Source organism: Xenopus laevis, chromosome 3L (genome assembly GCF_017654675.1).
Source record: "Xenopus laevis strain J_2021 chromosome 3L, Xenopus_laevis_v10.1, whole genome shotgun sequence".
NCBI lineage: Eukaryota > Metazoa > Chordata > Amphibia > Anura > Pipidae > Xenopus > Xenopus laevis.
Genome location: NC_054375.1, coordinates 154,474,881 through 154,579,081, shown reverse-complemented (window position 1 = coordinate 154,579,081; position 104,201 = coordinate 154,474,881). Strand labels below are relative to the sequence as shown.

Here is a 104,201-nt window from a genome sequence, read left to right as displayed (position 1 = left end):
GTGGTAGCTCCAAGGTCAATAATAGGCACTTCACTCAGTTTCTAAGAGGAGGTGGAAATGAATCAGAGGTGCCAAGCACAGCTATGTGGGGGGAGCAGTGCCAGGAGCCATTTTTCAACTTTGTTGAAAAATTTGCAAAACATACTTGATGGTTCAATATGATGGGTATCAGTGGATCGCATTTACTAAAAACTTAACTGGAAGGTCTTAGAACCAATGTGCCTCATGTCTTAATGAACTCTAGGGCTTAGATACAAGGAGTAGTGTACAGAGGCACAAGAGAACCATCACTTTTCCACCTCTCATTGACCAAGTGTAAACTATGGGCTTCCAAATTGTAAATTTTGTCCACATGAACGTTAAGGATTGTGTTAATTTTTTGTCTCTGCTATTGCCCACCGATTTCAGTAATAGCAGAGTTTGACACAACAAAATACAAGTGTGAAGAACCCGTCTAAAAGACAGGAGCTAAATAGTAGAAAACAAGGCTAACCATATGTATGAATATGTGTATAAGTTCAAGTGCATTAAAACCTGTGTGGTGAAATTATCACAGGCAGATAGCACTGAATACAATGTATTTGAACACGGAGCACCAGCAGACTTTAAAATCCATAATTTATTAAGTCTTCATTTAAAAATGTGAGAAAATAGCACTGAATGAAAACTTAATTGCTGGAACGTACCCAATGATGGGAAAAAAGCTAAATATTTTTGCAATTTGCCATGGGGTTTTCTCTAGCATAATTTAGTCTACTTAAAATTGTTGCTAAATTTTGCCTGCTCAATTGTGTCTGCAACAGACCAAGTTTAAAGTTCTACTTACCTCTGACATTGTAGACTTCCAGGTTTGCTAGTGAAACTGAGGTCACTGTAAACTCTATCCAAGTGAATTGTAAAAGTCCCCCCTATAACAATATTTCCGGAACGACAAACATTTCCAGTAATATCCTCTGTGGGTAGGCTGCAACTTATATTGGAGCCTGTACAAGTACACACATCTATAGCTAACGCAAAGAGAATCCACGCTGTAGAGAAGAGAAACCAACCCACTGTGTATCCCACTTGCATTTTAAGGAGAATCAGTTCTAGAGAGTCACTAACTCTGTATTCAGTTCTAAATAGACATTATTGGATTCATTGAGATGGGTTTTATATATTATGCAGTTGTAGTAAGGAGGCCTATGGGAGCACACATCATGCATGAACATTATTTAAACTGTTCAGGGAAATGTAAGTATTTCCCTTTCTCAATGTCACAAGCTCATTTGATCTCAAATGGGACCATTCCATAACATTGCTCCAAAAATACAAAGCAATACAGGAATATTGACAAAATAATTAATACTGCATTCCACTTCAAGATGCACCATGGGGACCATGGAACAAGGGACAACACTGTTCTCCAACCATATAGTGACCGTCATGTTTTTGATTTTGAGCAATTCATGTAAAGTGCAAATTGATATGGTTAGTGGTTACTCCCTAGCCTGATACAGCATTTAAATTATTGTTAAAAGTTATATTTCAATCCAGCTTTACAAAAACCTTACTGTGATATATGAATGATCCTAGGTGGTATCACCTTTTGCAGAGCAGAGTGAAGCTAGAAACCTATTCAACCCTACTGTCTAGGGTTATGGGAGCTGCAGAATGGTCATTTATGACCGCTAGTGCAATCCTTTTAAAATAAACTCAAATGTTGCATATATTGATGCCATTCATAAAAGGTTCTTGCATTTGAAAATGCTCCTTGCACATCTGTATAGCTGCACTGAGCACTATTGCATCCATGTTACCTCTTCAGATAAATCCTGCAAAAGTTAACACTGGAGAACTCTACAACTACCAACACCCTGGACATGACAGTAGTTCCAGGGTTCCCACTGTGAGCTGTGTCAATATGTGCACCAGACTTTCACCATGTTAATGGCATTTTAATGAAAATATAAATTCCCCACTCCGATAATGTTAGCCACAATTTGTGACAATATGCACTTCTTTTGACGCATCAAGTGTATTTGCAGCTAATGCCAATTCCCATGTTGCCACAAATAGGAAAGTTGCATCCAATGGATATTGCCATTCAATTTATGGAAGGGCAGACCGAGAGGGGCTCATTGTTTATGGTAATTTGTTATGACTTGTATTCACTATTGCCTTGTGCTGTTGAAATATAAATAAAGCTATGGCATGATTCTAATATTATTTGCATTTTAATTTTAGTCATCCTAATGAAGTGAATGATGGACGATGCTAGAGTAATTTGTCTAGAGAACCTCTAGAGATGTCATGGGTAAGGTTTAGAGTAGAAAGAGCTCCTTGTGGGAGAAGATTATTCTATGACATAATCATGAGAGATTAATGATGAAAAACACAATGTCCATTCAAGCCATGGATTTTTTATGCTAAGATTTTAGTTCTCTAAATTTGTCGTGATTTTGTTTTGTTAGAATCACTTGCGCTGTTATACAATGTTCCCTCTAATTCCTTTTTGGCTATGTGCAAAAAAAAAATCTTTTGTGCTCACATTTTAAACTTGTGTGTGCATTTTTAAAAACTGTTTGCTTTTACACAAAATTCTTTATGAGTACCACAATTTGTTGTATGCACTGGCCTTGGAGGGAATATTGCGTTGCACATTCTATTTGTTGCTCTAGACTTAAATCCAACTGCTAATAAATGGGGACTCAGTCACAGGATTCAATAATTATTCTGATAAGTCCAAGCGTACAAAGCATTTAGGGGCAAATTTACTAGGGCGAAGTGACTAACGCTGGTGAAAATTCGCCAGCGTGTTTTATTTTGGTACTTCACCGGTTTACTAACGGTCGATGGCATAACTTCGATAGTAAAGGAGATAGACTCTAACGGTACTTCGCTCTCTAACACCTGGAGAATTTGCACTCTGGCCAATTACCTCTTGCACCAGACTTGCCTTCACCACCTCAGACCAGGAGAAGTGCAATAGAGTAGATAGGACTTCCTCAAAAATAGTTGAAACATTTTCTATGTCCCAAAAAACGCTGGCGTATTTTTGTTTTTTTCAGGGTGATAGGCTGCAAAATAGTGTAAATTGTTTTTGGGGTAACTGGCTTCCCCCCTACATTTCCTAACATATGGCACATAAACTATACACTGGGCTCATGTGTAGGGTAAGATAACAATTCTATTTTCTTTTATTAAGGTTCCCTGGGCTTGTGTATTGTAATGTATTTGATACAACATAAACGTCCATTCAACTTTAATATGCAAATTAGGCAACGCTAGCACAACTTTGCTTTGCTTGGCACAGTAACACTAGTGCAAATTTGCCAGCATTCGCGCCCTGGACGCAACTTCGGATTTTAGTGAATTAGCATTGTCCTGTCGTATCTACACCTGGCAAAGTGTTGCACTGTGAGCAAAGTTTTCGGGGGTTAGTAAATTTGCTCCTTAGAGTGTTGCTTCTCTTATGATCTCTCGCTATGCCTGAGCATATACTCTTAAGCCCCTATGAAAGTGGGTGACATGGTGACAGGCTAATAACCTTTCCTCTCCCCTCAGTGGAGCTTCTGGACACTCTAATAACTACCCTCAGCCTGACCCTCACTGCATATTGTCTTAACCTTGAAAAGGGAAATGCTCAATCCCTCTAACTTTGAACTGGGCCAGCCCAATGTTAGGGTTAATCTTAAGGTGACTTTCCTAAGTAAAGGAAGACAAAACCATGGCTTCTTATACATAAATGATTGTATTGTTTAATCTGATGATTGGCTTGTACATACTTTTGCAGTAATGGACTGTCAAAATGATTATGTTAACTCTGCTGTGCATTGGTGTTGTAACATTGATGGAGAACAGCTGGTTATGTAGGATGCACAGGTGTACGCCAAAACAATATTTTACAAGTTTATCTGGTGAAAAAGACCAACTTCCTTCACCACCACCGCATTCTCATGTAGCTCTCTGTATTGATTAATAAGCTGCTCTTTTTAACAAATGCATATTGTCTTTCTTGTTTAAATATTGTCCTACTTAATTTTGAATCCTATCAATAAATCAGTTATCATTACCACTTTTGCTATTTACTTCCATATTTCCTTTCCTATGCTCTTGTGAACTCTTCATTTCTCCTGCCCTATTAATCAATAGTCAATGTCAATAATCATGTCAACTTCTTATCTGCACTCTGTATCGGGGGAGAAAACTATTTAACTTTACTTGACCGTTAATATTTGTTTGCTCTTCATGTATCTACTTCAAGCCTTTCATTGCAAATGTACTCACCTATTTCCTTCTTTCATTGGTAGATTTTTTAGGTTCATGCCCAACATTTCATCATTCTACATTTTAGCTTATAACAGTGACAGACATAGTAAAACCTTTCTGCATTTGATATTCAGCCATACTTCTAAAAATATCTAAGTTCTCTGATATCTTAAGATATCTAAGAAAATAAATATGTATCCCCAATGAACATGCAGCTTGGTTGTTAGAATATCTAAGAGAAAATGAGGGAAAATAAGCATTGTTCCCTAAAGGCTTATAGAACCTGTTTACAATTCTCAAAAAGCTTCCTAGGTTTTAATTTTGCAGAGAGCCCAAAACTGTTTTGCTATTCTATTGGGGGTATAATTTGATGAATAAATCATGTGCTTCATAAATAGGTGCTTCATATACTGTATGTAGTGACATTTTTAATTGGAATTTTGGGAGAAAAGTTTGCATATTCACAACTTTTCCAGCCATTGCATTTTCTGTATTTCTTAAAATTATTGAATGGTTTGATAATAAAAATGTTTTTACTCTACTACAGATGTGATTGAATTATTTTTTTTAAATAAAATAAGAGGAACTCTTGACTTCTATAACAACTCACAAGGTTTTATTTGACAAGATTTTTATTTGCATTTTTTCTCAATCACAATTTTATACATTTGCAGTTACAAACAATATTTTATGCTATCACCAGTGTACCTTATCTGAGAGTTTTACAGCCAATCTGAGATACTGTTAACGTGTGACAATAATAGCAGAGCCTCTTCCATTCACAATACTCATAAAATGTTGAAATAAATTCTACTTAAGAAATGTTTAACATAATGCATATTCAATGTCTAGAAATTGTCAACATTCTGGAATTCTTCTGATGTGGGTAATTCATTATTTTGTTTCAACTGGTAAAATATCAGGCCCTTTTATGTTGCACCTCTGCTTTTAATTGTAAGATGTTCTCTGGAGTTCATGTTGGGTCTGAACAAAACAATGTAACATTTTGGCACAAAAATACAAACCACCATTGCCCAGCTGGAAGACAGAATGGCAAAGACCTCCATTGCCACAGTATACATGCCCCGTGCACTGAGATAGGCTGGAATAAAGGACACCCAGACACTGAGGAAAGCCAACATACTGAATGTGATAAATTTGGCTTCATTGAAACTGTCAGGGAGACGTCTGGCCAAGAAGGCAACAATGAAACTTACGGAGGCCAAGAGGCCAAGATATCCCAGCATGCACCAAAAGGCAATGGGTGACCCTTCATTGCAGTTTACAATGATTAATCCAGGTTTGCTATTCGTGTCAAGTTCAGAAAAGGGAGGAGAGACGATTAACCACATTCCACATATGCATAACTGAATAAAGGAACTAAGTATAATAATGCTATAAGATGATTTTACTCCTGTCCATTGTCTTAACTTGCTTCCTGGCCTTGTTGCAGTGAAGGCAATGACAACAGTGATGGTTTTGGCCAAAACACAAGAAATACAGAGATCAAAAATCATCCCAAATGCCACCTGGCTTAGAAGACACTGTTTAGGTTGTGGGTAACCAATGAACCCTAAAGAGCAAAGGAAACAAAGGAACAGGGAAAGCAGCAGAAGGCAACTAAGGGAATAGTTGTTAGCTCGTACAATTGGTGTTTTTTTGGAACAAATAAAAACAACCAAGATAGAAAGTGGAATCAGAGAGGATAAGAGGGAAATGGCTGCTAAAGTATAACCCAATGGTTCTTCATAAGAAAGGAACTCTGTAGGTCTTGGCAAGCATCTGTCCTGTTGTAGATTAGGCCACATAACCCAGGAACATGGATGACATTCTACAGAATCTGCACAATAAATGTTAGTCAATATCTTACTATAAATTGAATTCAAATGTCATTAATATTTAAATTACCTGTTTGGTTTGCTATATGTCCCAAGGGACACCGGGCACACTCATAACAACAAGGGGGTTTTCCTGGAAGTATAACTTTATGAAATCCAGAAGGACAGCTTGGGCTGCACTTTGAAAATGGAACCTATAGAACAGCATCATAAAGCAGCTCAGACTTCATAACTACCAAAATTATGAACATCAACATATGATAAATATCAGTTCATGCTTTTCATTCTACGAAAGAGTAAATACATATTAAAACTTTTAACAAATGACTCTTATGAGTAGATGTAACAGGTAAGTAGAGTTTTTGCCTGTTTGATGAAATGCTGTACTTCTTGAAGCTGCTTTGAGAAGGTTCTGTTGGCCAAAAACTTGCTTGTTTGTTTTTCCAAATTAAACCAATTCAGAGAAACAAGAAAACATTAAATTTTTTTCAAGTCATGTTATTCAAATAATGATGTCTGAATGATCTCATTCACTTGAATACATTTCACTGATCTAACAGTATATATGCTGTGCCTTTCTAGCTTTCATTTGTATTTTGCCTGACGAAGGGGCCTTTGTGCTCCAAAAGCTTGCAATGTATTTTTATTGCTAGCCAATATAGGTATCGCTTCTACAATACTTTTTGTATTTGTTTGTTTTTTTATGTGTCCTTTTTGTTAGCGAGTATGTTTTTCTCTCAACCACAAAAATTTGTAAATAGTCCTCACAAGGGGGAATTTTCACAAGGATGTGTAATTTAAAGAACAGGACATACAGAAAGTTTATGAAGAAGCAAGTTGAAACATACCAAAAGTGATGCACTTCCTATCAGCCAAGATTGGAGACTCATGGGGGGAACAGGACACTGGCAATATTCTATCTTATTTTGATTACTGTAATGTTGGGTTTAAAATTTCTGAGTGCTAATGGTTGTTTTTAATCTTGCAATATTTTTTATACCACATTAACATAAGGTTTTACATGATTTGTTGCTCTTCCTACTTCTTAAACTTGTAGCAAAAGCTGACCAGCAGCAATGTTGAAAAATCTGTACTATCAGCTTTGATGGAACTTTGAAATATGATGTGCCTATATCCCACAGAGGGTCAGTGAGTACCCACTCATACTTCAGCACTATAACCCATTTTGGGAGATGTACTTCAATAAGAATTTTTTTTAATAATTTGGTGCACTTTGCACAAGGGTGTAATCCTATTGAGAAAGAATACACTATATGAAATGTTTCACCTATTTTTCACCTGTTTACATTGAATATTGTTGAATATGTTGAATATGTTCAACAGGGATTAGGGGGATATTAACTAAAACTCACATTTATCTAATTTTGTTTATTAAAACAAAGTCAACCTAAGTCCCATCAACTAATTTCTCAATAATTCCTTCTTGAAAAAGTTTTTTTTGAATTGATGCTCGGAAAGCTCGACTTTAAGGAATTGTCACTGTGAAAACTCATATTTAATGAAAATCAGTGTGGATCAAGATGTCAAGAAACATATTCAAGGACATCTGCCATTGACTTATACATAAAATTGACAGGTTTCAGATGGAGTATTTTTGGATTCGGATTTTTTAGCAAATCTCTAAAAATGTGAGGTTTTTTTCCCTCTAAAAATGTGAGTTTTACCCTTTAAAAACTTCACCAGAAAATGTTGAGCCCTAGGAAATAGGCTTATGTGAATATGTTCAATCGAAGTTGTGATTATACATATTATATAATTTATTATATAATAAATAGTATATTTAACCACACCTGGGTTTTGCTGTTAGTCCATACAATGTCAGCATCTTCTATACTCAGGGTTTTCCCATCAGCAGCACTGAAGTCATAACTGCCAACTGTAATTTGCTCCAGTGTCCCTTCAGCACTCAGATGCCAATTCACAATGTCATAAATGGCTGGGGGGTTCCCCCTTGCATCAAAAAATACCTGTCTTCCATTTTTGGACTTGAAGTTAACATTTTTAATATAATGAAAAAGCTGAAACATGAAAATCAGTATTATTTATCTTTTTACTTAAAACATTATTTTAAATAATTATTGAGCATTAACAGGTATACTCCATGTACTTCTGTAAAAAACACATTACTTACATGCCAAGGATAAAATGAAGAGATGTTGGCACAGGCACCTTTATGGAATGGGCCATCTCCTGGTGTACAATGTAACAAGCTTTGCAGGGCCCAGGCCATTGCATATGCAGCAATGTATACATTGAGAGATAATCTATGGTCTTCATCAGGAAGTGGGCTCTCCAGCTTTTCATTTCCTGTACATATTTTTATTGAGTCATTGTTTCTATGGTTAACTAAACTATTCTGACTGTACCATTTGCAAGAGAAGATCTGCTCCCAATATTCCAATATTAATGAATCATACAGATATTTCACTGGATGAAGATTGTTGAGATACTTAGTGAAGTTTGGCATTTTCCCACCATGGATGGCAAAACCAATTGTGCCTGCTAAAACAATATTGAATCTGTCATTACAAAGTAAAACAGAAGTTGCCCAAGATTCACTGGCAATCCAAATATGTCCAGTTAAGTTCTGCCTCAACATCTCTTCCACTACAATCATAAAATCTGAATCAAATGTTATCGCCACCACAACCTTTGCAGTTGCTTCCTTAATCACCCGAACAATATGGGGAGCATTTCTGTTTGATTGACCAGTTAAGATATTTTCGGTGAAGGCCACACAAGCTCCACCATTAATTATTTCTTGTTTTGCCATCTGAAGCCCATATTGGCCATAGTCATCATCATTAGCCAGGAGACCAACCCAAGACCAACCAAAATGAAAGATCAGCTGGGCCAGGCCTCTCATCTGAAATTCATCACTTGGGATAGTACGGAAAAAAGAAGGAAACAGGACACGGTTGCTGAGAGTTGGGTTGGTTGCAAAATAACTGATCTGTAAAGAAAATGTAAAAAACAGCAACAAAATTAATGGACCAATAGTTTGGGAAGATATGGAAAACATATTGATGTATATGTAAAAATTACAGTTATGACATCTATGATGAATCACTATGTGAAGTGTCAACTTTGCTCACATGTTATTTTAAGAAATTAGTACTGTGAAGGAATATACCAGCAGTTGTGCCTTTGTTAGAACCACTGTCTTACCTGGGGATATCGGTACAACCCCAAAATCTGGGCCATGAGAATGGATCGTGTAGACCCAGCGTCACCAATGATACCTGCAAGAGGTGCCCCTTTGTAACAGTGATAGTTAGGAGTGATTTCTGTTTTTCCTGAAAGCATCGAAAGAGTTCCTTGTGCTGCTGATCTTAAGGTTTTGCAGGTGTCGAAAATCTGGAAGCCCAAAGAAATGTTGGGAAGGAGTTCAGGATCTGCATTAATCTCCTCCACAGCAAAAATGAGGGCACGCATGGTCTGGTAATACTCAACAGCAAACCTGATATAAAACAACAACAGGACATTTTTAGAGCTTATATTATTAGTTGAGACTATTATCTGGATAATTATTGAAAAACTTCTGATTTATACAACATACTTTGCGACATGTATAGTCTTTTTTTACCACAATCTCTCTTTGCAAATGGCCATAACCTGACAATTTAATTCAGCCTATGATTAAGAGCCCTTAGGTGACAAGAAACATGTAAGGCTGTTCTTGTTATAATAAAAAGATGCAAAAACATATCAGTCCAGTTTTGTGCCAATGTGTTTCTCCTGATGAGTGTACATCCCTCCATTCACTGGTTTACCCCTTGATGTTTTATGCTGACCATTTAATTATTGGCTAGCAAAAACCAATTAAAGGTTTGTTTTACTCTAGGTCAATCAATAAACTTTGTTATAATCTAAGGAGAAACAACCAAAATTTAGAACCTTAAAGGTGGGGGTTTGACCAAAGCTCTAGGAGGACTTTGACATTCCAATCACGCTAAGTCTATTGTTACCTCCCTTTCTAAATGTCGGGGTCAGTATTTTGATAATTTCTGTTAATTTGTCTACTAACCATTTGTCACGGTCGGCACCCTAAACCAGAACTAGTGCCAAGCTCCCTGGTCTCGGCTCGTCTTCACCAGTAGTGTGACCGCCTTTGGCTTCAGGAGGAGCCCTTAGCATACTCAGATGCCACCTGGACTTTTCGAGAGGAGCAAGGCGAGGAGTTCTGGCAGGCAAAGGGGCACGACTGTAGTTAGAGTCAGTTAGGCCAAAGGTCACGGTACAAAAGGATTAGGCAGAAGGATGGTCAGACAGGCTGGGTCGAGGCAGGCGGATATCAGAATCATCAAACAGGCAAAGGGTCAAACCGGGTGATCAAACAAAGGGTTAAGCAGAAGAGTTGTCGTAGGCAGGCAAAGGTCAGGATACAGATTGCTGGATTATCAGGAAGCAGGCAGGGTCAAACACGGATAATCAGATCAGAATTTCAAAGACAGACGCACAAGGCTTCAGGAACCACTAGAATCAAGATTCTATCACGGGCAGACCCTGGAAGCCCTTTCACCATATTTATACACTTTGAATTTGGCGCCATTGCGTGCTGGCGTCAACACGCCAGCGCACCTGCGCCTTTAAGAAACACGGGGGGCACACACGCGTGCCCTTAGAGGAGCAAGATGGCGCCGGAGCTGGACCATGCGGCGGGCGTCCCCACCGATGGCGCGGCGGGCGACCCCGCCGCACAGGTATTTTTATTACACCATTGTCATAGTGAATACTATTTTTAAAAAACTGATAGAAGGGTCATTTTTATTAGTTGTGCATTGGTATGTTTTGTTTTAGACAGAAACTTTAGGAATTAAAAATTACTGACCCTCCATTCAACAGGTGTCATTCACTGATAGCAGGAAAGGGTAGAAAACAAGAGCAAGCTTTGGCTATAGGTTTCTCAGGTCCTGCATCCCCCCATCTTTATTTGGAAGTGATTATGAGGAACGGGCAGGAAAATGCACATGGCATAAATGACCCCTAACGAGTGGAGAATTTGTCCCGTTTCGCTTTGCCGGAAAATTCGTGAATTTACTATGAAAAATTTGTGAAGTGCATTGAAGTCAATGGCCGTCCAAATTGTTTTGATGCACATAAATTTTATGCGCACGACTATTATGATGGGCGCCACCATTTTTTGCCGCAGTGTCAAGACTTTATTCTCTGTAAATTTGCGTCTGTTGAATTTATAAGTCCATCACTACCCCTTACCTATCATATAGACTCAAGACCTTCATAGTTTCCCACTGGAAAGAGACCCACAAGTCTAAATAATAACTAGTGGAGGAAGCAGTCATGAATGCAGTGCTAAGCTGAAAGCATCAATTTATTGACATATTTCAAGCTTAGTGTGGTGCAGAGGATACTGGTGTCACATGCACACTGGCTATGGGTTACCTACACTGACAGGTGCCATACTGTGCACTTACTAGAAAAATAAGGTGTATTTTTCCAAATCTGGAAGACAAGAAGGCATGTGGGAATATTGAACATTTATATGGAGTATGTAACACTTATGTAGCAAAATAGGACTGAATACAAAGACTGAATGTTTGAAACTGCAAAGAAGAACTTAGAGTTTGAAGAATCTCAGCATTACCTGGTTTAAAATAAAAATTTGTATTTTAAGTACGAAAGAGCAAATGTTATTTTTGTAGAATTAAATGTTGAAAGTGCCTGTATATGCAACCATTTATATATAATTCATTGTATGTAATATTTAGAAATCAAACTTTTATATGATTCATGGTCTTCATATGGGAATTTATTAATTACCATAATATATGGCCTGGAAGTTTGACATCTATTGTGGGGAGGTTTTCTGACGTCTTTATAAGGGATCATGTTTAGAATATGCTCTGGAAAATGTCATTATAAGTAATAATTGATAGTATAGACATGTAATTGTTATTTACGAGAAGGTAAGTAAGCAGGTGGCTTATGGGGGTGCAGATCAGTTAATTCATTGCAGCATATGGCATCGTATTAGGGGGATCATCAAGATATTCAATAAGGGATTGTTATGAGAGCTGTAATTGTGATTGTATATTGTATAGTGAGAGTTATATAATTCTCTCTCCAAAGCAGTTCAACTGGCAGATCCAGTATATTAGCTTCACAAAGTTTAAGAAGTATTTTAGGAAGCGAGAAAGTACAAAGTTACTAAAAGGTAAAGTTGATCCAGGGTCTGTTATCCAAAAAGCTTTGAATTATGACAATGCCATTTCCTATTCCATTTTATCCAAATACTGCAATTAAAATTAAAAGAATGATTTGCTTTCTCTCTGTATTAATAAAACTATACCTTGTACTTGATCCTAACTAAGATATAATTAATCCTAATTGTAAGCAAAAGCAGCCCATTGGGTTTATTGAATGTTTACATAATTTTCTAGTAGACTTAAGGTATGAAGATCCAAATTACAGAAAGATCTATTATCCAGAAAACTACAGGTCCAGAGCATTCTGGATAGTCGGTCCCATACCTGTACTTACATAAGCAGATACAGTGGTATGCAGCGTGTAGTAGAGCTTCTTCCACATGGGTACCTTTGAACCATTGTTATGACAAACCTCTAGTAGGTATCAAAAATGAATGTTACATACCTCTGGCACTGAATATCTGGAGGCTTCACAGTGAAATCAATGTCTCTGTTCACTCTGTCTGAATGAACTGTGAATGTTCCCCCCATAATAATGTCTCCTTCTTGGCTCAGATATCCAGTGATGTTCTCACTGGGCAGTCGGCAACTGATCTTAGAGTCAGAAGAGGCTGAAACTTCCTCAACTATTATTATACTTAAAACCCAGACCATGAAGTATATGAGCCAGATGAATGAGTATGGCAGTTGCATGTCAACAAGAATCATCTCAACAATGTTTCTCACCAGTGTTTCATTGCTACACAGAAGCTTCTTCTGCCAGTGTCATGTCAAGTGTGTCTTTTATACAGTGTGTAGATGCCTATGGGATCACAGGCAATAAGGATTAACTTGTCCAATTAAAGCAATGTCAAATACTTCACTTTAACAGTTTCAACTGATCCCAAATGAGAACCAATAGCAATAAGACAGAATTCATGAATAATTAGGCAAATAAACTATGAAAGTGTAATGCTGTAGTAAGATGAGTGACACTGTTACTCTCAGATAGTCTCATCTAGTATGCTCCAGATGAGACCTTGTTTCTCAGGAGATGAGTCCTCACAAAGGTGTGGAGGCAGGGTGTAGTACAACTGTAACTGTATGCAGTGCACAGCTTAAACAAAGAATTTATTTATTCAAGAACATAATCCACATAGAAGTTTAATCAGAGATAAGCAGGAACATAGAACAGCATTGAAAATACATATACTCACAAGCAATCATGGTCAGTGTAGACCCTATAGGGTAAGATGAGAGAGAATATAAGCATATAGAGAGTTTTCGGGTTAAAAAATAAAGTCTATTTTTTTGGATTAAAAGTTGCCAGAAGCTGCAAATAGCTCCAATCCAAAAAAAACTAAAGCCTGTCTAAGATATTGGTGGGGTTTCAGTCCTCCCTGGCTTTACAGCACCGAACAGGTACAACAATTAGGGGCAGATTTATTAAGGTTCCACTGGTAAATTCAAATTTGAAAGCATTAACTTGAATTTGAATTTGAATGTGAGATTTATCACACCTTGACCCTGAAAACAGTTCTAATTCGAATAGTTGCCACCCAAAACCTGTTGAGTTGATGACAGAGGTCCCTTGAACTATTTGAAGATGATAATAGTAGTAGTGATAAGCCAAATTTTTGCCATATTTCTCTGCAAAAATTATGCCAAATAGACTCCAATGGGAGACAAAAACATTCATGCGTAAAAAAAACTTTTGTTTTTTTTGGATCTCTTATTTTAAAAATTGGATGTAATTTTAAGTGGCTCTCTGGTGTTCAAGTTGGGTCTCAACAACACAATGAAACATTTTGGCACAAAAATACAGCCTACCACAACCCAACTGGAAGATAAAATGACAAAGACCTCCATTGCCACAGTATACATGCCCCGTGCACTGAGATAGGCTGGGATAAAGGACACCCAGACACTGAGGAAAGCCAACATACTGAATGTGATAAATTTGGCTTCATTGAATCTATCAGGGAGGTGTCTGGCCAAGAAGGCAACAATGAAAGTGATGGTGGCCAAGAGTCCAAGGTATCCCAGCATGCACCAGAAAGCAGTGGGTGATCCTTCAGTACAGTAAACAATAATAATTCCAGGTTTGGTGTCAGTGTCAAGTTTAAGAAAAGGAGGTGAGAAGAGCAACCATGTAATGCTCATACATAACTGAATAAGAGAACAAATTCCAATGATACAGTAGGACACCTTTACCCCTGTCCACTTTCTTAATCTGCTGCCTGGTTGCATTAAAGGCAATGACAACAGTGATAGTTTTGGCCAGAACACAGGAGATGCAGAGAGCAAAACCCATCCCAAATGCCACTTGGTATAGAAGACACATTTCAGACTGTGGGTAACCAATGAACCCTAAAGAGCAAAGGAAACAGAAGAACAGGGAAAGCAGGAGAAGGCAACTAAGGGAATATTTGTTGGATCGAACAATGGGAGTTTTTTTATATTGAATAAAAAATGCCAATATAACTCTTCAAAGACATCTGAAGAAATTCACAGTCAAATGTCACCTCTTTGAAGAGTTACAATGTGCCATTGTAAATGGATTAGTGGAAGAGTTTATATTCCGAGAACTTCCCACACCAGTCAGTTGAACTGAAGAAGCTGCTCGGATGAGTAGTGAAACGTCTTCATTGATTACTCAGCAAGTCCAGTTGTTTTTAGATTTACCAATACTAGATATGCCATGACCTGGATGAATGGAAATCTTCATACTCTTGTTTTTGTGTTCCACTGTTTTATCCTGTTCACAATCACAGTAAAGGGCTCATTTAAAAGCACAAGTGCAGTGTTTTCAGACAATTTCAAGTTACTATGTTTTTAATGCAACATTTTCTCCACAATACTGTGTCAATGCGTCTGAGCATAGTTGAGCCCCATACTTCCTCAGGCACAATTGCAGCTAATACACACTTGCATGCTCTTCAACACTAATCAGACATTGAGGGTGGTGGTAGCTCCAAGGTCAATAATAGGCACTTCACTCAGTTTCTAAGAGGAGGTGGAAATAATTCAGAGGTGCCAAGCACAGCTATGTGGGGGGAGCAGTGCCAGGAGCCTTTGTTGAAAAATTTGCAAAACATACTTGATGGTTCAATATGATGGGTATCTGTGGGTCCCATTTACTACAAACTTAACTGGAAGGTCCTAGAACCAATGAGCCTACTGTCTGTCTTAATGAGCTCTAGGGCTTAGATACAAGGAGTAGTGTACAGAGGCACAAGAGAACCATAACTTTTCCACCTGTCATTGACCAAGTGTAAACTATGGGCTTCCAAATTGTAAATGTTGTCCACATGCACGTTAAGGATTTTATTAATTTTTTGTCTCTGCTATTGCCCAACGATTTCAGTAATAGCAGAGTTTGACACAACAGAATACAAGTGTGAAGAACGCTTCTAAAAGACAGGAGCTCGATTAGAAAAAATAGTGGAAAACAATGATAACCGTATGTATGAATATGTGTATACCGTATATACTCGTGTATAAGCCGACCCGTGTATAAGCCGAGGTACCTAATTTTACCTACAAAAACTGGGAAAACTTATTGACTCGCGTATAAGCCTAGGGTGAGAAATGCAGCAGCTACTGGTAAAATGTCACCTAGCGCAGAAGCGCAAGCAGCATCGGGAAAACCTAGTCCCTGTGCATGTAAGAGCACACAAGCGCTGGCTTCCCAGGCTTTTATATAGTCATGAACCTCTGGGATATAACATATCCTTATATTTTATAACAGGGGGTACATTATAGGCACACTAAATAATAAATGCTGAACTTAAAAAGGGAAGTTCCTACATTTCAATGGGGAGAGACAGTATCCACACAGGGCCCTTTTTAACTCTTTCCTCTAACCATTTGCTTCCATATCTTTCCCTTCCTCTCTCTGCACCAGTCACAGTGCCTTTAAACTGTAAGACAAAAGTTAGTTTTGCATCCATTTTCTTTCCCCTGTTTCTTTCCTCCGTTTCTATCAAAGCCAATTTTCTGTCCACCTCTCCTCTCACAGCCTGACTTCTGAAAGTCTGTTCTCTCCACCTCTCCCACCCCTACTGTCACAGCCGTCTTTCTCTCTCCCCCTCCTCTCTGAATCATTTCACTCACAGCTCGATCTCTGAAAGCCGCTTCTCTCCACCTTCCCCTTTTTCTCACAGTTGCTGACAGGCTGACAGGCTGCTTTCTCCCTCTCTGCACTGCTGGATCTTGTTTCCTTTGCGGCAAGCAAAGATTAACAGCCGGCATAACATCGCATGTTCGTCAAGCTCTGCACGTCACTTCCGCCTACTACACTGCCACAGGGTCCTAGCGCCGGGTCCCTTAGTCTTGAAACCCCTGTGCGCACCCAGTGACTCGCGTATAAGCCGAGGTAGACTTTTTCAGCACATTTTAAGTGCTGAAAAACTCGGCTTATACACGAGTATATACGGTAAGTTCAAGTGCATTAAAACCTTTGTGGTGAAATTATCACAGGCAGATAGCACTGAATACAATGTATTTGAACACGGAGCACCAGCAGACTTTAAAATCCATAATTTATTAAGTCTTTATTTAAAAATTAGAGAAAATAGCACTGAATGAAAACTTACCGTAATTGCTGGAACGTACCCAATGATGGGAAAAAAGCTAAATATTTTTGCAATTTGCCATGGGGTTTTCTCTAGCATAATTTAGTCTACTTAAAATTGTTGCTAAATTTTGCCTGCTCAATTGTGTCTGCAACAGACCAAGTTTAAAGTTCTACTTACCTCTGACATTGTAGACTTCCAGGTTTGCTAGTGAAACTGAGGTCACTGTAAACTCTATCCAAGTGAATCGTAAAAGTCCCCCCTATTACAATATTTCCGGAACGACAAACATTTCCAGTAATATCCTCTGTGGGTAGGCTGCAACTTACATTGGAGCCCATACAAGTACAGAGAAGGACTCATTGTTTATGGTAATTTGTTATGACTTGTATTCACTATTGCTTTTATATTGCTGTTGAAATATAAATAAAGTTGTGGCATGATTCTAATATTATCATGCATTTTAAAATTAGTCATCCTAATGAAGTGAATGATGGACGATACTAGAGTAATTTGTCTAGAGAACCTCTAGAGATGTCATGGGTAAGGTTTAGAGTAGAAAGAGCTCCTTGTGGGAGAAGATTATTCTATGACATAATCATGAGAGATTAATGATAAAAACACAATGTCCATTCAAGCCATGGATTTTTTATGCTAAGATTTTAGTTCTCTAAATTTGTTGTGATTTTATTTTGTTACACATTTGGATGTAAGCTGCCATTCTTAAAAGGTTGTTGAGGGTTACAGTTGCCCTGTAGTGTTTTCCAGTTGTGGCAAATTACAATCACTTGCACTGTTATACAATGTTCCCTCTAATTCCTTTTTGACTATGTGCGGAAAAAAAAATCTTTTGTGTGCACATTTTAAACTTGTGTGTGCATTTTTAAAAACTGTTTGCCTTTACACACAATTCTTTATGAGTACCACAATTTGTTGTATGCACTGGCCTTGGAGGGAATATTGCATTGCACATTCTATTTGTTGCTCTAAAATCCAACTGCTAATAAATGGGGACTCAGTCACCGGGATTCAATAATTATTCTGATTAGTCCAAGAGTACAAAACATTTAGGGGCACATTTATTAAAGGGTGAAGTGACTAACGCTGGTGAAAATTCACCAACGTGACGTTATTTTGGTACTTCGTGGTTTACTAACGGTTGCTGGCATAACTTTAATGGTAAAGGAGATAGACTCTAGCGGTACTTTGCTCTCTAACGCCTGGCAAATTTGCGCTCTGGACAATTACCTCTTATACCAGACTTGCCTTCACCACCTCAGACCAGGCGAAGTGCAATAGAGTAGATAGGACTTCCTCAAAAAATAGTTTAAACATTTTCTAAGTCCCAAAAAACACTGGCGTATTTTAACTGGCTTCCCCCCTACATTTCATAACATATGGCACATAAACTATATACTGGGCTCATGGGCAATATAACAACTTTATTTTATTAAGGTTTCCCGGGCTTGTGTAGTGTAATGTATTTGATACAACATAAACGTCCGTTCAACTTTAACTTCCCGCTGTATGCAAATTAGGCAACGCTAGAGTAACTTTGCTTTGTTTGGTGCAGTAACACTAGTGCAACTTCGCCAGCATTCGCGCCCTGGACACAACTTCGGATTTTAATGAATTAGCGTTGTCCTGACGTAACTACGCCTGGCAAAGTGTTGCTCTGTGAGAGAAATTTTCGGAGGTTAGTAAATTTGCCCCTTAGAGTGTTGCTTCTCTTAAGATCTCTATGCCTGAGCGTTTACTCTTAAGCCCCTATGAAAGAGGGTGACATGGTGACAGACTAATAACCTTTCCTTTCCCCTCAGTGGAGCTTCTGGACACTCTAATAACTACCCTCAGCCTGACCCTCACTGCATATTGTCTTAACCTTGAAAAGGGAAATGCTCAATCCCTCTTACTGTGAACTGGGCCAGTCCAATGTTAGGGTTAATCTTAAAATGACTTTCTTAAGTCAAGGAAGACAAAACCATAGCTTTCTATACATAAATGATTATATTGTTTAATCTGATGATTGGCTTGTACATATTTTTGCAGTAATGGACTGTCAAAATGATTATGTTAACTCTGCTGTGCATTGGTGTTGTTACATTGATGGAGAACAGCTGGTTATGTAGGATGCACAGGTGTACGCCAAAACAATATTTTACAAGTTTATCTGGTGAAAAAGACCAACTTCCTTCACCACCACTGCATTCTCATGTAGCTCTCTGTATTGATTAATAAGCTGCTCTTTTAAACAAATGCATATTGTCTTTCTTGTTTAAAAATTGTCCTACTTAATTTTGAATCCTATCAATGAATCAGTTATCATTACCACTTTTGCTATTTACTGTACTTCCATATTTCCTTTCCTATGCTCTTGTGAACTCTTCATTTCTCCTGCCCTATTAATTAATAGTCAATGTCAATAATCAATAATCATGTCAACTTCATATCTGCACTCTGTATCGGGGGAAAACAGTTTAACTTAATCGTTAATATTTGTTTGCTTGATATTCAGCCATAGTTCTAAAAATATCCAAGTTCTCTAAGATCTTAAGATATCTAAGAAAATAAATATGTATCCCCAATGAACATGCAGCTTGATTGTTAGAATATCTAGGAGGGAAAATAAGCATTGTTCCCTAAAGGCTTATAGAACCAGTTTACAATTCTCAAAAGCTTCCTAGGTTTTAATTTTTCAGAGAGCCCAAAACTGTTTTGATATTCTCTTGGGGGTATAATTTGATGAATAAATCATGTGCTTCATACACAGGTGCTTCATATACAGTACTGTATGTAGTGACATTTTTAATTGGAATTTTGGGAGAAAAGTTTGCATAATCACAACTTTTCCAGCCATTGCATTTTCTGTATTTCTTAAAATGATTAAATGGGTTGATAATAAACATATTTTTTCTCAGATGTGATTGAATTCTTTTTTTTTTAAATAAAATAAGAGGAACTATTGACTTCTATAAAAACTCACAAAGTTTTATTTGACAAAATCTTTTTGCATTTTTTCACAATTTTATACATTTGCAGTTACAAACAATATTTTATGCTATCACCAGTGTACTTTATCTGAGAGTTTTACAGCCAATCTGAGATACTGTTAGGGGCTGATTCACTAAGGGTCGAATATCGAGGGTTAATTAACCCTTGATATTCGACTAGAAATTAAAATCCTTCGATCGAACGATTAAATCCTTCGAAGGATTTTAATCCAACGATCGAAGGAATATCCTTCGATCAAAAAAACTTAGGAAAGCCTATGGGGACCTTCCCCATAGGCTAACATTGACTTCGGTAGCTTTTAGCTGCCGAAGTAGGGGGTCGAAGTTTTTTTTAAAGAGACAGTACTTCGACTATCGAATGGTCGAATAGTCGAACGATTTTTAGTTCGAATCCTTCGATTCGAAGTCGTAGTCGAAGGTCGAAGTAGCCCATTCGATGGTCGAAGTAGCCCAAAAAATACTTCGAAATTCGAAGTTTTTTTACTTCGAATCCTTCACTCAAATTTAGTGAATCGGCCCCTTAAAGTGTGAAAATAATAGCAGAGCCTCTTCCATTCACAATACCCATAAAATGTTGAAATGAATTATAATTAATGTGGTTGAAATGTTTAACATAATGCATATTCAATGTCTAGAAATTGTCAACATTCTGGAATTCTTCTGATGTGGGTAATTCATTATTTTGTTTCAACTGGTAAAATATCAGGCCCTTTTATGTCTTACCTCTGCTTTTAATTGTAAGATGTTCTCTGGAGTTCATGTTGGGTCTGAACAAAACAATGTAACATTTTGGCACAAAAATACAAACCACTATTGCCCAGCTGGAAGACAGAATGGCAAAGACCTCCATTGCCACAGTATACATGCCCCGTGCACTGAGATAGGCTGGGATAAAGGACACCCAGACACTGAGGAAAGCCAACATACTGAATGTGATAAATTTGGCTTCGTTGAAACTGTCAGGGAGTCGTCTGGCCAAGAAGGCAACAATGAAACTTACGGAGGCCAAGAGGCCAAGGTATCCCAGCATGCACCAAAAGGCAATCGGGGACCCTTCATTGCAGTTTACAATGATGAATCCAGGTTTGCTATCCGTGTCATGTTCAGAAAAGGGAGGAGAGAAGATTAACCACATTCCACAAATGCATAACTGAATAAAGGAACTAAGTATAATAATGCTATAAGATGATTTTACTCCTGTCCATTGTCTTAACTTGCTTCCTGGCCTTGTTGCAGTGAAGGCAATGACAACAGTGATGGTTTTGGCCAGAACACAAGAAATACAGAGATCAAAAATCATCCCAAATGCCACCTGGCTTAGAAGACACTGTTTAGGTTGTGGGTAACCAATGAACCCTAAAGAGCAAAGGAAACAAAGGAACAGAGAAAGCAGGAGAAGGCAACTAAGGGAATAGTTGTTGGCTCGGACTATTGGTGTTTTTTTGGAACAAATAAATATGACCAAAATAGAAAGTGGAATCAGAGAGGATAAGAGGGAAATGGCAGCTAAAGTATAACCCAATGGTTCTTCATAAGAAAGGAACTCTGTAGGTCTTGGCAAGCATCTGTCCTGTTGTAGATTAGGCCACATAACCCAGGAACATGGATGACATTCTACAGAATCTGCACAATAAATGTTTGTCAATATCTTACTATCAATTAAAGTCAAAAGTCATTAATATTTAAATTACCTGTTTGGTTTGATATATGTCCCAAGGGACACCGGGCACACTCATAACAACAAGGGGGTTTTCCTGGAAGTATAACTTTATGAAATCCAGAAGGACAGCTTGGGCTGCACTTTGAAAATGGAACCTATAGAACAGCATCATAAAGCAGCTCAGACTTCATAACTACCAAAATTATGAACATCAACATATGATAAATATAAGTTCATGCTTTTTCATTCTACGAAAGAGTAAAACAATATTAAAACTTTTAACAAATGACTCTTATGAGTAGATGTAGCAGGTAAGTAGAGTTTTTCCCTGTTTGATGAAATGCTGTACTTCTTTAAGCTGCTTTGAGAAGGTTCTATGGGCCAAAAATGTGCTTGTCTTTTCCAAATTAAACCAATTCAGAGAAACATGAAAACATGACATTTTTTTCAAGTCATGGTATTCAATTAATGATGTCTGAATGATCTCAAAGGAATCTGCTTAACAGGACCAGCCATTATGTAGCTAACAACCCCTGAGTCCCCTAGTTGAGGTTGGGGCATTTTAAACCCTAAATGTAAAACAGTCACCAACATCCAATCACAACTGTTCCTTTGGCCTCACAGAATACGTACGGGATAGTATACCCTCTTCTTTTGAAACGAATAGTGCCTGTTCTGAACATACTTTTTGTACTGGCTGTAGCTGGGTGAAGGATGGGATTTATTTATACAGAGGTTTCTTTGTGAACTATTGATGTATTTTTGTCTCTTTGGGTTCAGAAAGTTCAACATGAGACATAGGGCCCTGAATAGGCCCCAAATATCACCACTGAATTGGGAGCCAATAAAGCATTGATCATCTGCTTCACAGCATCAGTGTGCCATAGGTGTTTATGTTTTGAGCTAATAAGAAGCATTACATACTGTGCTCTGCTCCTAGTGGGCTTGAGTTTGGTTTTGAAGAAGTTGACTTAGGGAAATTCAGGGAATATAGCTGAAAAACTTCAGCAACAAAAGGCTATGGGATACAAGCAATGCCATTTTTAAATAGTACAAAGTGCATGAAAAAGAGGCAGATTTATCAAAATTCAAGTTTTTTTCACAATTCGAAACAAAACACAGCAAAAAAACTTGAATGCAAATATACTTGAGAATATTCTTCAAAACCTCAAATAGTCACATATATTAAAAAAAAAGTAAAAGCTGACAAGGTTCAATAGAACTCAATAGGAATTGTCACAACTTTATTTATTTTTTTTCTAGTTCATTAAAAGTTTTTTAGCCTAATTGAAAATGAATGGAACAATGTGATTTCAGACTTATTTATCGAAGTCCGACCAAACTAGAATACACAATTGAACCTTATTTAATAAAAAAATCATGATTTTTTTGGCTCAGGGACAAACAAGAAAAAATTAAGCGAAAATCCGAACTGTAATTTTTTTCTGACTTTTTCCTGAAAAGTCATAATTTTTCGGATTTTTGTCCAAAAAGACCGAAATAGTAAGGTTTCCAGCTCAGACTACAGAAACTTCCAAATATAGGGACATCTTCCATTGACTTATATACAACCTCGGCAGGTCTGAGATGCTGGATTTTTGTATTAGAACTTATTGCAGCCTCAGGTTTTAATAAATCCCCAAAAAATTTAGGTTCTTTCCACTTCAAATTTGGGTTCTTTCCAAAATTCAGATTTTCACATTTTTGGCATTCAGACTTTGATAAATAACCCCCACAGTGTACTTTTAATATCTTTTCTGGCAGTTTCATGGTCATTCACACCTCAGGCCTTGTAACTTGATTAATATAAACCTGTCTTATTTTCATTTTCATGCTACAATTGTGACTGAATTTTTTCACAATTGAATACGATTCATCTAAACGTATGTGAATATGTTCAATGTAAATTGGGATTATATTACATATTATATAATTTATTATATAATAAATAGTATATTTAACCATACCTGGGTTTTGCTGTTAGTCCATACAATGTCAGCATCTTCTATACTCAGGGTTTTCCCATCAGCAGCACTGAAGTCGTAACTGCCAACTGTAATTTGCTCCAGTGTCCCTTCAGCACTCAGATGCCAATTCACAATGTCATAAATGGCTGGGGGGTTCCCCCTTGCATCAAAAAATACCTGCCTTCCATTTTTGGTCTTGAAGTTAACATTTTTAATATAATGATAAAGCTGAAACAAAAATCAGTATTATTTATCTTTTTACTTAAAACATTATGATAAATAATTATTGAGCATTAACAGGTATATAACTCCATGTACTTCTGTAAAAAACACATTACTTACATGCCAAGGATAAAATGAAGAGATGTTGGCACAGGCACCTTTATGGAATGGGCCATCTCCTGGTGTACAATGTAACAAGCTTTGCAGGGCCCAGGCCATTGCATATGCAGCAATGTATACATTGAGAGATAATCTATGGTCTTCACCAGGAAGTGGGCTCTCCAGCTTTTCATTTCCTGTACATATTTTTATTGAGTCATTGTTTCTATGGATAACTAAACTATTCTGACTGTACCATTTGCAAGAGAAGATCTGCTCCCAATATTCCAATATTAATGAATCATACAGATATTTCACTGGATGAAGATTGTTGAGATACTTAGTGAAGTTTGGCATTTTCCCACCATGGATGGCAAAACCAATTGTGCCTGCTAAAACAATATTGAATCTGTCTTTACACAGTAAAACAGAAGTTGCCCAAGATTCACTGGCAATCCAAATATGTCCAGTTAAGTTCTGCCTCAACATCTCTTCCACTACAATCATAAAATCTGAATCAAATGTTATCACCACCACAACCTTTGCAGTTGCTTCCTTAATCACCCGAACAATATGGGGAGCATTTCTGTTTGGTTGACCAGTTAAGATATTTTCGGTGAAGGCCACACAAGCTCCACCATTAATTATTTCTTGTTTTGCCATCTGAAGCCCATATTGGCCATAGTCATCATCATTAGCCAGGAGACCAACCCAAGACCAACCAAAATGAAAGACCAGCTGGGCCAGGCCTCTCATCTGAAATTCATCACTTGGGATGGTACGGAAAAAAGAAGGAAACAGGACACGGTTGCTGAGAGTTGGGTTGGTTGCAAAATAACTAATCTGTAAAGAAAAAGCAAAAACATTGGAGCAATAGTTTAGGAAGATATGGAAAACATATAAATGGATATGTAAAAATTAGAGTTATGACCTCTATGATGAATCACTATGTGAAGTGTCAACTTTGCTCACATGGTATTTTAAGAAATTCGTACTGTGAAGGAATATACCAGCAGTTGTGCCTTTGTTAGAACTACTGTCTTACCTGGGGATATCGGTACAACCCCAAAATCTGGGCCATGAGAATGGATCGTGAAGACCCAGAGTCACCAATGATACCTGCAAGAGGTGCCCCTTTGTAACAGTGATAGTTAGGAGTGATTTCGTTTTTTCCTGAAAGCATCGAAAGAGTTCCTTGTGCTGCTGGTCTTAAGGTGTTGCAGGTGTCGAAAATCTGGAAGCCCAGTGTAATGTTGGGAAGCAGTTCAGGATCTGCATTAATCTCCTCCACAGCAAAAATTAGGGCACGCATGGTCTGGTAATACTCAACAGCAAAGCTAATATAAACCAACAACAGGAAATTTTTAGAGCTTAAATTATTAGTTGACTATTATCTGGATAATTATTGAAAAACTTCTGATTTATACAACATGTATAGTCTTTTTTTTTACCACAATCTCTCTTTGCAAATGGCCATAACCTGACAATTTAATTCAGCCTATGATTAAGAGCCCTTAGGTGGCAAGAAACGTGTAAGGCTGTTCTTGTTAAAAATAAAAAGATGCAAAATAAACTAGAATTCTTTTAAAACATTAAAGTGATTAAACTATCAGTCCAGTTTTGTGCCAATCTGTTTCTCCTGATGAGTGTACATCCTTCCATTGACTGGTTTACCCCTTGATGTTTTATGCTGACCATTTAATTATTGGCCAGCAAAAACCAATTAAAAGTTTGTTTTACTCTAGATCAATCAATAAACTTTGTTATAATCTAAGGAAAAACAGCCAAATGTAGAACTTTAAAGGCGGGAGTTGGACCAAAGAATTCCAAGACCTATGCTGTAGGAGGACGTTGACATTCCAATCACGCTAAGTCTATTGTTACCTCCCTTACTAAATGTCGGGGTCAGTATTTTGATAATTTCTGTTAATTTGTCTACTAACCATTGTCATAGTGAATACTATTATTAAAAAACAGATGGACGGGTCATTTTTATTAGTAGTTCATTGGTATGTTTTATTTTAGACAGAAACTTTAGGAATTAAAAATTACTGACCCTCCATTCAACAGGTGTCATTCACTGATAGCAGGAAAGGGTAGAGAACAAGAGCAAGCTTTGGCTATAGGTTTCTCAGGTCCTGCATCCCCCCATCTTTATTTGGAAGTGATTATGAGGAACGGGCAGGTAAATGCACATGGCATAAATGACCCCTAATCAGTGGAGAATTTGTCTTGTTTCGCTTTGCTGAAAAATTAGTGAATTTACTGCGAAAAATTTGTGAAGTGCATTGAAGTCAATGGCCGTCCAAATTATTTTGATGCACGTAAATTTTATGCACGCGACTATTATGATGGGCGCCAACATTTTTTGCCGTAGTGTCAAGACTTTATTCGCTGTAAATTTGAGCCTGTTGAATTCATTGTTCAATCCATCACTACCACTAACCGATCATATAGACTCAAGACCTTCATAGTGTCCTACTGGAAAGAGACCCACAAGTCTAAATAATAACTAGTGGAGGAAGCAGTCATGAATGCAGTGCTAAGCTGAAAGCATCAATTGATTGACATATTTCAAGCTTAGTGTGGTGCAGAGGATACTGGTGTCACATGCACACTGGCCATGGGTTACCTACACTGACAGGTGCCATACTGTGCACTTACTAGAAAAATAAGGTGTATTTTTCCAAATCTGGAAGACAAGAAGGCACGTGGGAATATTTAATTATGGTATTAGAGATCTTTTGTTGCATTGGGTTGTTTTATACTGGATTGTTAAGCAGCCCTATTGAACATTTATATGGAGCACTTATGTAGCAAAATAGGACTGAATACAAAGACTGAATGTTTGAAACTGCAAAGAAGAACCTAGATTTTGAAGAATCTCAGCATTACCTGGTGTAAAATAAAAATTTGTACTTTAAGTACGAAAGAGCAAATGTTATTTTAGTAGAATTACATTTTGAAAGTGCCTGTATATGCTGCCATTTATATATAATTCATTGTGTGTAATATTTAGAAATCAATCTTTTATATGATTTATGGTCTTCAAATGGGAATTGATTAATTACCATAATATATGGCCTGGAAGTTTGACATCTATTGTGGGGAGGTTTTCTGAAGTCTTTATAAGGGATCATATTTAGAATATGCTCTGGAAAATGTCATTATTAGTAGTAATCGATAGGATAGACATGTAATTGTTATTTATGAGAAGGTAAGTAAGCAGGTGGCTTATGGGGGTGCAGATCAGTTAATTCATTCCAGGATGTAGCATCATATTAGGGGTGTTGAGATATAGGCAGACCTATGTATATATATGAATACACATTTCTTAAGTTCTTAAGGTCTACTTCAAAGGATTATAATTAACCCCCATTTAGCTAGGATATATCCTGAGTTTTTATGACCCATCCTGTCTTGTAATAAAATGCAAAAATAAGATAGGATGCTTTGTTAGATAGGTGGGACACATCCCAAGAGACCATCTGGACAGGGTCTTTTATATTTCAAAGAGGAAATGTTTGTACAGTTGTTATTGGTAAAAGGGACATCTAAAGAAATTAGCTGGTTTTCCTGTTTAACTTGTCATCAGTCAATCAGAACCATTCCCCATTTGGGTCAATGGCATAGAAACAGTATAACAATGGAGTTGGTCTTTGGCTGAAGAAAGGGAAGGAGAGGAGAAGAGAAAGGAAAGCAGAGGAGAAAAGGAAGGGAAGAAGAGGGAGAGAGAGAAGGAAAGAAGTATAACCTGTGGGCACATTTTGAAAGATCTCTGTATTATTTGCTGTCTCTGGGCTGGATAATCTGAATAAATCATTTCATCTCTGGGAACTTTGGTTTCATCCTTTACCTGGCTGTGGTAAATTGCGGACTCTACATTTCATAACACTATACGGATACTTGGATATAAAATACACAACATTGGTGGATCTGGAAAAACTGACAGTTTCATCAAGATATTCAATAAGGGATTGTTATGAGAGCTGTAATTGTATATTGTATAGTGAAAGTTGTATAATTCTCTCTCCAAAGCAGTCCAACTGGCATATACAGTATATTAGCTTCACAAACTTTAAGATGTTTTTTAGGAAGCGAGAAAGTACAAAGTTACTAAAATTACTAAAGTTACTAAAGTTGATCCAGGGTCTGAAGTCAGGAAATGTCCTTCTCGCTTTCTGCGGCAAAATGAAAAGGATTTGTTTTTCACCTTCATCTAGATGAGCTAGTAGTTAATCAGGCTACACTTGGATACAGACTTGTTATCCAAAAAGCTTCAAATTATGGCAATGCCATTTCCTATTCCATTTTATCCAAATACTGTAATTACAATTTTTAAGAATGATTTTCTTTCTCTCTGTAGTAATAAAACTGTACCTTGTACTTGATCCCAACTAATATAATTAATCCTTATTGTAAGCAAAAGCAGCCCATTGGGTTTATTGAATGTTTACATGATTTTCTAGTAGACTTAAGGTATGAAGATCCAAATTACAGAAAGATCTATTATCCAGAAAACTGCAGGTCCAGAGCATTCTGGATAGTCGGTCCCATACCTGTATTTACATAAGCAGATACAGTAGTATGCAGCATGTAGTAGAGCTTCTTCCACATGGGTACCTTTGAACCATTGTTATGAAAAACCTCTAGTAGGTATCAAAAATGAATGTTACATACCTCTGGCACTGAATATCTGGAGGCTTCACAGTGAAATTAATGTCTCTGTTCACTCTGTCTGAATGAACTGTGAATGTTCCCCCCATAATAATGTCTCCTTCTTGGCTCAGATATCCAGTGATGTTCTCACTGGGCAGTCGGCAACTGATCTTAGAGTCAGAAGAGGCTGAAACATCCTCAACTATTATACTTAAAACCCAGATCATGAAGAATATGAGCCAGATGAATGAGTATGGCAGTTGCATGTTAACAAGAATCATCTCAACAATGTTTCTCACCAGTGTTTCATTGCTACACAGAAGCTTCTTCTGCCAGTTGCATGTCAAGTGTGTCTTTTATACAGTGTGTAGATGCCTATGGGATCACAGGCAATAAGGATTAAACTGTCCAATTAAAGCAATGTCAAATCCTTCACTTAACAGTTTCAACTGGTCCCAAATGAGAGCCAATTGAAATAAGACAGAATTCATGAATAATTAGGCAAATAAACTATGAGAGTGTAATGCTGTAGTAAAATGAGTGACACTGTTACTCTCAGCTAGTCTCATCTAGTATGCTCCAGATGAGACCTTGTTTCTCAGGAGATGAGCCCTCACAAAGGTGTGGAGGCAGGGTGTAGTACAACTGTAACTGTATGCAGTGCACAATAATTAGGCACCTGTGGTTCTTGCAGCTTAAACAAAGAACTTATTTATTCAAGAACATAATCCACATAGAAGTTTAATCAGAGATAAGCAGGAACATAGAACAGCATTGGAAATACATATACTCACAAGCAATCATGGTCAGTGTAGACCCCATAGGGTAAGATGAGAGAGAACATACAGCATATGCTGAGTTTTCGGGTTAAAAAATAAAATCTATTTTTTTGGATTAAAAGTTGCCAGAAGCTGCAAATAGCTCCAATCCAAAAAAACTAAAGCCTGTCTAAGATATTGGTGGGGTTTCAGTCCTGCCTGGCTTTACAGCACCGAACAGCACAGAAAATCACAGGATGTGCAGATGCAGTGGATTTTTCTGACCTTAAATAAACCTTGTTGGAGAAAGGGCTATGAATTAAAGCCATTATTCAAGTTCTAGTATTCAGTATGCAGTATAGTAAAAAAAAAAAGTATAGGACTAACCAGGTACAACATTTAGGGGCAGATTTGTTAAGGTTCCAATGGTAAATTCAAATTCAAAATTTTCAAAAATTTTTTTGGTCAAAACTCACAAATTTGAATTTGAAAGCACTAACTTGAATTTGAATGTGAGATTTATCACACCTTGACCCTGAAAACAGTTGTAATTCGAATATTTGCCACCCAAAACCTGTTGAGTTGAACTATTTGAAGATAATAATAGTATTAGTGATGAGCCAAATTTTTGCCATGTTTCTCAGCAAAAATTATGCCAAATAGACTAGAACATTCACGCGTAAAAAAATGTTTTTTTTTTGGATCTCTTATTTTAAAAATTGGATGTAATTTTAAGTGGCTCTCTGGTGTTTAAGTTGGGTCTCAACAACACAATGAAACATTTTGGCACAAAGATACAGCCCACCACAGCCCAACTGGAAGATAAAATGGCAAAGACCTCCATTGCCACAGTATACATGCCCCGTGCACTGAGATAGGCTGGGATAAAGGACACCCAGACACTGAGGAAAGCCAACATACTGAATGTGATAAATTTGGCTTCATTGAATCTATCAGGGAGGCGTCTGGCCAAGAAGGCAACAATGAAACTGATGGTGGCCAAGAGTCCAAGGTATCCCAGCATGCACCAGAAAGCAGTGGGTGATCCTTCAGTGCAGTAAACAATAATTATTCCAGGTTTGGTGTCTGTATCAAGTTTAAGAAAAGGAGGTGAGAAGAGCAACCGTGTAATGCTCATACATAACTGAACGAGAGAACAAATTCCAATGATACAGTAGGACACCTTTACCCCTGTCCACTTTCTTAACCTGCTGCCTGGTTTGGTTGCTTTAAAGGCAATGACAACTGTGAGAGTTTTGGCCAGAACACAGGAGATACAGAGAGAAAAAACCATCCCAAATGCCACTTGGCGCAGATGACACATTTCAGGTTGTGGGTAACCAATGAAACCTAAAGAGCAAAGGAAACAGAAGAACAGGGAGAGCAGGAGAAGGCAACTAAGGGAATAGTTGTTGGCTCGAACAATGGGTGTTTTTTTATAATGAATAAAAACTGCCAATATAAAAAGTGGGATCAGGGTAGATAAGATGCAAATGGCTGCTAAGCTGTAACCCAAAGGTTCTTCATAGGAAAGAAACTCTGTAGTTCTTGGTAAACATCTGTCCTGTTGTAGATTGGGCCATGTGTCCCAGGAGCATGGATGGCATTCAACAGCATCTACAGAATAATATTTATATTATTCTTTTTTTATGTGAAGTTATCCAAAATATTGGGTGTTATCCAGAGCCAGAAACAAAATATATGTCATATATGTCATTACCTGTTTGGTTTGAAATCTGTCCTTGGGGACACCGGGCACACTCATAGCAGCAAAGAGGTTTTCCTGGTACTATCACCTTCCTAAATCCTGAGGGACAACTTGGGCTGCACTTGGAAAGAGGAACCTATAAAATTATAAAACGATTACCTGGGATCATATAAGAAATATTATCATTATAAAGCAGCATGTATGTCTCTTTATGTATGTTTACTGGCAATTAGTTTAAAAAATGCAGCAGATGGCTTAAAGACTTAAACTCATAGCAAGACAACAATCCTGAAGTTGGTTATTGACACTGAGTTTATGTCCGATAATCGATAAAGTCTGAGTTTTCGTCCGATAATCCAAATTTTCAAAGCATCAGATTCAATGGACAGACAAATTTGTAACTATGGTTTTTCGCTCCAAATTTTCCAAGAATTATCGGTAAATGAGTTAAATTCATGCATGGGAGTTAGGTCGACTTTGTTTCAATAATAAAATGAGATTGATTTGAGTTTTAGTAAATAACCCCCTAAATATGTTTCTGCTGCAAAAAATTAATTAATAATTTGTCCTTACTATTTGCCTCCCTCAAGGAGATATTAAGAAGACAAGGGGGGTAATTGTCAACTGTCACATTTGTTTCCCCCCATTGTTGTTTGTTGTGTTAAAAATTATTAATTTTACTTACAGTATGTTTTCAAAAACTTTTTTTGTTGAAAAGCAAGAAAAACTCAAATGTTAAACTTCAGTATTCAAAAGTTTGCAAACTCATGTAGAAGTCAATAGGAGCTGTCCTAGCAAAAATGTATTCAGTTGTAATATTTTTAAAAAAAATTGAGCTTGCAGACGAACTAAAATTTATTAAAATATGAATGCAAGGTATTTGAGATTTTTTTCGCAATTTTATCCCGATTTTTTTAATCGATAAGAAAACATTTGAGTTTTTTTAAAATTGTATTTGTTCAAATGATAAAAAAACTCTTAAAGATAATATGGAAGGCAATTCTACTTTATTTACATAGGCCTACATATTCAGCATTGCTTTACAGAAATTATATCTTACTAGTCCCTGTTCCAGTGGAGCGTTTACACACAGTATGGGATATTTTTTAAGTAGTCCATTAAACTGTCCCATTTAGACTGTAATCCCCACGGGGTAGGGTCCTCCATCTTTTTGTCTCCTTGACAATGAGCACTTAATATGTATTGTAATTATATTTTATATTTATGTGAATTGTATTTCTAATTATGCACTTATTGTTACTTATTAATACAGTGAGTCCTTCCTACTAATTTATTGTTTTTCTGTACAGTGCTTTGCCTTCAAGGAGCGCTATACAAATACAAATATCCATACATAAATACATATAACTGTCAGTAAGTTTTAACCTTTGAGTGTGGAATAAATTCAGAGTACCCGTGTCACGATCAGCACCCTAAATCCAGAACAAGTACTAGGCTCCCTGATCTTGACTCTGCTTCTGCCTGTAGCAGCCACGTTTGGCTTCGGGAGGAGCCCTCCGCTAATTGGATGCTGTTAGGTCTTAATAGGAGAGATTGCCTATGACTAAGTGCTAGGTAAGCATGAAACGCATTAGGCGCAATATGGGGAATGTTTGACTTTTTATAATATGGAATAAACGTTTATTTTTTATCTACAAGCATGCTTTGGGACTATTTTTCAAAAGTTATGGTTGTACCTCTGCTTGGCCACTAGAGGTTCCCAGCATGCTACAATAATCTTCACTACGCCTTTGATCCAAAGTAACTATATGTTTTTAATAGGAGAGGAGCAAAGGGGCACAATCGTTTACCAAGGAGATAGGGTGGAAGGCAACACAGCTCAGAATACAGGCCAGACGGTAAAGTGTGGTCAGGCAGACTGAGCCAGCATAAGCAGAGTTCAAGGGATGGTCAGACAGGCAAGGGTCAGATTGGAGAGTTCAGAATAGTCAGCAGGCAGGCAAGGGTCAATATCAGTATAATCAAACAGGATTCTTTAAAAAAATACACAGGCCAGGAGCCAGCTAAGTAGAACTTAACAAGGGACAATGAGTTTACATTCAAAGCCCCTTAAAATACTTTGAATTTTGGGCGCTGGAAGAAGAAGGAAGCATGCAGCAGGCGTCCCCGCCAGAGGCACGGCGGGTGTCTCCCCACTGGCCACTAGACTACCAGGGTAAGAGGACCTTACAACCTGAAGGAAACTTATGAAGACCCAGGGAGAACATACAAACTCCTTGCAGAAAGTGCCCTGGCTACAACTGACCCTAGGAAACCAGCACTGCAAGTTAATTGCATGACTTAATGGTTCGCAAACAAAATTCAAAATTCTAAAATCAAGCAATATAGGAGCTCTGAGAAGCCATGGACAAGAGAAATGCTGCATAACTCTAGGAAGAGACTAGTACAAAGCTTCCTCAGAAAAAATAGGAATTATAGGAATAAATAATGGCCAGTTATCAGTTATGGAAAACAAATATTGCCTCGGTTAAGGATAAATAACATGTATGATAAAAATAGGCAAAATTATTAGTCATGAAGATTTATTTCTATTTATTTTTTACAATTAATTACATTTTTTTAAGGGAAAAAATAGCAGTTATAGAAAACAAATTTAGTCAAGGCAACTTTTCAGTGTCTAAAAATTCTAATTATATTGTTTGAAATACCTCAGTGCTATTGTTGGCCCACACATGTTTATCTTCATCTACAGTGAAGGTTTTCCTATCAGGAGCATTTAGATCATAACTCCCAACTGTAACCTGCTCCAATGTACCCTTGCCACTCACATGCCAGTTCACAATGTCATAGACAGCTGGAGGGTTTCCATTTGCATCAAAGGAAACTTGGATCCCATCCTTTGTCATGAAGTTAACATATTTAATATAATGGAGAATCTGGAAAGTTAACAGATACTAAATGAATAAATAAATTTGAAGATAAATAAGTATAATAAGTAGTCACTCAAAAAAGTTCCTTACATGCCAAGGCTGAAATGAAGAGACATTGGGACATTTTGCATATTTCAATTGTCCAATTCTAGGTGTACAAAGAAAACCATGTAGAGCCCATGCTACTGCATACATGGCAGTGTAGACATTGAGAGGTATTCTATAAGTTTCTTCACTGTACAGGGTCTCCAATTTTTCATTTCCTGTACATCCATTTGTTGTGGCATTGTCTGCCAATTTAGTATTAGGCCACTTACAAGAGAAGGCTTCCTCCCAAAATTCCTTTATGAACATGTCAGAAAAATGGTTTGAGATTTTAAGGCTACTAAAGTACTTAGTAAACTCTGGCATTTTCCCACCATGAATGGCAAAACCTATGGTGCCCACCAAAATCATCTGAAATCTCTTATCACGGAGTAAAACTGAAGTTGCCCAAGCTTCACTTGCAATCCAGATATTCCCAGTCACATTCTGTCTCTGTAGTTCTTCTATAACTATAACAAAGTCAGAATCTGAGGCTATTACAACCACAACCTTTGCTGTAGAGCCTCTTATAACTTGCACAAGATGAGGAGCATTTCTGTTAGGTTGACCAGTCATGATATTTTCAGCAAAGGCCACACATGCTCCACCATTAATAATCTCTTGTTTTACCATCTGAAGCCCAAACTGTCCATAGTCATTATCACTAATCAGGAGACCAATCCAAGTCCAACCATAATGTAAGACCAGATGGGCCAGACCCCTCATTTGAAAGTCATCACTAGGTATGGTACGGAAAAAGGAAGGAAACAGATCACGACGGCTGAGAACTGGATTGCTTGATAAATAACTTACCTTAAAAAATAAAAAAGGAGGTTAGAAATAAACATCTTGTGTTCCTACTGCAAAGTTTAGAGGAACGCAGATAAAGATCCATAATTAAATATTAAACCTAAATGTACACTATGTTCGTTTCTCTACAAATGGCAAAACATTTAAATTGGTGTCAATCGAAAAATAAAACCAAATGTATTATATAACTGGGTACCCTCATACAAACTTTTTGTTATAAACTTCTATTTTTTTTTAATTTGGAAAAGATTATGGGGCCGATTCACTAGGGGTCGAATATCGAGGGTTAATTAACCCTCGATATTCGACAAGGAATTAAAATCCTTCGACTTCGAATATCGAAGTCGAAGGATTTAGCGCAGATAGGATAGGATAATTCCTTCGATCGAACGATTAAATCCTTCGAATCGAACGATTCGAAGGATTTAAATCCAACGATCGAAGGAATATCCTTCGATCAAAAAAAGTTAGCCAAGCCTATGGGGACCTTCCCCATAGGCTAACATTGACTTCGGTAGCTTTTAGATGGCGAACTAGGGGGTCAAAGTTTTTTTTAAAGAGACAGTACTTTGACTATCGAATGGTCGAATAGTCTAACGATTTTTAGTTCGAATGCTTCGATTCAAAGTCGAAGTCGTAGTTGAAGGTCGAAGTAGCCCATTCGATGGTCGAAGTAGCCCAAAAAAAACTTCGAAATTCGAAGTTTTTTACCTTCGAATCCTTCACTCGAAGTTAGTGAATCGGCCCCTAAAAGTAAATTTTCACTAACTACTATTACGTAGTTTTCAATCTAAATATCCATTGCAGTTGATTCCAAAAGCTTTTTTAGATCCCCTTCTCTCAGCCAGCATACTGAAACTCTCACAATCTCCTTCACTAATAAAATTAACAATTCACCTGCCTCCATCTATATCAGGTGCAGGTGCTCACTACATTTTGAAAAATACATTTTCTAAACTCGAATGTCATGCTTTATATATTGCTTTATATATTTGGTGACAAAAAGATACAGTATATTGCAGATCTTAAAATTAATTTTGTCCACACAAAAGAGTCTATAAACACAATCAGCATGAATTGTCTCCAAAAAAAATATTATAATCAATAAATACATTTTGTCCAAAATAAATTCTGTTAACAAAAACATCATTTTATTCAAAATTGAATAGTGTGCATAAAAAATATTTTTGTAGACAGAAAATGACATTTGTTCACAGAAAATATAATTTTCGAATATTTCAACTTGTAATTTTATAATACACATCTGATCCAACTATATACACTATGTATAAATGAGAGAATAAAGTGGAAACTCCTAGAAAACGACATAAACAATTATATTTCTTTGGTTCTATTCCCTTAGAGAGTTTGGAAAAGATGTTTAGGTTATCCTGCTACTCGTACAGTATATGGATCTTTCATACACATCTGGTGCTCCAGGAGAATTGTGAAAAAATATTTGAATAAATTAGGAACTATATGAACCACACTTTTGGGTTTCTCTTTCTCCCTAAAATGTCCTTCTGTGCATGAGAATAAGAGTCATTGAAGAGAAATATTCACAAAAGTTGACTACTGCATTCAAATTTAAGTTAATATTTATTTAAACAATTCCTTATTCATAAAGTCTCACAGGGCCCTTAAAATTTGGGTTTTTTTTCAGTGAAATCACCCCTGTCCACTTATCACTGCTTTGTTTGCATTACCCAAAATATACCTGAGACTTGTAAGAAATGCAATGGATCCAGTTTTATATAAAACAATCAATTCTCTTACCAAGGGATATCTGTATAGTCCCAAGATTTGAGCCATAAGTATGGATCGGGTGGACAAAGAATCACCAATGACACCAGCAAGAGGTGCTCCTGAGCCACAGTGATAGTTTGGGGTTATTTCTGTTCCTCCTGATAACATGGAAAGAGTCCCTTGTGCTGCTCGTCTCAAGGTAGTGCAGGTGTCAAATATCTGGAAGCCCAAAGTAATGTTGGGAAGGAGTTCAGGATCTCCATTAATCTCTTCCACAGCGAATATTAGCGCATGCATGTATTGGTAACGTTCAATGGAAAACCTTGTATGAGAAACACATAGGGGTAGATGCTGATCTTGCTCATTATTTTGATATTGCCTACTTTTCAGTTACTGATAAAATGTATTTGATATTTGTCCCTCTCTTTTTATGTTCCATTGTATTATCCTCTTCGCTATCATATTTAGTGTAAAGGTGGCCATAGAAAGCCACATGCGCTCGTTTGGCAAAGTCACCAAATAAGCAAATCTGATTTGGCTATCCACATACAACTGTATTAGGCCAAATCAAACTGATACAATCTGATTTTTGGCAAGATATTAGTAGGGCAGATCCATCAGTGCACCACATAATACTGATTTGATCTGCAGGGACCTAATCGACAGCTTAAATCTGTCTTTATATGGCCACCTTATTTTTACTTCCTAACAGCCTTTCTGTGAATGAACTAGTTATCCAGTTGGTGGAGTCTCTATTATCATCTTTTCTCTCTGTCTTCTCTTCTTTAATTCTCCCTTTTGTCTTCGAGATCAATTAATCTGCACAATGTGCAAAACATTTTGGGTGGCTCATATATGGAGGCCATCACTGGAAAGTGAAACCACAAGGTGCTAAACTGTTTTTGTTGCAGTAGGCCTGTTGCATCTCTTTATGAGGTTGAAGTGTTAGATAAAAGGAGTGGAGTGCAAAGAAGAGCCCTGATTTCTGCCCCTGTCTTTGACCACATTATGCCCAAGTGTGAAATTTTTGTGGTTCAAAAATAAGAGTTGTGTTAATATAACTTCTTAACTAACCCCCCCCCAAAAAAAACAACTATTTTGGTTGGGCCACAATTACACATATTAAACAGACAGAATTTGCCCCAGGTACCAGTAGGCTAGATTACCCTGGATTTCTAGGGGAAAAGGCATAGCACATTGCACCAATAATTTTGCACCTATCAATATTAAAGACTAATTTTGCATTTCAACTTTTAAATGTTCCCATATTATTTATCTCATACCTTGAGTTAAAGGCCTACTGCTGACTGCACTAAAATGAGAGCTACCTTATATCTAACCACTTGGGCTTTTTTTTTCTCAAAATCACTGTTGCATGACTTCAACTGCCTCACACTATACACCAACTGCCCTCAATTAATACCTCTCCTTTAAAGCGACCTAAGAAAAATATATAAAAGTTGCCCTCAGATTATTCTCAGATTATTAGGATAGGAGTAAGGTCTTTGTGGACATCTGGGACATATGTTTATGATCTATGCCATTTATATGCAGGTGTGAATGGAAGATGAGTATTATATAACAAGATAACAGGTCCACTTACCTCTGACATTGTAGTTCTGCCGGTTTGTTAGTGAAACTCAGGTCATTGTAAACTCTGTCCAAGTGAACAGGAAAAGTCCCTCCTATAACAATATCTCCGGGGTTACTAAGATTTCCAGCAATGCTTTCTCTTGGTAGGCTGCAACTGATATTGGAGGCGGCACAATATGTTTCTATAGCTGATGCACAGAGAACCCATGCTGTAGAGAGGAGAAACCAACTCATGGTGTAGACCACCTGCATTTAAATGGGAATCAGCTTTGTCTATAATTGTTAGAAGCTGATTTTGAAGCATAGGTGCAAAACTACACAAGTGCTACTAGTAACCAACCAGCAATCAGATTTGAACAGTCAACTATTAGTTATAAAAAGAAAACCAAGACTTGACCTGTTGCCACTTGCAATTGCACTTGTTCGGTTTAGCAACTATGTCGGTAAATTAGCTCTACTGTGTCTGTTTGTGTTGGATCCAGTGAGTTGGTTTTATATATTTTACAGAACGGAGACCTTTGGGAACATACTTGATGCTGTGCAGTGTTCAGGGAAATGTAAGTATTGCACGAGAACCTTTTCTTAATGTGACAATTTTGTTTGATCTCCACTGGGAACCATCAGCAATAAAAACTGTTCCAAAAATACAAACCCAGGATTTTTTGCAGAATAATATAAAGAAATGGAAATGGTAAAAAGTAGCTTTATCTCTCTCTGAACCTTGGATTTTTATATCTGCAGGGCCGAATTTACCTTTTGTGCTCCCCCAGGCCCAGCTGCTGTGCCCCCCTCAGAAAGGGAATCTCCAGACGCCCAACATCCACCAGATGTATCCCTTGTTTTATTAATACCAACTTTGCCTGTCCTCAAGCTCTAGTGGCAGCTAATAATAAAATAGAAAAACCCTTTTTAAAAAATCTCTGCAAGTTGCAGGCACATTTGCTAAAGCCTGTTTGAATTGGCTCTTATATTATTATTTTAGCAGACAGCTCAGCTGCATTATTATTATTATTATTATTATTATTATTATTATTAAAATAATTATTATTTAACCTACCAAGTGGAACTGACAGTGGAAGATAATATTTCCAATAAAGGAAAAAAAGCCAAATTGATCCTGTGCCGCGTGTGCTTGTGCTGTTGTGCACATGGTGATCCGTGTCCGTAAGGTTCGCTCACTGCACTCTGTCTCAGTCAGAGACTGTAAGGGGCACATTTACTCAGCTCGAGTGAAGGATTAGAATGAAAAATACTTAAAATTTCGAAGGTTTTTTTTGGCTACTTCGACCATCGAATTGGCTACTTCGACCTTCGACTATGAACGATTCGAACTAAAAATCGTTCGACTATTCGACTATTTGATAGTCGAAGTACTGTCTCTTTAAAAAAAACTTTGACTACCTACTTCGCCACCTAAAACCTACCGAGCAGCAATGTTAGCCTATGGGCACCTTCCCCATAGGCTTTCTAAGTAATTCCTGATCGAAGGAAAATCGTTCGATCGATGGATTAGAATCGATCGAACTAAATGCGGTAAATCCTTTGACTTCGACATTCGAAGACGTAGGATTTTACTTCGATGGTCGAATATCGAGGGTTAATTAACCCTCGATATTCGACCCTTAGTAAATGTGCCCTCAAGTGTGACATGGACAACAGCGAGGCCGCGCGCAGAGTGATGTCACAACGTTCTGTGTGCACGTGTCACGTGATGAAGTCCTTGCCCGCAACTAGGAAAAAGAAATTCGTGCTGGTCTGGGCTGCGGTTCCCTCTTTTGTATCTGTCCACTCTTCTCGGGGGGCGATGGCGAGGAAAGTACTTTGGCGAGGAAAGTTTGGGGCTTATATGATAGTTATATAGATGTTAGGGGCACCTGCTTGCCGCCCTAGGCCTGGGCTTAGGGGGCCTCTCCCTAAATCCAGGCCTATATATATGCAGAATAATTGTAAGAACCGTCTTAATCTTACAAGAACATAAGTGACTATTTAAAGCAGGGGTCATTAACCTTTTTAGCCACATTCATAAATAAAAAGAGTTGGGGGGGCACAAAATGAAGAAAGTTTCTGGAAATGAAAAATAAGAGTTGTGATTGGATATTTGGCAGCCACTGTGTGAACTATCACCCTACAAGAGTCTCTATCTGGCACTACACCTGGGTTTTATGCAAAACTTCTAAGCCTAGAATTTACCTGCTTTGTCGCCACTGAGAGCAGCATCCAAGGGGTTGGTGAGAAACATGTTACTCACGAGCCACTGGTTGTTGATCACTGATTTAAAGGAAGCTGCTCTGAAAGTGATTTTGGCTATTTGTGCAGTTTTAGTGTAGGGCCCTATAGGGATACAGGCCCTATAGAGTTAATCTTTTCACCATTTCCTTGGGTTATTGGGTAGAATCCCTGTTACAAAATAACCTTTACAGTGATAGGCTGAGAGATTTGATGACACTGCTCTGACTCACTCCTATATAGTGTGAGCAGGGAGTGGCCTCTTCCTCTTTTGCCTCTGGATGTGATTCCAGCTGGATGAGCTTAGGGGGACTGAGTGCAATAGGCCCAGAAGAAGTCATGTGTCCAAGTCGGGGAGCAGGTAACCCCGTGAATGAGGAACAGATATACTAGGGCAGACTTGTCATAGTCTCTCTAGGAGAGAAAGACAGAGAGGATAGAGAGAAAGAGCAGCTGAAGCTCCAACAAGGATTTGCAGTAAGGGAGGAGCTTCCCAGAGGCTCTGTGTGTTGCCTCCAGTCAGGGACCTCAGTGAAGAGGGACTATAGGGTAGAAGCTGCTTTCCTGACAACCAGGGCCGGAACTAGGGGTAGGCAGAGTAGGCATGTGCCTAGGGCACAAAGCTGGGGGGGCACCAGGCACGTACCTGCTCTGACGCCTACCCCATTGTCCGGTCCGTCTCTCCCCGACTGCCACACGCATGTGCACATGTGCACTCGAGCGCACGTACTTTCGCGCATGCGCGCTCAAACGGACTTTCGCGCATGCGCGCTCGATCTCACTTTGGTGCATGCGCATGCGCACCCATGCACACACGCAGCCTGCGCCATGACCGGCCAGGTTGCCTAGGGCGCCTGGCTGGGTTGGCCCAGCACTGCTGACAACTTCCAGGAGGGAAAGGTTGTGCTGCATTTGCCTGTGTACTCTCTGTATGAGCCTGCCTTGATCTGTGTGACCTCTCAATATGCTGTTTTCCTCAACTCCTGCGTGACTACTAAACCTGTGGCCATTTGCCCTTTTTGGCATAATAAACTGTTCCTGATTGTTAAGAACCTCCTGGCGCCCAAGTTGTTTTTGTGTGCACAGTAGCCTGGGGGGGATGTAGTTGCACTACACCATAGAGGGAACACTTCCACTTAGTGAAGGCCCTGCCCTGGGTGTAAGTCGCGTGTAACCCATGCTCTAGTGTTCTAGCTGGTGGATTAACCCCGAGTGGCCCAAATAGGTGTCACATTAGCTTTACCATATTAATTCCATATTAAATGCCATTGTCTCTTACTGGTCACAGGTTATCTTATCACCTCCCATTTACCCCAATTGTGTAATAATCTCCTTACTGAAGTAGATAACTTTGCAAAGTGAACTATAAGAGCAGTCTGATATCCTAACTGAGGAGGAAACTGTAGGATTGGATCATCTGCTTATGTCCCTTTAAGTTGTGCCTTCACCGTCTCACATTGGTTAAAATAAATATGCTGAAAAACTATACAGGGCAGGAGAAGAGGGTCATATACAGTAAGCTGTAAGCAGAGCAATGCGAATTGAGGAATTTCAGACCAAAATGTAATGGTTTACTTAGTTCTGCAGAGGGGAACACACAATAACACCTGCAGGACCACAACTTTTTGGAAGAAATAAAAATGAGTTTGTTCTGTGCCTTTCTATTTGTTTCCAAGTGGCTGCTCACCCTTAAATTAACTTTTAGTATGATACAGAGAGTTATGTTCTGAGACAGTTTGCAATTGTGTGGTTTTGAATCATTTAGATTGTTCAGCAGCTCTCCAGTTTGGAAATTCAGCAGCTGTCTGGTTGCTAGGGTCCAAATTATATCAGCAACCAAACAGCTGCATAAATGAGAGATTAGAATATCATCATCATCATTTACTTATATAGTGCCAACAAGTTACATTAGTGCTTTACATTAGATAATAAACAGGGAACAAACAATAAATAACAAACAAGGGTCTATGGGGTAGAATGGGATTGGATGGATCTACTCACAAGAGTTTACAAACTAAAGGGTTAGGGTACAATTGAGACATAGAGATTTTAGAAACAAATTTTTTATTTATAATACTTTTATGACTGATTAATTAAGACACATTGAATAAGCTTTGCTAAACAGGCAGAGAGTTCTAGAGAAAAGCAGAGGCCCGGGAGAAGTCTTCTCAACAAGAATGGGCTGAAGTGATGGGAGGAGAAGAGAGGCGAAGGTCAGAAGCAGAGCGAAGGTTGCTTGAAGGAGAATATTTTAAGATCAGAGATGAAATATAGAGAGGGGCTTCACTGTTAAGGGTCTTGAATGTAAGTGTGAGTAGTTTCAATTTTATTATAGAGGAGATTGGGAGCCAGTGAAGGGATATACTGTACATTTGGGAGCAGCTGATGAATGAGTCTAGCAGCAGCATTTAGAACAGGTTGGAGTTGTGAAAGATGACTTGTTGGAATACCTGCAAGGAGTAGGTTGCAGTAGTCAAGGCGGGAGATAATATACTACTGTCAATTTTATACTAAAAGTTAATTTTAAGGTTAACTGCCCCCTAGCTTGTTTTAAATAGGAATTGCAAAAGTGTTATCTAAATATGAATCTATTACAACAGTTTTTGTCTATTTAGATCTCTTATTTTAAAAATTGGCTTTAATTTTAAGTGGCTCTCTGGTGTTCAAGTTGGGTCTCAACAACATAATGAAACATTTTGGCACAAAAATACAGCCTACCACAGCCCAACTGGAAGACAGAATGGCAAAGACCTCCATTGCCACAGTATACATGCCCCGTGCACTGAGATAGGCTGGGATAAAGGACACCCAGACACTGAGGAAAGCCAACATACTGAATGTGATAAATTTGGCTTCATTGAATCTGTCAGGGAGACGTCGGGCCATGAAGGCAACAATGAAACTGATGGTGGCCAAAAGTCCAAGATATCCCAGCATGCACCAGAAAGCAGTGGGTGATCCTTCAGTGCAGTAAACAATAATAATTCCAGGTTTGGTGTGAGTATCAACGTTAGGAAACGGAGGAAAGAAGATCAGTCGTGTAATACTCACACATAACTGAATAAGAGAACAAATCCCAATGATACAGTAGGCCACCCTTACCCCTGTCCACTTTCTTAACCTGCTGCCTGGTTTGGTTGCATTAAAGGCAATGACAACAGTGATGGTTTTGGCCAGAACACAGGAGATACAAAGAGCAAAAACCATCCCAAATGCCACCTGGCGCAGATGACACTTTTCAGGTTGTGGGTAACCAATGAAAGCTAAAGAGCAAAGGAAACAGAAAAAAAGGGAAAGCAGGAGAAGACAGCTAAGAGAATAGTTGTTGGCTCGAACAATGGGTGTTTTTTTATGATGAATAAAAACTCCCAATATAATAAGTGGGATCAGAGAAGAGAAGATTGAAATGGCCGCTAAGCTGTAACCCAAAGATTCTTCATAGGAAAGAAACTCTGTATTTCTTGGTAAACATCTGTCCTGTTGTAGATTGGGCCATGTGTCCCAGGAACATGGATGACATTCCACAGCATCTAGAGAAAAATATTTATATTACTTTTTATGTAAATTAAGTTGTCCAAAAACAAAACAAAATATCTGCCATTACCTGTTTGGTTTGAAATCTGTCCCTGTGGACATGGGGCACACTCATAGCAGCAAGATGGTTTTCCTGGTACCATCACCTTCCTAAATCCTGAGGAACAACTTGGGCTGCACTTGGAAAAAGGAACCTATGGAAATTATGAAAGGACTATATGCATCATAAGCATTATTTACTGTATGTCTCTTATTGGAACTCTGTAAAAAAGATTATATTTACATGTATTTCGTTTTACAAATGCTGTGGTTGGATTAACCTGCTTAATCTCTCATAGCAAGACAACAATTCTTAACACAGAGACAGATTTTGATTTGTAGATAGTTTCCTCAGCTCGCTGCCTATAACATGTAGGTAGCAAATGGCCACATGAAAAAGGCGTATATTAAATGTGTTTCTAATACAAAAAAATGGATTAATGCTTTGTCCCTAAAAGCATGAAAAACTTCAATATCACAAGTTCAGCATCTAAAAGCTTGCCAGGTCATGCAGAAGTCAATGGGAGCTATAATAGGCAAAATTTTAATTATTCATGTAATTATAGTTTTTTGAAATTCTTGAGCTTTTAAACTCACTAAAATGATGAGTAAAATATGAAATTTCTAGATTTTTACACCATTTTATTATTTTTTTTTTTATAAACAAATATGTAAACATTTGAATTTATCAAAGTGTGAGTTTATTGAAATTCTTTCAAAAAACCTTACAGAATTTTCTCAGATCAGAAAGACAGTTCTTCTTTATTTATATAGGGCCTACATATTTAGCATTGCTTTACAGAAATTATATTTTATTAATTACTGCCCCAGTGGAGCATTTACACATTACATAGTTAAGTCCATTACATAGTTAAGCTGGGTTGAAAAAAGAGTTAAGTCCATTTCATAGTTCGGTTGGGTTGAAAAAAGAGTTAGTTAAACCTCTTCAAATGAATCCCAGTGGAACATACCTACACACACCCACTGAAACTATATATATATCAATATCTATATTAATTGTAGATTTTAGTATCACTATAGCCTTGGATATTAGGCTTGTTTACAAATTATCCAAGCCCCTCTCAAAGGTGTTGACAGAATCAGCCCTCACATCATCATCCAGCATTCCCCAACCTCACTGTCCTCACTGTGAAGAACCACCTACACTGCTTCAAATAAAAGTTCCTTTCTTCTAGTCTAAAGGGATGGCCTCTGGTTTGATTATCCATTTCATGGAAAAATAAAATTAAATTGTCCAGGAGTCCATTAAATCCAGGGAAAAAATACAAACTCTTTACAGATAGTGCCCTGGCTGGAGCTGACCTTAGGACCCCATTACTGCAAATCTATTTCTATGCTACGGTTTATGACTTTGGGGTTTCCAAACAAAAATCCAAAATACAGAAAACAGGAGCTCTGAGCGGAGGAAATGATGGGACATGAGATATGCACATATCTATAGGAAGAGAATAGTGCAAAGCAACCTCTTGAAAAATAAGAACTAAGGGAACAACAGATGGTCTGAAAGAGTTATCAGTTACAGAAAACAATTAATTACAATGTTATTTAGGGAGAAAAAAGTTACAGAAAAAAATTAATAAAGACAACTTTTCTGTATCTACTATAAATCATGTAAAAGTGGCCATTCTAATTATATTGTTTGAAATACCTCAGTGCTATTGTTGGCCCACACATGTCTATCTTCATCGACCGTTAAGGTTTTCCTATCAGGAGCATTTAGGTCATAACTCCCAACTGTAACCTGCTCCAATGTACCCTTGCCACTCACATGCCAGTTCACAATGTCATAGACAGCTGGAGGGTTTCCATTTGCATCAAAGGAAACTTGGATCCCATCCTTTGTCATGAAGTTAACATATTTAATATAATGGAAAATCTGGAGAGATAACAGATATTAAAATAATAAAAATGTGCTTATAAATAATAAGTTTAATAAGTAGACATTCAAAGAAAGTTCCTTACATGCCAAGGCTGAAATGAAGAGACATTGGGACAATTTGCATATTTCAATGGTCCAATTCTGGGTGTACAAAGAAAACCATGTAGAGCCCATGCTACTGCATAAATGGCAGTGTAGACATTGAGAGGTATTCTATAAGTTTCTTCACTGTACAGATTCTCTAGTTTTTCATTTCCTGTACATCCATTTGTTGTGGCATTGTCTGCCAATTTAGTATTAGGCCACTTACAAGAGAAGGCCTCCTCCCAAAACTCCTTTATGAGCATGTCAAAATGTTTTGAGATTTTAAGGCTACTAAAGTACTTAGTAAACTCTGACATTTTACCACCATGAATGGCAAAGCCTATGGTGCCCACCAAAATCATTTGGAATCTCTTATCACGGAGTGAAATTGAAGTTGCCCAAGCTTCACTTGCAATCCAGATATTCCCAGTCACATTCTGTTTCTGTAGTTCTTCTACAACTACAACAAAGTCAGAATCGGAGGCTATTACAACCACAACCTTTGCCGTAGAATCCCTTATAACTTGCACAAGATGAGGAGCATTTCTGTTAGGTTGACCAGTCATGATATTTTCAGCAAAGGCCACACATGCTCCACCATTAATGATCTCCTGTTTTACTATCTGAAGCCCAAATTGTCCATAGTCATTATCACTAATCAGGAGACCAATCCAAGTCCAACCATAATGTAAGACCAGATGGGCCAGACCCCTCATTTGAAAGTCATCACTGGGTATGGTACGGAAAAATGAAGGAAACAGATCACGATTGCTGAGAACTGCATTGCTTGATAAATAACTAACCTTAAAAATAATGAAGAAGGTTAGAAAAAAACATTGTGTGTTCCTTCTGCAAACTTGAAGTAGTCGAAGAACTTGAAGTATGCAGATAAAGACCCATCATTAAATATGAGTCTTATATATTCACTATAAATCTATGGCTTAAAAAATCTGTACAGATGCAAACACATTTAAATATGCTGTCATTCCAAAACTACAAAAATGTGTCATATAAAGCTTTTATGTTTTTATATTTAATGTTTTTTCGATTTTGAAAAGATAAGAAGGTAATTTTTAACTAACTAGTGTTAACTAGTTCTCTGCCAGCTCTATTAGCTCTGCACATTCTAAATATCAGTTGCAGTAAAGCATATATTTCAGATCTCAAAATGAATTTTGTCAGCACAAAAGGAAGCCTGTAAACATGAAACATTTTGTACTTACAACATAAATTGTCAAAAAAATTAACATTACTAATATTACTAAATTATCACTAAATACATTTTGTCCAAAAGTTTTATCACAAATTATGTTTTTTATTTAGTTCCTTTTATTTTTATTTTTTTCCTTTGGTTCTATTTCCTTTAAGGGTTTGGAAAAGATGACTATGCACTTACTGTAAATTTACTTAAATCTAAAATATTTATTTAAAAAATGTGATTCCCAAAGTCTAGCAGGGTCCTAAAAATTATTTGCAGTGAAAGCACCCATGTCTACTTATCACTACTCTGTGTGCATTATCAAAATATCCATGAGACTTGTAAGGGACACAATGGATCCAGTTTTATATAAAACAATCAAATCTCTTACCAGGGGATATCTGTATAGTCCCAAGATTTGAGCCATAAGAATGGAACGGGTGGACCCTGAGTCACCGACAACACCAGCAAGAGTAGTCCCTTTAGAACAGTGATAATTTGGGGTCATTTCTGCTCCTCCTGATAACATAGAAAGAGTCCCTTGTGCTGCTCGTCTCAAGGTAGTGCAGGTATCAAATATCTGGAAGCCCAAAGTAATGTTGGGAAGGAGTTCAGGATCTCCATTAATCTCTTCCACAGCGAATATTAGCGCATGCATGTATTGGTAACGTTCAATGGAAAACCTTGTATGAGAAACATATAGAGGTAGATGCTGACCTTGCTCATTATTTTGACATTTCCTTCTTTGCAGTAACTAATAACATATATTTAATATGTGTCCCTCTTTTTCTATGCACCACTGTATTATCCTCTGCACCATCATATTTAGTGGAAAGGTGGTCATACAAAGCCAGATGCACTTATTTGTCAAGGTCACCAAATGATCAGATCTTGGCCTAATTTCATTGTATCAAACTGATATTTTGGCAAGATATCAGTAGGGCAGCCAATCAGTGGGCCACATAAATAGGCAAATTAGCTACAGACTTGATTTGTATGGGCTTAATCAGCATCTTAAATCTTCCTGTGTATGACCAGCTTTAAAGTTATGTTCATAGAGGAATCCAATAAATCTTTGTGGGGTGAAATCATCAAATTACGTGAGGGGCCAGGTGAATATGCCCCAGACTTCAAGCTTAGGGAATGCTTCCAGGAGATTCTTACTTTATAGTTACCAGTATGGATGGGCAAACCTGACGCATTTTGCTTCACTAAAAATTTGTGAAATGTCGAAAATTTGCCAAAATGCATTAAAGTCTATGGGCGTCCACAGAATACACCAAAATGTTGTTGCAATTAGCCTGTTGTGTCTCTTTATGAGGCTCAAGTGTTGGAAGCAAGAAGTGAAGTGCGAGACACAGGATAACTCTGAATTCTGCACTTGTCTTTGACCACATGTATGATTTTTTTGTGGTTCAAGAATAATTAATATATAATTTAGAGTTGGGATAATATAAATTCTTAACTGACCAAGAAAAATCTATATTGATGGGGGTACAATTGCACATGATTAAACAGGCGGAATTTGCCACAGTTATCAGTAGGCTACATTACTCTTGGTTTTTAGGGAAAGGAGCATGGTAAGATCATGTCACCAATAAATTGCACTTTGTGGACATGTGGGACTTATGTTTGTGCTCTATGCTATTCATATGCAGGTGTAAATGGAAGATGAGTATTATATAACAAGATAACAGTTCCACTTACCTCTGACATTGTAGTTCTGCCGGTTTGTTAGTGAAACTCAAGTCATTGTAAACTCTGTCCAAGTGAACAGGAAAAGTCCCTCCTATAACAATATCTCCGGGGTTACTAAGATTTCCAGCAATGCTTTCTCTTGGTAGGCTGCAACTGATATTGGAGACGGCACAACAACATGTTTCTATAGCTAATGCACAGAGAACCCATGCTGTAGAGAGGAGAAACCAACTCATGGTGTAGACCACCTGCATTTGGGAATCAGCTTTGTCTATAATTGTTAAAAGCTGATTTTCAAACATAGGTTCAAACCTGCACATACTAGAAACCAATCAGCAGTCAGATTTGAACAGTCAACTATTAGTTAAAAAATGAAAAACAAGACTTGACCGATTGCTACTGGCAACTGCACTCGTTCAGTTTATCACCAGCAGAACTACTGCGTCTGTGCTGGTTCCAGTGAGATGGTTTTATACAATGTGTAGAAAGGAGGCCTTTGGGGACACACATCATGAAAGAACGTTATGGACAGTGTTCAGGGAAATGTAAGTATTGCCAGATATTCTTTTCTCAATGTTTGATCTCCACTGGGAATCTTCAGCAATAAAACCTGTCCCAAAATGACAAACCCAAGAATCTTTGCAAAATAATAAAAAGAAAAGGAAATCAGAAAAAGGAAAATCAGTCTTAGTTCTTTCTCTGAACCTGGGTTTTTAAATATGCAAAATAATTGTAAGCATTGCTTTAATCTTAAAGGGAAATAAGTGATCATATAAAGCAAGCTGCTCTGAAAGTGTTACTGGCTATTCTTATAGTTTCAGCTCTGCACTAACTACCATTGTCTCTTACACCCCCAAATATTTAATAATCTCCTTAATATATGAGAGATATTTTTTTTTTTTTTTTTTTGATTCCTAGAGCTTGACATCTACAGCACTTGACATTGTCCTTATGAAAGGTATAAATGCTGGTGACTAGAGCTTTTATTCTAAGCTCTCTATCACATTAGGAACAATTTATTCTAATGATATTTGTACTAAGGAAGACACATGGAGAACATACAAACTCCTTACAGACAGTGCCCAGGCTGGAGTTGAACCTAGGACCCCGATGTTACCCACAGTGCAGACTGTCTGTCAGTAGTCGTGGTTATTATGTCATTAACTACATGTAAAGGGAATTCAGTAAAGGTTAAAAACACTGTGAATTCACAGTATTTCATTTCCAGACCATAGACCAGACTTTGCATATTTGGTGCAGTGAAGTGGCTTCACTTTTTCCAAAATACAGTCATAAATTGTGGCTAAGCTCGAATATATCATATCATATATATATATATATATCATATTTCTGTTTGTAGAACAAGGTCAAATGGCCTTGATACCTGTGATACAGGTATGGGATCTGTCAACCAGAATGCTCGGGAACTGGGGTTTTCCAGATAAGGTATCTTTCCATAACTGGGATCTTCAGACCTTAAGTCTACTAAAAAAAATTTAAATATTAAATAAACCCAACAGGCTTGGTTCCAATAAGGATTCATTATATATTAGTTGGGATCAAGTACAAGGTACTGTTTTATTTTTACAGAGAAAAAGGAAAATGTGGATCTTTCTGGATAACAGTTTTCTGAATAATGGATCCCATGCTGTATAAGGGGTTTTGCTTATGAAACATGGTAACCTTAAAGGGATACTGTCATGGGAAAACAGGGTTTTTTCAAAACACATCAGTTAATAGTGCTGCTCCAGCAGAATTCTGCATTGAAATCCATTTCTCAAAAGAGCAAACAGATTTTTTTATTTTTAATTTTGAAATCTGACATGGGGCTAGACATATTGTCAGTTTCCCAGCTGCACCCAGTCATGGGACTTGTGCTCTGATAAACTTCAGTCACTCTATACTGCTGTACTGCAAGTTGGAGTGATATCAAACCCCTCCCTCCTCCCCAGGAGCCTAACAACAGAACAATGGGAACTTAACCAGATAGCAGCTCCCTAACACAAGATAACAGCTGCCTGGTAGATCTAAGAACAGCACTCAATAGTAAAATCCAGGTCCCACTGAGACACATTCAGTTACATTGAGTAGGAGAAATAACAGCCTGCCAGAAAGTAGTTCCATCCAAGTGCAGGCATAAGTCACATGACTGGGGCAGCTGGGAAACTGACAATATGTCAAGCCCTATGTCAGATTTCAAAATTGAATATAAAAAAATCTGTTTGCTCTTTTGAGAAATGGATTTCAGTGCAGAATTCTGCTGGAGCAGCACTATTAACTGATGTGTTTTGAAAAAAACATGTTTTCCCATGAAAGTATCCCTTTAATTATTGCAAGTGTTGGTAAAGTAGGTTTTTACCATTAATGAGAAATATAAACCTAAAAATTACAAAATAAAATGTAAAAAATAAATAATTAAATAAAATGTAATTCTGAGCATGTAATAGGTTCAGATACATTCATGACATGACATGACAAATGCAACAAAAATTTATTATATTTGGTCATCTATTTATTGAAAAAAAAAGATCCAATAACACTAATATATCTGCATGTGGCAAAAGTAAGTGAATCCTTAGGATTATCGCATCATTTGAAGGTGAAATCACACCTGAGGAAGGGATTGGGTTACACACCTCCCCTAAACATTGTGTATGGTGTGCAATTTGGTATCATGCTAAATTGTATGGAATAAATACAAATATTAAAGAGAAATTGGATCTACATAACTTTTCTATTCAGTGAGTTTGGGCTCCACCAATCAACTAATCAATTCTAAGCAACTGAAGGCCTGTCTCACATTGGTTATGATCCACCATCAGGAGAACACTGAACAGCAATGGTGTGTATGCCAGGGTAGTAAGGAGAAAGCTACTGCCGTCCCTCAAAAATATTACTGACTCTCTGAACATAATTTGGATAAATCAGAAGGATACTGGAAAAATGTTTTGTGGATGGATGAAGCCAAACTAGAACTTTTTGGCTTAATTGAGGAGCTACCTTTGTAGAAAGAAAAACCACTGCATTCCAGCATCAGAATCTTATCCCATCTGTAAAACATGGTGGCAGAAGTGTTCTGTTTTGGGCCTATTTTGTTACAACCGGGCCTGGACAGCTTGCCATCATTGAGGAAACAATGAATTCTGAACAATACCAGAAAACTCTAAAGGAAAATGTCAAGATGTCTGTCAGTGAACTGTAAGGAGCGATCTCCTGAGTGTGCTTCCTTGCCGGCGTCCTCTCCAAGTTGGCGGCGCCCAGGGGGAACCACCTGGATGACAGACGCCAGTGCATCAGAACGGATGCAGCGCCATAATGAATGTGCAACATCAATGCGCAATGTCAGCGCATGATGCATGACATCATCATGCAATTTTTGGCACAAAAACTCACCTATAAAAGGACGCCAGAGGCCTGCGGTCATTGCCCGATTATAGGTTCAACTCTATTGTGTTTCTGGGTGTGTTATTATTCTAAATTGTGATTACTGATCTTGACTTCGGCTTGTATCCTGACTAAAAACCTTTGCTGTCTGAACTGACCTTTGCCCTGCATTTGATTACTCTCCTTCTTAACCCCTTGTTACCACAAACTGTGTTTTGGAGCTTACAGCTTCCTCCTTGGTCTGCAGCTCCAACTGGAGCCTTTGCCCCAGATAGTATAATTGGGCAATGGACCCCTCAACGATATTTTCAGAGACTTATTGGACTCTTGAGATATGCTCATTTGAAACCTCTAAAATTCCATTTCTGGGTCACTTCCTACAAGTACCAGAGCCATACAAAGATTTGTCAACTTTGCCAATTATTATAGGCAGTTCATCAAGGGCTTTTCTTCCAGAATTGTTCCAATTTTGGCCCTGATCCACAAGGGTGCAAAACCCAACTGCTGGACTCCACAAGCCAAAGAAGCATGTGAATCATTGAAAACGTCCTTTTCTTCTGCTTATGTTCTTAAACATCCGGACCCTCTTCTCCCTTTCTTCATTGAAGTCGACACCTCTGATGTGGGTGCTGGTGCTGTGCTTTCCCAAAGACAATTTAGCGATGGGAAACTTCACTTGTGCACCTTTTTCTCTAAAAAATTCTATCCGCCAGAGAAAAACTATCACGTGGGCAATTGAGAACTTTTAGCAGTCAAGTTTGGTTAGAGGAAAAGAAGCATTTGCTGGAAGGATCTACGATTCCTATAACAATATTCACAGATCATCAGAACTTAGAGTACATTCAAACTCTTAAACGTCTAAATCCCAGACAATCTTGATGGGCATTATTCTTCTCACGTTTTAATTTCATCATCACGTTCCGACCTGGTTCCAGAAATAAGAAGGCAGATGCATTATCTAGGAGTTTTGTTCCAGTGGATTCTTGTTTTAAAGATAATGATCCAATCATTTCTCCAGCAAAAATTGTTGCTGCCTTATTTCCTTCATCTCAAATCCTATCGACACAATCTACCGCACCATTCAATATGCCGCTTGGAGTGGCCTATGTACCTCCGGATCTTTGTCATACCATTCTTTGCACAATTCCAAACGATCTGGCCATCCTGGGATCAAGAAAACTACTGATTTGCTGTCTCGTCTTGTTTGGTGGCCTTCTTTATGAAAAGATGTCAAAGACTTTGTATCTTCTTGCTCCTTTTGTGCTGCTTCCAAGACCAGCCATACTTTTCCCAAGGGCCTGCTGATGCCACTACCCATTCCCTCTCGACCATGGACACATTTAGCCATGGACTTTATTGAGGAGCATCCTAGGTATGGGTGAATTTTTTCGCCTTGTTTCACCGTGGAAATGACGTCCATAGACTTGAATGGCGTTGTCTGTAAAAAAAAAAAGACGCGCGTCAAAAACATTTAGCTGCTCGTCAAATTTTTTTTGACACCCATAGACTTTAATGGCTGTTGGCAAAATTTCGCCGGCAGTGAATTTTTGGCGAAATGAAACAGGTCAAATTCGCCCATCCCTATTACACAGTCATCTGGGTGGTAATTGACAGGTTCAGTAAAATGGCTCATTTCATCCCTCTCCGTGATGGAACTCTCAAAATTATTCATTCAAAATATTTTTCGCCTCCATGGACTTCCTGACGAAATTTTTTTCAGACAGAGGCTCACAATTTATTTTGAAGTTTTGGAGATCATTATGCAAATCCCTCAATATCTCACTTCAATTTTCTTCAGTTTATCACCCCCAATACAAAGGTGCCTCAGAATGCATCAATCAAGCACTTGAACAGTTTTTAAGATGCCATGTTTTTTTTGTCCCAAGATGACTGGGCTGATTTACTTCCTTGGACCGAATTTGTTCATAATAATTCTCTTCATGCCTTTTCTGAGCGCTCACCTTTTTTCTGTGTATATGACCAACATCCTTTGGCAATTCTTCAAGATTTACTTCTCACCAATGTACCAGCAGCCAATGATTAAGTATCTCACATGTCCGTAATTTGGCAAGCTACTAAAACCAACCTGGAGAAGAGTTCCATTGCCCAAAAGACTTATGCTGATAAGAAACGTTCTCATCCTCCTCAGTATGCTCTAGGAGACAAGGTATGGCTTTCTACCAAGAACATTCATCTCAAGATTCCATCCCCTAAACTGGGTCCCAAATCCATTGGTCCTTTTCGCATAATTGAACTCAGCAACCCAGTAGCAGTTCATCTTCAGTTACCACCAGAGATGCTGGTTCAAACGTGTTTCGTGTGTCCCTTATCAAGCCTGCAATGTTTGGTCATTCTTCCTCGTTTCCTGCTCCCATGGTCAACAGGAGTTCGAGGTGGAGAAGATTCTGGATTCTCGCATTTCCAGAGGAATGCTCCTGGATCAAACATTGCGATATCCACGCTCCACTTCTTGTACGGAGGTTCCATAACAAATTTCCTTTTAAACTCAGTATTGGTGGTCTGGAGGCCCCCCATTGAGGAGGTGGTACTGTAAGTAGCGATCGCCGGCGTGTCCTTCCTTGTCGGCGTCCTCTCCAAGATGGCGGTGCCCAGGGGGAACCACGTGGACGCCGGCACATTAGAACAGATGCATCGTCCTGACACGGGCGTCAAAACGTGCAGCGTCAACACGTGCAGTGTCAACACGGTGCGTGACGTCATACACAAGTTTTGGCGAAAACTCGCCTATAAAAGAACTGCGTTTTGGAGCCTACAGCTTCCTCCTTGGTCCGCAACTCCAACTGGAGCCTTTGGGCCCTGACATAAACTAAATCTCAAGAGACAGAGTCAAAGTCCTGACCTTAATCCAATTGAAATCTTGTGAAGAGACCTGAATCGAGCATTTTGTGTGAGGAAATCCACCAACATCCAAGAGCTAAAATTGATCTGTATGGAGAAATGGGCTAAAATTCAACTGATCAACAGTTATAGATTTAATTGCAGTTATTGCTGCACAATTTGGTCACACCAAATACTGAGAGGACAATGAACTTACTTTTGCCACACGCAGATATGTTATTGGTTTTAAATGCACAATTGTAAATGTAATTGCAGTGTCCAACATCCCCTTTAAGCATTGCACATATTTATATTCATATGTGGGGGAAATTAAGGAGGTGGAACTTCTGTGAGAGATATTCTGAAGCGACAAGTGAAATATTAAAAAAGAAATACATTATTCAGTGTTGCAAAACTGAGTTTTAAAGAGACAAATTGCACATGATGAGTGACAAAGAATAATTGCCAGCATACAATTTCAGCCTATAGTAATAAATAATTATTTAATATACATATATTAAATACAAGTAATTTCTTACAAATAATGAGATGCTGCCACTACAGCATGGGGGTAATTTACTAAAATCCTAATGTATCTCATATTTTATTTAACAAAAAACACAACTGAAATTCCATGCCAAATTTTAGCTTATTTATTCATAGAAAAAAAAACTTGATTTAATTAAATCACAGAAAAACACGGCAAAATAAAACGAAAACCCAAATTGCTGAAATTTTTCTGGCTTTTTTTCCAAATTGCTGCAATTTTTCTGGCTTTTTTTCGCAAATTGCTTGGAGTTTTTGCCCAAAAACCCTGAAGAAGTTGGACTTTCAGGCTAAATCCAGCACAAGCCACGAAAACACAAAAAAAAACCACAACTAAACTTCCATGCCCAATTTTAGATTATTTATTCATAGAAAAAAACTTGATTTAATTAAATCACAGAAAAACACGGCAAAATAGAACGAAAACCCAAATTGCTGAAATTTTTCAGGATTTTTTCCAAATTGCTGCCGTTTTTCTGGCTTTTTTTTTTTTGCAAATTGCTTGGAGTTTAATAATAAGAATAAGAGCAATTGAAGAGAAAGATTCACAAAAGTTGACTACTGCAGTCAAATTAAAGTCAATATTTACTCAAATAATTCCTTATTCCCAAATCTCACAGGGCCCTTAAAATGTTTTTTTTTCAGTGAAATCACCCCTGTCCATTATCACCACTTTGTATGCATTACCCAAAATATACACGAGAGTTGTAAGAAATGCAATGGATCCGGTTTTATATAAAACAATCAATTCTCTTACCAGGGGATATCTGTATAGTCCCAAGATTTGAGCCATAAGTATGGATTGGGTGGACAAAGAATCACCAATGACACCAGCAAGACGTGCTCCTGAGCCACAGTGATAGTTTGGGGTCATTTCTGTTCCTCCTGATAACATGGAAAGAGTCCCTTGTGCTGCTCGTCTCAAGGTAGTGCAGGTATCAAATATCTGGAAGCCCAAAGTAATGTTGGGAAAGAGTTCAGGATCTCCATTAATCTCTTCCACAGTGAATATTAGCGCATGCATGCATTGGTAACGTTCAATGGAAAACCTTGTATGAGAAACACATGGGGTAGATGCTGATCGTGCTCATTATTTTGATATTGTCTACTTTTCAGTTACTGATAAAATGTATTTAATATTTGTTCCTCTTTATATAATTTTCCATTGTATTACCCTCTTGGCTATCATATTTAGTGTAAAGGTGGCCATAGAAAGCCACATCCGCTCGTTTGGCAAGATCACTAAACAAGCAGATCTGATTTGGCCATCCACATATTGGGCCAAATCAAACTGATACAATCTGATTTTTGGCAAGATTTTAGTAGGGCAGATCCATGAGTGCACCACATAATACTGATTTGATCTGCAGGGACCTAATCGACAGCTTAAATCTGTCTTTATATGGCCACCTTTATTTTTACTTCCTAACAGCCTTTCTGTGAATGAACTAGTTATCCAGTTGGTGGAGTCTCTATTATTGTCTTTTCTCTCTTGTCTTCTCTTCTTTAATTCTCCTTTTTGTCTTTGAGATCATTAAACCTAAAACAATGTGCAAAACATTTTGGGTGGCTCATATATGGAGGCCATCACTGGAAAGTGAAACCACTAGGTGCTAAACTGTTTTTTTTGCAGGGGCCTGTTGTATCTCTTTATGAGGTTGAAGTGTAAGATAAAAGGAGTGGAGTGCAAAGAAAAGCCCTGAACTCTGCCCCTGTCTTTGACCATATTATGCCCACGTGTGAAATTTTTGTGGTTCAAAAATAATGAATATCTAATTTAGAGTTGTGTTAATATTGTGTTAAGTAGACCATCTGCATTTGAATGGGAATCAGCTTTGTCTATAATAACTAGAAGATGATTTTGAAACATAGATGCAAAACTATACGAGTGCTACTAGCAGCTCTACATGAGTGCTACTAGCAGCCAATCAGCAATCAGATTTGAACAGTCAACTATTAATTATAAAATGAAAACCAAGACTTGATCTGTTGCCACTTGTTCGGTTTAGCAACTATGTTGGTAAATTAGCTCTACTGTTTGTGTTGGATCCAGTGAGTTGGTTTTATATGTTGTATAGAAAGGAGGCCTTTGGGAACATACTTGATGCTGTGCAATGTTCAGGGAAATGTAAATATTGCACGAGAACCTTTTTTTGATCAGTTTGATCTCCACTGGGAACCATCAGCAATAAAAACTGTTCCAAAAATACAAACTCAAGAATTTTTGCAGAATAATATAAAGAAATGGAAATGGTAAAAAGCAGCTTTATCTCTCTCTCTGAACCGTGCATTTTTATATACAGTATGCAGAATAATTGTCCTAATCTTACAGGAACATAAGTAACTATTTAAAGCAGGGGTCATTAACCTTTTTTGCCACAAGCCACATTCATATATAAAAAGAGTTGGGGGGGGGCAACAAAATGAAGAAGGTTTCTGGAAATTAAAAATAAGAGCTGTGATTGGATATTTGGTAGCCACTGTGTGGACTATCACCCTACAGGAGACTCTATTTGGCAGTACACCTGGTTTTAAGGGAAAACTTTCCTCTAAGCATGGAATTTATCTGCTTTGTCGCCACTGAGAGCAGCATCCAAGGGGTTGGTGAGAAACATGTTACTCACAAGCAACTGGTTGTTGATCACTGATTTAAAGGAAACTTTAAAGGAAGTTTTAGCTTCACCATATTAATGCCATATTAAATGCCATTGTCTCTTACTGGTCACATGTTATTGTATCACCTCCCATATACCCCAATTGTGTAATAATCTCCTTACTGAAGTAGATAACTTTGCAAAGTGAACTATAAGAGCAGTCTGATATCCTAACTGAGGAGGGAACTGTAGGATTGGATCATCTGCTTATGTCCCTTTAAGTTGTGCCTTCACCACATATCAGGTTAAAATAAATATGCTGAAAAACTATACAGGGCAGGAGCAGAGGGTCATGTACAGTAAACTGTAAGCAGAGCAATGCGAATTGAGGAATTTCAGACCAAAATGTAATGGTTTACTTGGTTCTGCAGAGGGGAACACACAATAACACCTGCAGGACCCCAAATGAGTTTGTTCTGTGCCTTTCCATTTGTTTCCAAGTGGTTGCTCACCCTTAAATAAACTTTTAGTATGATACAGAGAGTTATGTTCTGAGACAGTTTGCAATTGTGTGGTTTTTGAATAATTTAGATTTTTGTTCAGCAGCTCTCCAGTTTGGAAATTCAGCAGCTGGTTGCTAGGGTCCGAATGATACCAGCAACCAAACAGGTGCGTAAATGAGAGATTGGAATATCATCATCATCATCATTATTTACTTATATAGTGCCAACAAGTTACATTAGTGCTTTACATTAGATAATAAACAGGGAACAAACAATAAATAATAAACAAGGGTCTATGGGGTAGAATGGGATTAGATGGATCTACTCACAAGAGTTTACAAACTAAAGGGTTAGGGTACAATTGAGACATAGAGATTTTAGAAAAACACATTTTTGATCCATAATACTTTTATGACCGATTAATTAAGACACATTGAATAAGCTTTCCCAAACAGGTGGGTCTTTATGGAGCATTTGAATGTTTGGAAGGAAGGAGTGAGTCTGACAGCTCAAGGCAGAGAGTTCTAGAGAAAAGCAGAGGCCCAAGAGAAGTCTTCTCGACAAGAATGGGCTGAAGTGATGAGAGGAGAAAAGAGGCGAAGGTCAGAAGCAGAGCGAAGGTTGCTTGAAGAAGAGTATTAAGATCATAGACGAAATATAGAGAGGGGCTTCACTGTTAAGGGTCTTGAATGTAAGTGTGAGTAGTTTCAATTTTATTATAGAGGAGATTGGGAGCCAGTGAAGAGATATACATTTGGGAGCAGCTGATGAATGGGTCTAGCAGCAGCATTTAGAACAGGTTGAAGTTGTGAAAGATGAATTGTTGGAATACCTGCAAGGAGTAGGTTGCAGTAGTCAAGGCGGGAGATAATACGAGACTGGATAAGTGTTTTGGTTGTATCTGAACTGATATAAATAAGAGAAGCTTGTAAAGAAAGATAAGTAATAAAAAGTAACAGTAATAATAAAATAGCCACACAGAGCAAATTAAGTGTTAAATGAACTCCACCTTTAGGTCCCAGGGTAACTATTTTTGAACTGGGGTGACATATAATCACCAAAATGGAACAAAACAGAAAAAAGCAAGAATATCATCAAATAGTCAGAGCTACAGTATGTGCTATGAAAGTAAATAATAGATATTGAAATAAATACACAACTTTGTTTTTAGCTTTTTTGTTTCAAAGTGGGTCCGTGTTTGCAGAGTTTCTGAAAATATGTGCAGTGTTTACTTTTTAGCCAACAGAATGTTTTTATAATACTACTCAATGTTATACTAAAAGTTAGTTTTGAGGTCAACTGCCCCTAGCTTGTTAAATAGCAGTCCTGTCCCCGTCTCTGTGAGAAGTGAATCAACAGGCAGTTTACTCGCCCTTCAATCACCACACTGTATAAGTTCTGGAACTCGTTTAATGATGATGATCAAAAGAAGGTAGAACTGTAGATACAAACAATACAGGTATCTGAATACATTCTGGATACATAAGATACAGATTAAATGCAATAAAACATATATGAAGATCTGATACATGTTATACAGTCCTAATGGGGCCTAACAAAGGTGTGTGCTGAGAGGGAAACATTGGGTTAAAAACTATAACCAGGATGCACATAGCAGTAAAATACACATAGAATAATGAACAGGCATTAAGGCAAAATGCAAACGTACCAACGATGATTGGATAGGCCTGTTTGGAAACAAGGATGGGTGAGGATTTTACAGAGTGTAGTGAATTGTGACTGTTACTACAGAAATGACTGCTTCCTCTCTGCACCAGGAAGTGATGTAATCAGAGGTGACAGGGAGAATGTGAAATTTACAGCTGCCAGGCCATAGTGCTACAAATGACCAGCAGGGGGTCCCCTAGATGCTCAATACACATACATAAGAAATCATTGCATATGAAGAACTTGACAGCGCTTAAAGAATAATTATATATGGAATACAGACAGAACTACTGCTGTGGCAGCACAGTAAAAGTGTTATCTAAATATGAATCTATAAAAACAGTGTTTTGTCTAATTGGATCTCTTATTTTAAAACATTGGCTTTAATTTTAAGTGGCTCTCTGGTGTTCAAGTTGGGTCTCAACAACACAATGAAACATTTTGGCACAAAGATACAGCCCACCACAGCCCAACTGGAAGATACAATGGCAAAGACCTCCATTGCCACAGTATACATTCCCCGTGCACTGAGATAGGCTGGGATAAAGGACACCCAGACACTGAGGAAAGCCAACATACTGAATGTGATAAATTTGGCTTCATTGAATCTGTCAGGGAGGCGTCTGGCAAAGAAGGCAACAATGAAACTGATGGTGGCCAAAAGTCCAAGATATCCCAGCATGCACCAGAAAGCTGTGGGCGATCCTTCAGTACAGTAAACAATAATGATTCCAGGTTTGGTGTCAGTATCAACTTTAGGAAACGAAGGAGAGAAGATCAGTCGTGTAATACTCACACATAACTGAATAAGAGAACAAATCCCAACGATACAGTAGGCCACCCTTACCCCTGTCCACTTTCTTAACCTGCTGCCTGGTTTGGTTGCATTAAAGGCAATGACAACAGTGATGGTTTTGGCCAGAACACAGGAGATACAGAGAGCAAAAACCATCCCAAATGCCACCTGACGCAGAAGGCACTTTTCAGGTTGTGGGTAACCAATAAAAGCTAAAGAGCAAAGGAAACAGAGGAACAGGGAAAGCAGGAGAAGGCAACTAAGGGAATAGTTGTTGGCTCGAACAATGGGTGTTTTTTTATGATGAATAAAAACTCCCAATATAAAAAGTGGGATTAGAGAAGAGAAGATTGAAATGGCTGATAAATTGTAACCCAAAGATTCTTCATAGGAAAGAAACTCTGCAGTTCTTGGTAAGCATCTGTCCTGCTGTAGATTGGGCCAAGTGTCCCAAGAACATGGATGACATTCCACAGCATCTAGAGAATAATATTTCATATTAAAAAATCACTTTTTATGCAAGTAAAGTTGTCCAAAAACAAAACAAAATATCTGCCATTACCTGTTTGGTTTGAAATCTGTCCCTGTGGACATGGGGCACACTCATAGCAGCAAGATGGTTTTCCTGGTACTATCACCTTCCTAAACCCAGAGGTACAGCTTGGGCTGCACTTGGAAAGAGGAACCTATGGAAATTATGAAAGAACTATATACAGATGCAGCCACTTTGGTTTGTCTGTTTGACACAGAATAACTAAACACAGATATCCCATTTATCTCATTTAACACAGAAAACTGTGTCACAACATCCCATCTAATTAAAGCATTCACCATTGTGAACAATGGTGCTTTGGTATGCTAATGAAAAGGTTAAATGCATTAAATGAGTTAAGATGACTTTAGATAACCCAGTTTCTTCAATTAACCCTGAGTCATGACGCATTTAACTCACAAATCCAAGTGGCTTCATCTGTAGGATCATATAAAAATAGCATCATTATAAAACATCATTTATGTCTCTTATTAGAACATTGTAAAAAAGATTATATTTACCTGTAATTAGTTTTAAAAAAGCGGTGGTTGCATTAACCAGCATAATCTCTCATAGCAAGACAACAATCCTTAACACAGAGACAGACCTTGATTTGCAGAGAGTTTCCTCAGCTCGTCGCATATACCATGTAGGTAGCAAATGGCCACATAAAATAGGCGTATATTAAATCTGTGTTTCTACTACAAAAAATTGATTAATGCTTTGTCCTTACTACACATCTCCCCAACGAGATATTAAGAACATTAGGGGGCACATTTACTCAAATGAAGGAATAGAATAAAAAAAACTTCGAATTTTGAATGTTTTTTTTGGCTACTTCTACCATTGAATTGGCTACTTCGACCTTTGACTACGACTTCGACTTCGAATCGAACGATTCGAACTAAAAATAGTTTGACTATTCGACCATTCGATAGTTGAAGTACTGTCTCTTTAAAAAAACTTCGACCCCCTACTTCGCCACCTAAAACCTACTGAACCTCAATGTTAGCCTATGGGGAAGGTCCCCATAGGCTTTCTAAGTTTTTTTTGGTCGAAGAATTAAAATCCTTCGAATCGTTCGATTCGAAGGATTTAATCGTTTGATCAAACTATTTTTCCTTCAATCGTTTGATCGAACGAATTGCGGTAAATCCTTTGACTTTGATATTTGAAGTTGAAGGATTTAACTTCCACAGTCGAATATCGGGGGTTAATTAACCCTCGATATTCGACCCTAAGTAAATCTGCCCCTAGGGGGCTGATTTATCAACAGTCACATTTTTTTTTTAACCCAACTGTAATTTTTTTGTGCTTTAAAATAATTACTTTTATTTATGTTTTTAAAAACTCACATATTTGTTAAAAGCATGAAAAACTTGAATATCACAGTTCAGCATCTAAAAGCTTGCCCGGTCATGCAGAAGTCAATAGAAGCTATAATAGGCAAATTTTAACTATTTATGCAATTGATGTTTTTTTTGAGCTTGTAAACTCACTAAAGTGATGAGTAAAATATGAATTTTATAGCTTTTTACACAATTCTATATATTTTTTAAAAACATAAAAGTAAACATTTGAGTTTTTTAAAGTGTGAGTTTATTCAAATTCTTTCAAAAAACCCTATACAAACCTTATATAAATTTCTATTTTTATAAATAGGCCTCGAAGGTGTTGCTTGTATCTCAAGATTAGGTCAAAGACAGTTCTAGGGCCTACATATTTAGCATTACTTTACAGAAATGATATTTTATTAATTACCGCCCCAGTGGAGCATTTACACACAGTATGGTCTATTTGTAAAGGAGTCCATTACATAGTTAAGTTGGGTTGAAAAAAGACCAAAGTCCATCAAGTTAAACCCCTCTAAATGAATCCCAGAGCACTTACCTATACACACCCACTGAAACTATATATACCAATATCTATATTATATAATTGCAGATTTTAGTATCACTATAGCCTTGAATATTATACTTGTCCAAGAATTCATACACGCCCCTCTTAAATGTGTTGACAGAATCAGCATCACAACATCACCCGGCAGTGCATTCCCCAACCTCACTGTCCTCACTGTGAAGAACCACCTACGTTGCTTTTATTATTATTATTAATAACATGTATTAATATAGTTCCAACATATTGCATAGCACTGTAAAGTAAATGTCATTATGCAACTAAATCACATGAATTATATACATAGAACATATGGAATTACATGCATCACAATCCGATACAAAAGGTAAGGAAGGCCCTATTCAAAAGAGCTTACACTATAAAGGGAAGGGAGTAATACTCAAGGTGTGGGAGTGGGCAAGATTGAATTAAGTGGGTGAGAAATGTGGTACTGTATGTGGTGTTGCATTTGGTAGTTAAGCAGAGTGAGGGTAGGCTTCTCAAAAGAAGTGCATTTTAAGAGATTTCTTGAAAGCAGAAAGTTTGGGAGAAAGTCGGACAGACGGTGGGAGAGAGTTCCAGAGGAGGGGTGCAGCCATTGCAAAGTCTTGAATGCGAGCATGTGAGGAGGTAATGAGAGAAGAGTTGAGTAGCAGGTCAGTAGAGGAGAGTAGTAAGTGGTTGGGTGAGTATATAAAGATGAGTTCAGAGATGTAGGGTGAGGCAGAGTTATGAAGTGCTTTGAATGTCAGGGTCGTTAATTCGAATTTGATTATGAAAGGAAACGGAAGCCAGTGCAGGGATTGACAGAATGGCGAGGCAGAGAAGGAGCGGTTGCTGAGGTGTATGAGCCTCGCAGCAGTGTTCATTATGGACTGGAGAGGTGACAGTCTCTGGAGGGGAAGGCCGATAAAAAGAGAGTTACAGTAGTCTAGACGTGATATGATGAGAGAGTGACAAAAGAATTTTGGCAGCATCTTGGATGATAAATGATCGTATTTTGGATATGTTCCTCAGGTGGAAGTGACATGATTTAATAAGTGACTGGATATGAGGAGTGAATGACAGGGCAGAATCTAGGATAACCCCAAGGCACCGGGCCTGGGGAGAGGGGGTGATAATGGATACTTTTGGGATGTTATTGGTGTTAGTTGGAGGAAAGAGAACCATTTCAGTAAAAAATGGTTCAAATAAAAGTTATTTTCTTCTAGTCTGAAGGAGTGGGCTCTCGTTCGATTATCCATTTTATGGAAAAATAGAATTAAACTGTCCAGGAGTCTATTAAACCCAGGGGAAAACATAAAAACTCTTTGCAGATAGTGCCCTGATTGGATCTGACCTTAGGATCCCACTACTGCAAGTCTATTTCTATCCTAAGGTTTATGACTTAATGGTTCCCCAAAAAAATAGAAATGCAGAAAACAGGAGCTTTGAGCAGAGGAAACAATGGGGCATGAGATATGTGGCATATCTATAGGAAGACAATAGTACAAAGCTGCCTTATGAAAAATAAGAATTAAGGGAACAACGGATGGTCAGAAAGAGTTATCAGTTATGGAAAACAAATATTGCTAAGGGGTAAGGATAATACAATACGATGACAGATGAAATGCGTGACAGTGTATTTGTGATAACGATAGGCAAAACTATTTGCCATAAATCTATTTCTATTTATTTTTTACAATTAATTACAATGTTTTTTTAGGGAGTGAAAACATTTACAGAAAAAAATAATCAAGGCAGCTTTTCTGTGTCTACTAGAAATCATGTAAAAGTGGCCATTCTCATAATATTGTTTGAAATACCTCAGTGCCATTGTTGGCCCACACATGTTTATCTTCATCCACAGTTAAGGTTTTCCTATCAGGAGCATTAAGATCATAACTCCCAACTGTAACCTGCTCCAATGTACCCTTGCCACTCACATGCCAGTTCACAATGTCATAGACAGCTGGAGGGTTTCCATTTGCATCAAAGGAAACTTGGATCCCATCCTTTGTCATGAAGTTGACATATTTAATATAATGGAAAATCTGGAGAGATAACAGATATTAAAATAATAAAATGTGCTTATAAATAATACGTTTAATAAGTAGACATTCAAAGAAAGTTCCTTACATGCCAAGGCCGAAATGAAGAGACATTGGGACATTTTGCATATTTTAATGGTCCAATTCTGGGTGTACAAAGAAAACCATGTAGAGCCCATGCTACTGCATAAATGGCAGTGTAGACATTGAGAGGTATTCTATAAGTTTCTTCACTGTACAGATTCTCTAGTTTTTCATTTCCTGTACATCCATTTGTTGTGGCATTGTCTGCCAATTTAGTATTAGGCCACTTACAAGAGAAGGCTTCCTCCCAAAATTCCTTTATGAGGATGTCAAAATGTTTTGAGATGTGAAGGCTACTAAAGTACTTAGTAAACTCTGACATTTTCCCACCATGAATGGCAAAGCCTATGGTGCCCACCAAAATCATTTGGAATCTCTTATCACGGAGTGAAATTGAAGTTGCCCAAGCTTCACTTGCAATCCAGATATTCCCAGTCACATTCTGTCTCTGTAGTTCTTCTACAACTATAACAAAGTCAGAATGGGAGGATATTACAACCACAACCTTTGCCGTAGAATCCCTTATAACTTGCACAAGATGAGGAGCATTTCTGTTAGGTTGACCAGTCATGATATTTTCAGCAAAGGCCACACATGCTCCACCATTAATGATCTCCTGTTTTACCATCTGAAGCCCAAATTGTCCATAGTCATTATCACTAACCAGGAGACCAATCCAAGTCCAACCGTAATGTAAGACCAGATGGGCCAGACCCCTCATCTGAAAGTCATCACTGGGTATGGTACGGAAAAATGAAGGAAACAGATCACGATTGCTGAGAGCTGCAATGCTTGATAAATAACTAACCTTAAAAATAATGAAGAAGGTTAGAAATAAACTTTGTGTGTTCCTTCTGCAAACTTGAAGTAGTCGAAGAACTTGAAGTACTGTATGCAGATAAAGATCCATCATTAAATATGAGTCTTATATATTCACTATTAGTTTGTGGCTTAAAAAAATCTGTACAGATGCAAACACATTTAAATATGCTGTCATTCCAAAACTACAAAAATGTGTCATATAAATGGGTACCTTAATACTAACTTCTTTGTAAAAAACTTTTATGTTTTTATATTTAATGTTTTTCAATTTTGAAAAGGTAAGAAGATAATTTTTAACTAACTAGTGTTAACTAGTTCTCAGCCAGCTCTATTAGCTCTGCACATTCTAAATATCAGTTGCAGTAAAGCATATATTTCAGATCTCAAAATGAATTTTGTCAGCACAAAAGGAAGCCTGTAAACATGAAAAATGTTGTACTTCCAACATAAATTGTCAAAAACATGAACATTACTAATATTACTAAATTATCACTAAATACATTTTGTCCAAAAATGGACAAATCATTTTATCACAAATTATGTTTTTTATTTAGTTGCTTTTATTTTTATTTTTTTCCTCTGGTTCTTTTCCCTTTAAGGGTTTGCAAAAGATGTTTAGATGTCATTTGGACATCACTGTAGAGTTCAGCCATCTCCCCATAATATCTTTTGTTCATTAGGATTCACAAAAGATGACTATTTACGCACTTACTGCAAATTTACTTACATTTCAAATATTTATTTAAAAAATGTGATTCCCAAAGTCTAGCAGGGTCCTAAAAATTATTTTGCAGTGAAAGCACCCCTGTCTACTTTTCACTACTCTGTGTGCATTATCAAAATATCCATGAGACTCAATGGACACAATGGATAATTTTTTATATAAGACAATCAAATCTCTTACCAGGGGATATCTGTATAGTCCCAAGATTTGAGCCATAAGAATGGAACGGGTGGACCCTGAGTCACCAACAACACCAGCAAGAGTTGTCCCTTTAGAACAGTGATAATTTGGGGTTATTTCTGTTCCTCCTGATAACATGGAAAGAGTCCCTTGTGCTGCTCGTCGCAAGGTAGTGCAGGTATCAAATATCTGGAAGCCCAAAGTAATGTTGGGAAGGAGTTCAGGATCTCCATTAATCTCTTCCACAGCGAATATTAGCGCATGCATCAATTGGTAACGTTCAATGGAAAACCTTGAATGAGAAACTCATAGAGGTAGATGCTGGCCTTGCTCGTTATTTTGACATTTCCTTCTTTGCAGTAACTCATAACATATATTTAATATGTGTCCCTCTTTTTTCTATGCCCCACTGTATTATCCTCTGCACCATCATATTTAGTGGAAAGGTGGTCATACAAAGCCAGATCCACTCATTTGTCAAGGTCACCAAATGATCAGATTCTGGCCTAATTTGATTGTATCAAACTGATATTTTGGCAAGATATCAGTAGGGCAGCCAATCAGTGGGCCACATAAATAGGCAAATTAGCTACAGACTTGATTTGTATGGGCTTAATCAGCATCTTAAATCTTCCTGTGTATGACCACCTTTAAAGTTATGTTCATAGAGGAATCCAATAAATCTTTGTGGGGTGAAATCATCAAATTACATGGGGGGCCAGGTGAATATGCCCCAGACTTCAAGCTTAGGGAATGCTTCCAGGAGATTCTTACTTTATAGTTACCAGTATGGATGGGCAAATCTTACCCATTTCGCTTCACTAAAAATTTGTAAAATGTCGAAAATTTGCCAAAATGCATTAAAGTCTATGGGCGTCCACAGAATACACCAAAATGTTGTTGCAATTAGCCTGTTGTGTCTCTTTATGAGGCTCAAGTGTTGGAAGCAAGAAGTGGAGTGTGAGACACAGGATTAGTGATGGGTGAATTTATTCGCCAGGCGCGAATTTGGGGCGAATTTGCGCGATTCATCTCAAAAATGAGACACCCGTGCCGTTTTGTGAATTTTTTGCCGTTTTGCGAATTTTGTACAAAATTCACGAATTTTTCGGCGAAGTGAAACGGCGCAAATTCGCCCATCACTACACAGGATAACCCTGAATTCTGCACCTGTCTTTGAACACACATATGATTTTTTTGTGGTTCAAGGATAATTAATATATAATTTAGAGTTGGGTTAATATAAATTCTTAACTGACCAAAAAAAAAATCTATATTGGTGGGGGTACAATTGCACATGATTAAACAGGCGGAATTTATCACAGTTAAACAGTTATCAGTAGGCTACATTACTCTTGGTTTTTAGGGAAAGGAGCATGGTAAGAGCATGTCACCAATAAATTGCACTTTGTGGAGATGTGGGACTTATGTTTGTGCTCTATGCTATTCATATGCAGGTGTAAATGGAAGATGAGTATTAAACAAGATACTGTAACAGTTCCACTTACCTCTGACATTGCAGTTCCGCCGGTTTGTTAGTGAAGCTCAAGTCATTGTAAACTCTGTCCAAGTGAACAGGAAAAGTCCCTCCTATAACAATATCTCCGGGGTTACTAAGATTTCCAGCAATGCTTTCTCTTGGTAGGCTGCAACTGATATTGGAGGCAGCACAACATGTTTCTATAGCTAATGCACAGAGAACCCATGCTGTAGAGAGGAGAAACCAACTCATGGTGTAGACCACCTGCATTTGGGAATCAGCTTTGTCTATAATTGTTTCAAACCTGCACATACTAGCAACCAATCAGCAGTCAGATTTGAACAGTCAACTATTAGTTAAAAAATGAAAAACAAGACTTGACCGATTGCTACTCGTTCAGTTTATCACCAGCAGAACTACTGCGTCTGTGCTGGTTCCAGTGAGATGGTTTTATACAATGTGTAGAAAGGAGGCCTTTGGGGACACACATCGTGAAAGAACGTTATGGACAGTGTTCAGGGAAATGTAAGTATTGTCAGATAATCTTTTCTCAATGTTTGATCTCCACTGGGAACCTTCAGCAATAAAACCTGTCCCAAAACGACAAACCCAAGAATCTTTGCAAAATAATAAAAAGAAAAGGAAATCAGAAAAAGGAAAATCAGTCTTAGTTCTTTCTCTGAACCTTGGGTTTTTAAATATGCAAAATAATTGTAAGCATTGCTTTAATCTTAAAGGGACATAAGTGACCATATAAAGCAAGCTGCTCTGAAAGTGTTACTGGCTATTCTTATAGTTTCAGCTCTGCGCTAACTGCCATTGTCTCTTACACCCCCAAATATTTAATAATCTCCTTAATATACAGTATAAGAGATATTATTTTTGTTTGATTCCTAGAGCTTGACATCTACAGCACTTGACATTGTCCTTATGAAAGGTATAAATGCTGGTGACTAGAGCTTTTATTCTAAGTTCTCTATCACATTAGGAGCAATTTATTCAGAAGACACTAATGATATTTGTACTAAGGAAGACACATGGAGAACATACAAACTCCTTACAGACAGTGCCCAGGCTGGAATTGAACCTAGGACCCTGGTGTTACCCACAGTGCAGACTGTCAGTAGTCGTGTTATTATGTCATTAATTACATGTAAAGGGAATTCAGTAAAGGTTAAAATCACTGTGAATTCACAGTATTTCATTTGCAGCCCATAGACCAGACTTTGCATATTTGGTGCAGTGAAATAGCTTCACTTTTCCCAAAATATGATATGATATCATATACAGATGCAGCCACTTTGGTTTGTCTGTTTGACACAGAATAACTAAACACAGATATCCCATTTATCTCATTTAACACAGAAAACTGTGACACAACATCCCATCTAATTAAAGCATTCACCATTGTGAACAATGGTGCTTTGGTATGCTAATGAAAAGGTTAAAGGAAAACTATACCCCCAAAATGAATACTTAAGCAACAGATAGTTTATATCAAATTGAATGACATATTAAAGAATCTTACCAAACTGGAATATATATTTACATAAATATTGCCCTTTTACATCTCTTGCCTTGAACCACCATTTCGTGACTGTATCTGTGCTGCCTCAGAGATCACCTGACCAGAAATACTACAACACTAACTGTAACAGGGAGAAGTGAGGAAGCAAAAGGCAGAACTCTGTCTGTTAATTGGCTCATGTGACCTTACATGTGGTTTGTATGTGTACACAGTGAATCTTACGATCTCAGGGGGCGGCCCTTATTTTTTAAAATGGCAATTTTCTATTTATGATTACCCAATGGCACATACTACTAAAAAAGTATATTATTATGATAATGGTTCATTTACATGAAGCAGGGTTTTACACATGAGCTGTTTTACTCAGTATCTTTTAATAGAGACCTACATTGTTTGGGGGGTATAGTTTTCCTTTAAATGCATTAAATGAGTTAAGATAACTTTAGATAACACAGTTTCTTCAATTAACTCTGAGTCATGACGCATTTAACTCACAAATCCAAGTGGCTTCATCTGTATATATATATTATATTTGATTTGTAGAACAAGGTCAAATGGCCCTTTACCGCTATATAAGTAAAGTGATACAGGTATGGGATCTGTCATCCAGAATGCTTGGGAACTGGGGTTTTCCAGATAAGGTAGCTTTCCAAAACTGAGATCTCCATACCTAAGTCTACTAAAAAACATTTAAATATTAAATAAACCCAATAGGCTTGGTTCCAATAAGGATTCATTATATATTAGTTGGGATCAAGTACAAGCTACTGTTTTATTATTAAAGGAAAATGTGGATCTTTCTGGATAACAGGTTTCTGAATAATGGATCCCATGCTGTATAAGGGGTTTTACTTATGAAACATGGTAACCTAAATTTTATTGCAAGTGTTAGTAATGTAGGTTTTTATGTCAAAGAGAAATATAAACCTAAAAATGTAATTCTGAGCACGTTTCCTAATAAACATATGTATATATATATATATATATATATATATATATATATAACAAACAGGGGAAATTTGTGCTCACCACTATTTTTTAAAATCATTAGGCGGGGGTGCAATGAGGGTGTGACCACAAAAAACAGACAAATACAAGATTCCTCTGCACTCAACCCATTATCAATATATTTAAGACAGAGACATTTTGTGCATACTGCTACTGAAAAATGCCTTACCCTTTAAACAAAACAGGGATTGTTTGTCCATATATTGCAATATATTTAAGCTGGCCAACTACGTCAAAGTCATCCCATATCTGGCCAGTCCTATGCTCAATTTTCATCTGATTCATTAAGAATTCTATGGTTTAATTATACATTTTATAAAAGGGACGAAAACGTTTTACCTGCAACTTACTAGCCGCTTTCAAAGTAAAACTCCCAAACTTGGCTGCCCTTTTATTAGACACCAGTGGGATCACCTGACTATAGTTGGAGGGGGTGGGAGCTACAACATGGAGCTGGTCACTGCTCTTGTAGAACTATAACAAACAGGGGAAAGTTGTGCTCACCACTATTTTTTAAAATCATTAGGCGGGGGTGCAATGAGGGTGTGACCACAAAAAACAGACAAATACAAGATTCCTCTGCACTCAACCCATTATCAATATATTTAAGACAGCGACATTTTGTGCATACTGCTACTGAAATATATGATCCCACTGGTCAGATGAAAATTGAGCATAGGACTGGCCAGATATGGGATGACTTTGACGTAGTTGGCCAGCTTAAATATATTGCAATATATGGACAAACAATCCCTGTTTTGTTTAAAGGGTAAGGCATTTTTCAGTAGCAGTATGCACAAAATGTCGCTGTCTTAAATATATTGATAATGGGTTGAGTGCAGAGGAATCTTATATATATATATATATATATATATATATATATATATATATATATATATATATATATATATATATATATATATATAAAGAAGCATGTGAAGCCGGCACTCACCTTCGCCAATAGTCACTGAGGCCGGGTGCTAGCCAAGTAAAGCATACAATCCAAAAAATGAAGGAAGCACTCACGGCAAATTTTTCTTGAAAAAACTTTTTACTGGATCATGCAAACATCAACACGTTTCGGTACCTCAAGGGACCGTCATCAGGATGTCATGCAAACATCAACGCGTTTCGGTACCTCAAGGGACCGTCATCAGGATGTCACATCCTGATGACGGTCCCTTGAGGTACCGAAACGCGTTGATGTTTGCATGATCCAGTAAAAAGTTTTTTCAAGAAAAATTTGCCGTGAGTGCTTCCTTCATTTTTTGGATTATATATATATATATATATATATATATATATATATATATATATATATATATATATATATATATATATACTGTATATACTGTGTATGTATATATAGTCATGCTTGAAAGTTTGTGAACTCTTTGAAATTTTCTATATTTTTATATGGATATAACCTAAAACATAATCAGATTTTCAGACTTTCAAACAAGTCCTAAAAGTAGATGAAGAAGCCCTATTTAAAGAAATGCAACAAAAATTAATTATATTTAGTCATCTATTTATGGAAAACAATTATCCAATAACAATAACATATCTGCATGTGGCAAAAGTAAGTGAATCCTTAGGATTATCGTATCATTTGAAGGTGAAATCACACCTGAGGAAGGGATTGGGTTACACACCTCTTATTTCATTTTATATTCCATTTTGGAGCACAGGGTCCCGCAAGCACCCCTATTAATAGAATGCTTTGCCATGCTGTATTCATTGGGGCAGGCATCCCCCTACCCATCCTATAAATTGGCTGTCATTCAAAAAGACAAAATTTTTTTTTTGTTATAGTGAAACAGCGGTATGTAAGAACAGGTTCAACGTTTTTACCCCATCAAGTAACTAATAGCAATACATCATGAGGTAATATTTATTGGCTTACTGTTTGAAGCTAAAAATCTGATTGGATGCCACACTTAGGGGCCCATTTACAAACAATCAAATTTACATATTTCCACAAATCTCTAAAACTTCATAGTTTTCTTATTTATTTAAAAATCTCTAAAAATTCGAGGTTTATGAAGTGTAAAAACCATGAAAACCTCTGAAACAAAACTTCCACAGGTAAAAGTTGCCATGGTCCTATAGCAGTCAATGGGAGCTGCATTTATCCTATTGGACTGCTCTAAATCAATTTGGACTTTTAGAAGTTTTCATATTTTTTTTCGCTAGGAATTTTCCGGAAAACTAGATTTTTTTTGAGGTTTTCAAGAATTCATATTTGTTAGCACAGAGTTCAGCGTAATTTTCTGTTGGTACTTTTCTTATTCTGATTTTTTTAATAAATCTCATGCCATTCGCAGTTTAAGAGTTTAGCAAGTTTAGTTGTGGTTTCAAAAACCACAAAAAACATTAAAATGAGACTGATTATAAATAGGCTCCTTAATGTGTCAACAGAAAACATGCTTGGACGGCTATAGTAGGTACAGTATGATCTACAAAAATCTTGGTAAGTATGAAGTGGGGGTACCACATGGTTTGTGAATCATGAACTAGACTGCAGGGCAACACAGCACATGTTACAAGCCTTTCTTATGAGCTTCCTAAAGGATAACAATTAATCTGCCTAGAGATCATCAGTAGCAGGAATGGAGTCTTCTGGATGATTTTCTTCAGTATAATGTGTTTTATTGAATTTTAATTTTGACCTCTGTCTTTCCTCCTGAGAAACTCTTTTGAGTTCATAACAGGTCGGAATAATACTACAAAACATTTTGGCACAAAGATACAGACCACCAAAGCCCAGGTGGAAGACAAGATAGCAAAGACTTCCATTGCCACAGTATACATGCCCCGTGCACTGAGATAGGCTGGGATAAAGGACACCCAGACACTGAGGAAAGCCAACATACTGAATGTGATAAATGTGGCTTCATTGAAACTGTCAGGGAGTCGCCTGGCTAGGAAAGCAACAATGAAACTGATGGTGGCCAAGAGTCCAAGATATCCCAGCATGCACCAGAAAGCAGCAGGTGATCCTTCATTGCAGTTAGCTATAATGATCCCAGGTTGGTCTTCCATGTCAAGTTCAGAGAAGGGAGGTGAGAAGATCAACCATAACATGCACACACATAACTGGATAATAGCAGAAAGCACAATGATATAGTAGGACACCTTAACTCCTGTCCATTTTCGTAATATGCTGCCTGGCTTTGTTGCATTAAAGGCAATAACAACAGTGATAGTTTTGGCCAGAATACAGGAGATGCAGAGAGCAAAAACTGTCCCAAATGCCACCTGGCGCAGAAGACACTTTTCAGGTTGTGGGTAACCAATGAAACCTAAAGAGCAAAGAAAACAGAGGAACAGGGAAATCAGAAGAAGGCAGCTAAGGGAATAATTGTTGGCTCGGACAACTGGTGTGTTTTTGTGACATATAAATACTCCTAGAATAATCATTGGAACCAAAGAAGAGAAGATCGCAATGATTGCTAAGCTGTAGCCCAGAGATTCTTCATAGGAAAGGAACTCAGTAGTTCTTGCTAAGCATCTGTCCTGTTGTAGATTGGGCCACATGTCCCAGGAACATGGCTGACATTCCACATCATCTGGAGAACAAAATATTTATCAGCTTTTTATATAAACAGTTTGGTATCTAATAATATATAATACATTTACTGTACCTGTTTGATTTGAAATCTGCCCCTGGGGACACCGGACACACTCATAGCAGCAACTGGGCTTTCCTGGTTCTGTCACCTTCCTAAATCCTGAGGAACAACTTGGGGTGCACTTGGAAATGGGTACCTTTGAAAATAAAATATACAGTAATTAATTTTGTTACCATTAAATTAGTGTTCATTGTTTTAATTCTGAGCATATGTGCACTGATTAATCTTTTTGCATTTGGTTTACCCATGTGGGACATATTTATGTTATCTGCAAAGCAAAACACATTACTTTAGATACTATTCTATGATACTAATTAGTAATGGGCAAATAAATTCGGCAGACACAAATTTTGTAGCCAATTTTCACATTTTGTAGTAAGTGCATGGCACTCCATCTCTTTTTATATCACCTAAATTGTATCATTACCCATTCTAAATCATTACTGGAGACATATATCTAACACATATGGTCTGAATAAATATTTAGTTCAGTGATCCCCAACCAGTGGGTCGTGAGCAACATGTTCCTCATCGACCCCTTGGCTGTTGCTCAGAGTGGCCTCAAGGCTGGTGCTTATTTTTGAATTCTGAAGGAAGTTTTGGTTGCAGATGTACTGCCAGACACAGCCTCCTTTAGACTGCCTTTCCACATAGGGGCTACCAAATGGACAATCATAGCCCTTATTTGGCATCCTCAGGAACTTTTTTCATTCTTGTGATGTTTCCCAACCCTTTCTTCAATTGAATGTGTCTCATGGGTAAAAAAGGTCGGGGACCCCAGATTTAGACCAATATGTATATAAGTTTCAGATAGCACAAGGTTAAAGAATAATATGTTTACAAACCCTACCTGCTTGTTGTCATTGGGCCATATAATACTGGTTGTGTCTATTGACAGATTTCTCTCATCTGGGACATTAAATTTATAATGTCCAACTAAAATCTGCTTTAGTGTGCCCTTGGTACTCAGGTGCCAGTTCACAATATCATAGATGACTGGGGGATTTCCTTTTGCATCAAAAAATACTTGGCTTCCATCTCTGGCTTGAAACTTCACATTTTGTATATAGTGGAGCAGCTGTAAAATAAAAAGATATAATACTATAATATAATTATAATGGTAACTCAATGGGAGCCATTAATGAACTTTGCGATGTGCATATTTATTCGCATATGATTATTTTGTGCAGGTTATCCTCTAAACGCTAAAATATCTTAATCTTACATGCCAAGGGTGAAAAGAAGTGATGTTAGCACAGGAATCTTGATAGAAAGGTCCATTTCCAGGAGTACAATCAAGCAAACTCTGTAGTGCCCTAGCAAAAGTGTAGGCAGCAGTGTATATATTGAGAGATATTCTATGTTCTGTCATCGATGTCTCCAGCTTTTCATTCCCTGTACATGGATGTATGGTTGTGTTTCCAACTGTTTTCAATAGGTTGCTCTGATTAAGCCACTTACAAGAGAAGGCTTTCTCCCAAAACTGTCTTATAAACAAATCTTGAGGCTCTTTAGATGGATGAAGACTATTAAGGTAGTTAGTAAACTCTGGCATTTGCCTACCATGAATGGCAAAGCCAATGGTTCCTAATAACATGTCTCGGAATAGTTCCTCTGAGAGCAGAACAGAAGTTGACCAACCTTCACTGGCTACCCAAATGTTTCCAGTGACATTTTGTCTCAAAAGCTCTTGGATAATAATCATAAAGTCAGGATCAGTGGTTATGACAACCACAACCTTTGCTGTTGAGTCTTTGATGACTTGGGCAATGTGAGGAGCATTTCTATTTGGCTGACCAATCATGATTTTTTCAGCAAAAGCTACACAAGCACCAACATTCATTATCTCCTGCTTTGCCATTTGAGTTCCATATTGACCATAGTCATCATCATTGGCCAAGATCCCCAGCCAAGACCAACCAAAAAAGGATATCAGTTGGGCTAGTCCTCTCATCTGAAAGTCATCACTGGGGATGGTGCGAAAAAATGAAGGAAACAAATTCCGATCACTGAGAATAGGATGGCTTGACAAATAACTGATCTACAAGATAATAAAGTTTTTTTTTCTCAATTATTCATTTATTTGATTCAATCAAGTGATGTTGAAAGTGTTAACTCATACAAATTTGTGAAACTGTAAATACAAATACGCTGTACATGAAGAAGATACAAATCAGCATTTGAAGAAATGACAGCTGTATTTTGAACATGGCTAGCTACTATATGCAGCATCTGACTAGCTGGATGTGCAATAAACCCTTATGAACACAAAGATAGGGTAGCATTATTATTCCCTAGACAAGCATTACAGATGTGTAACTACAAAACAACATTACTTACAGGGAATGACTTCAATGGGATGATGTAGGAAGCCTCAAGACTGTAAAGGTCTGCAGATTAAGCCCTGATTAAGCTCTTAACTGCCAATACTGGCTTCACTATGTTTTACTTGTAAAATGTACTTAGATTTTCTACATACAAAAAAAGAAAATAAAATAAAAATGTTTGCAGCATTAATCCAATCCTTGGGCAGAAGCCTTCTATGACTAAGGAACATACTCTTGAACCACTTAGTGCTCTTTGACTTCTGATGAGGGACGCCTTAAATGCCTGTAATGTTTGCTTGCTGTGCATAAATATTTTAGCTCTTCCTTACCTGTGGGTACTGGTACAGCCCTAGAATTTGGGCTATAAGTATAGATTGAGTAGATCCACAATCCCCAATGATACCAGCAAGAGGTGCCCCTTTGTGGCAGTTATAATTAGGGGTGATTGTTGGCCCTCCTGACAATATCCATAGAGCTCCTTGTGCTGCCCGCCGTAAAGTAATGCAGGAGTCAAAAATCTGGAAGCCAAGAGTTATGTTGGGAAGGAGTTCAGAGTCTGCGTTAATCTCTTCTATGGCAAATATTAGAGCCTGCATGCTTTGGTAGAACTCAATACCAAACCTATTAGACAAGCAAATAATAAAAACTGCTATCATTATACAAAGCTACAATTTCAAAATCACATTTCACAGCAATAATGGTGTTTCAGTCATACATTTTGATTTTAAAGATCTTCCATTTTTTTATTTGGTGCAAAATAACTGCAATTTTTGATTAATACATTTCTTAAAATGTCTTCAACAACATGTTAACACCCCCCAAATCTTAAATCAAGTAATGTACTTACATTAAGTCAACTTTGGAGCCCAAAACTGTACTGCATACTCCAAGTGAGGCCTTACCAGGGACCTATCAAGTTCTTTCTTTTGGTGGAACAGTAGAGCAGTTACTACTCTGAGCTCACTAACACAATATGGTCACACATTAAGCTTACTCCAACAGGAGGATGTGTATCAACCTCCCCAAAGAAAAATTTCAGGCATTGCAGCTATCACATTATGCAAGCAGACAGTCAAAGTTTTGTGAGAATAGCTACCTATTTCAGTTTCAAATCTGTATGCTCTGGGATAGGCTTGGGTGAATTTGACCCATTTCATTTCGCCAAAAATTTGCTGCCAGCGAAATGTCGCCAACGCCCATTAAAGTCTATGGGCGTCAAAGCTATTTTGACGCGTCATTTTTTTTTACAAGTCTATGGGCAACAAGGTCAAAGAATTCGCCCATCCCTATCTGGGACACTTGACTTAACTTGGAAAACGCACAACCAGCTACCCACTAGTAACAAAAAGCACAATTACATGTTCAAATGGGAGAGAGATCTTAATACAAACCAAAATGGTCATTGTGTAGCCTAATGGCAAATAGGGGGGAACATGTCAGATGTCAGAGGATGTCAGAGAAACATCAATAAAAATTGTGGGCCACAATGTTTTGGGGGCTGTATGGACAATGGACATATGGCGGTAATTCAAGATTATGTCAAACTGTTAGGATTCTATGACACACCTAAGAGAATTACATACTAGATTTCATAAGTACCCCCTTGTTATACTACTTGGAAATGTAGCAAGACTGCAAAGCTAATAGTAGCTAGTACCTGGAAAAAACTGGTCTTCCAGTAACAACACTGAAGGCTAGAATAATAAATATTGCCACCAATAAAAAGCTTATTTATATACTACAGAACAATATGGAAGCATAGGAAGCAAATTTAGATTCCATACGTTTTTCAACCCTGCATGTTTACTTTACCCCCATCCCCTAAATAGACTATTGTATTCAAGCCATCACATACAGGTATATGTTATGTATCTGTTCGGAATGTTTATTTTCTATCCTATCCTATAGCTTTTTTGCAAACCTTAATGAAACGAATAAAACATTTCAACTTAAAAAAAGTCTTCCAGGCTGAGAATTTTAGAGCAACAATATAGATACTTCAAATAAAAAAACAAAAATATTTTAAATGTATTGGTGTATAGTATACAGTACATTCTCAAAAAAGCTAATTTAAAGTTGAAGTGTCCCTTAAAGACTGGGTCTGGTCACTGCGTTTAGAGTTGGCAGCTTGTAATGGGGAAGCCTGTAGAAGAAGAATATTTAAGAGAGGTTGGCTTAGGGTCCAATAATGATATTTTAGAACGTAATTCCCTTTCGCGCTAAATGTAGACATCAACATTTTTGAAAATCTAGATTATTATCAGTTTATTAGCAGGGTTATTTAACATCTCTACATGGAGTAAAAAGTTAGGAGCCACTGTGTGATATGTAGCTCTGGTATGAAGTGTATTTTTGCTGCTTTGCTTATTCTTTAATAAAGGTACATGCTGCTACTGAAACTCCTTAGAGAAACTGCTCATTTGCACCCAGGGAGTTAATGAGCCTGAGAGAGTGCACCTTCACACTGTTTTATCATTAACTCCTTGCATACATGTAAGAGCCGGGCTCCTGGAGCTCTATTTAGTGGCCCTCTTGCTACCTGGACTGTAACGGGTTAGATAATCAACACAACGTCCAATGTCTATCTGCCAGGCCAATTCAAGCACACTGTACCTTAGGATAAAGAAGCCACTAATGTGTTCCTTTATATTAAACAATACAATGACTGGTACAGTATTAAAGGGCATATTAAGGTCTCAATATGGGGGCAAATTTGGTATAGTGTCAACTATAATACCACACAATGACAGCCTGATTGTTAGTAGCTGCTGCTATATAAACTTATATGGATGGCTGTTTAGCATGCGTAACTGGCAGCTCCTTTAGTTTAATTAGAATCTAATTAAATAGCATATTATATCGCTGCATAGACTGCCTCTAAACTGATTTCGATATAGCCAATCTGTGTGCAAACATCATATGTATCTGTTTTTAAATCTTTGGAGTGGCCACCATGCATCTTGTTCATTGGCATCTGAGCAATATTACTTACATCTGACACGGAAGTTCCTGGGGTTTCTTAGTGAAGTCAAGGTTGTAATGGAGTCTGTCCACATGAATGGGAAAGGTCCCTCCTATGATAACGTCTCCTGGATGGCTTAGGTAGCCATGAACATTGTCACTGGGTAGGTTACAGGCAGCATTTGAGAAGGCACAGACCTCAAAAGCCAATGTGCAAAGTATCCATGTGGTGGAGAGGAGAAAGTAGCAGATTCTGTAGATGGCCTGCACCCAGTGTAGAAGCATCTCTGTCATATAACTAGGGGTTTCCCTGGCATTGTCATACCCCCACTTTATCTCTCCTGTATTACTTAAACTGAACTGGAATTCCAGAACTGCTTTTATACAGAATTCAGAGAAGGAGGCCTGGGGGAATCCAGACAATAATTGTACATAATTATGTAACCAACTCAGGGATCAGCCATTCATGGTGGTTAACTAATTCTTATAACTAGGAAAGGGAGATATCAATAAAGCAGACAAATTATTTCCAGAGTTATGAGCCCTGCTACTGCTATGAGCCCCATAGCAGCAAATCCCTTTTCTCTTAAACCCCTCACAAAAAAAAACAAAGACCTCTCTCCACCAAGTCGTATAAAGGAAACCTTCCTTGGTAGTACCCCTTTTTGCTCCCTTTTAGGTCAAGTGAGTCTTCTTACCCTCTACCTTTACCAGTAGCAACAGCTCACTTTTTAACTCTTTGTTCAACCCCCTTAAAATACATACAGTCCCAACTGTGTGTTTTCTCTCTGATTCACCCTGTATTGCAGCAAATATTGCAGCAAAATCTGGGAACTCTACCTACCACATGTCATGGAATTTGAGCAACCGGAGACCACTTGAGGTGAAAGAGAAAGTTTATTTGCCACAAGTTCTATGGATTCTGAACTCACAGAGTCACTCAAGAGTCACAACTATAAACAAATAAATCACAGGGTTTTTATAGACTTGTAAAAACTGAGTTACCAGTATAGAGATATAGCTTTGAGATATTGCTCCACAGCACAGAAAAACAAGGAACTGTTCTTACAGCCAAGCAGGTGGCTCTGCTCCAGGGCCAGGATACTAGTGACCAAGGCTAGTTTGAGAAAAGAATCAATCCAAGTCCGGGGGGGGGGGGGGTCATGGGGGTATCTTCAAACCAGAATGTTATTTTCTCTTTCACACATCTTATTCCTAGTTTTGTTTCCCACAAAAAATCCCCCTTTATGCAGGGCATCATCATTCCTAGTCCTAGCATGGCATCTTCTAGTTTCACTTTCCAAAAGTTTGAATTTCGAATGATTTTTTGGGCTACTTCGACCATCGAATTGGCTACTTCGACCTTCGACTATGACTTCGACTTTGAATTGAACGATTTGAACTAAAAATAGTTAGACTATTCGACCATTCGATAGTTGAAGTACTGTCTCTTTAAAAAAAACTTCAACCCCCTACTTCGCCAAGTAAAACTTACCGAGGTGCAATGTTAGCCTATGGGGAAGGTCCCCATAGGCTTTCTAAACTTTTTATGGTTGTAGAAAAATCGTTCGATCGATGGATTAAAATCCATCGAATCATTTGATTCTAGGGATTTTTCGTTCGATCGAACGAATTGCTGTAAATCCTTCGACTTCGATATTGAAGTCGAAGGATTTACCTTCGGCAGTCGAATATCGAGGGTTAATTAACCCTCGATATTCGACCCTATGTAAATCTGCCCCTTAATGTTTCATCTTGCTTCATGCTCAAGGAAGCCCTGATCTTTTCACAGTCTTTCTATGGTTACTGCCCCATCTAAATTATCCATTCCTGTTAATGTTTTATTTAATGCTCAGGAAATTGCAGGGTTTTTTTCTCAAGCTCTTCTTACTTTTTGGGCTCCTTTGTTATTTTTGTAATAATTTACAACCTAAGGGTTGCTATCCAGAATTACATGAAAAAGGCAAATGCCTTTGCTACGGTAAACAATACTAATAAAATTAGTGCCATGATTAAGGGACAAGCAAAATAAGATTTATTAGGGGTTGTTACTTTGTCAAGTACCCAAATGTTAGTCAGTACATTCAGATACTTTACTTACAGTCACTTACTTACAGATTTTCACTTTGAACACAGCTATTTGGATTGAGATCCCTTGAAGAGATCAATTGAAACTGTCTAGGATAAGTGTGTAGGGAGTGTGTGGAGTTTATATCTTTATAATATACCTGTATTTCATTATATTTATAATACATGGAGTGGAGTGCTAACTGCCAACTATTCTCTCTGTAATACATCAAAGCCACCTTTTCTGGAGGAGTGATTTTCCCGGACCAAAGGTGGGTAAGAAAGCCCATATGTCTGGTCTTGGAGACAGTAGGATTGAGGGAGTCAGTAGGATTGACAGGACAGCATTTAACATCTCATGCTAGTTCCCTGTGCCTGTGTTTCATTCCATTGTAATCTATACTGTACCTTGTTCATTGAACGAAGCATTAAATATTCTTATTTTATACAAAGACAATGAGCCTGGAGATTATTCTCATACCCCTAGACAACAAGTGAGTCAACACTTGTATTCGTAATTACATTAGACTGCTGAATCTAAAGGCAGTAATCTGGTCCTATTCCAAAAAAGTGCATTGGCATTGCAGCAAAATACAGCAAGTTGGAACATACTTACTACTAGGCTGTCAATATGTAAGTATAAGTGTAATATCTCCCATTTCAGGGTGTCTTGGAATTTCAGGAACTGGGGACCACTTGAGATGGAAGATACAGTTTATTTGACATGGTATCTGTTACTCACATAGATTCAGAAATACAAACAAAGGAGTCTTTATAGACTTGTAGAAAGGAAGTTACTGGTGGGAAAACATAGAGATATCACTCCACAGCACAGAAAACCAACTAACTGATTTTATAGCCAAGCAGGTGGCTCTGCCTCAATGCCAGGGTGCTAGTGACCAACACAAATAGTAACAATGTGATAATGGTGGAGCTCCCCCTGTGTGTTCCGTCTCCCACTCAACCGCTGCTCCCGTGATAAGTCGGTCACTTCAAACCTGTTACAGCATCAATACAGAGGATCGCTGCAGAGCGCTGATCAGATCATAACCAGGAGAACAAATTGTGTAATATCAATTATTTCAACGCTTTAAAATTACATATATTGGTAGGGTATGTGAAAACCACACACCCTACCGATATATGTAATTTTAAAGCATTGAAATAAAGCCGGATTGATATTACACAAGTTGTTCTCCTGGTTATGATCTGATCAGCGCTCTGCAGCGATCCTCTGTATTGATGCTAGTGACCAAGTCTAGCTTGAGAACATAATCCATCCAGATCAGGTGGGCTCCTGGGGGGATCTGCATACACAGAATTGTATTCTCTCTCAAGGGGATACTCATATGCTCCCTCTGTTTTTATGAAGAACACTTTCATTAATAGATGCTTGAGTGTTGAACATTTCTTAAAATGCATAAAACACAACTCTCCCTACTCACCTGCAAGATGTTTTGTGATTTAACAGTGGAAGGGAGTGAAATCACATAAACAGTAGTCCAAACTATACACAAACAAAGCGAGCAGGTGATTTTATTTCATAATGCTACAATATTCTATGATTCCTCTGAGGGGAAGGGGTAGGCTGTGCTTTATTCTTCAACTAATGATATAAAAACATGTTGATTATGAATAGTAATTTTTATTTTGACAAGCTTTCAAAAAACTGGTGCTTACTTTAAATTTCTTCCTTTTCCCATAAGATGATCTCTTGAGTTCATGTTGGGCCTGAACAATATGATGAAACATTTTGGCACAAAGATACAGCCCACCACAGCCCAACTGGAAGACAGAATGGCAAAGACTTCCATTGCCACAGTATACATGCCCCGTGCACTGAGAAAAGATGGGATAAAAGACACCCAAACACTAAGGAAAGCCAACATACTGAATGTGATATATTTGGCTTCATTGAAACTGTCAGGGAGTCGTCTGGCCAGAAAGGCAACAATGAAACTGATGGTGGCCAAGAGCCCAAGATATCCCAGCATGCACCAAAAAGCAGTCGGTGATCCTTCATTGCAATTAACTATGATGACTCCAGGTTTGGTGTCTGAATCAAGTTCATGGAATGGTGGAGAAAACAATAGCCACAGTATGCAAATCCATAACTGAATAAAGACACAAAATACAATGACACAGTAAGACACCCTTACTCCTGTCCAATTTCTCAATCTGCTGCCTGGTCTGGTAGCATTAAATGCAATGACAACAGTTATGGTTTTGGCCAGAACACAGGAGATACAGAGAGCAAAAACCATCCCAAATGCCACCTGGCGCAGAAGACATTTTTCAGTTTGTGGGTAACCAATGAACCCTAAAGAGCAAAGGAAACAGAGGAAAAGAGAGAGCAGGAGAAGGCAGCTAAGGGAATAGTTGTTGGCTCGGACAATTGCAGTGTTTTTATAATGAATAAAAACCCCCAAAACTATAAGTGGAGACAGAGAAGAGAAGAAAGCTGCAACTGCTAAGCTATAACCTAGTGGTTCTTCAAAAGAGAGAAACTCTGTAGTTCTTGGTAAGCATCTATCTTGTTGTAGATTGGGCCACATGTCCCAGGAACATGGATGACATTCCACAGCATCTGGAGAGAAACACTGATATTATTTTCATGTCATATATAAACAAATGTAACAAAAAAAATCCCTTTTTTAGTTTACCTGTTTGGTTCGAAAAATGTCCTTGGGGACATGGGACACACTCATAGCAGCATATTGGCTTTCCTGGTGGAATCAATTTTCTAAGTCCTGATTGGCAACTTGGGCTGCACTTAGAAATAGGAACCTATGGAAATATAGGGATGAAATGAGAAATGGTGAGAAAATACTGAACATTTGATCATTGTACTCAACAATCCATATCATTATACAGTTGAGGAGTAAGACCAACATTGGGCCAGATTCAGTTCAGTGAGAAAAAGATTTACCATATGAAAACTCATGGATGACATTCAATTTGAGAAACAACTCAGTTCAGAAAAATGAATCTCACTGTTCATCACGTAAAAACTGAAGTCTTTGGAAAAAAACTGGAACTGAATTAGCAGAAAAGTTTCTTCTCCCTGAATTTAATCTCTTCCTTGAATTTTTACATGATAAACCATGGGGTAACTTTTTTGCACTGAATTAAATCTGGGCCAATATCTCTTGTTTAAAACAAATAATAATAAAAAAAGCTTGCAGTCTCTGTTCATAGCCTACAATGTATTATACTGTATGTATAGATAACTCAGCTGTATCAAAAATAATGATTAAAAGGAGGGAGTGGAGATGGAAGGGAAAGGTTTAAAGGACAAGGAAAGGCAAAAAAATAAAATACCATTTTTACTTTCTTTTTATCTCCAATATACTTTAATTAAAAAATGTGTACCTTTTTTTATAACAAACCTGACTGTATGCAGTGAAATTCTCCCTTCATTTACTGCTGTGGATAGGAATTGTCAGACAGTCCCTAACTGCTCTGCAGGGAAACAATCATACTCATGAACAGCAGGGGGAGCCCCCGCCTTACTTACCAGCCATGCAGAACTCAAGCAGCTTTGTTTATGACGATCCCTAAGCAGCACAGACCACACTGAGCATGTGCAGGGTCAGGGTCAGGCAAAGATGTTTAACAAAGTTACAAGATGACAGCCCCCTGTGGCCAACTTTGAAAGCATAAATCATTTGTTTGAATAGGCTTTGTGGTGCAGTAAGTTCATGCTTATGTTTAGTATACAAAATACAGCATTTCTAGCCTTATTCTATTTTACACTTTCCTTGTCCTTTAAAATAATATAATACAAATATAGGTAGTGCTTTGCAATATTGTCATTTATTTCATAAAGAATAAAATACTCATACTCAAGTGCAAGAGAATAAATTTTTGCCCCTTCGGATGCATCTGTAGAGGAAATTACCCCGTGTGATTTGCTCCTCTCTGCACCTTGCCCCAGAATAAAAATTGGGTATACATACTGATTCTTAATGTTTTAAAGATGGTAGTTATCATTCACTAGATGCAGGGAAAGGTGTAAAGTGCAAAAGAAAGGAACAATTGGTCATATTGCTCCCTGTCCTGCAGGTAAAAGAGTTTCTGCTGGTCTCTGTACTCTGGAACACAGAGACCTGTGTGTGCCCCCATGAATACAGCCCTGGGTTCATTTAGTCTTGCTGCATTTATAAGGGGCAGAAGAGGGATTTGAGGGGGATGGTACATCTGTGCCTTTCCTTGTTCATCCCTATTGAATGCTGCCAAACATAGGTAGAACTTTATTCATGGAGGGAGGATCAGAACTCTGTGTTCCATTTTGAAGAGCAGATACCTATGAAAATTCAGAGAAGTGTAGAGTGAAAAGTGCAAAAGAAATTGCATCAATTTTTAACAGTTTGTACCATATCAGGTAAATAATTAATGACCCCTTAAATCTTCATAAAGCAAAATGAGATTAAGAGAACATTACATTTATTTACTTTCCATACCTGAGTTTTATTATTGGCCCATATAATGTCAATGCTATTCACTTTCATGGCATTCCCATCTGGGGTGCTCAAGTCGTAAGTCCCAATTCCCACCTGTTCCAGTGTGTCCTTGGCACTCTCTCGCCAATTCACAATATCATAGATGGTTGGAGGGTTCCCTTTTGCATCAAAAAAGACTTGGCTTCCTTCTGGAGTCTTGAAGTTCACATTTTTAACATAATGCAGTAGCTGTAAAGTAAAAGCATTTCTGAACAAATGTCGAAGATAAATATTATAGTTAATGAAAAGATTAAAATGAAAACTTCATTGCTATAAATACACACCCAACCCGTAGTGGATGCCTAATAATTGTCAGAAGGTCACTGCACATGATTGAGCCACCCAGTTAGGGCGGGTAAAATCTATTACAGACCCAGGGCATGAGTGTGTGATTTGCAGCCAAAAAAGATTGAAAACCACACAAACCCAGTTAAACATATACATATAAGAAGATGAGGATATTAGCGAAACAGATTTTAAACATGCACTACTGTTTAATGAATTAATTTATTATGTTTAATAAAATAAAATTAATTCTTACATGCCAAGGAAGAAACGTAGAGATGTTGGCACAAGCTCCATGATGAAATGGCCCATCCCCAGGTTTACAGTAAAGCAAATTGTGTAGGGCCCAAGCCATTGCATATACAGCAGCATATACATTGAGAGGTATTCTATAAAATTCTTCAGTTAGCAGAGTATCTAGCCTTTCATTTCCTGTACAAGCTTTAATTGTTGCATTATCAGCGGATTGATATAAAGAATTCTGGTCAAGCCATTTACAAGTAAAAGTTTCCTCCCAGAGTTCCTTTATAAAAGGATCATGAGTATCTTTAAATGGATGGAGACTGTTGAGGAACTTTGTAAACAATGGCATTTGTCCACCATGTATTGCAAAACCAATGGTGCCCTTCAAAATGATTTTGAATCGTTTCTCAGAAAGTATTATTGAGGTTGCCCAACCTTCACTGGCAACCCATACGATTCCAGTCACGTTCTGCTTCAACAACTCTTCTGCCACAATTACAAAGTTATTATCCGTTGCTATGACAACCACAACCTTTACAGTTGACTCTTTAATGACCCGGGCAATGTGGGGAGCATTCTTATTGGGTTGACCAATCATTATATTCTCTGAAAAGGCCACACATGCTCCAAGACTAACTATCTCTTGTTTTGCCATCTGCATTCCAAACTGACCATAGTCATCATCATTGGCCAGGAGACCAACCCAGGACCAACCAAAGTGAGATATCAATTGACCAAGACCTATCATTTGATATTCATCACTTGGTATAGTACGGAAAAAAGATGGAAAAATGTTGCGGTCACTGAGTAATGGGTTGGTTGACAAATAACTGATCTATAAATGTATCAAATAAAGGAAAGGGAATATGAGTCGGAATTGACTTTCAGTATCCCAAATGTAAAAAATCTGGGCTTCTATTATATTTTAGTTTTACAATAATTCCCTTACCTGTGGGTATCGGTAGAGCCCCAATATCTGAGCCATAAGCATAGAAGCAGTTGAAGCAGTGTCACCAATGATACCAGCAAGAGGTGCTCCTTTGCCACAGTGGTAATTGGGTGTAATCTCTTGCCCGCCTGAAAGCATCCAGAGCGCTGCTTGAGTCGTCAGCTGTGAAGTAGTGCATTTGTCCAAAATCTGGTAGCCCAAACTCACATTTGGAAGGAGTTCATGATTCACATTAATCTCCTCTACAGCAAATATAAGAGCACGCATGCACTGATAATACTCTGTAGCAAACCTGTTGTAGAAGTGTAGATTGTTGTGAGCAATTTACTTTTTCTCATTGCATGCAGTTATCAAATGTAATATTTCCAATGTCTACTCCATAGTAGAACCTTTTTTACAACCAGTGTTTAACCCAACGCTATAGGTGGAGGTGGTGCCTGTTTATTTAATGGTCAGGTACATCAACAGCTCAGCAATATTCAGTGTTTAAAATCAGTACAGCAGTACTTACAAGCTTTTTAGGGACCTCCTGTATATCTCTAGGGAAGACCACCTCTTCCTCTACATCTATCTATTACCTCTCAATCCTGGATGAAGCTCTCAAATGCTCATCTTACTTATTAACCTCAGCTGCTACAGTACCTCAGCTTGGGATCTAGCCATGTTATTGGGAAACCTTGAAGACAAGGTCCCTTTTCCGGCTGCATTCTTGTCTATGTTTATGTATCCCTGGGCTTTGTAGGTGCTTCTTTAATTCCACCTTTGCCTGTGTTTTTGAAAGGTTGAAAAAAGACACACGTTCATCAAGTTCAACCTTTTAACTTTTTTTAATCTGCCTAACTGTCAGTTAGTCCGGAGGAATTCAAAAAACCCCACCTGAAGCCTCTCCAAAGAAATTCCTTCCTGACTCCAAAATGACAATCGGACTAGTCCCTGGGTCAACTTGTACTATGAGCTATCTTCCATAACCCTGTATTCCTTCACTTGCTAAACACCATCCCAAACCTTCTTAAAGCTTTCTAATGTATCAGCCTGTACCACTGATTCAGGGAGAGAATTCCACATCTTCAAAGCTCTCACTTTAATAAACCCTTTCCGAATATTTAGGCAGAACCTCTTTTCTTCTAATCAGAATGGGTGACATCATGTCAGCTGGAAAGACCTACTGGTAAATAAAGCATTAGAGAGATTATTATATGATCCCCTTATATATTTATACATAGTTATCATATCTCCCCTTAAGCGCCTCTTCTCCAGTATGAACATACCCAATTTGGCCAGTCTTTCTTCATAAGTAAGATTTTCCATACCTTTTACCAGCTTAGTTGCCCTTCTCTGTTCCCTCTCTAATACAATAATGTCCTGTTTGAGTGATGGAGACATGGTTGCTAAAGTAACATTAAAAAGCAAAAGGTGAAACTGTTAAAAAATATAAAAAACATGATAGCAGCAGGGCACATAGCTCTTGAGCCTGCTCCCGATATGGTCAAATGTTTAAGAAACACTGAGATACAGTAAATGTAGCATTTTGCTTGTCTTCCTTGGAGGAGAGTAGGTGGTAGAAAAAGGATTTGGACACAGTTGTGAGTTCACCAACATGTTCTGTCCTGCCTGGCACGCCAGTGAAGTCAAATTACATTTAACACCAGGACCACTTACACAGATGAGAGTTCTGCTCTTCTGCTAACTTTGATGAAGGTATGTATCAGCACAAGATATTGACATGACTTTGTTACTTACATCTGACATTGTAGCTCTGGGGGTTTACGAGTGAAATCCAGGTTATTGTAGATCCTACTCAGATGAATCCCAAAGTTTCCCCCTATGATAATATCTCCTGGGGAGCTCAGATAGCCCCTAATAATGTCACTGGTCAAGCTGCAACCAGACATGAAGTCCAAACAGGTGCCCACGCCTAATTCTTTAATAAACAATATCCATGTCATAAAAATGATGAACCAGTTGGTTTTGTGGCACATCTCTACTATACAACAAAGTGTGTCTTCCAGTTTTTCCTTGCTGAGCACAGAAACTCTCATTATCAAAATGCTGAGTGGGGATTCTGGAGCTGGATTTATAAGCAGCAGTAAGACATAGGCCTAGGGGATCACAGATGGTAATTATATCAGTCACAACTGCTCAGGGAGTCTAACTTAATTCAATAATATGTTTATTCAGAAGAGAGTCTAAAGAGCAATTGTATCAACTCCCTGACCAAAATAAAATGAATTCAAAAGTAATAAATAATATTTTGTTATTAAGTTACAATTTGAACTCCATTTCAGCATATTTCTATCTTAACTGTTTTGTCCTCTATTCATGTATCAAGAATTTTTAATAGAATCAAATTTTGATTTGCCTTCAGACCCACCAAAAACACAATTTAAAAATAAATTGGTAACATTTTGCCATCTGTCTATAAAATGGTTAAATTAAATCAACATTCCAATACTTCCTCCCCGACACACATCTGGCTGGAAACTGACCAGTGGTGATGAGCGAATCTGCCTATTTTGCAAAAAAAAGTTGCCAAACCAGGGGGAAAATTTGTGAAATGCATTTCAATGGGTGTTTTTTGTGACAGCTTTTTTTTTTTCCAGCAGCTTTTTCCACACAAAATATATTGGATGTCTATGGATTTTTTTAGTGTCTACTGCATAAAGTACAAGCTTTTTCTCTTTGGACTTCCACTTCAGAAGAGAGTGGATGCGGCTAGAGGATCTGAGGCAAGAAGCCTTAGTAAGGATCTGAAGTGGAGAAAGGCCTGATGATCTGAAAAAAAACATACAGTAACCCAAGTTGGGGCTGCAGGGACCCTGTGAATGAGGATTATTTAGTGACAGCCTAGCTCCTGTACATGCAAGGCTAGTGCCTAAGAGTAGTGATGGGCAAATTAATTCAGCAGGCATGAAATTGTGGCGGATTTCCTCATTTCCCCGCCAGCGAATACATTTGCAAAACTGCGGTAAAAAATTGCTGGCAAAAAATCTGCTGCATCAAAAAAATTTGGGTGTGCATCAGTATAGTCATGCGCATAAAAATTGTTGTGTGTCAAAATTATTCAGACCCCCATTGACTTTAATGCATTTGGACAAAATAGGCGCGCGTATGAAAATTATTCTGGGCGCCAAAATAATTTTGACGCCCATTGACTTCAATTCGCTTTGCAAATTTTTCGCTCATTTTTACAATGGGACAAATTTGCCCATCACTACCTAAGAGTAGTTATAGTGCTTCTAGTGTGGCACGGCCCAGGTTAGAGTAAAGTCCCTTGGAGCACTACTAGGCAATCCGGTACACTTGGGCTGACCCCTAATAAATCATTGGCTTTACTGCTAAGGTTATTAATCAATTCTTATTCCAAATAAGTAAATTTTTGGTGTTTAATAAACCTCAAGTTCATGGTTAAGAACCTTCGGAGTCCAAAAATGTGCAGCTGAGTAAAGTAGTTCCTTTCTCCACACACTAATGCGAGTGTTGAGTTGAAAGAAAGGGTCCAATGTAACTGACCCAATACACCAGTAAAAGTTCTTCTATTTGGTGACTTACTCATTAAAACACTCTCATAAGGAGGGGCCCCTCAATATATAAGTTCATACAATCAATGCAATATAAAAAATTCATGAAACACTTCATCATTTCATAAACATACTGAATAGTCAGGATTCAAGTGCTAAAACAGGTAAAACGTATGGGGCCTCATTTACTAAGAAAAGAATTGCCAATTCATAGTAATTTCTGTTCCTCCTGATTACATAGAAAGAGTCCCTTGTGCTGCTCGTCTCAAGGTAGTGCAGGTATCAAATATCTGGAAGCCCAAAGTAATGTTGGGAAGGAGTTCAGGATCTCCATTAATCTCTTCCACAGTGAATATTAGTGCATGCATGTATTGGTAACGTTCAATGGAAAACCTTGTTTGAGAAATATAGGGGTAGATGCTAGTGATGGGTGAATTCACGAAACTGTGCAGGCGTCTAGTTTTTTTGACGCCAACGTACGTTTTTTGATGCCGACGCCCATTTTTGACCCCGACACCCGTTTTTAATGCCGGCGTCTTTTTGGACGCTGGCGACAAACTTTCATCAGCCAATTTTCACGGCCGTTTCACAAATTTATTCGCCGATGGCGAATCGCACAAATTCTCTGTGAATTCACGCCTGGCGAATAAATTCGCCCATCACTACTAGATGCTGATCTTGCTCATTATTTTGAGATTTCCTTCTTTACTGATAAAATATATTTAATATCTGTCCTGTTGGGCCACTGTATTATCCTCCTCACCATCATATTTAGTGGAAAGGTGGTCATACAAAGATCTACTCATTTGTCAAGGTCACCAAATTATCAGATCTTGGCACGATTTGATCATGAAAAAACTTTTTTTTTTTAACTACCGACTTGATATGAATAGGTTAATCAGAAGCTTAATCAGAAGCTTAAATCTTCCTGTGTATTACCACCTTTTAAGTTATGTTCATAGAGGAATCCACGAAATCTTTGTTGGTTGAAATCAGCAAATCACATGGGGGCCCAGGTGCACATGCCCCAGACCTTAAAGGAGAAGGAAAGGCTGGAGACACTTGGGGGTGCCAAACATTAGGCACCCCCCAAGTGATTGTAGCGACTTACCAAAAACCCAGGGCCGGTGATCCTATCAGGAGAAATCTGCACTGGCCCCGGGTTATAGGAGCGAGCACCACGGAGATATCTACTTCCGTCTTCACGCAGCTGCACATTTCCCCGGACTGACGCATGCGCATTTGAACGAAAAAGCCGACTTTAAAGTTAAAGTTCGGCTTTTAGTTCTAATGCGCATGTGCAGCTGCGCGAAGACGGAAATAGATCTCTCCGTGTTGCTCGCTCCTATAACCCGGGGCCAGTGCAGATTTCTCCTGATAGGAGCACCGGCCCTGGGTTTTTGGTAAGTCGCTACAATCACTTGGGGGTGCCTAACGTTTGGTACCCCCAAGTGTCTCCAGCCTTTCCTTCTCCTTTAAGCTTAGGGAATGTTTCCAGGAGATTCTTACTTCACAGTTACCAGTTATTAGGCTATGATCAAGTGCCCCTTTTGGCATGAAACACGGAAGGCTGTTTTTTCTTCTTGTAATGCTTTTTCACCAAAATAAATATATATATTTTTTTGTATTCTACTTTATTAAACATATGATGAGATACATTGAGTTTGCATTGTACATTATTGTCACATTCTTCGAACTTTAACATCCTTTAGTAACATCTAGGTGTTGCATTTTATTATACTTATATAACTAAGTAAGTTATTAACATTACATAACTTGTGCTGCTTCAACCTTATGAATGCATGATAATGTTTTCGCTTTTTGTTTTATTTACAGGTTGGATGCAGAAGAGATCTTTATACTAGGTAATATTTCTGTATTTTCAATCATTAACAATTTGGAAGGTGTAATTTAGAGCTTTTACTAAATTGCCTATTTATTTTATAAGGTATTATTCGGTATATAATCTGGTATTAGTAGTTATGTAATTCTATATTCACTGTTTATGGTGGCTGTGAGTTATTCATTAAACAGATTTAATTTATAATTTGAAACCATCTTTCCTTGCTTGGGATTGTTTTCTTTCTCCATAACATTGGAAGTTCATCGTAATTTTCTGTTCATACTTTATTTATTCAGAATAAAATATCATGACATTGTAGTTGTAGTAGAGTTTGTAAGTTTAGTTGTGGTTCCAAAAACCAATAAAACCATGAAAATGAGACTGTTGATAAATAGGCCCCTTAATGTGTCAACAGAAAACATGCTTTTACGGCTATAGGAGGTATGATCTACAAACATTTTGATAATTGTGAAGTGGGGGGGGTACCACATGGTTTGTGAATCATGAAATAGGCTGCAGGGCAGTATAGGACCTGCTACAAGTCTTTCTTATAAAGGATAACAATTATTGTGCCTAGAGATCATCAGTAGCAGGAATGGAGTCTTCTGGATGCTTTTCTTCAGTATAGTGTATTTCATTGAATTTTAATTTTTACCTCTGTCTTTCCTCACGATATGTTCTATTGAGTTCTTAGTAGGTAATATTACAAAACATATTTTCACAAAGATACAGACCACCAAAGCCCAAGTGGAAGACAGGATAGCAAAGATTTCCATCATCAAATTATACATGCCCCGTGCACTAAAATAGGCTGGGATAAAGGACACCCAGCCACTGAGGAAAGCCAACATACTGAATGTGATAAATTTGGCTTCATTGAAACTGTCAGGAAGTCACCTGGCTAGGAAAGCAACAATGAAACTGATGGTGGCCAAGAGTCCAAGATATCCCAGCATGTACCAGAATGCAACATATGATCCTTCATTGCAGTTAACTATGTTGATTCCAGGTTGGTCTTCCATGTCAAGTTCAGAGAAGGGAGGTGAGAAAATCAACCATAACATGCACACTCATAACTGACTAAATGCAGAAAGCACAATCATATTGTAGGACACCTTAACTCCTGTCCATTTTCGTAATATGCTGCCTGGCTTTGTTGCATTAAAGGCAATAAAAACAGTGATAGTTTTGGCCAGAATACAGGAGATGCAGAGAAATCCTTGTGGATTTGACCAGAGTATGTAGCAGAAAATATTGAGATAAATTCAGACTTTGATAAATAACCCCCTTAGTGTTGCTATCAAGAATTATGTGAAAAAGGCAAATGCCTCCGGTAAACAATACTAATAAAATTAGAGGCATAATTAAGTGACAAGCAAAATGAGATGTATTGGGGGTTGTCAATTTTTCAAGTACTGAAATATCAATTCATTCAGATACTTAACTTACAATCACTAATTTACAGATTTTTCCTTTGATTAATTTCCCAGAGATCCCCTGAAACTGTCTAGGATTGGTGCATGGGGATTATAGTAAAATTTCCAATTTTACTATTCATCTCATGCCACTGTACTAGACAGGAACAGTACCAAGGGTAAAAAGTAAGCTTGAAAAGGATCATAGGGAAGGCTTCCAGACTCTGAGCAAAAGTTTAAGACACTTTGTAACAGTCTATTTTGTAAACCCTGTTTTTAATAAAAACATGCTAATTAGTGCACCTAAAATAATTTGTGTTCTCTACAAGTTTGAATATACTTATTACTAGGTTGTCAAAGTGTTATATCTCCCATTTCAGGGTGTCGTAGAATTTCAGGAACTGGAGACCACTTGAGGTGAAAGAACTCCAAACAAAGGAGTCACAGTCGACTTTTAGAGACTTGTAGAGAGGGAGTCACTGGTGGAAGAGCATAGAAATATCACTTCACAGCACAGAAAACAAAGAACTGCTTTTACAGCCAAGCATATGGCTCTGCCTCAAGGCCAGGGTACTAGTGACCAAGTCTAGCTTGAGAACAGAATCCATCCAAGTGAGGTGGGCTCCTGGGGGAATCTGCATATACAGAATTGTATTCTCTCTAAAGGGGATACTCATATGTTCCCTCTGTTTTTATGAAGAAAACTTTCATGAATATATACTTGAGTATTGGACATTTGTTCCATAAAACACAACTCTCCCTACCTACTGCAAGATATTTTGTGATTTAAGTGAAGAGTGAAATCACAAATCACAGTAGTCCAAACTATACACAAACAAAGTGAGCAGCTGATTTTTTTTAATAATGCTAGAATATTCTATCATTCCTGAGAAGTCCAAAGGCCGTGCTTTACTCTTTAGCTGATGAGACAATGTTGATTATAAATATTAATTTTTATTTTGACAAGCTTTAAAAAAAACTGGTGCTTACTTTAAATTTCTTCCTTTTCCCATAAGATGATCTCTTGAGTTCATGTTGGGTCTGAACAATATGATGAAACATTTTGGCACAAAGATACAGCCCACCACAGCCCAAGTGGAAGACAGAATGGCAAAGACCTCCATTGCCACAGTATACATGCCCCGTGCACTGAGAAAAGATGGTATAAAAGATACCCAAACGCTAAGGAAAGCCAACATACTGAATGTGATATATTTGGCTTCATTGAAACTGTCAGGGAGTCGTCGGGCCAGAAAAGCAACAATGAAACTGATGGTGGCCAAGAGCCCAAGATATCCCAGCATGCACCAAAAAGCAGTGGGTGATCCTTCATTGCAATTAACTATGATGACTCCAGGCTTGGTGTCTGAATCAAGTTCGTGGAAAGGAGGAAAGAACAATAGCCACAGTATGCAAATCCATAACTGAATAAAGACACAAAATACAATGACACAGTAAGACACCCTTACTCCTGTCCAATTTCTCAACCTGCTGCCTGGTCTGGTTGCATTAAATGCAATGACAACAGTTATAGTTTTGGCCAGAACACAGGAGATGCAGAGAGTAAAAACCATCCCAAATGCCACCTGGCGCAGAAGACACTTTTCAGTTTGTGGGTAACCAATGAACCCTAAAGAGCAAAGGAAACAGAGGAAAAGAGAGAGCAGGAGAAGGCAGCTAAGGGAATAGTTGTTGGCTCGGACAATTGCAGTGTTTTTATAATGAATAAAAACCCCCAAAACAATAAGTGGAGACAGAGAAGAGAGGAAAGCTGCAACTGCTAAGCTATAACCTAGTGGTTCTTCAAAAGAGAGAAACTCTGTAGTTCTTGGTAAGCATCTGTCTTGTTGTAGATTGGGCCACATGTCCCAGGAACATGGATGACATTCCAGTGCATCTGGAGAGAAACACTGATATTATTTGCATGTCATATATAAACAAATATAACAACAAAATCCTTTTCTTAGTTCACTGTACCTGTTTGGTTTGAAAAATGTCCTTGGGGACATGGGACACACTCATAACAGCATATTGGCTTTCCTGGTGGAATCAATTTTCTAAGTCCTGATTGGCAACTTGGGCTGCACTTAGAAATAGGAACCTATGGAAATATAGGGATGAAATGAGAAATGGTGAGGAAATACTGAACATTTGATCATTGTACTCAACAATACATATGATTATACAGTTGGGTAGTAAGACTAACCAACATTGGGCCAGATTCACTTCAGTGAGAAAAAGATTTATCACATGAAAACTCATGGATGACATTCAATCTGAGAAACAACTCAGTTCAGAAAAATTAATCTCACTGTTCATCACTTGAAAACTGGTCTATAGAAAAAACTGCACTTGCACTGAATTAAATCTGGCCCAATATCTCTTGATTAAAACAAATAACAATAATAAAAAAACTGCTGTCTCTGTTCATAGCCCAAAATATATTGTACTGTATGTATAACAGTTCAGATTTGTCAAAAAGAATGATTAAAAGGAAGGAGTGGAGATGGAAGGGAAAGGTTTAAAAGAATGCAATAATAATATAGGTAGTGCTGTGCAATACTGTAATTATTTTCACAAAGGCTAAAATACTCAAGCTCAAGTGCAAGAGAGTATTTTTTTTTTATTGAGCTTCAAAATATTTTCTTAGACAATAGGTATCATTTAGAAGCTGCAGGGAAAGGTGAAAAGTGCAAAAAACAGGAACAATTGGTGATACTTTTTGCACTTTGCTCCCTGCCCTGCAGTTAAAAGCGTTTCTGCTGATCTCTGTACTCTGTACTCTGGAACATGTATTCATGAGGGGCAGAAAAAGTGGTTTAAGGGGGATGGCACATTTGTGCCTTTCCTTGTCCATCTCTCTTGAATGCTGCAAAACACAGGAACAACTTTATTCTTGGAGGAGGAGAATGGAGGTATGTGCTCCATTTTGCAGAACAGATACCTGTGTAAAATCAGAGTGTAAAGTGCAAAGTGCAAAACAAATTGCATCCAAACCAACAGTTTGTACAATATAAGGTAATTAGTTAATGACCCCTTAAATCTTTGTAAAGCAAAATAAAATGAAGAGAGCATTAAATTGATTTACTTTCCATACCTGAGTTTCATTATTGGCCCATATAATGCCAATGCTATTCACTTTCATGGCATTCCCATCTGGGGTGCTCAAGTCGTAAGTCCCAATTCCCACCTGTTCCAGTGTGTCCTTGGCACTCTCTCGCCAATTCACAATATCATAGATGGTTGGAGGGTTCCCTTTTGCATCAAAAAAAACTTGGCTTCCTTCTGTGGTCTTGAAGTTCACATTTTTAACATAATGCAGTAGCTGGAAAGCAGAAACAACTTTAATAAATAAACTAACATAATAAATAAAAACAACAAATGGGGAAGATGAATATTATAGTTAATGAAAAGACCAAAATGAAACTTCATTGCTATAAATACACACCCAACCCGTAGTGGAAGGCTAATAATTGTCAGAAGGTAACTGCAAATTATTGAGTCACCCAGTTAAGGTGGGTGAAATCTGTCACAGACCCAGGGCATGAGTGTGTGATTTGCAGGCAAAAAAGGTTGAAAAACACACAAACCCAGTTAAACATATACATATAATATGATGTGGCTATTTGTGAAACAGATTTTAAACATGCACTACAGTTTAATACATTCATTCATTATGGTACTGGTCTTCAATAAATTCTTACATGCCAAGGAAGAAACGTTGAAATGTTGGCACAAGCTCCATGATGGAACGGCCCATCGCCAGGTTTACAATAATGCAAATTGTGTAGGGCCCAAGCCATTGCATATACAGCAGCATATACATGGAGAGGTATTCTATGAAATTCTTCAGTTAGTAGAGTATCTAGCCTTTCATTTCCTGTACAAGCTTTAATCGTTGTATTATCAGCCAATTGATTATGGTCCAGCCATTTACAAATAAACGTTTCTTCCCAGAGTTCCTTTATAAAAGGATCATGAGTATCTTTAAATGGATGAAGACTGTTGAGGTACTTTGTAAACAATGGCATTTGTCCACCATGTATTGCAAAACCAATGGTGCCCTTCAAAATGGTTCTGAATCGTTTCTCAGAGAGTGCAGCTGAATTTGCCCAACCTTCACTGGCAACCCACACGATTCCAGTCACGTTCTGCTTCAACAACTCTTCTACCACAATCACAAAGTTAGGATCCGTTGCTATGACAACCACAACCTTTGTAGTTGACTCTTTGATGACCCGGGCAATGTGAGGAGCATTCCTATTGGGTTGGCCCATCAATATATTCTCTGAAAAGGCCACACATGCGCCAAGACTAATTATCTCTTGTTTTGCCATCTGCATTCCAAACTGACCATAATCATCATCATTGGCCAGGAGACCAACCCAGGACCAACCAAAGTGAGATATCAATTGACCAAGACCTATCATTTGATATTCATCACTTGGTATAGTACGGAAAAAAGATGGAAAAATATTGCGGTCACTTAGAAGTGGGTTGGTTGACAAATAACTGATCTGTAAGAGTATCAAGGAAAGGAAAGTTGAGTCTGAATTGACTTTCAGTACTCTAAATTTAATAAATCTGGGCTTCTATTATATTTTAGTTTTAGTATATTGCTCTTACCTGTGGGTATCGGTAGAGTCCCAAGATCTGGGCCATAAGCATAGAATGTGTGGAAGCAGAGTCACCAATGATACCAGCTAGAGGTGCTCCTTTGCCACAGTGGTAATTGGGTGTAATTGATTCCCCGCCTGAAAGCATCCAGAGAGCTGTTTGTGTTGTTAGCTGCAAAGTCGTGCATTTGTCCAAAATCTGGTAGCCCAAAGTCACATTTGGAAGGAGTTCAGGATTCGCATTAATTTCCTCTACAGCAAAAATAAGAGCACGCATGCACTGATAATACTCTGTAGCAAACCTATTGTAGAAGTGCAGATTGTTGTGAGCAATTTAGTTTTTCTCATTGCATGCAGTCATCAAATGTAATATTTCCAATATCTACTCCATATTAAAACCTTTGTAACAACCAGTGCTAAACCCAACACTGTAAGTGAAGGAGGTGCCTGTTTATTTAGCAGCCAGCTCAGCTCAGAAATATTCAACATTTAAATTAATTACAACAGTACTTACAAACTCTTGTCTCTCTTCCTGTATATCTCTAGGGAAGACCACCTCTTCCTCTACATCTGTCTACTACCTCTCAGTCCTGGACAGAGATCATTTTCATTTTAGGCCCTTTCTTGTCTTGTCATACATAATGGTGTACAACTGTCTGCCAGCGCAGTCTATCATTTAAACCACTACATAGTTGCTAAGGTAACATTAAAAACCAAAATGTAAAACTGTTAAAAAATAAAAAAAACACTATAGCAGCAGGGCACACAGCTCTTGAGCCTGCTTCTGATATGGTCAAATGTTTAAGAAACACACAGGGGCACATTCACTAAGCTTCAATTAGGTGAATTTATAGAGGAAAAAAAACTCAAATTTCGAGGAGTTTTTTGTGCTCCTCGACTATCGAATTGGCGTAAATTCGCCTGAGTAGAATGATTTGAATAGATCGAGCAGGGCTGAAGGGCTGCACCCCTCCTCTGAAACGCTCTCCCACGATCTGTCCGACTTTCTCCCAACCTTTCTGCTTTCAAAAAATCTCTGAAAACGCACTTCTTTCGAGAAGCCTACCCTCACTCTGCTTAACTACCAAACGCAACACCACATACAACACCACATTTCTCACCCACTTACTTCGATCTTGCCCACTCCCACACCTTGTGTATTACTCCCTTCCCTTTAGACTGTATGCCTATGCATAGGGCCTTCCTCACCTCTTTGTACCTGTATTGATTGTGATGTTTGTTACTCCATATATTCTATGTATGTAATTCATGTGATGTAGTTGTATAATCACAGTTACTTTACAGTGCTACGCAATATGTTGGCGCTATATAAATACATGTTAATAATAATAATAATAATAATAATAATAATAATAATAAAAAAACACTGCGACTTTTCGCCCATTCGATAGTCGAAGTACTGTCTCTTTTAAAAACCGTTCGCCAGATTAAACCGACCGAATTGCTTTTAAAGCCTATGGGAAAGTCCCATGGGCTTTTTTTCTAAGTTTTTGGTCGAATAAAAAGGCATTTGATCAATCATTTGATTGAATGAAAATCCTTCGATCGAATATTCGATCGCTCGACTATTCGCCGGGCGAATATTCGCCCATTCGACTATTCGCAAGCGTGTAAATTTGCCCGAATTAGCTATTCGATTCTGTTCCCCGGTCGAATTTCGAGGGATTTAACCCCTCAAAATTTGACCCTTGATACATCTGCCCCTTAGATACTGTAGATGCAGCATTTTGCTTGTCTTCCTTGGAGGAGAGTAGGTGGTAGAAAAATGATTTGGACACAGTTGTGAGTTCACCAACATGTTCTGTCCTGCCTGGCACGCCATTGAAGTCAAATTACATTTAACACCAGGACCACTTACACAGATGAGAGTTCTGCTCTTCTGCTAACTTTGATGAAGGTATGTATCAGCACAAGAGATTGACATGACTTTGTTACTTACATCTGACATTGTAGCTCTGGGGGTTTATGAGTGAAATCCAGGTTATTGTAGATCCTACTCAGATGAATCATAAAATTTCCCCCTATGATAATATCTCCTGGGGAGCTCAGATAGCCCCTAATGTTGTCACTGGTCAAGCTGCAACCAGATGTGAAGTCCAAAGAGGTGCCCACGCCTAAATCTTTAATAAACAATATCCATGCCATGAAAATGATGAACCAATTGGTTTTGTGGCACATCTCTACTGTACAACAAAGTGTGTCTTCCAGTTTTTCCTTGCTGCAAACAGAAACTCTCATTATCAAAATGCTGAGTGGGGATTCTGGAGCTGGATTTATAAGCAGCAGTAAGACATAGGCCTAGGGGATCACAGATGGTAATTATATCAATCACAACTGTTCAGGGAGTCTAAATTAATTCAATAATATGTTTATTCAGAAGAGAGTCTAAAGAGCAATTTATCAGCTCCCTGACCAAAATAAAAATAAATTAAAAAATAGTTTTCCTCCAAAGGCAAGTAAGTTACAATTCGAACTTAATTTCTGCATATTTCCATCTTAACTGTTTTGTCTTCTATTCATGTATCAAGAATTTCAATAGAATCAAATTTTGATTTGACTTCATAAACACCAAAAACACAATTTAAAAATAAATTGGTAACATTTTGCCACCTGTCTATAAATTGGTTGGACATTCTCTTACTTCCTCCACGACACATATCTGGCTGGAAACTGGCTAGTATTGATGAACTAATCTGCCCCTATTTGCTAGAAAAGTTGCAAAACCTGGTGAAAATCTGTGAAACACATTGAAGTCAATGGCAGTGCCAACTTTATTTGCAGCAGCAGCTTTTTCCACACAAAATATTTTGGAGTCAATGGACTTTTTTAGTGTCTATTTTGCATAAAGATTTCCTATTTAAGAAGTCCATCTCCATTCAAAATTTTCATATTTTTCAAGATCAAGCACCCATTGGATGTAGAATATGTACTCTAGGTCCCTTTTATGTCATAACTTGGTTACAGACTTTAGAAAATACTCCTGCTTCAGTAATTCAGCCTTCATTCTAACAATATTTAGCACAGGACATTTATTCATTTTTGATTTCAACCTTTAGTGACCTTCAAGCTGGGCTTCCAGATGTACCTTGGACAGTAAATAGGCATGAAAACCTTTTCCTAACTGGCCCTCGACCTCTCCCTCAGTTACTGCTCTGTGCCTGCTAGTGGGACCAGCCTCACAGTTTGGAATTATCTAGACTACATATGAGGCAGAGTAAAGGTTTAATCCAGATAAGTGCTAGGCCTGTTTCACATTTGGAAGGGCTGTCCTGTTTTGCCTTTCCAGGTAAAAGTTTTTTCGCTGGCAGTTATGTAGTTAGCCGGGAGTGTCAAGATTCCCTAGTCTTTATAAAGGGGAGGCAGTACAAGTTTTTCTTTTTGGACTTCCACTTCAGAAGCGAGTGGATGCTGCTAGAGGACCTGAGGCAAGATACCTCAGTAAGGATCTGAAGTGGAGAAAGGCCAGATGATTTGAAAAGAGTTAACCCTCAGGTAATCCAAGCCTTAGGCAAGTTGGGGCGGTAGGGACCCTGTGAATGAGGATAATTTAGTGACAGCCTAGCTCCTGTTATAGTAAATACAAGGGCTAGTCCCTTGTAGTTAGTAGAGTAGTTATAGTGCCTCCAGTGTTGTAGGGCCCAGGGTAGAGTATAGTCCCTTGAAACACCACTGGACAATTCGGTACACTGGGGCTGACTCTTGATTAATCATCAATGTGCTTTATTGCTGAGGTTATTAATCCAATCTTATGCCAATGAAATTCCTCTTTTGTGTTTAATAAACTTCAAGTTAATAGTTAAACGGATACTGTCATGGGAAAACATGTTTTTTTCAAAATGAATCAGTTAATAGTGCTGCTCCAGCAGAATTCTGCACTGAAATCCATTTCTCAAAAGAGCAAACAGATTTTGTTATATTCAATTTTGAAATCTGACATGGGGCTAGACATATTGTCAATTTCCCAGCTGCCTCCAGTCATGTGACTTGTGATCTGATAAACTTCAATTACTCTTTACTGCTGTACTGCAAGTTGGAGTGATATCAATCCCCCCCAGCAGCCTAACAACAGAACAATGGGAAGGTAATGAGATAGCAGCTCCCTAACACAAGATAACAGCTCCCTGGAAGATATAAGAACAGCACTCAATAGTAAAAGCCAAGTCCCACTGAGACACATTCTGAGTCACATGACTGGGCAGCTGGGAAACTGACAAAATGTCTAGCCGCATGTCAGATTTCAAAATTGAATATAAAAAATCTGTTTGCTCTTTTGAGAAATGGATTTCAGTGCAGAATTGTGCTGGAACAGCAATATTAACTGATGTGTTTTGGAAAAAACATGTTTTTCCATGACAGTATCCCTTTAAGAACATTTGGAGTCCAAAAATGTGCAGCTGAGTAGTAGTTGTTCAGCAAAGCTGCTCCCTTTTTCCACACACTAATGTGAGTATCCAGTTGAAAGAAAGTGTCTAGTGTAACTGATCCT

The 104,201-nt window shown here is 37.9% G+C and overlaps 7 protein-coding genes across 7 annotated transcripts; all 7 read right to left on the bottom strand.

Moving 5' to 3' along the window:
• Window positions 1-5,078: 5,078 nt before the first annotated feature.
• On the bottom strand, window positions 5,079-12,985 carry LOC121401294 (extracellular calcium-sensing receptor-like). Its single transcript, XM_041585660.1, has 6 exons — window positions 12,723-12,985; window positions 9,279-9,570; window positions 8,242-9,063; window positions 7,901-8,128; window positions 6,160-6,283; window positions 5,079-6,091 (listed from the first exon to the last, which is right to left on the bottom strand). Exons 1-6 carry the CDS (start codon window positions 12,983-12,985, stop codon window positions 5,181-5,183), a joined length of 2,640 nt encoding a protein of 879 aa, XP_041441594.1. The 3' UTR covers window positions 5,079-5,180.
• A 275-nt stretch (window positions 12,986-13,260) lies between these two features.
• On the bottom strand, window positions 13,261-28,732 carry LOC108710413 (extracellular calcium-sensing receptor). Its single transcript, XM_018251551.1, has 8 exons — window positions 28,473-28,732; window positions 24,838-25,129; window positions 23,814-24,635; window positions 23,472-23,699; window positions 21,536-21,659; window positions 20,568-21,467; window positions 14,471-14,626; window positions 13,261-13,373 (listed from the first exon to the last, which is right to left on the bottom strand). Exons 1-8 carry the CDS (start codon window positions 28,730-28,732, stop codon window positions 13,261-13,263), a joined length of 2,895 nt encoding a protein of 964 aa, XP_018107040.1.
• Window positions 28,733-29,921: 1,189 nt separating this feature from the next.
• On the bottom strand, window positions 29,922-38,275 carry LOC108710412 (extracellular calcium-sensing receptor). Its single transcript, XM_018251549.2, has 6 exons — window positions 38,052-38,275; window positions 36,479-36,770; window positions 33,899-34,705; window positions 33,587-33,814; window positions 30,930-31,053; window positions 29,922-30,826 (listed from the first exon to the last, which is right to left on the bottom strand). Exons 1-6 carry the CDS (start codon window positions 38,273-38,275, stop codon window positions 29,922-29,924), a joined length of 2,580 nt encoding a protein of 859 aa, XP_018107038.2.
• Window positions 38,276-42,892: 4,617 nt separating this feature from the next.
• Window positions 42,893-53,452, bottom strand: LOC108710411 (extracellular calcium-sensing receptor). Its single transcript, XM_018251548.1, has 7 exons — window positions 53,235-53,452; window positions 48,730-48,873; window positions 47,414-47,705; window positions 45,824-46,627; window positions 45,510-45,737; window positions 43,872-43,995; window positions 42,893-43,797 (listed from the first exon to the last, which is right to left on the bottom strand). The coding sequence occupies exons 1-7, from the start codon at window positions 53,450-53,452 to the stop codon at window positions 42,893-42,895; spliced, it is 2,715 nt and encodes a 904-aa protein (XP_018107037.1).
• Window positions 53,453-60,380: 6,928 nt separating this feature from the next.
• On the bottom strand, window positions 60,381-69,410 carry LOC108711766 (extracellular calcium-sensing receptor-like). The gene is made up of 6 exons (XM_018253797.2): window positions 68,826-69,410; window positions 67,318-67,609; window positions 65,596-66,399; window positions 65,283-65,510; window positions 61,612-61,735; window positions 60,381-61,528 (listed from the first exon to the last, which is right to left on the bottom strand). The coding sequence occupies exons 1-6, from the start codon at window positions 69,107-69,109 to the stop codon at window positions 60,618-60,620; spliced, it is 2,643 nt and encodes an 880-aa protein (XP_018109286.2). The 5' UTR covers window positions 69,110-69,410; the 3' UTR covers window positions 60,381-60,617.
• Window positions 69,411-73,994: 4,584 nt separating this feature from the next.
• Window positions 73,995-80,550, bottom strand: LOC108710410 (extracellular calcium-sensing receptor). Its single transcript, XM_018251547.1, has 6 exons — window positions 80,288-80,550; window positions 77,625-77,916; window positions 76,194-77,009; window positions 75,819-76,046; window positions 74,981-75,104; window positions 73,995-74,905 (listed from the first exon to the last, which is right to left on the bottom strand). The coding sequence occupies exons 1-6, from the start codon at window positions 80,548-80,550 to the stop codon at window positions 73,995-73,997; spliced, it is 2,634 nt and encodes an 877-aa protein (XP_018107036.1).
• Window positions 80,551-83,999: 3,449 nt separating this feature from the next.
• On the bottom strand, window positions 84,000-85,140 carry LOC108710409 (vomeronasal type-2 receptor 26). Its single transcript, XM_041585659.1, has one exon. The coding sequence runs from the start codon at window positions 84,876-84,878 to the stop codon at window positions 84,000-84,002; it is 879 nt and encodes a 292-aa protein (XP_041441593.1). The 5' UTR covers window positions 84,879-85,140.
• Window positions 85,141-104,201: the final 19,061 nt, after the last annotated feature.

What these genes read in the sequence shown, in the direction of transcription:
- LOC108710410 (XM_018251547.1), bottom strand. Translation starts at nt 80,550, where the DNA reads ATGACAGAGATGCTTCTACACTGGGTGCAGGCCATCTACAGAATCTGC. An exon ending in CAGGAACTTCCGTGTCAGAT is followed by an intron (nt 77,917 to 80,287) that starts GTAAGTAATATT and finishes CTTGTCTAATAG; the next exon opens with GTTTGGTATTGAGTTCTACC. An exon ending in GGCCCAATGACAACAAGCAG is followed by an intron (nt 75,105 to 75,818) that starts GTAGGGTTTGTA and finishes TTATTTTCAAAG; the next exon opens with GTACCCATTTCCAAGTGCAC.
- LOC108710413 (XM_018251551.1), bottom strand. Translation starts at nt 28,732, where the DNA reads ATGATTCTTGTTAACATGCAACTGCCATACTCATTCATCTGGCTCATA. An exon ending in CCAGATATTCAGTGCCAGAG is followed by an intron (nt 25,130 to 28,472) that starts GTATGTAACATT and finishes GGTTTATATTAG; the next exon opens with CTTTGCTGTTGAGTATTACC. An exon ending in ACATATATCAAACCAAACAG is followed by an intron (nt 21,468 to 21,535) that starts GTAATTTAAATA and finishes TTTATTGTGCAG; the next exon opens with ATTCTGTAGAATGTCATCCA.
- LOC108710412 (XM_018251549.2), bottom strand. Translation starts at nt 38,275, where the DNA reads ATGAGTTGGTTTCTCCTCTCTACAGCATGGGTTCTCTGTGCATCAGCT. An exon ending in GCAGAACTACAATGTCAGAG is followed by an intron (nt 36,771 to 38,051) that starts GTAAGTGGACCT and finishes TTCTCATACAAG; the next exon opens with GTTTTCCATTGAACGTTACC. An exon ending in CTTCATTTCAGCCTTGGCAT is followed by an intron (nt 33,815 to 33,898) that starts GTAAGGAACTTT and finishes TTAACTTTCCAG; the next exon opens with ATTCTCCATTATATTAAATA.
- LOC108710411 (XM_018251548.1), bottom strand. Translation starts at nt 53,452, where the DNA reads ATGGCTAAATGTGTCCATGGTCGAGAGGGAATGGGTAGTGGCATCAGC. An exon ending in GACTATACAGATATCCCCTG is followed by an intron (nt 46,628 to 47,413) that starts GTAAGAGATTTG and finishes ATTATTTTTAAG; the next exon opens with GTTAGTTATTTATCAAGCAA. An exon ending in CTTCATTTCAGCCTTGGCAT is followed by an intron (nt 45,738 to 45,823) that starts GTAAGGAACTTT and finishes TTATCTCTCCAG; the next exon opens with ATTTTCCATTATATTAAATA.
- LOC121401294 (XM_041585660.1), bottom strand. Translation starts at nt 12,985, where the DNA reads ATGATTCTTGTTGACATGCAACTGCCATACTCATTCATCTGGCTCATA. An exon ending in CCAGATATTCAGTGCCAGAG is followed by an intron (nt 9,571 to 12,722) that starts GTATGTAACATT and finishes GTTTTATATCAG; the next exon opens with GTTTGCTGTTGAGTATTACC. An exon ending in GGACTAACAGCAAAACCCAG is followed by an intron (nt 6,284 to 7,900) that starts GTGTGGTTAAAT and finishes GCTGTTCTATAG; the next exon opens with GTTCCATTTTCAAAGTGCAG.
- LOC108711766 (XM_018253797.2), bottom strand. Translation starts at nt 69,109, where the DNA reads ATGTGCAGGTTTGAAACAATTATAGACAAAGCTGATTCCCAAATGCAG. An exon ending in GCGGAACTGCAATGTCAGAG is followed by an intron (nt 67,610 to 68,825) that starts GTAAGTGGAACT and finishes TTCTCATTCAAG; the next exon opens with GTTTTCCATTGAACGTTACC. An exon ending in GACTATACAGATATCCCCTG is followed by an intron (nt 66,400 to 67,317) that starts GTAAGAGATTTG and finishes ATTATTTTTAAG; the next exon opens with GTTAGTTATTTATCAAGCAT.
- LOC108710409 (XM_041585659.1), bottom strand. Translation starts at nt 84,878, where the DNA reads ATGTGGCCCAATCTACAACAAGATAGATGCTTACCAAGAACTACAGAG.